This window comes from Pantherophis guttatus, chromosome 6 (assembly GCF_059756535.1).
Source record: "Pantherophis guttatus breed Tessera chromosome 6, ASM5975653v1, whole genome shotgun sequence".
Taxonomy (NCBI): domain Eukaryota; kingdom Metazoa; phylum Chordata; class Lepidosauria; order Squamata; family Colubridae; genus Pantherophis; species Pantherophis guttatus.
Window position 1 is genome coordinate 11,407,747 of NC_142068.1, and position 144,179 is coordinate 11,551,925.

At 42.5% G+C, this 144,179-nt stretch overlaps 1 long non-coding RNA gene across 4 annotated transcripts in view; it reads right to left on the minus strand.

Annotated features, from left to right (window-relative positions):
• Nucleotides 1-142,617: 142,617 nt before the first annotated feature.
• LOC117678153 (uncharacterized) overlaps nt 142,618-144,179 on the minus strand; it is a 560,714-nt gene continuing 559,152 nt past the window's right edge. For all 4 annotated transcript variants that reach the window (XR_015728567.1, XR_009620371.2, XR_009620370.2 and 1 more), the window contains exon 7: nt 142,618-142,959. This is a non-coding gene — a long non-coding RNA (uncharacterized LOC117678153). The remainder of the gene's footprint in view (nt 142,960-144,179) is intronic.

A 144,179-nucleotide genomic window follows, 5' to 3' on the forward strand; every position in this document is an offset into this window, starting at 1 on the left:
GAAAACAAGAAAAAGAAATCTGCCTCTGCCTCCCAGCAATTTTGCCTCATTGCAGCAAACAGTAAACAGCCTGCTTTACTTTCATTTTCGTTTTCAGCATAGCTTGATTAGCGCAAGAAAAAAAATCTGCTCCCAGCAATTTACCTCCTTGCAGCAAGCAGCAGAGGACCCCGCAGCAATAGGCAATAGCAAACCCTGCAGCCTGAAACAGCTGAGAGTCGGGAGGCCGATCCAACATCAACTTGTGCTAATTAGGCTGTGCTGAAGCTGAAATGGGCCTTTTGCTGTTTGCTGCTTGCTGCAAGGAGGTAAATTGCTGGGAGGCAGAGGCCAAAAGGTAGGGGCCAGTGGGTGGGTGGGGCTATATTCGGTGTATAAGATGCACCCAAATTTTCACCCCCTTTTAGAGGGGAAAAAGGTGTGTCTTATACTCCAAAATATATGGTACTTTGGCCACCAAATGAGAAGAAAGGACTCACTGGAAAAGACCCTGATGTTGGGAAAGGTGGAAGTCCGAAGAAGAAGCAGGCAGCAGATGATGAGAAGGTTAGACAGTGTCATTGATGCAATGAACATGGATGTTGCAATATTTTCAGGATCAGACTCAATAATAATAATAAGAGTTAGAGGTTTAAATATATTTCTCTTTAATTATAATAGGCATTCTATATTCACTGAATATTCACAGATAGAAGCAAAGAAAATGGTGAAGGTGGCTCCTTATATATACAAAGGGTGGAGCCAAGAGTGGGAGTGGTGAATTATGAATACATTAAGAGTCAAAGAATAAGTTAACCCCTGATATCCCATATATACATTATTTACACATTAGGGAATAAGGCATTTACATCTGACAAATCCCCCTCTAAATGCCGGTTCGCTATACAACATCAATTACATTCAGATTCAGGACAATATAAGACATACAATTTGAAAGTTAAGTATTTGTGCTGTTTAGAAGGTAAAGGCTTCGTCAATATGTCAGCTAATTGTTCAGAGGTATCACAATGCACTGCTTTGATAAATCCATCTTGAGACAATTGTCTCACATGTTTAAATTTTATATCTATATGCCTGGATCTTTGTCCAATGGCATCGGATCTAGATATTTCAATGGCTGCTTTATTGTCTTCATGCATAACAAAAGGCAAAGCAGGTTTTTTCCAAACATCTGAAATTAAATCATTAAACCATACAAGGTTATTTGCAGCTTTGGATAAACAAACATATTCCGCTTCTGTGGTCGAAGTGGCTACCAGTTCTTGTTTACCAGTGTACCAGTAAACTGGACAGTCATTTAACAGAAAAATATAACCAGAAGTACTTTTTCTGCATGATATATCACCAGCCCAATCCGCATCTGCGTAACATGTAAGTTTTGGTTCTTTATTATCACTAGGTTCTAATACTAGGCAAAAGTCTAATGTACTTTTCAGATATCTTAAAATTCTTTTGACAGCTTCCCAGTGATACATTGTTGGTTTGCTAACGTGCCTTGATAATAAATTGAGTGGTAATGCAATATCTGGCCTAGTCCAATTAGATATATAAAGAAGTGAACCTATGACTGATCTATAAAATGTATTATCCTTGAATTCAGGGGAAGATTCATCAGTATTTCTAAGGAAATCAGTTTGCATAGGAGTGTCACAGGGTTTGGCATTGTTTAAATTGCATTTGTTTAGAAGTTCAATAATCTTATCTTTCTGAGTAAGTTTGAATCCCCTTCTAGTTTTGTTAATTTGTACACCAAGGTATTTGTTTACTTTACCTAGAGATTTCAACGAGAAATGTTCATTTAGCTTGTTTACAAAGATTTCTCTTCTCTCTTTGTGTTTTCCTATATATAAAATATCATCTACATAAATCAATACAAATTCAATGTAATCATCACTCTTTTTGACAAAGAAACAGTTATCAGCAGTGGTAGCGTTGAAATCCATGGTCTTAAGTACTTTTACCAAGCAATCGTACCATCTTTTGCCAGATTGCTTTAATCCGTATAAACTCTTGTTCAATAGCCAAATTTCATTTTTATTAGTGTATTGACTGTGAGGTGCTCTTACATATATTTCCTTATCTAGTTTTGCGTGTAGATACGCAGTCTGTATGTCATATTGAAATACATCAAGATTGAGTGCGGATGCTACTACTAGAGCTGTTTTAACACTCTCTGTTCTTACTGTGGGGGAGTACGTGTCAGTATAGTCCTCCGGATATTTTTGTGCATAACCTTGTGCAACCAATCTAGCTTTGTATAGGGTATTGCCTCCTTCTAGGTTCTTAATTTTATAAATCCACCTGGTACCAATAATTGTTTTATCTTTAGGTGCAATCGCAGGTGTGAATACATTTAATCCTTGCAAACTTTCCATCTCTTTTTTCATAGCTAGTTCCCATTTTTCCTTTTCTTCACGAGGGAGTTTTAATACTTCCTCATATGTATTAGGTGTTATTTGTTCACCATCCATATGCATTATGTAATCTCTGTATTTATTTGGTATTTGATTTCTGTTGTTCCTAATAGTTCTTTCAGGTTTGCTATGGTAGTCATGCAAATAACTTGCTTCCTTTTTTGTTAATGTGTCTGTCTTTATTTTGTGTTGACTATTTGTCCATGTTTTGGTTTTGTTTTTATTTTTGTTGATATTTTGATTTTCTATTGTCCCTTCCTCACGAGATTTTGTATCTTTGCATTTATTTGGAAATATTTCATTAAGATGTAATTTAGACCAGTTGGCCTGTTCATGGAACACAGCTGTTCTGGAAACTATAAATTTGTTATTATTATCAATGAATCTGTACCCTTTGGTGCCAGTTTCATATCCCATAAATCTTAGTCTTCTGGATACGTTTTCTTCCTTTCTTCTCAACTGTTTAGGTATGTGTACGTCTGCAGTGACCCCAAATATGTGCATGTGTGCTAATTTTGGTTTCCTATTATACATCACCTCATTTGGTGTCTTATTCACAATACTGGACCAGGTTCTATTTTGAGTGTAATTTGAATAATGTAAGGCTTCTGACCAAAATTGTTTGCCTAAACCAGCATCCTCTAATGTGCACCTAATCATGGTTTGTAATGTGGAATTCTTTCTCTCTGCAATCCCGTTCTGGAACGCAGAAAATGGACTAGACGTGTAATGTAGCATTCCTCTATCCTTTAACCATTGGGAGAATTCTTTAGACATGAATTCACATCCCCTATCTGTCATAATTTGTTTTATTCCGATATTATGTTGTGTTTCTATGCGTTTGTAAAATTCCTTAAATTTTTGAAAGGTTTCATCCTTGTGTTTTAATGTGTAAACAAAACCATAGCGACTGTAATCGTCTACTATTGTTAGGAAGTAACGTTTTCTATAAGTGATTGATGGAGTTAATGGGCCAACTAAGTCCATGTGTACTAAGTCAAAAATTTTGTTAGTTGATCTGGTGGATTTTTTTTGGCCTGGGACTAGTTTTTAGTTTAGTAGATTTACATACTGAGCATTCCAAATAATTTTCACAATTTTTTATTTTGACACCTTCTGCGTGTTCAGTCATTTTTTGTACTACAGGAAAACTTGCATGTCCTAACTTCCTATGTAAGATGTGAGCACACTCGTCATGAATTGGTTTACCTATTTTTGGTTTCTTCTCATTGTGTGTATCTGTGTGATCATGAGATATTTTACATTCATCATTGTCACTGTTACTAATATTTTCATCATCTGCCTCAATACAATCTTCCATATTTGAATCAATGTTATGTAACCATCTTTCTTTTGTTATCAGATAGGGTAGGCCTCCTTTAATCATCACAGTGCCTACGTTTGTTTTATTCTTCTCTAAAGTTGCTTTTCCCTTTGAGAAAACTATATTGATGTCAGAATCTCTGCTTAGTTTTATGGCACTTAGTATGTTATGAGGTATTTCTGGTATTAACAATACCCCCTCTATTTTTCCTAGACCAGGCAAGGTCACATTCCCTCTGCCTAATACTTGAACTTTTTCTTGATTAGCTACCTTTATTACAAACTTATCTTCTGTAAATGAAGACAATATATTTTTGTTATTAGTGGTGTGATTAGTTGCTCCAGAATCAATAAGCCAATTATTGTTCTCATTTTGTTGCGTTTTAGTGCTGTCTTGTTTATTTAGTCCATTCAGTGAACCAGATTTTCTCTCTTTTGAATTTTCTCTGCCCCCTCTACTTTCTCTGTAATTTGGTGGGCTTCTATATTTATGTCTATCTGTGGAAGACTGTCTATAATTGTATTTATTCCTATATTCTGACCTATGTCTTTCCTTTGAAATTTTGGGACAATCTCTTCTATTGTGTTCCCTGGACCCACAATTGTGGCATTTAAAAGTTTCATTATATTTTTCTTGGAAAGCTACCTTCCTAAAAGATTTGTGTTCTGTGTGATTGCTATAACGATTTTTTCTTGAATTGTCTTCTGCTATCAATTTGTTAGACAGACTTTCTATTGATAAATATCCTAGATTGATGGTGTCTAAGTGTGACATAAAACTATCCCATGATGAATCAAGTGAATTGATAATAACACTTTTCATTGTTTGATCTGAAATCACTTCCCCCCTCAAATGCAGCTCAGCTCTTATTTTGTTTAAAGATATTAAATGCTCACTTATGGAAACCCCTGGTTTTACTCTGGAAGAAAAGAAGTCCTTAGACATTCTTGTGGTGGTAGCTACACTATCGCTGTGAAACAAATTAAACATGCATTGAATTATTTCTGAAACAGTTAGATTTGGTTTGATGCTATGATACATTGCAGGAGACACGCTAGATATTATTAAGAAAAATGCCTTATGGTGTAAACAATCTATTTTTAAAGTCCAAGGTCTTCTTGGGGGACTAGTGATAAAAAATAGTAAATTTTCTTTCATAAAGACAACCTGGAGCTGTTGATACCATTCTTGCAAATTAATGCCATCAACCCTAAGTTTTGGGAAGTCACTGGGTAAGTTTCCCACATTATTTTGTCCATTACTTACAACCTGAGGTAGTCCGTGGTCTCGCAAGTGTAGGAAATTGCAAAACGGCATGGGGATGCTCGCAACGAGTCTGCGCGGTTCTCTGGCCAGTTCAAATCTTTCCGGACCGTCTACGTAGTTTCGCACATGCGCGTTGTTCATTTCTTCTTTGGCGTCGTCGTGGAAGGTTCTCTCCATTGTAGCTCGCTCGCTCCGCTCCTCTTCAGACGAGTCGGTCTCTGGCTCGGTCTTAGGAGTTCTGATGGCGGCGACTGTTCTTCTCTTTCTTTTGGGTGCGTTGGCACTTGCTTCGGTCTGCGGTGTAGGGCGGAATCGACATGGCTCTCTGGGCTCGGGCGTCGTCGCTCTCGAAGTCAGGATGGGAGCGTGCAGGTCTTGAAGTATCGGCTTGTTCGCTTGCTTCTTCGTTGGCGCTTTGGAAATTTTTAATTTTGGCCCAAATGCAGCAAAAAGCGTCTTCATTGCTGACTTTACTTGGGATTTCGTTAAGTCGTCTTCACTTTCTGATTCTGGCTCTTCCGAAGAGTTTGAATCCTCCTTTTCACTTTCGTTGTCTGATAACGTTTTTCGCGCCAGAAATTTTGAACTGAGCATTTTGATTGGCTCTGCTTCGCTCACTTTGGAGGCTTGTTGAAACCAAGATGGCTGCCATTCAAAATTTCGCGCGGGATCACATTTTTTCTTTTTCATAACGACTTTCTCTGTAGTCATATCACTCACAGTTTTTTGGTCTTTGGGTTTCTCTTTAGCGATGTTTTTCTCTCTCGCTGCTCCTCTGTTCTTCAGCATTTCTTGGAGGTTCGCGATGAGGCTTTCATCATTCTTCTGGCTTTTTAATAACTTCAATATCTCTGACCTGAGTTCGTTATTTTCTATTTCGATTTCCTCCTGGCCATCATTTTCATTTATTAATTCTTCTTCTTCAGTGGTGTATTCTCCGGATTCTCTCGAAATCGCGTTTGTGGATTCGTTGATTATTTCTTGTTCAGTTTCTATTTCTTTGCTGTAGGCCCTGGTGTTGGGCCTATCTTTCTTAGACATTTTTAGATATTTATTGAGTCAATTAACCATCCTCTGCTACCAGCTTGTTGCAATATTTTCAGGATCAGACTCAATAATAATAATAAGAGTTAGAGGTTTAAATATATTTCTCTTTAATTATAATAGGCATTCTATATTCACTGAATATTCACAGATAGAAGCAAAGAAAATGGTGAAGGTGGCTCCTTATATATACAAAGGGTGGAGCCAAGAGTGGGAGTGGTGAATTATGAATACATTAAGAGTCAAAGAATAAGTTAACCCCTGATATCCCATATATACATTATTTACACATTAGGGAATAAGGCATTTACATCTGACAATGGATTTGGGTAAACTCCGGGAGACAGTGGAGGACAGGAGGGCCTGGCATGTTATGGTCCACGGATTGCAAAGAATCAAACACAACAATGCAATGGAACAACAAGTCCAGTTTTGAGGTTACCAGCCCATGAATCATTGGCCAAGTTATTGTCATTCAAGTTGGTGTCCCATCTGAAGCTGGAAAAAAAATTCTTTCCTCTGGAAGCGATGTGTGTTTCAATGCTGGAATGGAAGAGCTATAAGAGTTTTCTAGAGGACAGTTGCTTGTGCTGAAGGAACCAAAAGCCAAAGAGACAGTTTTGCTAATTCCTACACAAGATATCCGCCTATCTATCATTTCCCTGGCCCAGCTAAGATGTGAATGTAATTGTGACACCTTGTTAGGAGATATGGGGTGGTTATGGGTATGATTAACCCCCATTTTTTTTAAATTGTATTTATGTATAAATGTTTTTATTTTGGCTGTTCACCGCCCTGAGTCCGAAAGGAGAAGGGGGGTATAGAAATTCGAATAATAAATAAATAATAAATAAATGTATTGTTCTTTCCCAGGACACACGTCTTTTCTGAGGGGGGCAGCCTGTCAGACCTGGAAACCATCTTTCTACCTTTGTGCCTTCAGGCTTCAGGCCTGCCACAAATCCTACTGTGGGAAATTGGGAAGGGGGATTGCATAGAGGGAAGAAGATATGTAATCAAAATAAAATTATTTATAGGAAGTCAAGGCCATGGTGCCCTGCAGCTGTGTTGAGAAGAATAAGGAGGTATCTTCTGTTCCAGATGGTACCTGATTGGATGTGTGGTGGACATGTGGGAGAGGGACAAGGTCTTGAACTTTCTTTTGGGTGTGGAAAACCCGGAAGCTCTCAGATTCGGGTTTTCCCAGATGTGCCAATATGGCATCTCTAATAAAAGTTAGCTTTGAGGAACTTTAAGACTCAGAGTTTGATTTCGTTGGGGGTGTTACTTGGAACCCTGACATTGTGATCAGGGGTGGGTTCTAAATTTTTTTTACTACCGGTTCTGTGGGCGTGGCTTATTTTGTGGGTGTGGCTTGGAGGTCATGTGACTAGGTGGGCGTGGCTAGCTGGTCAGAGTCATTTCTGGAAGGTCCTCGCACTTACAACCAGTCCTCGCACTTACGACCCAACTCATTTGTTCGCTTTTAACACTGATCAGCTGTAGGACGGCCCTTTGAAGCCCCGCAGCAAGAGTTTAAACAGTTTTTTTCCCTCTAGTCATCAGCTGGGACTCAGGAGGCAGCAATAGATTGGGGGTGGGACCAAATAAAAGGTAAGAATAACAGGGGGGGAGGGCGGGGGGGGAGAACCGGTTCGGTGATGTCATATCGTCACCTCTACCGGCTCGGCCGAACCAGACCGAACTGGGAAGAACCCACCACTGATTGTGATTCATTGGCTATGTTCACATTGCATATTTAACAGTCATTGAAAGGTTTACTGGCTACTTGTCCAAAAAAAGATATGAACTTAGTGTTATATTTTTTTCATGTAGCTTATAGCATTGTGTGAAATTTACCCTTCTGTCTAGGTTATATAGTCCAGTGTTTCTCAAACTTAGTCTGTAGAGATTCTCAGTCATCCAGGTCATGTTGTCCCAAAGGTGCTTTTTTCAGGAGGCAACTGGACTTTATTGTTTTTTCTTTCGAAGATGTTTTGCTTCTCATCTAAGAAGCTTCTTCAGCTCTGGCAGGATAGTGGGGAATGGAAGAATTTATATTCTTTGCAGACAGCTGGTCATTTGCATCCTTTTAGAGGGTCCTTGAATCACTTGGAGGTTTATCTGTGTCCTCGGGGTCACCTGAGTAAGTGCTCCTGGTTCCCGTAGTCTGCAATTTTTTTCCTCTGGAAATCCATTCCTATTCCTACACCATTCCAAGGGTGTTCATCCCAAATTGTATAGCTAAAAATCTGTATAGATTCTCAGTCATCCAAGTCATGGTTGTCCCAAAGGTGCTTTTTTCAGGAGGCAACTGGACTTCCTTGCTTTTTTCTTTCTAAGACGTTTTGCTTCTCATCCAAGAAGCTTCTTCCACTCTGGCAGGATAGTGGGGAATGTAAGGATTTATACCCTGTTTCCCCAAAAATAAGACATCCCCTGATAATAAGCCCAATCAGGCTTTTGAGCTCATGGCAATAAGGCCAAGTACTTATTTCAGGGTTCAAAAAAAAAATATAAGACAGGGTCTTATTTTCAGGGAAGCACGATACTATAACTTGAAGATGGATGGACTTCAACTCCCAGAAATTCTGAGTTCTGGGAGTTGTAGTCCACCCATCTCCAAATTGCCAAGGTTAAGAAACACTGATATAGTCCATTATTTTGTAGAGCTATCATTTCTGGTTATAAAAAATCCAGACCACCTCTAGATGAGAGTGGTTCTCTTTGCTATTTAGTGGTTATTTGGATTTCTGTAGCCCAGATATTGTATGAACCTAGAAAATGGTCTAATTCAATAAGCAACCTAACTAAGTCTATTATGCGAATGCAGTCACAGAGTTTGACTGGCCTTAATGCACATATTCTCATTTACCAATCCATTTCTCCATAGGTCTTCCTGCATCAGTCATTTCCTTCGGCCTTACTGACAGCACAGCTGAGGAACAGCAGAGGAAAACGAGTCCATTAAAATTAAATTCCTCGGAGGAAAAAACCTAGGGTCTTAATTATAACAGCTTGAATTAACATACAAGTTGCGTTTTTAGTATCTCCCTTTCATTGTGTGGCACCAACGGGCCATTATTTTCCTCTCTCTTTCCACAGAGTGACATCTTCCTTCCTTTCGCAGAAACTCCGAAAAACCGTTTCCTGATCCAAGAAGAGCACCCAGGATAGGACAGGGATTAAAGAATCAAAACAAAGCAAGACATCTGGGGGAGCTGGGCCCACCCCTACATTCCTCAAACTCTCTCAACTCAACTAATGTCGATGAAGAAATTCCCAAACAAACTTCATTGTAAGTTGAACAAGAGGAAGGCAAAAAAGAAAAAGAAAAAAAAAGATGGTGCATTTCATGAACCTCAAACCACTGAGCCACCTGGAAGAAGGAAACCACATTTTTTTTTCATTCCCTCCCCTTCTACTCCCTCTCTCTTTTTTTTCACTTCACTTAGTCTTTTCTACCTGATTTTTTTTTCCCCCATCCCAGGGAGTCCTAGTACCTAATGGATTAGCAGTGATCTTCATAGATTGCTCACACCTGCAGTTCTGACTACTCCCCTCTTCTACTTTGTTCAATCAGCCATACCTTGGTAAGTCCATCAGCTTCCAGACTGACATGCAAAGCAAGACCCACCTGAGAGCTGAAGACCTGACACCTGGGCGGAAGGGAAAATTGTGTGTGTGTGTGTGTGTGTTGGGGGGGTAAGACGGTGGACTTACTCAATCAAAACTCCTGGGAGAGGTACCAAGAACAACAAGGGGAAGGATGGTGCGTGATGCGTAAGTCGGAAGAACAAAATGGGTAGGCCTGGAAGTGACTCACACAAGCATTCAGAAAAAAAAAAACATATGTTGTGGACTTGTGTTAAAACAAAAAAAAAAAAAAAAATTGGGCAAAAATACATAGATGGCTAGAAAAGATAATACGGAAACATGTAGATTTTTTTAACCTGATCTGTTTTTATTAGGGATGATATCAGGAAAACTTGACAAGAGAAGTATGTATTTAGTATTACATGTTTTTTTAAAAAAATAATTTTTATTAAACAGGTTTTTTTAAAACAAATTTTTTTTTTTACAATTTTCTTCTTTTCAACATTTTTGCATCAGTAAACATACCCATTTTTCTCTCTTACTTCAATTTGCCCTTTATAAATATGATTCTAATATTGATTTATATACATAAAGATAACAATGTACTCAATTTCTATCTTACATTCTGTGTCCGTTCCATTTCCACTAGTTTGTTACTACATTTCAGCTCCTATATCTTCCTCCTTTACTCTTTCCTTGCCCTTTATACTTCTCCTCTAACCATTCATACAATTTCTCCCATGCCATATAATATTCCGTTTCTCCTTTTCTTACATTACATTACATGTGATACATTACATTATTGCATTATTGTATTGTATTAACAGCAGCGAGGATTAGCTTCGCACAATATTGGAAAGGTGAAGAAACAACCCCAAGATGAGATAATTAAGAAGATATTACACTGTGCCGAAATGGACAGACTGACATTGAAAATCAGATAGAAAGAAGACACCGAATATGATCAAACTTGGAATTTATTTTACCAACGGTTGGAGAAAAAAAGGGGGGGGGGAATAAGAATGGCATTTGTATTGTTAAGCAAATTAAATACTCGTAAAAACACGGTGTTTATTTAGCATTAAGGAATGCATATAATAGAAAATTAATAAAACATTTTTTAAAAAGAAAGAATGAAAACAAAACAAAGGTTTGTGACCTTTGAGGAAACCTGGCTGTGCAATGTATTTTTTTTATTTGTCCTGAACACAATCCAGAGACACTCTAAACCAAGGGTGTCAAACTCGATTTCATTGAGGGACACATCAGGGTTGTGTTTAACCTCAGGGGGCTGGGGTGAGCGTGGCCAGGGTGGACGTGGGCAAATCAACATCACTTGTGGTGGGCCACCTGAGGTGGCCCGAGTGCTCTGCCAGTGAAAACAGGCTCCCAAACTCTGTTTTCGGCTGCGACGGCCTCCTGCAACCCTCTGCCAGTGAAAACGGAGCTCAGGAGGGCCACTCGCAGCCTTCGCTAGAAGACCTCCAAGGTCCCTTCCAATTCTATTATTCTATGTTCATGGGCTCCGTTTTCAGCTGTGACAACCTCCTGCAACCCTCTGCCAGCAAAAACGGAGCTAAGGAGGGCCACTCACAGCCTTTGCGAGCTCCGTTTTCAGCTGTGATGGCCTCCTGCAACCTTCTGCCAGTGAAAACGGAGCTCGGGAGGGCCACTCACAGCCTTCGCTAGAAGACCTCCCAGGTCCCTTCCAATTCTATTATTCTATGTTCTATGTTCATAACCGGAATGGGATGCGAGACCATCCAGGCCGCCAAGCCAGGGACTGCTACCAAAACAAATTTTTTGAATGTAACTGAACAGCCTGAGATAAGTTTTACATTTAAAGGTAAAGGTAAAGGTCCCCCTCGCGTATATGTGCTAGTCGTTCCCGACTCTAGGGGACGGTGCTCATCTCCGTTTCAAAGCCGAAGAGCCAGCGCTGTCCGAAGACGTCTCGGTGGCCATGTGGCCGGCATGACTAAACGCCAAAGGCGCACGGAACACTGTTACCTTCCCACCAAAGGTGGTCCTTATTTTTCTACTTGCATTTTTTACGTGCTTTCGAACTGCTAGGTTGGCAGAAGCTGGGACAAGTAATGGGAGCTCACCCCATTACGCAGCACTAGGGATTCGAACTGCTGAACTGGCGACCTTTTGATCGACAAGCTCAGTGTCTTAGCCACTGAGCCACCGCATCCCATTTTACTTTATATAGTGTGCCTTATTTTAATTGTCATGCTTCCAATATAAATAAACATTTGTCTTGAATGCTGGCAAATCCTAGGTGAGACCAAGGTAGCCTGTGTTTACTAGTTTGATTACTTTGCCAAACCTGGCACTCATCTGAGTTAAGGATTGGCATTGTTTTCCTTCCATGCTTTCCACATTAGGGTACAGGTAATCCTCTACTTATGACCACAAAGGAGCCCAAAATGTCTGTTGCTGAGCGAGACACTTGTTAAATGAATTTCACCCCATGTTATGATCTTTCTTGCCACCATTATTATGTGAATAACAATTAGCCATGAAGGCCAGCTTGGTGGTTTTGGGCCAATCACCAGGAGAATTAACTATGAAAGCCAGCTGGGTGACTTTGGGCCAATCACCAGGGGATTGTGAGTTCTAGCTCCACCTTAGCCATGAAGCCCAGCTGGGTGATTTTGGGCCAATCAGGAGGAGACTGTGAGTTCTAGTCCTGCCTTAGCCATGAAAGCCAGCTGGGTGACATTGGGCGAATCACCAGAAGATCGTGAGTTTTAGTCCCACCCTAGGCATGAAAGTTGGCTGGATGACTTTGAGCCAATCACTCTCTCTCAGCCCAACCCATTTCCCAAGGTTGTTGTTGTGGGGAAAATAGAAGGAGGAAAGTGTGTTGGATAGGTTGAGTTATTTACATAAATAATAAAGGTGGGATAAATAATCCATCAATTATGAACCTTTTTCTTTTTTCAATTTTTTTTAAAATTTGATTTATATGCCGCTCTTCTCCGGAGACTCAGGGGGGCTTACAATGCGTTAAGCAATAGCCTTCATACTTTTGTATATTTATACAGTTTATTGCCCCCACAAACTGGGTCCTCAATTTACCTACCTTAGAAAGGATGGAAGGCTGAGTCAACCTTGAGCCTGGGGAGATTCGAACATGCAGTAATTGCAGGTAGCTGAATGTTAATGACAAGCTATTAGTCTGCTGCGCCACCAGGCTCATGCATCTCTTTGCACTGTAGGGCAATTTGCTATGTTTTTGAGGTACATTTGACAAAAGCCTGCAGGGAAAAAATATAGTTTCTGAAAGCGATGTACAAAAATGCGTTACTCTGGGAGAAATTGTAAAAAAAAAAAAATGCATTTCAGGCAAAACTGTTATGGAAAAGATATACAGGTTTGGAGCAAGACCCTTAGGAATAGGGTGAATGGGATTTGCAAAGGAAACGAGATGTTGAGAGAAAATCAGAAATCGACACTTCTGCCCATCTCTGATTTCAGTAGTTCCGTGTTTTGAGAAATAAAATGTGAATGCTATAAAAAAAAAAAACCTCTAACCCTGGAGTAATTCAGCAGTACTTTTCTAGAAAGCAACAGGCATTAAAGTACAGTATGCATGTCACAGATAGCAATCAGAGTGATGCATAAAATAAATGGGGCATTACAATTGGATTGCATTATGTTGCCAAAGAACTGAATTATCTTGCAACTCTTCAGCCGTAATGGGGAAACATAGCTTGCATTCTCCCTGTGTGGTCTCTCTCTCTCCCCCTCTCCTTTCAGCTCACACTTTTCCACTTGTTATCTCTTCCTGACCTACATACCTGGCATAGAGACTCTCTCAAGCTTATCAATCAAAGCTTGAAGCACACTGGAGCTGGCTTAGCTGGTTCCTGCATTAATCAAGAGGAAGCCGTAATTGGCCCTTACCTGGATGGCTAGGTATGAAATCCTTGAAGAAAAACAATAAACGATAGAAGGAATGGTGAATGGTTGGTATCTTGAATGAGAAGCAAAGCAACAGAATAACAGAGAATAACAGAGTTGGAAGGGACTTCGGAGGCAGTGGTGGGTTGCTCCTGGTTCTGTCCGGTTCTTGCGAACCGGTAGTAAAAGCGGCAGGAGCAGTGGTGGGTTGGCCCCCGGTTCGCACGTAGTAAAACCGGCGGAAGGCTCTGCCCACCGACCCCGACGTCATCAAAATGCTTCTGCGCATGCTTTGCTTCGCTCGTGCGTGCGCGTGGCCCCATTGCAAACCAGTAGTAAAGGTAAGTAGAACCCACCCCTGGGCAGGAGGCTCCGCCCACCAGCCCGGACATCATAATGGACAATCTGCACATGTGCAGAAGTGTGCATGCCTGCTCTCCCGTTGCAATCTGGTAGTAAAAGAACCCCTGCTCGGAGGTCTTTTAGTCCAACCCCCTGCTCAAGCTGGAAGCCCTACACCCGTGATGGGGAACCTATGGCATGCGTGCCCGAGGTGGCACACAGAGCCATCTTTTCGGGCTGTTGAGCTGTCAACCAATTCACCTGCAGGTGCGCATGCATCTGTGCCCCAGCTGGTGTTTGGGCCTCCGGTGCGCATACGCGCAATTCAGGGGACCCAGCTGGTCTTTGGTGGTCTCCTGTACATGTATGTGCATTTGTGCATGTGTGTGACAGTGGTCTGTTGCCTCCAGTTCACACTGGTTCTATAGAACCGGTAGTAAAACTGGTGGGAGGCTCCACCCAGCGACCCTGACGTCATCAGAATGCTCCTGCGCATGCAGAAGCTGTGCTTGCTTTGCTCACGTGTGCACGTGCGCGCAGCCCCGTTGCGAGCTGGTAGTAAAGGTAAGTAGAACCCACCCCTGGCGTGTGAGTACTTGTGTGCAGTGCATCCATGCATAGACGGCATTCGTTCATTGCACATGCATTGGGTGTGCAAAAACCCTGCACATGTGCAGATAGTGCGATTGCATGTGCAGTGCATGGGGGAGCCACGTGCAACCTGCACGCATGCACAGATGATGCGATTGCACATACAGCACATGGGGGAGCCGCGCGAAAGCCGCACGCATGCACAGATGAGTGCACGGGGGAGGAGCCATACATTAGGGCGGATAGCACACACCAGGGGTGGGTACTACTTACCTTTACTACCGGTTCGCAATGGGATCACTCGCGTGCACGCATGTGCAGATCGCTTCTGATGACGTCAGGGTCAGTGAGCGTAGCCTCCCGCCGGTTTTACTACCGGTTCTATAGAACCGGTCCAAACTGGGGGGCAACCCACCACTGGCACACACATGCACGAAGCTCACGAAGCGCGTACCTGTTTGGCACTCAGTGAGTAAAAGGTTCGCCACCACTGCCCTACACCATTTCAGACAAATGGTTGTCCAATCTTTTCTTAAAAACCTTTAGTGTTGGAGCACCCATGCTGGAGGCTAGTTGTTTCACTGATTAATAGTTCTAATGGTCAGGAAATTTCTCCTCAGTTCTAGATTGGTTGATTAGTTTCCATCCGTTGCTTCTTGTTTTACCTTCAGGTGCTTTGGATTGATTCCCTCAGGTTGATTCCTTCTTCTATGTGGTACCCTTTAGATCAGAGGTCTTCAAACTTGGCAGCTTTAAGACTTGTGGACTTCAACTCCCAGAATTCTCCAGACAGCTATGCTAACCCTATGCTGGCTGGAGAATTCTGGGAGTTGAAGTCCACAAGTCTTAAAGCTGCCAAGTTTGAAGACCTCTGCTTTAGATATTGGAACACTGCTATCATATCACCACGCCTTTTCGTACTGTAGGACTTAAGAGTAGCAGCATGCATTTCTTTGGGGAAAAAGAGCTCTTGGGGATTCTAGAATACATTTGGGAAATAAGCAAGCTGGGAGTCTGTGCATATGGCTGAACTATAACTCCCAACATGCTTCATCACTGGATATATACCTCTTGGGGAGCTAACAGTAGTAAGAGCCAGGACTATGGAGGCCTCAGTTGACATTTAGCAGTAGTTAGGAAGCAAAAAATTGCTGAATGAATTATGGTAGCCTAACCCACTTTCGGCAATCTCAAAAAGCTAACCAGGGTTGGAGCTGGTCGATACTTGAATGGGAAAATCTCAGGAAATCTCAGGGCTGCATAGGTTAATTCAGCTAATGTTTCCTAATATGATTGCTTATTTGTTCCCTATGACTATCCTTAAGTGTTGTACCTTATGATTCTTGACGAATGTATCTTTCCTTTTATGTATTTTGAGAGCAGTACATAAAGCACCAAGACAAATTCCTTGTGTGTCCAATCACACTTGGCCAATAAAGAATTCTATCTATCTACTGTATCTATCTATCTATCTATCTATCTATCTATCTATCTATCTATCTATCTATCTATCTATCTATCTATCTACCTATCTATCTACCTATCTATCTAAAAAATATCTTGGAAGAAGGCAACAGAAAATCAACTTAGAATTTTTCGCAAAAAAAGGTACATGATAGTCATCCATGAAATCATGACAAGCTGAGCTTCACTCAGAGATTTTCTAGGAAGACCATTCATCTGATCTACAGATGATAAGGTTTGGTAGAACAGTATAAGGATGACGATCCTTAATACCTGTTTAATGACAGGTTTTATTGCATTGTTGCATTGTGGGTTGGGCAATACATTTGACAGAGTGCTCACAACTGTCACCGGATTTGCTCCACCCTTTCTGTATTTTTAGACCATTTCAAGTATTGCTCTTCTAGGTCCAACCTTCATGAGAACTTGAAACTTGAAAAAAATGTGTGATGTCTATCTTTCCCTGTTTTGTCCTTTCCTCTCCTCCTCCACCCCCCCACTGCTCTTAGGATGTCAAATTTGCTAAACAAGAACTCACATTTCCAATTTGCTTTTTGTGCGTCTGCATATCTAAAGATTCAACGACATTGCACTGAATTTGTAATGTGACACCACAAACCAGTTTTTTGTTTTTTTTTACTAAAGGAATACATGCATTATTTATGTTATGTATCCAGGAGGACTCCCAGATTATGCGCGCAATCTGGGAGTCGTCCTGGATAGGCAGCTGTCCTTGGAGGAACATCTGACGGCTGTAGCCAGAGGGACTTTTGGTCAGGTTCGCCTGATCCACCGGTTGCGGCCCTTTCTTGATCGGGATTCCCTGTGCACAGTCACTCACGCCCTCGTCACCTCTCGCCTGGACTACTGCAACGCTCTCTACATGGGGCTCCCCTTGAAGAACACCCGGAGGCTCCAACTGGTCCAGAATGCGGCCGCGCGGATAGTTATGGGAGCTGCTTGGCGCTCCCATACAACACCTCTCCTGCGTGAGCTGCACTGGCTCCCAGTGGTCTTCTGGGTGCGCTTCAAGGTGTTGGTTATCACCTTTAAAGCGCTCCATGGCATAGGACCTAGATATCTTTGAGACCGCCTGCTGCTACCGACGGCCTCCCATCGACCTGTACACTCCCACAGAGAGGGCCTCCTGGGGTGCCATCAGCCAAACAATGTAGGCTGGTGACCTCTAGGGGGAGGGCCTTCTCTGTGGGGGCACCTACCCTCTGGAATCAGCTGCCCCCAGAGATAAGGAGAATCCAAGACCTCGGTGCCTTCCGCCGTGCCCTTAAAACTTTCTTTTTCCAGCAAGCCGGGCTGGCCTAACACTTTTTAAAATGTTTTTAATTGTTTTGTCATTGCTTTTAATTATGGGGCCAAATATTTATGTATCTTTTTAATTGTATTTTAATGTTTGTAGTTTATGTTTTTACTTTGGCTGTACACCGCCCTGAGTCCTTAGGGAGAAGGGCAGTATATAAATTTGATATAAAATAAAAAATAAAATAAAAATGTTGTATATTATTTATGTTATATTATAATTATATATATTTATGACAACTGCAGTGTCCCAGGGTCACGGGATCCCCTTTTGTGACCTTCTGACAAGCAAAATCAATGGGGAAGCCAGATTCACTTAATAACCGTGTCGCCAGTGGTGGAATGTTGCTGGTTTAACAACTGAGTGTGTGTTTTGTGCGTGCACACATACTTGCATGCAGCGCTGAAAATGGAGCATTTAGAAGCTCAGCTGCTTACCTTCCAAGTCAGCAACGGTAAGTAGAACAGTAAGGGTGGGGGAATCAGCTGTGCTGCACAATTGAGATGAGCTACAAAGCAGGAAATAGAGGACAGGATAGAGCAGGGGTGGGTGGGCGGGGCCAACTGATCGTTGGAGCTACCGGTTCGTCAATTACCGGCTGATTAACACCTCTGTGCGTCACTAACTTAACAACTGCAATGATTCACTTCATTGATAAGAAAGGTTGTAGAATGGGGCCAAATTCCCTTGAGCAATTTTTCGCTTAGCAACAGAAATTTTGGACTTAATTGTGGTCGTAAGTCAAGGACTACCTGTGTCAATATTAATTGCACCAACACGGGTAAGATTTTGGGTGAAAATGTGTTTGGATTCCTACACTCCCAAGTCCAATCGTTTCTGTTTTTTTTAAATCGACATAAATTGCTTGCAAGAAAATTCAATCCTCCTTCTTTTCAAAGTTTAAAAGAAAGGGGATCACGAAAACAAGAGTGGGCCTTTTTTTCTTTTTCTGTCTAAAATATATATATATATATATAAAAAAAAATTAAAGGCTTTTTCCCAGGCTTGAGCTAAACTTTATCCACCGTCATCAGTCAAGGCAGACAGTTGAGAGCAATACTAGAGCAAGTAATTGTGCCTATCTATCAACAGCTTTTGTCCGTGAGTTACTGAGTCTTACACTAAAGTGGGCACCAAACAGCACCGGAGTAGATTAAAGGCAAAAACAGATCTCTCTTCGGGGTTGCTTCCCTGCTTACCAGCTGTTACTTTCTATAGGAGGAGGCAAGAGCTCCCATCATATCTATCAGAATAATACAGACAATCTCGCCTGCAGCCAACTCATTTTTCTCCTCCGCCTGTCATAAAACAGTTTATTCTTCTCCTTTTCGCATTGAACTTCCTTCTATCTTGTCATCTAGCCCCTGACGTTAATTATGTTTGCACAGTATTTTAAGCATATATAAATCTGAGAGAAAAACATTTACACCCACCCACCATCCAATACACGAACACTTTGGGTTTTGTGCTTCTTCTTTGCATTGAAAAAACAAAACCCCCTTTGATCCTGAGACACAGGGCGGAAGCGCATTTTATTAACATCCAAAATGGTTCACATGGATGAAGAAGTGCCATTACGGGGGTGAGGGGGGGGTTCTCAGATCAATCTGCAATAATTAGGGGGAGAAAAACTTTGCATTTATAGAATAGAATAGAATAGAATAGAATAGAATAGAATAGAATAGAATAGAATAGAATAGAATAGAATAGAATAGAATAGAATAGCAGAGTTGGAAGGGACCTTGGAGGTCTTCTAGTCCAACGCCCTGCCCAGGCAGGAAACCCTACACACTTCAGACAAATGGTTATCCAACATCTGCTTAAAAACTTACAGTGTTGGAGCATTCATAACTTCTGCAGGCAAGTTGCTCCACTTATTAATTGTTCTAGCTGTCAGGAAATTTCTCCTTAGTTCTAGGTTGCTTCTCTCCTTGATTAGTTTCCACCCATTGCTTCTTGTTCTACCCTCAGGTGCTTTGGAGAATAGCTTGACTCCCTCTTCTTTGTGGGTAGATATGTTTACCTATCCTTCCGAGGTGGGTAAAATGAGGATCCAGATTGTTGGGGGCAATATGCTGATTCTGTAAACCACTTAGAGAGAGTTGTAAAAGCACTGTGAAGCGGTATATAAGTCTATGTCAGAGGTGGGTTTCAGCAGGTTCTAACCAGTTCTGGAGAACCGGTAGCAGAAATTTTGAGTAGTTCGGAGAACCGGTAGTAAAAGTTCTGACTGGCACTGCCCCCATCTATTCTCTGCTGATTGGGAGGAAATGGGGATTTTGTAGTAACCTTCCCCTGGATTGGGGAGGGAATGGAGATTTTACAGTATCCTTCCCTTGCCATGCCCACCAAGCCACGCCCACAGAATCGATAGTAAAAATTTTTGAAACCCACCACTGGTCTAAGTGCTATTGCTATTGCTTATGTGCGCTTACACAGGATGTGTAGGTTATCCATAGGTAGTCCTCAACTCTTAACCATTTGTTTAATGTCTGCTCAAAGTTACAATGGCACTGAAACTGAGAGACAAATGGTTATCCAATCTCTTCTTTAAAACTTCCAGTGTTGGAGCATTCACAACTTCTGGAGGCAAGTTGTTCCACTGATTAATTGTTCTCACTGTCAGGAAATTCCCCCTTAGTTCTAGGTTGCTTCTCTCCTTGATTAGTTTCCACCCATTGCTTCTTGTCCTGTCTTCAGGTGCTTTGGAGAATAGCTTGACTCCCTCTTCTTTGTGGCAGCCCCTCAAACACTGGAAGACTGCTATCATGTCACCTCAGAGTCCTTCTTTTCATCAAACTAGACTTGCCCAATTCCAGCAACCGTTCTTTAGGTGTTTTAGCCTCCAGTCCAGGGGTGGGTTCTAAATTTTTTTACTACCGGTTCTGTGCGCGTGGCTTATTTTGTGGGTGTGGCTTGGAGATCATGTGACTAGGTGGGCGTGGCTAGCTGGTCAGTCATTTCTGGAAGGTCCTCGCACTTACGCCCCGACTCATTTGTTTGCTTTTAACACTGATCAGCTGTAGGACGGCCCTTTGAAGCCCTGCGGCAAGAGTTTAAACAGTTTTTTTCCCCCTCTAGTCATCAGCTGGGATTCAGGAGGCAGCAATAGATTGGGGGTGGGACCAAATAAAAGGTAAGAATAACATGGGGGGGTGGGGGGTGGGAGGGCGGGGGGGGGGAGAACCGGTTCGGTGATGTCATATCGTTACCGCTACTGGCTCGGCCGAACCGGACCAAACCGGGAGGAACCTACCACTGCTCCAGTCCCCTAATCAACTTTGTTGCTCTTCTCTGCATTTGTACACTTATGACCGTTGCAGCATCCCCATGTCCACATGATCAAAAATCGCGCATATTTATGGCAGTCGCACTGTCATAAATTGTGTGATCACCATTTGTAACCTTCTCGACTGGCTTCTAACAAGCAAAATCAATAGGGGACGCCAGATTCACTGAACAACTGCATAACTCCCTTTAACAACAGCAGTGTATTCGCTTAACAACTCTGGCAAAAACAAGTTGCATAATGGGGCACAACTCAGTTAACAAATGTCTTGCTTAGCAATGGAAAATTTGGGCTCTATTGTGGTTGTAAGTCAAGGACTACCAGTACTTCTCAGCCGCCTATCTTCCGGAAGGTTTTTACAAAAGTCAATTTCCCTTGATATGAAGCTTGGTTCCTGATAATCCATGTCCATAATCCATATTCCTTTCTGGGGGACAAAGTGGTGTCAGACACAAAGAATTGGTACCATTCATAAGGTTACGGCTGAGAATATTTATCTAAGCTTATTCACAAGTATCTGGTCAACTAAAATTCAACGCTAAATTGGCACCAGATAAGGGTCAATGGAATTCAGGAACGCAGGAATTCTAAACTGATGATGTGCTTAACTCCACCCACCCCTCTCCCCAGCTCTCCTCCTAACAGATAGACGTCATTGGGTAGGATCTTCTTCCTGGCTATTTTTTCCCTCTTCATAGTCTAGTCTACCGCCTTCTTAAACTGCCACTCAAATATTAATTAGGTTCAAAAGTTATTAGGCGTAACAATTTTGAAGTCAAGGAGTGTACACAAATAGAAGCTGGGATTCACACGTTGTGTGTTATGCAACACAACCACTGTGGTTAGTAAACAGAATAACAGAATAATAGACTTGGATGTCTTCTGGTTCTAACCCTGCTCAGGCAGGAAACCCTACACCATTTCAGACAAAATGGTTTTCAGACCATGGCTTACAGTTTAATGTGATGTCTGAATCCAGGGAAGCAGTCTACTCAATAACCCTTAGTTAACTAAACAATGACTTTATATACAGTAATGTCAGTGGTGGGATTCAGCTGATTTGCACCAATTTGGGAGAACTGGTTGTTAACTTTCTAAGCCGTTCAGAGAACCTGTTGTTGGAAGAAATCTTATTTTGTTTTTTGGAAAAACTTGGAAAGTTTTTCCACTTTACAGGGCTAATCCTGTAAGGAAGGCAGGAAGGAAACATTCTGGTGTTGTTTCTAGCCTAATCTTTATTGCCCTGCTTACAGAAACTGCCTCTCTGGTTAACCCCTATTACATTGTAACAGCTAAGGCGAAGCGCCCGATCGACATGAGTAACATTGAGTTGGCCATGCCCACACGGTCACATGACCACTGAGCACACCTACCCAGCTGGATATTAGGGCAGAGAACCGGTTGTTAAATTATTTGAATCCCACCACTGAGTAATGTGTGTATCCTGGTGATAGATGGGCTTTGAACCATAATAAGAAAGCATCAACGAGACTTTAGTTGACTTGACTCATGTATGTCAACTGGTTATTATAAGGAAACACCAATCCAGGAACAAGAGAAAATGAATTGTTAAGAATGAACGGTCTCCATTCTCCTATTCAGGCTGAGCATAGCTTGCAAATGTTTGTAACAATGCCAGCCCCTTTTGAATTATCCGTAGGTGGCTTATAACCAATTATATAAACAGGTACAAGATAATAATGTTTGACAGCAAAGGTATTATGGGGAGAATAAGATGTGCTTTATCTTGAATGAAGGTATTAGTGAAAAACAGATTAAAACGTATGTGGAGATCTGTAACAATAACTAGGCTAATTCTATTGTCTTTCTCCCAAATTTTTTTATTAGCTGCTACATATTCCTTCTAACGGTCACCCTGATTCTGTTGCCTTCAAATAAAAATTCCTTTGTAGGATCATTGCAAGACTTCCCATCATCATCATCTCATCATCATCATCGGGGTGGGTTCTACTTACCTCCGCTGCCAGTTTGCTATGGGAGCACGCATGCATGCGCAAATCGTTCATGGTGACATCCGGGCAGGTAGGCGGAGCCTCCCACCGCCATTACTACCGGTTCACAAGAACCGGACCGAACCGGGAGCAACCACCACTGATCATCAACATCAACATCATCATCATCATTATTTCTTTTATTCATTAAACATGAAACTCAGTCAACTGGACATTTAAAAATGTGTCACAAATACCATTGACTGGTGCTAGTGGCTGATACGAGTTGCTGCCAGCGTCCTAGGTATCAACTAGATATCAAATAATAATAATAATAATAATAATAATAATAATAATAATAATAATAATAATAATAATAATAATAATTATTATTATTATTATTATTATTATTATTATTATTATCTTTATTCATTAAACATGAAACTCAGTCAACTGAACATTCAAAAATGCATCACAAATACCATTGACTGGTGCTAATGGTTGATACGGGTTGCTGCTAGCATCCTAGGTATCAACCAAGTACCTTCTTAAGATGTACGATATTCCAAGTAGCGCAGTTTTTTGCAGTTCCACTGGTGTTATTGCAGGAAGTTATTGCAATTTGCTGATGTATCTTATAAAATTCTTGGACATGGTACCAAGTGCCCCGATGACAATGGGTATCACTGTTACATTTTTCATCCATAATCGCATAGTTTCGATGGCCAGGTCACGATATTTCATGATTTTTTTCCAGTTCTTTTTCCTCAACTCTGGCATCTCCTGGTATCGCGATGTCAATAAATTGTACATTTCGGTTTTCGACAACTGTGATATCTGGCATGTTGTGTTCCAAATGACGATCTGTCTATATTCAAAAGTCCCACAAAATCTTCACCTTCTCATTTTCTATAACTTTTTCCACTTTATGTTCCCATGACTTTTTGGATACAGGTAAGTCGTATTTTTTATATAATGACCAGTAGACTAATTTAGCAACTCAGTCCTGTCTAGCTTTGTAATTAGTTTGCGTGATTTGGCTGCACTCACATATTAAATGTGAAACAGTTTCAACTTTGTTGTTGCAAAGTCGGCAGTTTGGATTGTCAGTGGATTTTTGTATCTTCGCTTCATGGCATTAGTTTGTAGTGCTTGTTCTACAAACTAATGCAAGTATTAAACCTTCCTATAACTTTTCCCACTTTATGATCCCACGACTTTTTGGATACAGGTAAATTGTATTTTTTTACATAATGACCAGTGGATTAATTTAGCAACTCGATCGTGTCCAGCTTTGTAATCAGTTTGCGCGATTTTGCTGCGCTCACATATTAAGTGTGACACAGTTTCAACTTTATTATTTTTCAAATGTCAAATTTCAAATTATTATTATTTTTTTATTATTATTATCTTTTATTCATTAAACATGAAACTCAGTTAACTGAACATTTAAAAATGTGTCACAAATACAATTGACTGGTGCTAATGGTTGATATGTTGGTCACCACCTTTAAAGCGCTCCATGGCATAGGACCTGGGTATTTGCAGGACTGCCTTCTGCCGCCGATAGCCTCCCACCGACCAGTACGCTCCCACAGAGAGGGACTCCTCAGGGTGCCGTCAGCCAGGCAATGTCGGCTGGCGACCCCCAGGGGGAGGGCCTTCTCTGTGGCAGCACCTGCCCTCTGGAACGATTTGTCCCCGGAGATACGAAGGACATCGGATCTCCGGGTTTTTCGCCGTGCCCTAAAAACTTTTCTTTTCCATCAAGCAGGGCTGGCATGACCCCCCCACTTTTTAGCCTTTTTTAGCCTTTTAAATTGTCAAATGGGTTTTAGTTTGAACGTTTAAATTTTGGGCCACAGTTATATAATTCTTTTAAAAAATTTAAATTTTGTATTGGTATGTGTTTTAGTTCTGGCTGTACACCACCCTGAGTCCGCTAGGAGAAGGGCGGGATATAAATTGAATAAAAATAAAAATAAAATAAATAAATAAAATATGGGTTGCTGCCAGCGTCCTAGGTATCAACCAATTATCTTCTTAAAATACATGATGTTCCAAGTAGCGCAGTTGTTGTTGTTGTTGTTGTTGTCGTTGTCGTTGTTGTTGTTGTTATTATTATTATTATTATTATTATTATTATTATTATTATTAGTCTTACATTATTATTATTATTATTATTATTATTATTATTATTATTATTATTATTATTATTATTATTATTATTATTATTATTAGTCTTACATAGATTTAAGTCCCTACGGTTGGTCACCGTGATCTCATTTGGGCCAATCAGCTCAGGAAACCCCGTTTACCTCATCACAACCTCTCTGCTGTCATAGCAACAGGTGGCTTCTTTCTCATCATAGTTGGCTCTTTTGCATAATGCAAAGGCCCCTGCTTGCTTTTTAGATAATTAATCTTTTCCCCCTGCGAGCCTACTTGAATACATTAGCAAAACAAGTATGTGAGATTTGTTTATCCCAAGACAATCAATTGAAAATTACCTGCAAACGTAATTCTCATTAGGGTACAGGCGGTGAATGGTACGCCATATGGTGAATGAGAAGCAATAAAAACCTTTGCTGGGCCACACAACAGGTTGCTAAGTTTATCATCTTTTTTTCCATCTGGAAATTTAAATATCCAGTTTTTCTATAAAAGGGGGAGGAGTGGATTTTATTTTATTTTATTTATCAAAATAAACATACAAGGAAGGCCTTGTCAAGATGTCAATCTGAGCTGGGATGTTGGAGGAGAAGCAAGGTCATATGAAGAAACTCAGATTTTAAAAATAATTATCTTTCCTATGTTATTTCCACAGTTATTGAACACCCATGAGAGGGGGGACAGAGATAGAACAGTGAAGCAAGAAAGAAAAGATGGTGACTCACAATAACTTGACAACATCACAGGGGTCACATCGCTCCAACGGAGGGATTAATCATTCCAATTGAGGGACATGGGTATGTCTAGTCTAACAAAGAGAAGGACTAGGAATGATATGATAGCAGTCTTCCAGTATTTGAGGGGCTGTCACAGAGAACAGGAGGTCGACCTATTGTCTAAAGCAGGGGTCTCCAACCTTGGCAACTTTAAAACTTGTGGACTTCAATTCCCAGAGTTCCTCAGCCAACAAAGCTGGCTGAGGAACTCTGGGAGTTGAAGTCCAGAAGTCTTAAAGTTGCCAAGATTGGAGACCCCTGGTCTAAAGCACCTGAGGGCAGGACAAGAAGTAATGGGTGGAACCTTATTAAAGAGAGATGCAGCCTAGAACTAAGTAGACATTTCCTGACAGTGGAACAATTAATCAGTGGAACAGGTTACCACTGGAAGTTGTAGGCGCTCCATCACTAGCAGTTTTCAAGAAGAGACTGGACAACCATTTGTCCAGCCAGCATAGTATAAGGTCTCTTGCTTGAGCAGAGGGTTGAACTAGAAGTCCTCCAAGATCCCTTCTGTTAGGAAATGAGTGTTACCTACCTTGTTGGGTTGGCAATATATAAACCATCTATATAGCTTTAAGACTGCTGTATTGCATCGTGTCCTAATTGGTTATCTTTGTAGCCAATCTCCTTAAGAGGGAGCTAGAAACATGGTTTGTTTCTCTTTGCTGTTCTTGCTCTCTGATATCTCTATATGCTACCAGAAGAACTGTTTATTGTGAATGACTATGACGACTGGTAAGAAGACTTTGTTATTGGATTATCCCTGGACTGTAATTTTGCTATCTCCTACTTTATATGTGTATGACCTGGACTGTTTATTGGACTGTGCCTTACTATTTCCTGAAAGTAAATACAACTCAGTGTATCTGTGTATTGACTGTGTTTATTCGTATCTACTCTCAATCACTTTCATGTACACACCCTTGCTATTCAAGGGTTACTCTATGAATTCCTTAACACCTTCCAACCTTAGCATTCTATGTTTTCTAACCAATGAGTATTATAACAGTATTATGACTGTTCTCCTAGGCAGTGAGCTGAAGATTATTCTCCTATAATGGACAAATAGAAAGGAAAGGAATAAAAATAGAAAGTCACCACCTCCAACATCTACTTAACTCTATTTATTTAGATAGTTGATGTCTTTTCACCTGATGAACTCCAAAGGCAAATTCAGAACCAGTAAAATGGGAAAACTCCCCCCTTCCAACTCATAATAGGAAAGGAGATGGCCATCATGGGCCCTAGAAGTCCCACTGAGGGAAACCTAGACTGGGTCACTCTGAACTGATCATCTGGCTCTACAGGAAGCAATAATTTGGGAATGTATCCATTCCTAACTTGAAGGGCCTAGTGGGGGCAAATGGATTCTAGATCTGCAGTCTTTACTACAATCCCCTCAACTAGAAATCTCATTCTTGTGGTAGCAGTCAGATGCTCTGTAATGTTCTCCTCACAGAAATAAAATATGCAAGCTGATTCTGTTGCAGTTCATGCATAATTGGAAATGTTTAAGGAAGCCTTCCTATGTTAATTTAGGACCAACCTGGATTTCTGTGGTTCTATTTATTTATCCCATGAATTCATATTGAAGCATCCCATCAGGATATGTTCATAATGGAGAATGTAAAATTTATAATTAATATTTTTTTATAATTAAAAAAGAGCCTTGGTGGCGCAGCAGACTAAAGTGCTGTTAAGTAACACCTGCTGCCTGCAATTACTGCAAGTTTAAATCTCACCAGGCTCAAGGTTGACTCAGCCTTCCATCCTTTCGAGGTAGGTAAAATGAGGACCCGGATTGTGGGGGCAATAAGCTGACTTTGTATAAAAAAGAACACCATTTAGGGGGGGCCGAAAGCCCTACTAAGCAGGTATATACAGAAGTATGAAGGCATTGTAAGCCGCCCTGAGTCTCCAGAGAAGGGCGGCATATAAATCGAATAAATAAATAAATAAATAAATAAATAAATAAATAAATAAATAAATAAATAAGACCAGCAAACAAGTTTGCGTTGATTTGTTATAGAGCAAATTCATGTGCAGAACATGCAAATTACATTTTGATTATTTATATCCCAGTGTTTATGTAAAATCCAAGATACCTAGCAGAGGGATAATGAAATACAAGAACCTCTAGAACTTTCAGTCTAGAACTAAGGAGAAATTTTCTGACAATGAGAACAATTAATCAGTGGAATAGCTTGCATCCAGAAATCATGGGTGCTCCATTACGGGTGATTTTCAAGAACAGATTGGACAACTATTGTCCACAATGGTATAAGGTCTCCTGCTTAAGCAGCAGGTCGGACTAGAAGATTTCCAAACTCAGATGGCTTTGTGCCCAAAGCAGGATTAGAACTCACTATCTCTTGATTTCCAACTTGGTGCCCTAACCACCTTAGTCCTTGACTTATGACCAGTCACTTAGTGAGCCTTCAAAGTTTTGATGGACCTCCCTCTGGGTACTTATGATTCAGTTCCAACGTTCTGTTGGTATCCCCCTCATGTCACGTGACTGCATTTTGGGAGCTCAACAACTGATCCGCATTTATGGCCGAGATGTATTTGGATTTTTTAAGGAGGGCAATAGGTTTGTGGAATATGCTTATGAAAAAATGCATTTAGATCAATAATCAAATAATCAAATAATCAAATAATCAAATAATCAAATAATCAAATAATCAAATAATCAAATAATCAAATAATCAAATAATCAAATAATCAAATAATCAAATAATTATTAAAAACAAAATATGACTGTCCATTCCCACCCCCCTCAACTTCAAAACTGATTAAACTCTTCAAGTTATCCCAAAGCCTTATGCTACATCGATGGCTAAGTGACTCCTGTATTTTCAGAGAAAAAATGACCTGAGTGCCTCTTAAATAGAAAAAAGGGAGCTGAAAAAGACCTCTTAAGTAGGTAAACAAACAAATAAAATATGGATTATCTTATAATCTCATCTCTGTCCTCCACTAAAGTAAGTTACTGCAATTTCTTTCTGGTTAGGTTACTGCAAAAGTTATGTCCATATATTTCTGCCTGATGAAAGCATCCCATAATATTTTTATGAGGCTCATGGAGTGCACTTAAGTTTTCCAGGTGTACCTTATTTGTTTAATAAACCATTAAAGCCAAGACCTTTTAAAGATTCTGAGACACCCAAAGGCAGAATGTTCATTTGAGAGACCCAATTTTTTTCTGATTGCCTGCCTGGTCAATCACAGTCCAGGTATGGTAGACCCATGCAAACCCCCCTTACAATGACTAAAAGTTGTGAGCCGTATTCTAAAATGCTTGGAAAACGTAATTGTCTACTTCATTTATCAGCTCTCTATGGTTCACACCACAAGGTCTGTTAGAGCCATACCAGAACATGGTAAGTATTGAGTTTAGATATTTAGCTTGGTGGATATTTAGCTTGGTGGACGTGGCAGGGGAAGGATACTGTAAAATCTCCATTCCTATCCACTCCAGGGGAAGGATACTGCAAAATCCCCATTTCCGCCCGATCAGCTGGAACTTGAGAGGCAGAGAATAGATGGAGGCGGGGCCAGTCAGAGGTGGGATTTACCGATTCTCCGAACTACTCAAAATTTCCACTACCGGTTCTCCAGAACTGGTCAGAACCTGCTGAAACCCACCTCTGGGTACGTCTGATGAGAAGGATTAGGGGTGACATGATAGAAGTCTTCCAATATCTGAGGGGCTGTCACAAAGAAAAGGGGGACCACCTATTCTCCAAAGCACTTGAGGGCAAGAGACGAAGTAAGGGATGAAAATATACAAAAGAGTGATCCAACCCAGAGTTAAGAAGAACTTTTGTGACAGGGAGAATGATTAATTAGTGGAAGAGCTGGTCTCCAGTAGTTCTAGGTGCTTCACCACTGGGGGTTTTCAAGAAGAGAGTGGACAGCCATTTTTATGAAACATTATAGGGTCTTCTGCTTAAGCAGAGGGTTGGAGTAGAAGACATCCAGGGTCCCTAGCAACCTTATTATTCTATGTTCTGGATCAGGGGTGGGTTCTAAAAATTCTTACTACCGGTTCTGTGGGTGTGGCTTATTTTGTGGGCGTGGCTTGATGGTCATGTGGCAATTCTTTAGGATTTAGCAGAGGTACTGGTCTACCAGGCTTTTAACTGCTTGCAGAGCTGTATCGGTCTACTCATTTATTTTTGCAGGCACTGGTCTACTCATTTATTTTTGCAGGCACCGGTCTACTCATTTATTTTTGCAAGCACTGGTCTACCCATTTATTTTTGCAGGCACTGGTCTACTCATTTGTTTTTGCAGGCACTGGTCTACCCATTTGTTTTTGCAGGCACTGGTCTACCCATTTATTTCTGCAGGCACCAGTCTACTCATTTGTTTTTGGAGGCACCAGTCTACCACCAAACTGCCTTTTACCACTGATCAGCTGTAGAGCGGCCCTTTGAAACCCCGCGGCAACAGTTTAAACAGTTTTTTTTCTTATAGCCCATCATCTGGGACTCAGGAGGCAGCAATAGATTGGGGGTGGGGCCAAATAAAAGGTAAGAATAACGCGAGGGGGGTAGGGGGGCGGGGGGCGGGGGCAGAACTGGTTCGGTGACATCATATCGTCACCACTACCGGCTCGGCGGAACCGGGCGGAACCGGGAGGAACCCACCACTGTTCTGAATGCTTTTAGCTCTGGACATTCACTTCTCCACAAAAACAGGCATCTAATGTATGTAGTGTAGCATCCCTATTCATCCATTTTACCATCCTAAAAGCTTTAGAGATTGGAATTACAGATGTCCAAGATTATAGAGTTGCCTGATTTCTGCACCAGGTTCTCTATTCAATAACTTAATCAGGTAGTCTTCAACTTATGACTTCAACTGAGCCCAAATTTATGTTGCTAAGTGAGAAACATGTTAAGTGAGTTTTGTCCCATTTTATGACTTTTCTTGCCGCATTGGTTAAGTGAATCACTACAGTTATTAAATTAGTAACATGTTTGTTAAGTGAATCTGGCGTCCCCATTGACTGCGTGTTAGACGGTCACAAAAGACTATATGATCTCAAGACTGCAACCGTCATAAATGTGAATCAGTTTGTCAAGCATCCGAATGTAAATCACGTGACCATGGGGATGTTGCAATGGTCATAAGTATGAAAAAAGGTCATAAATCACTTTTTTCAGTGCCCTTGTAACTTCAAAACGGTCACTAAACAAACTGTTGTAAGTCAAGGACTACCTGTAGTATAAACTTCTGAAGATCTATATCTTTGTGCACAGCCATCTTTTTTATGGATCTAATGATAATATTTTTTTAGAAAAACTGTGTGTGTGTGTTTTGTGTGTGTATGTCATTGTTGTTTTCTGTTTTCATTTGATTGGTTTGTTTGTATTGGAATATTGATATACAGAAGCTACTATGCCCTTTTTCTTTTAAAAGGTGGAAAAATTACAGATATTTGTAGTATCCTCAGTATAAACAGCTTTTATTTATTTTAATAAAATATGCATACTGTCACTTCAAGGTAGTTTACCTTGGTGTTATTTAAAGAGGAATAAACAGAAAAATTATCTCAAAATAACCCATCAAGAACAGCACTTAACACTACCACCCTGCACCATTATCTGTTCAAAAATATGAGGTAATCAAAATAAAATCTTATATAAAAATATGGGTTCGACACTGACAGCTTTGACTAGCAAACAGTCTAACAAAGTAAAAAAAAATGTATAGAAATAAGAAATTATCTTGCATAATTTCCAAGGATACAGAGGAAAGTTGCAGGGTTTGAAATTTAAAGACCAAAGCTGGTTCAAGGTAGAATAGCTTAGTCAAGTTGAAAATAATACAACTTGATGTCTCAAAATAATATCTGAGGTTAGTCAGATCCCAAGAAGGCCACTCCACATTTGCACTGCCACCAGATATATATAGTCCTGGTGCAGGGGTGGGTTCTACTTACCTTTACTACTGGTTCACAGCGGGGCCGTGTGCACACTCTTCTGTGCATGCGCAGAAGCATTTTGATGACGTTGGGGTCAGTGGGTGGAGCCTCTTGCCGCTTTTACTACCGGTTCTATAGAACCGGTGCGAACCGGGGGTCAACCCACCACTGTCCTGGTGCAATATTTATATTTCACAGAGGTATAACCTAACAGAGTAACAGAATAACAGAGTTGGAAGGGACCTTGGAGGTCTTCTAGTAGTCCAATCCCCTGCTCTGGCAGAAGACCTTATACCCATGATGGCAAACCTATGGCACATGTGCCACAGGTGGCACTCGGAGCCATATCGGTGGGCACGCGAGCGTTGATTTTCGGGCCTTCCAGGCCCACTGGAAGTCGGCAAACGGGCCTTTTCTGGCCTCCAGAGGGCCTCCAGAGAGGTGGGGAAGCCTGTTTTCGCCCTCCCCAGGCTCCAAGAAAGCCTCTGTAGCCTGGGGAGGGTGAAAAACGGGCCTACCGGGTCCATCGCATGCCAAAAGCGGGGGGAGCGTGCGCATGCGCGGGGCGCATTGAATTATGGGTATGGGCACACACGCGCATGACCCCCCCTGTGCTCCCCCTGCTTTTGGCACATGACGGCAAAAAGGTTAGCCATCACTGCCTTATATCATTTCAGACAAATGGTTATCCAATCTCTTCTTAAAAGCCTCCAGTGTTGGAGCACCCACAATTTCTGGAGGCAAGTTATTCCACTGGTTAATTTTTCTCACTGTCAGGAAATTCCCCCCTAGTTCTAGGTTGGTTCTCTCCTTGGTTTGTTTCCACCCATTGCTTCTTCTCCTGCCTTCAGGTGCTTTGGAGAATAGGGTCACTCCCTCTTCTTTGTGGCAACACCTGAGATATTGGAACACTGCTATCATGTCATCCCTGGTCCTTCTTTTCATTAAACCTTTTCATTAGATCTAGAGAAGCCTTCCCATTATGCGTGTCACTGAAAACCTGGGAAGATCAGATGCTTCAGCTGGTATTTTATGCATCAAAGCCAACCCTACTATTAGGAAAAGTGAATTATTGTGACCAGTTGCTAGAGCTGGTCCTAGCCTTCATAAGGCTTTCTGAACCATTCTGGCCACTGTATCGTCATAGGAGCGGGCTCTAATCATTTTCTATATCCAACCCACAGCACAGAGGCTGCATGTGGCTCTGTACAACTAGTAATGCTGCCCCACAAGTTCGTAAACGTTTAACATTATTCGGTGATTTATATACATTTACCATATTCTGTATTTTATACGTGGCCCAAGACAATTCACTCAATGTGGCCCAGGCAACCCAAAAGAATGGACACCCATGTCCTACAGTCTATTCCAGAGGTGGGCTTCAAAAATTTTAGCAAGGGGTTCTTTGCCCAGTTGCTGGGTGGGCATGGCCATGGTGGGCATGGCCTAATCGGCCTCCTGCACCACGGCGGGGAGGGCGTTTTTACCCTCCCCAGGCTCCAGAGGCTTTTCTCGAGCCTCCAGGAGGGCAAAAACAGCCTTCCCAAGCTCTGGAGGCCCTCTGGAGGCCAGAAACGGGCCCGCTTCCAACCTTCCTGAGCTTCCAGTAGGCCTGTTTTTCGCCCTCCCAGACCCTCCGTGTGCGCCCTGCACTTACCTGCATCCAAAATGGGCCACCTGGGGAGTCCTGAGAGGGGAGGGGCGTGGTGGGCAGGCCCAGCCAGGAGTGGGATTTGGGGGGTTCTCCAAACTGCACAGAATCTTAGCTAGAGGTTCTTCTGAACCCCTGCAAACCCCTGATCTATTCCTCCAGCGACTCATTATCATTATACTGTCTTTTTAATCTGTTCTTATACAGCAGAATGGGAATTACTATTGTTCCGTTTATCAATGCATTAATTTACGTGAAACACTGACCTAATGTCCTTTCAAACTTTCTCAAACGAATCTTTGGCAAGACAGGACCAGAACTTCTTGCCACAAGTGAACTCAATAATTCCCATGAAACTAACACAACAGCAGCTTCCCATGAGGATATTTAAAAAAAAAAAAAAAAACATCTCCCTATCATCCATTTTTGTACCCTTTTAAAACCCAAGTACCTGAATTTCTGGATTTTTATATCTCCGTCGGCTTAAGAGGGACTAGCGTTTAGATTTCCATGAAATGTTTGCCTCAGGCTGCGTGCCCTATCATGCTGGAACTCAGAGATCCCTTGAGATATTATAAATGTTCAGACACTTAAATTCCTAAAGCAAACATTGCTAACAAACATGGCAGCCCACACACCTGAAGGACACCAACGTTACAAGCTTCTAAACATGTCAAAAAGGTTTAAAGGAGGATCAGATTAATAGGCCCGGGTTTGAAACTTCACATATTTTCCCCTTTTTGCACTGCCTTGAAAAAAATAACTATTCAAAAGTGGAGAAAGCTGGGTTTGTTGTTTTGGGGTTTTTTTGCAAGTAAGGAACTTACTTACTTACTTACTTACTTACTTACTTACTTACTTACTTACTTACTTACTTTATTTGATTTATATACCGCCCTACTACCGAAGGACTCAGGGCGGTGAACAGCCAAACATTAAAAATACATAGATACAAAATTTAAAAACAAAGTAAAATCGAATTAAACAGTTTGGCCCAGACAGATTAAAACACCCCAATCATTTAAAAACCGATTAAAATTTGAATAATTAAAAAGAGGGAAAAGATTAGGCCAGGCCCACCTGGTGGAATAAAAAGGTCTTAAGAGCGTGGCGGGAGGTGCGCAGATCCGGGATCCTCCGTATCTCCAGAGGGAGCTCGTTCCAGATAGTAGGTGCCCCCACAGAGAAGGCCCTCCCCCTAGGGGCCGCCAGTCAACATTGTTTGGCCGACGGCACCCGGAGGAGCCCCTCTCTATGAGAGCGTACCAGCTGGTAGGAGGCTATTGGTGGTAGTAGGCGGTCCCATAGATAACCAGGTCTTAAGCCATGGTAAGTGAAGGTAAGTTAGCAAAGAACAAACCAGCACTGTTCTATGTGTTATGGTTTAAGTTTAATTTGATCTGCAGTGTTTTTTTTTTTCTAAGTGCCAAATCTCTGGTACTTTGATTTAAACATATCAAAGGGTGCAGGTTAGATGAACAGGGTCATTGCAAAATAGAGAAAGCAAGAAAATAAAAATATTTCCTCCAGGAACAGAGTATTGCACACTGAGCTTCCTTTTGAACAATTAAAAATTGAGGTTTTCTTAGGTTTTTTTCCTCGTCTTGTAGTGTTGGAAGAAATGTCCATCTGGGTTCAGTTCCAAGTGGGGAGAAAGACACTGGAAACATGTTTGAAAAAATGGTTTAATGGTGGACAGGACCACATGGCTTGGAGATCTTGGGCAAAAAAAGGGAAGAGATGCTGAGAGTCCCTGGGTTTTACGTCCTCTGTTGGGCTTTTGAATTTGAGCTTGTGATCTGATTGGTTGTCAGACTCCCATGGGGCCATGCAGTGGTAACTTTGTAGGTTGTCTTTTGAGTCCCAAGCTTGGTTGACTCTTGCTGGGTGATGATGTAATGAAAGGGCTTTGGGCAGTTCCTACTATGGCTCTGCCTGAAGGAGGTAGATCTTTGTTATGTAGAATAGACTGGCCCAGGCCTTAATGGCCCATTAACAAAGGTGGAGGGCTGAGTTTCTGCCTCCCTTTTAGGAGTAATATTCTGCCCTTTTAATATTTCCTAAAATATTTCATTTTCCTAGGAGAGGGGTAGGTTTTAACTTCCTACAGTAGAAATCAAATGCACTAATTAGACATATTATCCAGGGGTGGGCTTCAAAAATTTTAGCAAGGGGTTCTGTGCCCAGTTGCTGGGTGTGCATGGCCATGGTGGGCATACCCTCTTGCACCATGGGGAGGGGGTTGCCCTCCCTGGGCTCCAGAGGCTTTCCTTGAGCCTCTAGGAGGGCTCGAAAACAGCCTCCCCAGGCTCCGGAGGCCCTTTGGAGGCCTTCCTGAATTTCCAGTAGCCCTGTTTTTCCCTCTCCCTGAGCCTTCGCACGCAACCTGCACTTACCTGCATCCAAAACAGGCCGGGTGGGGACTCCTGGGTGGGTCGAGGTGGGGTGGGAGGGGCCAGCCAGGAGTGGGATTTGGGGGTTCTCTGAACTGCACAGAATCTTAGCTAGAAGTTCTCCCGAACCCCTGCGAACCCCCAGGAGCCCACTCATGATATTATCTCGTATAAACATTTTGATGCAATCGTACATTAATTTATACCTTATGACACCAATTTTGCAATGCTTAAAGAAGCATCCTCACTCATGTCCAAGAAGTTGAGGGACAGCATAAGGATTCAGTCAAGGGTGTCCAGCCCTGCCAACTTTAAGACTTGTGGACTTGAACTCCCAGAATTGCCAAATCGGGAATTCTGGGAGTTGACGTCCACAAGTTTTAAAGTTGCCAAGATTGGACACCCCGATTCCTAGATTAAGACCAGGGAGAGCCTGTCTATTCTGAACCATGAAAGCTTCTTGAGTGAGTGAGTGGGCAACATTAATTATTTTTCAGCCCAGCCCACTTCATAGATTTGTTGTTCTGAAAGAAAGAAAAAAATAAGAATACCGTGTTGGGAGCATTGCCCCGAACTCTTAAAAGTGAGAAATGCAAATGATCAAGAGCATTTGTTAAGTTCAAAGCACAGAACAGTTTATTCCTCCTACTTCTGATACAAAAATCTAGTCAACTAATGGTCAAAGCTAAATTGGCGCTAGATAAGGGTCAACAGAATTCATATGAGACTGGACTTAGTTCTCTTGTGACAATGCAATGATTCCAGACTGATGACACATTTAACCCCACCTTCCCGCTCAGCCTGCTCTTCTCCTAAAAGAAGATTGGATATAAATCTAAAAAAAAAATAATTAGGTATTTCTAGACCCAACTCTTGACTTGGCCTCTATAGCAGGGGTGGGCTGCTGGGGGTTCGCAGCGGTTTGGGAGAAGCTCTAGCTAAGATTCTGTGCAGTTCAAAGAACCCCCAAATCACACTCCTGGCTGGCCTCACCCATCCCGCCCCACCCCTCCCAGGAGTCCCCATGTGGCCTGTTTTGGATCAAGTAAGTGCAGGGCACATGCAGAAGCTTGGGGGAGGCAAAAAACGGGCCTACCAGAAGTTCGGGAAGGCCGGAAACGGGCCCGTTTCCAGCCTCCAGAGGGCCTCCGGAGCCTGGGGAGGCCATTTTTGCCCTTCTGGAGGCTCGAGGAAAGCCTCCAGAGCATGGGAAGGGCAAAAACAACCCCCCCCATGGTGCAGGAGGCTGACTAGGCCATGCCCACCATGGCCACACCCACCCAGCAACTGGGCAGAGAACCCCTTGCTAAAATTTTTGAAGCCCACCCCTGCTCTATAGGAATATGTTGACATGTATACTAAGAAATGCTTTCAATAAAAAATGATGGCATGTAGAGGGCCGTTTTATAATGTTTGGATTGCATTAGTGTCAGTGCTTAATTCTTGCCAAAACAAGGGTTGGATTTGATCCAATTGCTCAGTCAGCATACATTCAGCTTTCTATATAGTTGTTGAAGGGATTGTCCCACAATAACCCTGCCTCAGCTCTGCTTTTCCTCCTGGAAACACAGCAAAGGAGGAGGAGGAGGAGGAGGAGGAGGAGGAAGTTGGAGAAGGAGAAGGAGAAGGAGAAGGAGGAGGAGGAGAAGAAGAAGAGGAGGAGGAGGAGGAGGAGGAGGAGGAGGAGGAGGAGGAGGAGGAGGAGGAGGAGGAGAAGGAGAAGGAGGAGGAGGAGGAGAAGAAGAATGTCTTCTTTTCTTATCCCATGTCCTCATTTCTGTCCAAGTCTAGAGGTGACCCCAAACATTTTGATGAGGGGAAGAATAAAGCTGCGCCTCTCTCACACTTTATGTACAAAACAACTGGCCCTTCAGACCAGTGGTGAAATTCCATTTCTTTTTTACTACTGGTTCTGTGGGCGTGGCTTGGTGGGTATGGTGTGGCTTGGTGGGCGTGGCTTGGTGGGCGTGGCAGGGGAAGGATACTGCCAAATCCCCATTCCCTCCCCACTCCTGAGGGAAAGATATTGCAAAAACTCCATTCCCTCCCCACTCCTGGGGGAAGGATACTGCAAAATCCCCATTCCCTCCCCACTCCTGGAGGAAGGATAGTGCAACATCCCCATTCCCACCCCACTCCTGGGGGAAGGATACTGCAAAATCCCCATTCCCTCCCCACTCCTGGGGGAAGGATACTGCAAAATCCCCATTCCCTCCCCACTCCTGGGGGAAGGATACTGCAAAATCCCCATTCCCTCCCCACTCCTGGGGGAAGGATATTGCAACATCTCCATTCCCACCCCACTCTGGGGTCAGCCAGAGGTGGTATTTGCCGGTTCTCCGAACGACTCAAAATTTCCACTACCGGTTCCCCAGAACCTGTCAGAACCTGCTGAATTTCACCCCTGCTTCAGATGCTGCTTCCTAGATGCTGCTAGTTTCCCCCCCTCCACACACAAAAGAGACAGCGTATTTTTTTATACAAAATAATAAACCCTTGGATCTTTCATAGAGGAGCTGAACAAACAGCCACTCCTTAAAGAACATTAGGATTGGTGTCTATAGGTGAGACTGGAGTTGATTTCCCCCTCGGATTAGCTGTCCTGGCTCGCCAACTGCTCTACCGTGATTGGAAATCTGAGGCTCTACCTGAACTTTTCTACTAATTCAGTAATTGCTGCTCTGCCTGGAATGGGCCCCTTTCCTGCAATTACTCAACAGGCGCTATCAGTCAAAAGGGTTAGCACCTGAATCTAGATTCTAATTAACACCTCAGGTAAGCTTCGGGTGGTGTTTTTTTTTTTCAATTAAAGCTTAATAGAACAGGGACTTTCCTTCGCATAAGATTTCACCTGTTGGCTAAGGTAAACATTTTAGAGCGAAGAGACAGCCTCGTTTTGATCTTGAAATGTGGTCGCAATCAGCACAAAGGCCCCGTAGTAAAACAGCCAGATAATTAACTACAGTCCAGATGGTAAATACCTACAGCTCGTGTGAGGTTTCTTTTGCCCACTGAGGTTTATGTTTCTTACGAATTGATTTTTTTAAAAAATCTCCTTCTTCATTCAAAACTTATTGCCCCTGGAAATGATAGAATTATATATAATAGCTATTCTCCAAAGCACCAGAGGGCAGGACAAGAAGCAATGGGTGGAAACTAATCAAGAGGAGAAGCAACTTAGAACTAAGGAGGAATTTCCTGATAGTGAGAACAATTAATCAGTGGAACAACTTGCCTCCAGAAGTTGTAAATCCTGGAAGTTTTTAAGAAGATGTTGGATAACCATTTGTCTGAAGTGGTGTAGGGTTTCCTGCCTAAGCAGAGGGTTGGACTAGAAGACCTCCAAGGTCCCTTCCAACTCTGTTATTCTATTCTATTCTATTCTATTCTATTCTATTCTATTCTATTCTATTCTATTCTATTCTATTCTATTCTATTCAACTATCTATCCACCCTGTTTCTCCCAAAATAAGACATCTCCTGAAAATAAGCCCAATCGGGCTTTTGAGTGTATGGCAATAAAGCCAAGCACTTATTTCAGGATTCAAAAAAATATAAGTCAGGGACTTATTTTGGGGGAAACACGGTATCTATACTATCAATCCAATCTATCTATCTATCTCCCCTTGGGAGAAAGAAGGAAAAACCTCAGAGTACACAATAGTCATCATCATCATCATCTCCTCCTCCTCCTCCTTCTTCTTCCTCTTCCTCTGCTTCTGCTGCTTCTGCTGCTTCTGCTGCTTCTGCTTCTTCTGCTTTTGCTTTTGCTTTTTCTGATTCTTTTTCTGATTCTTCTGATTCTGATTCTTCTTCTGCTTCTGCTTCTGCTTCTGCTTCTGCTTCTGCTTCTGCTGCTTCTGCTGCTTCTTCTACTTCTTCTACTTCTGCTTCTTCTGCTTTTTGAAATAGGCTCAACTTTATCTCTGAGGTTTCTGCATTTTTCTCCAGGTAACCAAGATCTCTGTTTTTCCCCAGGATAGGATGGCACAGCAGTGGACAGGAGTCTGCACTGAGATTTAACGGCTGGGTGAAACAGTCTCATTGTTAAGGGAGCAAAATCCAATTGTTTTGACATTCCATTGTTTCATTTTAATTAGACTGTTGGAAAGAGATTTCACATATTCGAACTGTTTGGGGTTGGGATGCCAATGCTAACCAAAGAGAAATCAAGAAGATTAATTGACAGGTCATATACTTTGCATAACATCTAAAGGAAACCAGCTTTCAAGTGGATTTTTTTTTAGAGTAAAAATAAAATTTAAAGAAAGGGTTGCGGAAGAATGAAGCGGAATGATAAAGGTAGCGTAAACCATCCCCGGAGCGCTGATACATCAGCAACGAAGGATCAGATTTAAACTCACTTAGCAGTAATTGTGAAGAAACAGAAGAGATCCGTTTATGAACCGGGAGTCAAAAAGTTACTGTCTTGTTGCCACAGAGCAGCTAAAAGGCTTTTCTTTTCAAAAGATTAAAACTTCAAAGAATTGAAAATAAGAGACGCAAGAGGTGGTCATCTGTTTTGGCATGATAGGGTTTGATTCCTTTTTCTAAAAACAACTCGCTTCTTCTCCCTGCCACCAGCCTTCCCTGCTTCTGCCTATTTTTTGGTGGGTGGGTGGGTGGATGGGGGGGGGCAATCCTTCTTTTTGCATCCACTTCAATAAGAATTTGTGCTCTGTGGCGGCGGTCGAAAATAAATTATTTTAGAGTAGGAAAGTTCTTTTCAAAGAAAGCAGGGAGGGAGGAAAGGCAAAAAGATAGCCCAAGAGAAGACACACAGGTTTCTGTGGGGTGTGATTAAAAAAAAATTCAAAGTGTGATTGTGTCAAGATGTAATGGGAATGACCTTGAGAAACAGGAGGAAGGGCTGAAGACGAGACAGTGATCAAACAAGGGACAGCTGAGTACCTGGATAGGTGGCTCAGTGGCTAAGACGGCTGAGCTTGTCGATCAGAAAGGTTGGTAGTTTGGCGGTTCGAATCCCTAGAGACCTTCAAATTTCTAGGTTCTACCATATCTCACGACCTAAAATGGACACCCAACGTCAGAAACGTCATCGAAAAAGCACAACAAAGAATGTTCTTTCTGCACCAACTCAGGAAGCTCAAACTGCCCAAGGAACTGCTGATCCAGTTCTACAGAGGAATTGTTGAGTCTGTCATCTGCACCTCTATAACTGTCTGGTTTGGCTCTGCAACCCAACAAGACAGACACAGACTTCAGAGGATAATTAGAACTGCAGAAAAAACAATGGCTACCAACCTGCCTTCCATTGAGGACCTGTATACTGTAAAAGTCAAAAAGAGGGCTATGAAAGTATTTACAGACCCCTCGCATCCTGGACATAAACTGTTTCAACTCCTACCCTCAAAACGACACTATAGAGCACTGCACACCAGAACAATTAGACACCAGAACATTTTTTTCCCGAATGCCATCACTCTGCTAAACAAATAATTCCCTCAACACTGTCAAACCAGTTACTAAGAATGCATTACTATTAATCTTCTCATTGTTTCTATCACCCATCTCCTCCCACTGATGACTGTATGACAGTAACCTTGTTGCTGATATCCTTAAGATTTATATTGACTGTTTCCCTATGACTATCCTTAAGTGTTGTACCTTATGATTCTTGACGAATGTATCTTTTCTTTTATGTACTCTGAGAGCGTATGCACCAAGACAAATTCCTTGTGTGTCCAATCACACTTAGCCAATAAAGAATTCTATTGTATTGTATTGTATTGTATTGTATTGTATTGTATTGTATTGTATTGTATTGTATTGTATTGTATTGTATTCTATTCTATTCTAGTATAGTATAGTATAGTATAGTATAGTATAGTATAGTATAGTATAGTATAGTATAGTATAGTATAGGTCTCCTGCGTGAGCAGGGGGTTTGACTAGATGACCTCCAAGGTCCCTTCCAACTCTACTGTTACTGTTAATGAGTCCTCAGAAGGAATGGGGTTTATGGCAAAGTCTCGGAAAGGACAACCCAGCCCAGTTTCAGAATAATAGAGTTGAAAGGGAACCTGGAGGTCTTCTAGTCCAACTCTCTGCTCAAGCAGGAAAACCTATACCATTTCAGACAAATGGTTGTCCAATCTCTTTTTAAAAAAAAAACAAAAAACCTCAGTGTTGGAGTACTCACAACTTCTGAAGGCAAGTCGTTCCATTGATTATTTGTTTGCATGTCAAGAAATTCCTCCTTAGTTCCAGGTTGCTTCTCTCCTTGATTAGTTTCTACCCATTGTCTTTTGTCTTGCCTTCTGGTGCTTTGGAGAATAGGTTGACCCACTCTTCTTTGTGGCAACCCCTCAAATATCAGAACATCAGCTATCTTTTCATCCCTAATCCTTCTTTTCATTAAAACTAGACAAACCGAATTCCTGCAACTGTTCTTCATATGTTCTAGCCTCCAGTCCCCTAATCATCTTTATTGCTCTTCTCTGCACTCTGCTACTCTAGTGAAGAGAAGGACCAGGGGAGACATGATAGCAGTGTTCTAATACTGGAGGGGCTGCCACAGAGAAGAGGGGGTCAACCTATTTTCCAAGGCACCTGAAGGCCAGGCAAGGAATAATGGATGGAAACTGATCAAGGAGAGATTCAACCTAGAAATAAGGATAATTTTTTTGACAGTGGAAACAATCAAGCAATGGAACAGCTCGCCTTCAGAAGTTGTGGGAGCTTTATCACTGGAAACTTTCAAGAAGAGACTGGACTGCCATATGTCAGAAATGTGTGCTAGAGTCCCACAGGAAAAAAATGACAATAAAGCTTATCTTATCTTATCTTATCTTATCTTATCTTATCTTATCTTATCTTATCTTATCTTATCTTATCTTATCTCATCTCATCTCATCTCATCTCATCTCATCTCATCTCATCTTCCTATCCTATCCTATCCTATCCTATCCTATCCTATCCTATCCTATCCTATCCTATCCTATCCTATCCTATCCTACTCTATCCTACCCTACCCTACCCTACCTTACCTTACCTTATCATCTCATCTAATCTTCCTACCCTACCCTACCCTACCCTACCCTACCCTATCATCTCATCTCATCTCATCTCATCTTCCTATCCTATCCTATCCTATCCTATCCTATCCTATCCTATCCTATCCTATCCTATCCTACCCTACTCTATCCTACCCTACCCTACCTTACCTTACCTTACCTTATCATCTCATCTAATCTTCCTATCCTATCCTATCCTATCCTACCCTACCCTACCCTACCCTACCCTATCTTATCTTCCCTTATCTATGTTTTAAAACAGCAGCCATGCAGAAACAGACATGCCACCACACAAAGGTTGGGGAGAAGAACGGAGGTACTGACCTTGTCAAAGCAGTTACATTCAATCTGGTTTACATCAGGGGTGAAATGCTACCGGTTTGCACCGGTTTGGGTGAACCAGTAGTAATAAAAGCTACCAGTTCATCGAAACCAGTATTTCCGACGATCAACTGTGCTGCGCGCTTTATATTCTAAATCACACGGCACAGCTGCTTCCCCCCCTCGCTGTTTTACTTACCTTCTTAAGCCTCCTTTTTCTGTGCACAGCGTGCGTTTGGTGTGCACTGCACATGCACACACAGCATGCATTTGGTACATACTGTGTATGCCTGCTCAGTGTGAGTTTGGCATGCACTACACATGCGTGGGCACATATGGCATGTAGCACGCATGCGTGGGCAGTGATCCGATGGCAAACCACGGAGGATTTCACCACTGGTTTACATGACCTCGAATGACCCTCTCCAAGTCCCATAGCTTCTGAAAATGCCTCCCTGGCAAAACCAATGACAACACAGCAAGTTTCCTTGAGCTCCTAGAACCAAGTTGTTTGTTTTCGAATTCAATGGGCCATGACAGGAAGAAGCATTAATTGATTTGGTCGATGCTTTCCCCAAAGAAAGTTCGGCTTCCCCTGTTTGTTTGCATCTTTTCCATTTTCTTTTCCCAGGTTTTTAATTCAAGCTGTGAAAAAATGCCCCAGGTTTTCCTTTCAGCGTGCTGGGGATTCTTTAGCGGATGAAGCCACACGGAATGAGTTCCCTACTGGCACAAAATTTGAAAACCATTGGTCCGAAGGATAATAGGATCTGGTTAGCGAAACCCATTGTTCAAAGCTATGCTTAGCTGAGAAATTTAGAGAATGACCTAAGCTGGCTCAATATCCTACCCAGCTCGTTCTATTCCGATAATTCTAGATAATCCATTTCCTCTATGAGTTCCTGGAGAAGAGAAAACTCATCAAATTTACATTTGGTGGCATCCAGCAGATGACATGAAACTGTATTTAATATCGAGGGGTGTTTTCCAGATGACATTAATGAGAACCTGATAGGATACAGTTGTTCTCAGGCACAGAGTTTTTCTTATATGACACCTGCTGGAATCAAGCTCTGGCAAGAGAGAAATTGACCTACAGTAGTGGCCAAAGTTGTGGAAACCTTTTGGGAAAAGTGTATTTTCTAAAACTAGCTAATAACACCACTTTCTTTTTTTGGAGTAGTACCATAGAATTATATATCAATGGAAAGATGATTTAATCAAGAATGTAATGCAATCACTTTTATGAAGGATTTGCTATTAGAATAGCAGTTACAGTACGAAAAAGAAAAGTGAAACATGTAGAAGAAACGAGATATACAAAAATTATCACCATGTCAGTTAATACTTAAGTTGGGTAACCTTTAGCATGAATTACGGTCTTACAACGTCTTCCCATGGAGTGAACCAAGTCTTTTAGTTCTGCAGCTGTTATAATGTGAAACCAAGATTGAATGATGGCTTCTATTAACTGGGTTTTATTGCTGGGTCGCTTCTGACAAACAAGTTTCTTGAGTCGGTTCCCTAGATTTTCAATTGGGTTAAAATCTGGGCTATTCCCAGGCCATTCCAGCAGTGGAATATGATGATCTTGAAACTCAAAAAAAAAAAAAAAAAAAAAAAGTGGTTTATTAGCCACTTTTATTAGCCATCAAATCTCAAAAATATACTTTCCCCAAAAGGTTTCCACAATTTTGGCCACTACTGTAGAAGACTTGAACCTGGGGATAAAATAGCCTGTTCAAAATTGAAATCTGAGTTTTGCATTTTGCCTCCAAAACTTAGTAAGCTTTTAGCACCACACAAGGATTCTGTACCAAGTAACCTTGGATCGGTGTGATTTTGTGACAGTGTTCAAGGGCTGAAACCATCATCTTTATTTCTACATCAGCGGGATGTGTTTGAAAGCTCAGAATAGCAGAATATCAGAATAGTTGAAAGGGCTGTCTTGGAGGTCTTCTAGTCCAGTGGTCAGTAACCTGCGGCTCTGGAGCCGCATGTGGCTCTTTCACCCCTCTCCCTGTCACTCAAAATATGCGTCACAACTGCCAATGTGCAACACCTGCCATCATGTGATTTATCGAACTTTTCAACCCCCGGTAGGCCAACCATGGATAAATCCAAGAAAATAAAAATCTCAGAAGAAAACAGAACATTTAATTCAACTACATATGCTAGTTTTGTGGCTGCTTAAGAAATAGTCAGGCATGGGAAGGGTTTTGTGGCTCCTGGTGTTTTCTTTTCTGTGGGAAATGGGTCCAAATGGCTCTTCGGGTGTTTAAGGTTGCAGACCCCTGTTCTAGTCTAATCCAGTGGTGGGATTCAGCCAGTTCGCACCACTTCGGGAGAACCGGTTGTTAACTTTCTGAGGAGTTTGATGAACTGGTTGTTGGAAGAAATCATTAGGGCAGAGAACCGGTTGTTAAATTATTTGAATCCCACCACTGGTTTAATCCCTTGCTCAAGCAGGAACCCTATAACCTTCTTCTTCTTCTTCATCATCATCATCATCATCATCATCATTTTATTTATATACCACCCATTCTCCCGAAGAACTCAGGGCAGTGTACAGCCAGAATTAAAATACAAATATACAAATATACAATATCATAGTTAAAATTAATTAAAATCATTAAATAGTTTTGGCCGAATTTTAAAACCCAAAATTAAAACCCAATTTAAAATCATTCAATTTGACAGCCCCCGCCTGTTGGAACAATAGGGTCTTGAGGGCACGGCGAAAAACCCGGAGATCAGAGATGTTACAAATATCCGGGGGCAATTCATTCATTCATTCCAGAGGGCATAACATAACATTGATAGCAGTATTTCAGTATTTGAGGGGGTCAAATTATTGACCAAAGCAGGACAAGGAATAATGGTTGGAAACTGATCAAAGAGAGAAGCAACCTAGAATTAAGGAGAAACTTCCTAACAGAGAGGACAATTAACCAGTGGAACAGAAGTTGCCTTCAGAAATCATGGGCGTTCCATCACTGGAGGTTTTTAAGAAGAGACTGGACAGTCACTTGACTGAGATTGTATAGGTTCTCCTGCTTGAGCAATGGGCTGGACTAGAAGACCTCCAAGGCCCCTTCCAGCTTTATTCTATTCTACCTTTCAGACAAATTATCCAGTCAAGAAATTCCTCATTCATTCTAGATTGTTTTTTTCAAGAATTATGAAAGGTCAGGAAGTAGGATCCTTCTTCCTTCCTTCCTTCCTTCCTTCCTTCCTTCCTTCCTTCCTTCCTTCCTTCCTTATTTCCCTTCTTTCTTCCTTTCTTTTCTACCCTGCCTCCCTCCCTTTCTTCCTTCCTTCCTTCCCTTCTTTCTTCCTTTCCTTTCCTCCCTCCCTCCCTTCCTTCCTTCCCTTCTTCCTTTCCTTTCCTTCCTTCCTTCCTTCCCTTCTTTCTTCCTTTCCTTTCCTTTCCTTTCCTTTCCTTTCCTTTCCTTTCCTTTCCTTTCCTTTCCTTTCCTCCCTCCCTCCCTCCCTCCCTTCCTCCCTCCCTTCACTCTACCATGGTCAACTAGAAGAGAAATTGCTTACCATACAGATTTCTCTGCCTGTTATCAGATTTCTGAGGTCACCCAAGTGAAATTAATCCAAGGTGGTTCTCCAAAGTACGATTATAGGATATGGAAACATGAGCAGTGCTAATAAGGAGATGCTGTAAATATTTTCAAATTTTTGAATACATCTTAATATTTAAGATGCCTTTTAGTAGGAAAGTGTGGTAACAATATATCAAAGAACCCAACAAGCAAAGGTCCATTATGCTTCTCTATCACTAATGAGTTAGAAATAATCGTTAAACCTTCCATTCTGACTTCAGTCAGAAAATGGTAGACTCTGCAAGGAATTCTGCAGAGCCAACGCAACAGGCATGGTACAGAACCTTTAATAATTGGGTGATTTCAAAATAACCAGTGACAATTACAAATGGGAAAAAAATTGTTGGGGCTGTAAGATGTAAGACTATTGTTCTGTGACATAAGATTATAATTAGACATAGGTATCATTTTGTATCCATAGCAAATTTGGAAAATTACATATTCTTGTTACACCCTTTTTTTAAAAAAAAAAATCCCCCTTTTTTTGAAAAAAAAAATAACGCATGACAAATAATTAAGTTTAGGATCAGATTAAGCTTCAATTGATTTTTGTCATGGAATGAATTTTTAAAAAATGGTTCCAACTTGCCACAACATGTTTTGGCGAAGTGACAACTTGAAGGCCTGATCTCTGCAGAGTTGGGAAAATCTGCTTTCTGACAGCTCAGCTAATCTCAATTTTTAAAACTTTAGAAAGGCCACATGGGAGGAGTTTCTATGGAGAATTATTGAAATATATATTTTCCCCTCTGGTTTTCCTTAAGTGGTTAGCGCATTTTCACAATGTCTAGAGTCGTGATGGCGAACCTGTGGCACAGGTGGCATGTGTAGCCATATCGGTGGGCACACGAGCTCAGCTCCGGCGTACGTGCACGTGCGGCCAGCTGATTTTCGGGCCTTCTAGGCCTACCAGAAGTAGGGAAACAGGCTGTTTCCTGCCTCCAGAGGGCCTTGGGGTGGTGGTGGGGAAGGCCTGTTTTTCTCTCTCCCCAGGCTCCAGAGCCTTTCTAGGAGCTTGGGGAGGATGAAAATGGCCTTCCTCCACCCTCAGAGGCCCTCCGGAGGCCAGAAGCAGCCCGTTTGCCAACTTCCGGTGGGACCAGAAGTCGGCAAGCGGGCCATTTCCGGCCTCCGGAGGGCCTCCGGGGGGTAGGGAAGACTATTTTTGCCCTCCCCAATCTTTTTGCCCAGAAGGGCTCTGGAGCCTGGGGAGAGAGAAAAACAGGCCTGCCGGCCCACCATGCCATCACGTGCCAGGAGCGGGGGGAGCTGGGTGGGGCGCATAGAATTATGGGTGTGGGCATGCGTACGCACGACACCCTCCCCCCCGCTCCTGGCACACAATGACAAAAAGGTTAGCCATCATTGGTCTAGAGTATCTTCACATGGCTGTTGAAACTCATATTGATTACAGGTCATCCTTGACTTACGACCACAACTGAGCCCAAAATTTCTATTGCTAAGTGAGACAGTTGTTAAGTGACTGTTGCCCCATTTGATGACCTTTCTTGCCACAGTTGTAAAGTGAAGCACAGCAGTTGTAAAGTTAGTAGCATGTTTGTTAAGTGAATCTGTCTTCCCCCTTGACTTTGCTATTGGAAGGTCGCAAAAACTGATCACAAGACCCCAAGGCATTGCAACCGTCATAATTACATGCCAGTTGCCATGCATCCAAGCTTTGATCATGTAACCATGGGATGCTGCAACAGTTGTAAGTGTGGAAAAGAAGTCATATGCCACCTGTTTCAGTGCCATGGTAACTTCGAATTGTCCAAACATGCTTTTTCAAAATGGAACTGGACTTTGTTCTTGTTTTTCCCTTGAAGACATTTCTCTTCTCATCCAAGAAGCTTCTTCAGGTTCTGACTGAATGGTGGACGATTTGTATACAATTTATATTCCTTGCAATCCTCTGGTCATTAGCACTCTCCCTGAGAGTCGTTGAGGCCACTTGGAGATTTATCTATTTATTTATCTAATTATCACCTGAATAGTGCAAATGGGTGTGGAACTTTCTGGCAACTGCTGAAAGGACTGTGTTGTAAACAGGAGATAGGTAGCATCATATCCCTCTCCCTTTGTTGAGAGAGGGCTGTTCAATTTTGACATAGATGGCCTCTGTGATTCCTCTTTCTAACCAATGGTCCTCTCTGTCCAAAATGTGAACTTGTCTTTCAAATGTAGATGGACTGCTCAATCTTGTCCTGATGGATTTGTTCTCCTATCTCAGGGGTCAGCAACCTGCGGCTCTGGATCCGCATGTGGCTCTTTCAGCCCTCTGCTGCGGCTCCCTGTCACTCAAAATATGCGTCACAACCGCCAATGTGAGACACCCACTGGCACATGATTTATCGAGCTTTTCAACCCCGGTAAGCCAACCATGGATAAATCCAAGAAAAGAAAAGTTTCAGAAGAAAACAGAATGCTTAATTCAACTACATATGCTAGTTTTGTGGCCATTCAAGAAATAGTCAGGCACGGGAAGGGTTTTGTGGCTCCCGGGGTTTTCTTTTCTGTGGGAAACAGGTCCAAATGGCTCTTTGAGTGTTTAAGGTTGCAGACCCCTGTCCTGTGTTGTCCTTATGCACCTCTTCTTGACTAAGTCCTCATGCCACCGCATGCGTCTGATGAGATAAGCTGTAGCTCATTATGTACCTTTTAATAAAATCTGTTAACCAGACAAAGTGCTACTCAGTCTGTTGTGTGGATGTTTGGGTGGTTTAGGGGTGGGGAATTTGTAGTGGGTGGGGGTGTTTTGGGGGATTGTTATGTGTGTTGGACCTGGTCTTTGGGTGTTAAATGAATTTCGTTGTATGGGTTTACTATGTATACACGTACAATGACAATAAAGTTATTATTGTTGTTGTTGTTGTTGTTGTTGTTGTTGTTAGTTTACTCTTCCTCTCCATAGGACTTTAAGACTGTATCAACTTACAACCATTTCAAAGATATAATGGTGCTAAAAATGATTTACAACCATTGCAGCATCCCCTCAGTCATGTGATCAATGGTGGAATTCAGCCGGTTCAGGCAAACTGGTACTGGCAACTTGCAGGTGCACCCTGCCCACCCGCGCAGGTACTATGCCATCCTATTTAGCCACATTTTCTAAGCCACGCGCATGTGTGCAAGCGGAGGCACTGAAGGCCACCCCATGCGCTGAAGGCCACGCACGTGTGTGGAAGGCACACGCACGCACGAAGCGAGCATGTGCGTGCCTGCGCGTGCTCACATTTTCGGTGCACGGCGAACCAGTGGTAAAATTATGTGAAACTCACTCTGCATGTGCTCACCATTGGTGAACTTCCCAGGGGGTTTCCAACAAGTAAAGTAGAAGCCGGATTCACTTAACAACTGCAGCTAAAAAGGTCATAAAATCTGGCATGACTCACTTAAGGACTGCAACATTGGCAACAGAGATTCCAATCCCAATTGTGGGCGTAACTCAAGGACTACCTGCAATCTGGGACTGTACCAAATCCAATTTGAGTCCTTTTCCAGTCCTGGTACTTGATATTTAATTCTTTAGCTTTTTCCATCCATTGCCTGGAAAACCATTGTTTAATTTAGAACATAAATCAAAAGGCAGGTGAAAGTAATGGCTCTTTATACAACAAAGTCATTTTTAACGGAGTGGGTCCATTCTTCCCAATATAGCAAAATACATCCAAAATAGTATTACCATGAAATAATAATTCCACACAGGTTTTGAAAGAATGGGGGCAAACGATCCATTTTCACTGAAGTGCAGACAAATGGGTATATTATAACTGTAGTGTCAAGTGGGGGGAAACGAATGAAGAATGAAGAAAATTGGTTATTAAGCAACGGAGAAATCATTTCATAGCAATTAAGTTGTGATCAGGATTTATTAGTCATGAGAAACCATAGGAACATCCTGGCTTTGAAAGCGGCTTAGTCATTCAAATTTTTGTCTGCAGCATCATCGGCAATTAAATAAATAAATCTCAATTCAACATCTTGGTGCCAAAGGGTATTACGATGGCATTCTTTCAGAACTATACATTTAATCTGAAGGCAAACCGTGAGATTGTTGTCAATAATGTATCCTTATATATATATATATATATATGTAGGTCTTTGGTTATTCGGGTCTTCTCCCACGTAAAATTGGAAGTGTCTTGGCGATGTTTCGACGAAGTCTCATTCGTCATCTTCAGGCTGATGTTCTCGGCTTCGTGCTTCCAGGAGCAATGTGAAACATGAAGCCAAAGCACAAAGAAGTATGAAGCCGAAAACACCAGCCTGAAGATGATGAATGAGACTTCGTCGAAACGTCGCCAAGACACTTCCAATTTTATGCGGGAGAAAACCTGAATAACCAAAGACCTACATACTAACTCGATCAGCCATTATTGCTCTGAAATATCTGGGGAACAAAGGAGATACATTGATGTATGTGGACTTAAACAACCCACTAATCAGTGGTGGGTTTCAATTTTTTTTACTACCAGTTCTGTCGGTGTGGCTTGGTGGGCGCGGCAGGGCTTGGTGGGCGTGGCTTGGTGGGTGTGGCAGGGGAAGGATACTGTAAAATCCCCATTTCCTCCCGATCAGCTGGGATTCAGGAGGCAGAGAATAGATAGGGGCGGGGCCAATCAGACGTAGTATTTACCGGTTCTCCGAACTACTCAAAATTTCCGCTACCGGTTCTCCCGAACTGGTCAGAACCTGCTGAAACCCACCTCTGTTACTAATGTATGAAAACTTCTGCAAGTAATTTTAACTTCTTCTACACCGGGGTGTCAAACTCAAAGGCCGTGGGCTGCATCCAGCCCACAGAGTGCTTAGATTTGGCCCATGAGGCCGCCCCAGAAACAGTGAAGGACCAGCCTGTGGTGCCTCTGCCAGTGAAAACAGAGCTCGGGAGGGCTGCAATGCAGCCCACCTGAGCTCTATTTTCGGCTGTGATGGCCTCCTGCAGCCCACTGCCAGGGAAAATGGAGCTTGGGAGGGTCGCGAGTTCTGTTTTTGCTGGCAGAGCGCTCAGGCCTCCATAGGCTCCCATGACACGAGTGACATCGAGCTGGCCACGCCTACCCTGGCCCACTCAATCCCCCGAGATCAAACAATGCAGTCCTCAATGAAATCAAGTTTGACACCCCTGCTCTACAATATCTATATGATTTCTTTTCTTTTCACATTTTTGTGTCTTCAAATTAATTTTGACTCTTCATGACTTTATAGCTTTCTTGGCAAGACTGCAAAAGCCATTCATTTAGTTTATTGGTTAAATTTTACAGGACACCCATTTTGCCATCAAGCAATCCTGGGTAGCCTACAAGATAAAAAAAAACAAAACCAGACAATATAAAACATTAAAATGATATTATATTACCATAAAAATCAACAAAGATGGCTAAGGAAAGGTCAGAATAATTTGGGGCTCCAACTCGAGCTGGAGTTGTTGCAAGAATAAATAAAAATGAGATCCAGACAGCTGTGAGGAAAGAAGAAATATTTATTCCTAAAAGCAAAGAGATTGCTTTTTAGTGGCAGCTGCAGAGAAATGCGATACAGCGGAAGAGTTATATAAGGAAACTTATCCTTGGTGTGGAAGTGTCTAGGTGCTGATTCTTGGGTGACACTTGCGATGTGTGTGTATGTGTGTAGGCATGTATTCTTGTGAACATGCAGTTCCACTGGGAAACTAATTTCACTCTATTTGTGTTTGCAGATAACAGGTGAACAGAGTTGAAAGGGACCTTGTAGGTCATCTAGTCCAACCCCCCACTCAAGCAGGGGACCCTACATCATTTCTGACAGATGGCAGTTCAGTCTCTTCTTGAAAGCTTCCAGTGAGGAAGCTCCCACAACTTCTGAAGGCAACTTCTGTTCCATTGATTGATTGTTCCCATTATCAGAAAATTTCTGTTTTATTTCCAGGTTGAATCTCTCCTTGTTCAGTTTCCATCCATTATTCCTTGTCTGGCCTTCAGGTGCCTTGGAAAATAGCTTGAGTCCCTCCTCTCTGTGGCAGCCCCTCAAATATTGGAAGACTGCTATCCTGTCTCCCCTGGTCCTTCTCTTCACTAGACTAGCCATGCCCAGTTTCTGCAACCATCCATTGTATGTATTAGCCTCCAGTCCCCTAATCATCCTGGTTGTTCTTTTCTGCACTCTTTCTAGAGTCTCAACACCTTTTTTATAGTGTGATGACCAAAACTGGATGCGGTATTCTAGGTGTCATCTTACTAAGGCTTCAAAGGGCATGATGTTCCAGAGGGTGGGAGCCACCGCAGAAAAGGCCCTTCTCCTGGACCCCACCATTTGTAATTCCTTGATTGACAGGGTCTACAGCAAACCCCTTCTACTGGCACACATGGTACGGACCAGTCCCATTGGGATGAGATTTTGTCCTTAGCTTTTTTGGAGGTTTTTATTGACTTCCCATTATAAGGGTGAGAGGCAGTAACTGGCCCTTAGTCACCCAGCTGGCTTCTGTGACTAAGAGAGGCCTACAACCTGAGTCTTTCTATTCCCAGTCCAGCACTTTTAACTATTACACTACATTATCTTTTTGTGGGCTTCCTTGTTCTTGTGTTTTATTTGAAGGCCCCCTAAAAGGACATTGAGGATGCTCAGGTCAATTAAGGTGAATATTATAAAGTGAAGCATTCCACATTTGAGATATAAGGAGAAGGTGAATGATAAACCCAAATGAGAATTGGATATTTCAAACTAAGCTACATCGAAGAAAGCATCCATGCTTATTTTGACAAAACATTATCCACCATCTTTCTCCTCCAAAAAATGAAGTCTCTCAAGGCAGTTAAGGATCTTAACCATGAAAACAAAAAAATAGTTTCATGATATCCTGAGTCATGGTGACGCAGTGGTTAGAGTGCAGTACTGCAGGCTACTTCTGCTGACTGCCGGCTGCCTGCAATTTGGCAGTTCGAATCTCACCAGGCTCAAGATTGACTCAGCCTTCCATCCTTCCGAGGTGGGTCAAATTGAGGACCCAGATTGTTGGGGGCAATAGGCTGACTCTGTAAAATCACTGTAAAAGGACTGTGAAGTGGTATATAAGTCTAAGTGCTACTGTTATTTTCCTTCCTTCCTTCCTTCCTTCCTTCCTTCCTTCCTTCCTTCCTTCCTTCCTTCCTTCCTTCCATGGTGCATAGTGGTTAGAATGCAGCATTGCAGGCTGACTCTGCCCACAGCCAGGAGTTCGATCCTGACTGGCTCAAGGTTGACTCAGCCTTCCATCCTTCTGAGGTGGGTAAAATGAGGACCCAGATTGATGGGAGCAAATATGCTGATTCTGTAAAACCGCTTGGAGAGGGCTGTAAAAACACTGTGAAGCGGTATATAAGTCTAAGTGCTATTGCTATATCTTAAAGACAAGTAAATGTCTTATTGCATAAGCTTTTACGCATCCCAATCTTCTATAAAGAACTGGATTTTTTTTTATTATTTTTTTTTGCTGTAGCAAATTTTCGCACCTACTCCTCTCTGCAATGATCTATGCTCCTCAATGCAATTTTTGCATTAAATTAGAGTCATTATCCAATATATTTCATTTTCTTTAAAAAAAATCATAACAAAATTGGTGTGTTCTTGACCTTGGCATCTGCTTAGTAAAATACCTTCTATAAGAATAGGCTCCGAGGTTAATTCAAATGAATGGGAGCACTTTGGCTAGTGAAATTATTTTCATTGTACTTTCCTGGGAGGGAAGGAGGGAGGGGTGGTTTGGAGAGGAGGATGGGATGCCGCGGTGGGTTTCCAATATTCTTACCACCGGTTTGCCGCACTCGCACGGGCACACTTGCTTCGTGCATGTGCGTCTCCTGCACGTGTGCATTGCTCACTCATGCACCTTCCATGCATGCGCCTGGCCTTAAAAACATGCCTAAATAGGACAAGCATAGACCTGGGGGGGCAGAGGGGGGGGCAGGCCCAGCCACGATTTCCACTACCGGTTCACATGAACCGGTACAAACCGGCTGAATATCACCTCTGATTGGATGGGTTGGAGGGAAGGATTTGAAAAACATAAAAAAAAGAGAAGGAGGCCTATAACGTGTTGCCTATTGTAGATGGTTGCCTATAGATAGATTTGTTCAATGCAAAGTTTCTCAGACATACCAGCTTTAAGCTGTGTGGACCTCAACTCCCAGAATTCCCCAGCCAGTTATAATCCCCCTATTGGATTAATTTAGAACCGTGTTTCTCAACCTTAGCAACTTTAATATTTGTGGAGTTTGGACTCCCGGAATTCCCCACCCAGCTATGCTGTCTGGGAGTTGAAGTCCATGAAGCTTAAAGTTGTCAAGGTTGAGAAACACTGGATATGGATGCACCATGGAATCTCTCTCTCTCCCTCCCTCCCTTCTTGTCTTTTTCTTTCTTTCTTTCTTTCTTTCTTTCTTTCTTTCTTTCTTTCTTTCTTTCTTTCTTTCCTTCCCTCTCCTTCCTTCCTTCCTTTCTTTCTTTCCCTCTCCTCCCTCCCTTACTTCCTTCCTTTCTTTCTTTCCCTCTCCTTCCTTCCTTCCTTCCTTCCTTCCTTCCTTTCTTTCTTTCTTTCTTTCTTTCTTTCCCTCTCCTCCCTTCCTTTCTTCTTTCTTTCCCTCTCCTTCCTTCCTTCCTTTCCCTCTCCTTCCTTCCTTCCTTCCTTCCTTCCTTCCTTCCTTCCTTCCTTTCTTTCCCAATCAGATCTAACTCCATTTTTAATTTAAACCTTTCTTTTGACAGCTTTTCCTGCTAGGACAAAAGCAATGGTCCCCTTCCTTTCTGCTTTTAGAGAGCGAATCCCAAGCCCCTTTATACTGTATCATTTCTTTCCTAAAATGTAATTGTTTCGGAAAGAACCAAAATAACTGGTGGAGCGAGGCAACCATTCAGGCTGTGTTGCATAGCCGATGGATGTATTAGGCTCAAAAGAACATAGACTTGATTTACAGATAAAAAAAAAGACCTTGAAGGATGCCTTAGATAACTTGATCAGAGGCGAAGAGACCCAGCAACAGATCCCTGAAAGGGAAAAAGAATGTGCAGGCATGTTGGAGTTGGTCCTGCAAGACTCACAGCTGAATTTTGCTACCCACAGGAAAGGTTGGTGGCTTCGATGTTGGCTTTTTCACATTTGGAATTAGAATCCATAGCAGGAAAAAAAAAAAGTGGGTAATACTATCCTGCATTTTTAGAGACAGAAAGGACCAGCACAACCATCTCTGTAAATCTGAATCAGTATTATATTACAGCCCTTTTTCTCAGAGAAAGGGGGAGATAGGAAGAAGTAAAGAGTTACATGCTTATTTACAAGGAGGGTTTGTGAAAAAGGTCAGGGAAAGTGTATAATTATTATCAGGCTTGCCAAGGCCACACCTGGATGGGGTGCTTAGTTCTGAAACAAGAACGAACATGAGCTGAATTTGGCAAACATCCCCGGCACAGTTAACCGTAGAAATTAACAGGTTGGAATTAAAAGTATATTAAAAAGGCCACGTCACCCCGTGGAGGAGGCCAAGAGCAACCCACGTAGATGCAGAGCAGACCAACCTTCCCTTTAATGGAGAGGTGTGGTCCACAAAGATTTCAGCTATGGAGTGATGCTCAAACTTGATCCTATAAAGTCGGTGGCTTAAAGGTTGCTAAATTTCAGATGAGCTAAATGTATCCTTCATCTTCCTGGTAAGTTCATAAAGTCAGACCTCTCCCTCTCTCGATGCGCATTTCTTCCTGATACTGAATCATATATAATATGTTGCGTGTGTGCATTTTTTAATGTATATGTGTTTCTGAGTTGGTGTGGAGACATGTCTCCGAAAGGAAGGATGTACAGCAGTGGTGAAATCCACTTACCTTAGCTACCGGTTCAGGAACGGGAGTGTGCTGAAGTGCGCATGCAATAAGTTCACACGCCTCTTCTACACATGCGCAGAAGGTAAAAAATGGGACACAATGACATCCTGGCAGGTGGACGGAGCCTCCCGCCATCGGCGCTACCAGTTCGCGCAAGCCGGATAGATCCGGCTGGATTTTACTGCTAATGTATTATGGGGCAGAAAAGCTCACGTAAATATTCAGAAGTATTACAGATAGTGCATGGTTTCTTATCAGCTGGTCTTTGTCAGAGTATATTCATAAACTGGAATAGGGCATAGCAACAGGTCAGCCAATGAGGGCTGTTTGATAACTGAAACTTAGTATTTGTTGTACGGGGCCATAAGAAACAGTTTGGAGCCTGGGTGTGGCTTAACTGTTCTGTATATAAGCTTGAGGACACTAGCTTCTCCCTCTCTCCATTTTGCCTTCTCCATTTTGTGCTTCCATTTTGTGCTGTGTTTGTACTTGCTATTTCTTTTCTCTACAATGTGGAAAAACCTACAATGCAGGGGTGAAATGCTCCCGGTTTGGACCGGATCGCCCGATCCAGTAACGATGGCAGCAAGTGGTTCAGAGAACCGGTAGCAAAAATCCCTGCCCGCCCCCCCCCCCCCTCACCATGCCCAGCTGAGCCACATGATCATCAGAAGCTTTTTTTTTACTTTTAAAAGCATTTTTTCTACAACTTCTTCTGCCAAAAAAATGCTTTTAAAAGTAAAAAAAAGCCTCTGATGATCGCGCGGCTCAGCTGGGATTGTCAGAGGCTTTTCAAAGCATTTTTTTCTGCAACCTCTTTGGCTGAAGAGATTGTAGAAAAAATGCTTTGAAAAGTTTTTTTTTTAAATGTTGGCCACACCCACCCAGTCACATTACCCACCACCAAGCCACGCCCACAGAACCGGTAGTAACAAATTTTATATTTCACCCCTGCTACAATGGTATTGTATATAAAGACATTTTCTTATGTAGTTGAATCCTGCAGAATTATTTAATTGTGTCTGATTGTGTGTGCTGCAACAAACTCTGATAGTCTTCAACGTCTATATGAAAATAGAGTATTTCAGTTACCTCCATATTTTGAAAAGCAACTTTAAAAACATGCAAAACGACCAAATCAAACCCTCCAAGAGGACCGTGACAACTATAACAGGATGTGGTAGAATCTCCAGCTAGAGCAGGGGTCCCCAACCCCTGGGCCACAGCCTGTTTGGAACCAGGCTGCAGAAGTGGTGGGCAAGTGTGTGCATGCAGGCAAAACCATCCTTTCTCCCCACCGTTGCGTCCGCCAGTCCGCTGAGCTGGAATGGATGGAGACCGCTAAGCTAGAGTGAGGGGAGGAGTGAAGAGACTGAGTCCTTACACAGGACTCTAGTGAAGAGACTAGAGTCCTTACACAGCAGGAAGCTACACAGACTTGACCTCCCCCAGACTTGACCTCCCCCAGAATCCCTGAAGCTTTATCTGGCTGTTTTCAAGAGTATGAAGGCAGTGGCGGTGAGATTCTTGTAAATAGGCAAGCAGCAATGAAGAAGCAACTCTGATCTACTCACTGTGTTGTTCCGATTCCTTGCAACTGACACAGAAGTACACTTCAGTAGAAGTTCAACCTAGGCAAGAACTGTTGTGGTCCGCCAGTGGCCAGCAGAGCTGGCAGCAGATTCGGACAGTGAGGAGATTGGGGAGGAACGTGGGCCAGTCCTGGAGTCTGGGGAAGGTTTGGATGATAGCTCTGTGTTGGAGGTAGAGAGGGGGCCAGGGCCATCTGGTAGTTATGTGCTACCTCCAGCGCCTCCGGAATCTGTCATCAGTAAGGCAGAAGAACAGGGGGAGCCTGTTCCCAGTACGTGCATGCACAGAGCTGCCAGGAGACAAGAACAATTAAGAAAGACAAAAGGGGCGACTTGGGAGTAAGGCTTGGAGATGATTGGCCCCTCCCATAAGACATAAGAGAGGAGCAAACGGATGTGAGCCTTTGCAGGAAGCAATTTGTTCATTCTGGTCGGTTCAAACTCTGAGAAGCTCCATTTGACTCTGTGCTCTGTTTGGCCTTGCGAAACTAATTGGCAATTAGGTCTCTGACAGCATTTCAAGGGAGATAAAGGTGGGTGCTTATCAGCATTACCTTGAAAGACTGTGGCAGACATCTGTCGGACTTTTCACAGAATGTTTGTGAATTATTACGGGCTGTGAATGACCATAATTCACAGCCGTTTAAATAAAAGAGGGTTTTTGGGGACTAAGCCAATGGTGGGTTGCCCCCGGTTCAGACCAGCTTGCAAGAACCGGTAGTAAAACTGACGGGAGGCTCCGCCCACTGACCAGGACGTCATCATCTGCGCATGTGCAGAAGAGCATGCAAGCAAGTGAAGCGAGTACACGCACACGGGTACGATGTGAACCGGTAGTAAAGGTAAGTAGAACCCACCCCTGGACTAAGCGTGTGATATAAGCTTTCTCAGGGAGCCTAGATCAGAACAAGAACATGCTGAAATCAAGCTACATTTGGTGCCAACTGTAAGTGGACAGTGGAGGAATTCTAGAACTGAGATGGGCCTCTATAATAAATAGCCCCCATGGGAGTTGTCATACAGCGAAGGAGCTTGCAAATGTGTTACCTTCAAGAAAGAATTCCCATTCCATTTTGATTGCTAGGCAGGTACCGAAGATAAAGCCAGATATCCAGGGTCATGTACAGGTAGTCCTTGTCTTACGACCATAATTGAGCCCCAAAACTTCTGTTGCTATGAGACGGTTGTTGAGTGAGTTTTGCCCCATTTTATATGACCTTTCTTGTTACGGTGGTTATGTGAATCACTCCAGCTGTTAAGTGAGTGACCCAGTTGTTAAGGGAATCTGGCTTCCCCATTGACTTTGCCTATCAGAAGATCACAAAAGGTGATTACAGAAACTGTATTTTTGAGGTTTGATGGCTAATAACACCTTTTTTTTTTTTTTTGGCATTTCAAGATAATCATATTCCACTGCTTGAATGGCCTGGGAATAGCCCAGACCTTAACCCAATTGAAAATCTATGGAGCTGACTAAAGAAACTTGTTAGTCAGAAGCAACTCAGCAATAAAACCCAGTTAATAGAAGCCACCATTCAATCTTGGTTTCACAGCTGCAGAACTAAAAGACTTGGTTCACTCCATGGGAAGACCTTGTAAGGCCGTAATTCATGCTAAAGGTTACCCAACTAAGTATTAACTGACGTGATATTTGTATATCTCATTTTTTTAATGTTGATCATTTTTGTATATCTTGTTTTTTCTACGTGTTTCGCTTTTCTTCTTTATACTGTAACTGCTATTCCAAAAGCAAATCTTTCATAAAAGTTATTGCATTACATTCTTGATTAAATTATCTTTCCATTGATATATAATTTTATGGTACTACTCCCCAAAAAAGTGGTGTTATTAGCTAGTTTTATAAAATACACTTTTCCCAAAAGGTTTCCACAATTTTGGCCACTACTGTATATGGACACTAAGTGAATGTTGTAAGTCGAGGACTATCTGTATCCTAACATAGTTTTGAAGCAGCAACAAAAACATTTTAATGGAGACCCTACAATAGGCTTAAAAATAAATTAAGACATAGAACCAGGGGTGAAATCCAGGTAGTGGAGATCCGGTAGTGGAAATTTTGAGCAGTTCAGAGAATCGGTAGCAGAAATTTTGAGTAGTTCAGAGAACCGACAAATACCACCTCTGGCTGGCCCCAGAGTGGGGAGGGAATGGAGATTTTGCAATATCCTTCCCCCAGGAATGGGGAGGGAATGGGGATTTTGCAGTATCCTTCCCCTGGAGTGGGATGGGAATGGAGATTTTGCAGTATCCTTCCCCTGTCATGCCCACCAAGCGTCCAAAGAACCGGTAGTAAAAAAATTTGGATTTCATCACTGTATAGAATGTAAAATAATAGAGTTGGAAGGGACCTTGGAGGTTTCTAGTCAACCCGTTGCTCAGGCATTAAAATTTAAAACATTAAAACTTGGAGAAGGAAAAGAGAAAATTTTAATTCTGGCCAGACTAATGACACGTGTAATTTTTTTCCCCGTCCACTGCAGTTCTCATCTTTTCTGAATAGGTAAGTATGGTCCCTGCCATTAAAAAAAAGTTTTTCAGCCCTGCATGAGACATGATCTGCATAACTTCTCAACATGGATTTATTTCCAGCTCAATTTGATCTGTCACTAAAACTTTAAATACGGCTTTACTGTATTTGGAATGAGAAATTCCTCATCAGAATACAATTTCCACACAAGAGGATTTATCCAGATTTTATTAAGATGTGTGAGTCCTTTTCATGTTTCAGGCTGCGATTCAATAGTTTCAAGAGCTGGGAGAGTTTGCCCAGTAATGTGGTGTCAATCTAGTTGATAGCCTTGAAAGACATCTTTAGATAAAGGAGTAAAAAGGTTAGCCAATGACCATGAGAAACCATTAATACATGGAATAAGCATGCCAGAAATTCATAAAATCACAGGAGATGCTACAATTTTACAAGAGTCGGTGACCTATGGTTTCAGCCATTTTTAAATTGGTACTGAGATGATGGGAGGATCTTAGGAGGCACAATGGCTCAGTGGTTAAAGAGGTGGAGAGTTGCCAGCCCAGGTTCAATAGCCGAGCTCCGGGCAATGGGGTGAGCTCCTGTTACTTGCTCCACCTCCTGCCTACCTAGCAGTTGGAAAGCATGCAAATCAGGGGTGAAATGCTACCGGTTTCGACCGGTTCGTGCGAACCGGTAGTAAACGAAATGCTACCGGTTCAGGCGAACCCGTATTTCCGACGATCAGCTGTGACGCGCGATTTATATTAAGCTAGAATCATCGATTTCCTGCCTTCTAGCTAATCTAAATCAGGTGGCACAGCGGATCCCCCCACCCTCACTGTTCTACTTATCTTTGCAGACTCAGAAGGCTTCAAAATGTTCCTTTTTTAGTGCTGCGCTGGCCTGCCTCAGGCACGCATGCGTGCACAAAGTGCGTACTCAGTAGCAGACTCACAGAACCGGTAGCAGACTTCAGAGGATTTCACTGCTGATGCAGATGCGAGTAGGTAAACAGGTACCATTTCAGTGGGAAAGTAACAGCATTCCATATTTAATTAATCATATTTCTATGTCGCCCAACTCCCTAGGGACTCTGGGCGGCATATGTCTTTAGCATATAGCTGTCAGGGTTCCAAGGAACACTCCCAACGAAATAAAACTCCGAGGCCTGAGGTTCCTCAAAGTTCCAATTTATTAGAGATGTCATGTTGGCACATCTGGGAAAACCCGAATCTGAAAACTTCCAGGTTTTCTCCACCCAGCTAACAGTTCACAGCCCTGCCCCACACCCACAAGGTCATCACATAGTTCAATCAACTCTTCACATTCAACTGGATACAATCTCCAGGCAGTGTTGTGGCCTGCCAGCAGCCTGCACGGCTTGTGGCTGATCCCGACGACGAGGAGGCTGGTGTGGTGTCGTGCCAGCAGCCTGTGCAGCCGGTGCTCATGTTGGACAGTGAGGAGGTTGAAGAGGATGTGATGCCAGAGGCAGAGACTCAGCCAGGGCCTTCAGAACCTCCAGAGGCTCCTTCAAGTGCAGAGTGTGAAGTGGAGGAGCCTCTCCTCAATGCTCGAGCACGCAGGGCTGCCAAAAGGCAGGAGTGGCTACTCAGGAGGAGGAGGTCTCCTCGAGAGTAAGGCTTGGGGCTAATTGGCCACTCCCTTAGCCTATTTAAGTCACAGGCAGTTAGCAATTGTTGCTGGAAACAACGTTTAATTATTACACAGCGCATTTTGGAGAGTGAGTTTCTTATCACATCTTGGTTTCTGGGCTGGTTGCCAACCTTTGTCGGACTTTGTTTATTCTTTGTACTTTATAGCAGGCTGATAAGGACATTTGCGCTGAAAGCCTGCATTTTGAAAGGGGTCTGTTTGTAATAAACGGAGTTTTTGGAGCTTGGTGTGTGTCACACTCCTTGGGATCCGGAGCTGGGGCAGAACAGGCAGTCTCCAGCAGGTAAAAGTGTCCTTGAATACGGAATGTTGTTATAACTAACTTTGTACCACTCCAACAAAAAAACCCTCCCAATTTCCCAGGCTAAAATATGTGGCAGTTAGGAAGCAAAAAGGAAAACTGTCTTCCAAAACTGACAATAGCCATGCTGGCCACATTCAGAGAAGAGCAATAAAGATGATTTGGGGACTAGAGGCTAAAAACATGAAGAACGGTTGCTGGAATTGCGTATGTCTAGTTTAATGAAAAGAAGGACATTATAGCAGTATTCCTATATCTAAGGGGTTGCCATAAAGAAGAGTGGGGGTCAATCTATTCTCCAAAGCACCTGAGGGCAGGACAAGAAGAATGGATGGAAACTAATCAAGGAGAGAAGCAACCTAAGAACTAAGGAGAAATTCCCTGATAGTTCATTAATACTGAACTTAAACTGAACATTAAAACTGAACAATTAATTGTTCAGTTCCCTGAACAATTAATCAGTGAAATAATTAATCTTCTTGAATGACTTGCCTCCAGAAATTAACACTGGAAGGACATGATCTGCAAAAGGGGTGCCATGCCTTTATATGAGATAAAGGAAATAGGACACACTCATACTTTTATAGACACAAAATAAGAGATGCATTGTTACAAATTTGGGAGGATATAAGGAAAAAACATTACATGAAAATCCCTGGTTGGTTATCCACTATGGAAGCAATGATCCACCCCAACACATTAGATATAAGCAAAATGCCCAGATATTCAGAAATTTTAGATAAACAAGGGAAGCTTAAAAACAACCAGATACTAAAGGAACAGGGAATTTCTATTGATTGGTGGCCATATTTACAACTGCAATCTAGATACAAGAAAGATGTGGAAGAATATGGCCTACCTCATGCTCTTTGTCCTTCTCCTCTTTTTGTATATGCCTTGTACATTGTACGATCTGGAATTCCAAGACAACCTTTCCAGGTGAGCAAACAATTTCATTTGTTGTTTTGGTTTGTAGTTTAAGATTGGGTCCTTTGCCAATTCTTCCTCTTATGATCTCAGTTGTGGTGATGCAAGAATGGAAAGACCGATTGCCTCAAGCGTTAGCACAATCTATGTACTTCGTCATGGTGGTAGGACCACTTATTTTATTTTCTTTATTTATTTGTCAAGAACGTATTAGGTAATATATATATTACCTAAGTATAAGCATGAATTGAATACATAAAATAGATACAAGTAGAGAAAACATTAAGACAGGGACAGTAGGCACATTGGTACACTTATGCAGGTCCCTTACAGACCGCTTAGGAATGGGGTGAGGTCAACAGTAGCCAGTCTTAGGTTAAAATTCAGGGGGTTTTGGGATGTAACAACAGAGTCAGGTAGTGCATTCCAGGCATTGACCACTCCGTTGCTGAAGTCGTATTTTCTGCAATCGAGTTTGGAGCGGTTTACCTTGAGTTTGTATCTATTGTGTGCTCATGTATTGTTTTTGTTTTTGTTTTAATTTGATTTATATGCCGCCCTTCTCCGGAGACTCAGGGCGGCTTACAGTGCGTTAAGTAATAGCCTTCATACTTTTGTATATTTTATACAAAGTCAGTTTATTGCCCCCACAAACTGGGTCCTCAATTTACCTACCTTAGAAAGTATGGAAGGCTGTGTCAATCTTGAGCCTGGGGAGATTCGAACTTACAGTAATTGCAGACAGCTGGTGTTAAATTACAGTGCTTAGTCTGCAGAGCTATCCAGGCTCCTGTTGTGGTTGAAGCTGAAGTAGTCATTGACAGGTAGGAAATTTTATGAGCTACACTTAGGTCAGACCGAAGATGGCATAGTTCTACGTTTTCTAGGCCCAGAATTTCAAGTCTGGTGGCATAAGGTATTTTGTTGCAAGCAGAGGAGTGGAGGACTCTACTTGTGAAATATTTCTGGACACGTCCAATTGTATTAATGTCCGATATGCAGTGGGGGTTCCAGACAAATGAGCTGTATTCAAGAATTGGTCTAGCAAATGTTTTGTATGCTCTGGTTAGTAGTGCGATATTACCGGAGAAGCTACGCTTTTTAAACATCACGTCTGATTCATAAAGAAACATCAATATCTTTTGCCAGCCCTTCCAATGTGGAAGAAGGCCTGCCTGACTTTCCTATTAGCCTTGATCATTCGCTTATTACCCAACTAAAGTTTGTTAGCAAATAAGACAAGGGGATAATATTCACAGTGACATGAATGTAAGATTGATCGATGAACTTTATATACAGGCAGTCCTCAATTTATAATATTTCTTTTAGTGACCAAAGTTACAACATCACTTAAAAAAAAAGACTTATGACCCTTTTTCATACTTACCTTTTACATACTTATGAGCCGTGATGGTGCAGTGGTTAGAGTGCAGTACTGCAGGCTACTTCTGCTGATCACCGGCTGCCTGCAGCTTGGCAGATCGAAGCTCACCAGGCTCAAGGTTGACTTAGCCTTCCATCCTTCCGAGGTTGGTAAAATGAGGACACAGATTGTTGGGGGCAAATATGCTGACTCTGTAAACTGCTTACTGTGTTTCCCTGAAAATAAGACCCTGTCTTATATTTTTTTAACCCCAAAATAAGCGCTTGGCCTTATTTTCGGGGAGTTCTTAATATTTTGGGGCGCGTGGAGCAAGATGGGGCTCCTCTTTCCATCTTTTAAATGCCTTACTTGACGACAAGCGAATTAGTCTTTTCTTGTTTTTTGAAGAACAGATTTGGAACAATATTTTTTGTTTCAAGAGGAAAAATACATTGTTAAGGATATTCTTGGCTTATAACTGATGTTGTGGGTTATTGAGCAGAGTACCCTTTGAGTATACGCATGAAAGTGACTGGGAGTGGTTGTGAATAATCACAGTTAACATACAAGCACACTGAGTTGTGGTAGTCTTTTACTTTTAAGAAAAAGTAAAGCAAAGTCCAAAAACAATTCAAGTCATACACAGATAAGGCGAGAGTTAAAAGATCAATCCAGGGATATTTCAAGTACAAAGTCTTCTTACCAGTTGTAGTCATACACAATAAAACAGTTCTTCTTGAGTTTCAAAACAGGAACAAGTTCAATATAAAAACATTCAATAAATAGTAGAAAGCAACATGTAGCTATGATCAAACAGTGATCATGCAGAGAGATCAGGTAGAGAGTTACAGCAAATAAGCAGGACAAATGGTGTAGTGTCCACACAAGCCATGATTCAGACTTCCCTTAAGTACATTGGCTACACAGCTTAGCCAATCAGGATACAAGGTGATGCAATACAGTCTTAAAGCAATATAATACCTTTTAACTGCAAACATACATTGTTAGTTTATATATTGCCTGACCAACTAGTTAGACAAATAGCCATTTCCTAATATACATAATGATGGTCCAAGAATATATTGTCTGTTGGAATGTGTAAATTGCATCTACTTTTGCTATTTTTTTCTAGACCACTTAGAAGCATTTAACTGGACACTATCAGTGCTTAAGAAAGATGGAAACTTGATGGAGTGGCAGAAAGGGATTAATACTTTTATTTGGGGTGGGAAGAAACCAAGAGTGAAACTGAAAATTATACAGGATGTACGTGAGAGAGGAGGTCTTAAAATGCCTAACTTAAGATTGTACTACGAAGCAGCTGTTTTATCACAAATTAGTGACTGGTTTAATTTAACTGAAGAGAGAATATTGAATATAGAAGGTTATGATCTGTTATATGGATGGCATGCTTACTTGTTATACGAAAAAAAGTAGATAAGGTGTTTAAGGGTCACATACTTAGAAATGCCTTGCTGAGGGTTTGGAAAAAGTATCAATATAAATTAAACTACAAGATACCTATATGGGCAAATCCTAGACATGCAATAGAAAACATAAGTATAAAACAAAAACAGGAGGTGATTACTTATAAAGAGCTTCTTTTTATGGAAAGGGGTAAACTGCAATTGAAACCCTTAAATGTATTAAAAGAAGAAGGGATAATTTACACTTGGTTTCAGTATGGTCAGCTTCAAGCTAGATGGAGGGAAGACCAAAAAATTAGTGTTATGCAAAATGAGGAAAACTTGGTAAAACAGATTAGAGATCAAAGTCAAATGCATATTAAAAGGTTATATAATGCATTATTGGAAATAGATTCAGAAACGGAATTGGTTAAGGACTGTATGATAAAATGGGCACAAAACTTTCAGGAACCAGTGATGATAGAAACATGGGAAAAGATTTGGGTTAGAAATGTTAAATTTACGCAAGCACAAAACTTAAGAGAAAAATTTTATAAAATGTTTTATAGATGGCATTTAGATCCTAAAAAATTAGCATGCATGTATCCAAACTTGCAAGCTAAATGTTGGAGATGTGAATGTGATGATGCAACTTATTATCATATATGGTGGACTTATAAGAAAATTAAGGCATTTTGGATAAAAATTTGGTGGGTGATGCAGAACATTTTGAAAAAAAGGTTGAAATTTACTCCTCAGTTGTTTTTATTGGGCATAACGATGGATTGTACAGCATTAGAGACTAAACTGATTTTGAACTTAATATCAGCAGCTAGGCTGTTGGTAGCGCAATATTGGAAGAAGGACTCTTTGCCTACTATTGAAGAGTGGATACTGAAAGTAACGAACTTAGCAGAAATGGCGAAATTTCAGCGTATTTGAAGGACTATACACTATACGGAATGGAGAAGATGGATTGATTATATTCAAAATAAGTATCAGACAAGAAAATATCAAATAGCTTATGAATGAATGTTAAGTTTTAGAAGTATGTTATTTATAGTGGAGTTAAGGTTTCAGGGGGGGATTTTGTAGTCTAAGGATAGATAGGTTAATTTAGCTTATGATTGTTAACTGAAATACCCTGTATTTTGCTCTGGGAAGTCTGGGGGGGAGGGGGGATGCGGGGAAGGGGTGGGGGGCGGGGGGAGGGAAAAAGGGTGGGGGGAATATTGGGGGAAAAATCTTTTTTTTGTAAAACTTTTCAATTAAAAAAAAAGAAGCATTTAACTGGACACTGCCTGGGGCAGAACATTCAGCATTTTAGTAATATATTGCATTTATTACATATTTACATGTACCTTGCCTTTTTAATATTGGCTTCAATAAATACGTCTTCATTCACGTTAATATTTTTTTCTCTTTCTCTTCTGAAGGTAATCCTTATTATACCTGTTGTGACCTAGGCTTCCTGAGTCATTAAAACACACAAGTAGTCCCAAAAACCTCTTTTATTGCAACAGCTGTGAATTACGTTCATTCATAGCTGAGTCCCAATTAGTTGCAAAAAGTCCTTTGGGAGAAGTCCTTCAGGATAATCACCAACCTTTATGCCCCTTGACACTGCCAAAGACCTACTTGGCAAAGCCACATGGAGTCCAGAATCAAACAGAGATGCCGACTGGGAACAGAATTAACAATGTTGCTTTCTTGCAAAGGGCCCACGTGCCTTTGCTCCTCTTTTAAGACTTATGGGAGGGGCCAATCATCTCCAGGCCTTACTCCCGAGTCATCGCTTTTGTTTTAGCTGTTCTTGCCTTCTGGCAGCTCTGCGCATGCGCGGACTAGGAACAGGCTCCCCCTGTTCCTCTGCCTCTCTGATGTCTGACTCTGGAGGCTCTGGAGTCTGCACATAACTCCCAGATGGCCACGGCCCCATCTCTTCCTCCGACGCACTGCCCTCATCCAAGCCTTCCCCAGACCCCAGGACTGCCCCATGTTCCTCCCCAGCCTCCTCACTGTCCGACTCCACTGCCAGCTCCGTAGGCTGTTGGCGGACCACAACAATACCTCACAAGATCGGCTGTAACCATTGGTTCCAAAAATTGCCATCATGAAAGGAAATCTTCCATTTATCACAGAGATTGATGTTGGAAAGTTCGCAAACGGCAAGGAATTCTTGTTGTAAAGTCAGATAGTGGCATTGTTCAACACAGATGAGATTTCCTTTATGATAACCTCCTTTGATTAAAACAAAAGTTACAGTCAGGACAAATGTTAGTTTTTATTGCTTTTCTCTATCTTGCTCGTGCTCTTTTTAAACACGCGAGCTTCTTGCACTTAGCATTGTGCAGACTTGCTTGAAAGGTGTGTTCCCAAAGCCGTCTTTAACATTGCTAATGCCTTGTTAAAGCACAGAAATCAGGAAAATGGCTAATAAAATCCAGGGGTTGAGGAATTGGGCTTTAATGCTTGCTGTTCCAACCAGAAGAATTGTTTGTTTGAATCACATAAGCAAAATAAAAAATAAAAAATTACCTTTCAGGTAATTTAGTGCAATTTGCATGGACTACAAATTCTCTTTCCTTGGGGCAATTTATTTTACATCATTTTATTTTAACTCGGGATACATGAAAGGTTTGTGCTTCAGGCATTCTGCGGCCAGATACTTCCAGACTCACTGCTTAACAATGTTTGTGACTGAAGAGGTCTTTTTAGAACAGAGTTGGAAGGGACTTTGGGGGTGCTTTAGTCCAACCCCCTGCTCAAGCAGGAGAACCTATTCCAGGGGTCAGCAACCTTTGGCTCTGGAGCCGCATGTGGCTCTTTCACCCCTCTGCTGTGGCTCCCTGTCATTCAAAATATGCGTCACAATCGCCAATGTGCGACACCTGCCGGCACACGATTATTAAGCTATTCAACCCCCAGTAGGCCAACCATGGAGAAATCCAAGAAAAGTTTCAGAAGAAAACAGAATGTTTAATTCAATTATATATGCTAGTTTTGTGGTCGCTCACGAAATAGTCATGGGAAGGGTTTTGTGGCTCCCGGTGTTTTCTTTTCTGTGGGAAATGGGTCCAAATGGCACTTAGAATGTTTAAGGTTGCAGACCCCTGACTTATACCATTTCAGAAAAGTGGCTGTCCAGTCTTTTCTTTATGTGTGATGGAGCACACACAATTTCAGGAGGCAAGTAGTTCCATTAGTTGGTGGTGCCCACTGATAGGAATGTTCTCCTTAGTTCTAGGTTGCTTCTCTCCTTGATTAGTTTCCATCCATTGTTTCTTGTCTTGCCTTCTGATGCTTTGGGAAAATAGGCTGGACATACCCCCCCTCTTTTTTTATGGCAGCCCCTCAAATATGGGAACCCTGCTATCGTGTTGCCCCGAGTCCTTCTTTTCACTAGACATAACCAATCCCTGTAACTGTTCTTCATATGTTTTAGCCTCCAGTCCCCTAATCATCTTTAATGCTCTTTTCTGCACTTTCCAGAATCTCATCATCTTTTTTATAATATGGAGACCAAAACTGGATGCAATATTCCAAGTGTGGTCTTATTAAGCAATACTAATACTTCCCCTGATCTTGATTCTGTCCCTCTATTAATGCAACCTGGGATTGAACTGGCTTTTTTGCCTGCTGTCACACACTGCTGGCTCATATTTAAGTGAGTGTCCACTAAGACTCCAAGATCTCTCTCACAGTCACTGCTATTGAGGCAGGTTTCATCTAAACTTCTCTATTATTTGGGAGTAAAGGCCACCAAAGTGCTTACTTTTGTATTTCTAAAAGCTACAGTGTTTTAAAGTACATTTTCCCCCCTGAAGATCACACTCACAAACTAATAATTTCATGGGCGTTGCTACTGCCTTCTGAGAAATTTCTTTCCTTGTAAATCCGCACCTACAGATTTAGATTTTTTTGATCCTTGCTCCAGTAGTGGGTTTCAAATTTTTTTACTACCGGTTTGGTGGGCGTGGCTTGGTGGGCGTGGCAGGGGAAGGATATTGTAAAATCTCCATTCTGTCCCCAATCCAGGGGAAGGTTACAGCAAAATCCCCATTTCCTACCGATCAGCTGGAACTTAAGAGGCAGAGAATAGAGGGGGTGGGGCCAGTCAGAATGTTTACTACCGGTTCTCCGAACTACTCAAAATTTCTGCTACTGGTTCTCCAGAACTGATCAGAACCTGCTGAAACCCACATCTGAATTGCTCCCATCCATTTACTACTCATACCCAAACCCAATTTAGCTTTCAAATGCAGGCCAGGTTAGCCGCATGTTGTCATCCACACTTTTTATGTAGTGAGTGTATATTGACTTTTCATCTACTGCTAAAGTGCCTCCTAAGTAACCACCATAAATTGCTTAATCTTGATCTGAGGGGCTGGAGTCAACAGGGTTTGCTTTAGTTTCATTACCTTGCATAGAATATGTACACAACGCAGAACTATAAAGACAGAGGGATACAATCAAGATCAAGTGAGGTACTAATACCACTCTATAAAGGCCTAGTAAGACCACACCTAGAGTACTGCATCCAGTTTTGGTCACCACACTATAAAAAAAGATGTTGAGACTCTAGAAAAAGTGCAGAGGAGAGCAACCAGGATGATTAGGGGACTGGAGACTAAAACATACAAAGAACAGTTACATGAACTGGGCATGGCTAGTCTAGTGAAGAGAAGGACCAGGGGAGACCAGGAAGGGGTCAAGCTATTTTCCAAGGCACCTGAAGGACTGACAAGGAATAATGGATGGAAACTGACCAAGGAGAGATTCAACCTAGAAATGAGGAGGAACTTTCTGACTGTGAGAACAATCAACCAATGGAACAGAAGCTGCCTTCGGAAGTTGTCGGAGCTTCATCACTTGAGACTTTCAAGAAAAGACTGGACTGCCATTTGTCAGAAATGGTGTAGGGTCTCCTGCTTGAGCGGGGGGTTGGACTAGATGACCTATAAGGTCCCTTCCAACTCTGTTAATCTGTTAAAAACCTGACAAGGAAATATAGAACCATGGGATTGCAAGGGGCCTTGAAGGTCATCTAATCCAGCTCCTTGCCCAAAGCAGGTGATCTTATACCATCCTGGGCAAATGGCTGTTGAATCTTTTCTTGAAAACCTCCAGTGATGGAGCACCCACAAATCCAGGAGGCAACATTGTTTGATTACTTGTTCTCACTGTCAGGAAATTTCTCCTTAATACATTGAGATGCACCTTCAGTAACTTCACTATTGGTTATTTTAGCATTGCCTGTGCAGGAATGTCCTTCATGATGCAACTGATCAACTTAAAAGGCCTTTGATGTCCTGGTGGCTGCACTCAAGAGTTGTTTGTAGAACAGCAAAAAAAAAAAAGAATTGGAGCCCCTGATCACAAAGTTTGCAAATAAGCAACAACTGCATTTGTCCTTAAGATTACCGGCTTCCAGTGTTGTATGTGTGCACAGCCATGTATGCTACAATGGAATGTTTGTTCATTGTTTCTAGTATTCTGCATATTTGTGAGTTTAGCTCAAAACTTTTCAAGTGTCCTTTCTACAAGCCTCAGAGAATCCACCTGAACAGGTGTTAGGTGTCTTGCCCACAAACAACACACAAAAGAGAATTAAACAACACACAAAAGAAAACTCTGGAGCTACTTTGAGTAAAATGGAGAGGTTCCAGCGTTTAAAATATTTTCTTCTGCAACCTGGGATTTTAAAAAAAAAAAAGATTGCAAAGAATAGCAAATAGGTTGGCTTCAATAACCGCAGTTTGTTGAAGAGATGTTGATGCAGACTTAACAGACGTAAAGTTGACTAAACTTGTATTAAAACGACCTAATTGTATGGCTCCGTTCATATGCCATATTTAACCTGCTTGGTTGTCCATTGTCTAGTTTTACCGTGACATCAAGGAAGTGGATTTGTACTGCAGGTAGGTCAAGGCTGAAGCTGATGGGGGGGGGGGATGGATGTGATTGGATTTGATAAGACCCTTTTCCTAGTCCCAAAGGTGCTTTTTCAAGAGGCAACTGGACTTTATTGTTTTTTTTTAAGACATTTTGCTTCTCGTCCAAGAAGCTTCTTCAGCTTTGAAAGGTTTTTCAAGAGGCAAGTCCAGCTGCCTCTTGAAAAAGCACCTTGGGGACAACTATCACCTGGATGACTGAGAATCTCCATAGACATCCTTTTCCTAGAGCCAAATTATTAAAATGCCACAAAGGGAATTCCAAGTAAAGGAGGGGCTTTGCAGGATAGGAAGTGAGAAAGTGTAGCTCTAGGTCACCCATAAAGATGTTGGCATATTGTGGAAGCATATACTGTGTTGACATCAGTGGTGATGTTCCTGAAGGATAGAGTAGAGTAGAGTAGAGTAGAGTAGAGTAGAGTAGAATAGAATAGAATAGAATAGAATAGAATAGAATAGAATAGAATAGAATAGAATAGAATAGAATAGAATAGAATAGAATAGAATAGAATAGAACAGAATAGAATAGAATAGTTGGAAGGGACCTTGGAGTCTTCAAGTCCAGCCCCTTACTTAGGTAGGAGACTCTATACCTGTAATGGTGAGCCTATGGCACATGTGCCACAGGTGGCATGCATAGCCATATCAGTGGGCACGCGAACTCAGCCACCTCATTTTCAAGCCTTCTGGGCCCACCAGAAGTTGGGAAACAGGCTGTTTCCTGCCTCCGGAGGACCTGGGGGCGGGTGGGGAAGGCCCATTTTTCTGTCTCCCCAGCCTCCAGAGCCTTTCTAGGGGTCTGGGGAGGGCAAAAATGACCTTTCCCACACCCCAGCCCCGGATGCCCTCCGGAGGCTGAAAACAGCCCGTTTGCCAACTTCTGGTCCCACGGGCAAACAATAGATACAAACTCAAGGTAGACCGCTCCAAACTCATTTGCAGAAAATACGACTTCAGCAACGGAGTGGTCAATGCCTGGAATGTTCTACCTGACTCCGTTGTTACATCCTCAAACCCCCACAGCTTCAACCTTAAACTGTCTACCGTGGACCTCACCCCATTCCTAAGATGTCCATAAAGGGGGCGTGCATAAGCGCACCAGCGTGCCTACTGTCCCTGTCCTAATGTCCCCATTTATTCGTATCCATTTCATGTGTTCATGTCCATGTTTATACTTATACCTGTTACCTTGTACATGTTTGACAAACTAAATAAATAAATAAAATAAATAGATAGATAGATATGAGAAATCCAGATTGTTTTTATGTTACTAGTATATTACCTATATTTTTATGTGTTGATTCATATTGATTATTCTTGTTACATTGCTTTGTGGAACGCTGCTTAGATTTGTACTGAGTGAAGCAATCTAAAAGCCCATGGAATAAACAAAAATATAAATGTTTATTTTTAATGTATGACCACTTCCATTTAATGTACACACAACATCCATAACAAGCAGGAAGCACAGTTTCTCAAAAGTATTGATTCAATGATATGATATAGACACGCAATGAAAATCTTTTGCATATGTTTACTCACAAGGAGTAAACTTGTTTGGGTCAGGAGAGCTTCTTCTCAGGAAGTCTGTAAAGAATTGCTACGCTAATTAAACAAAGAATCAGTTAAAACCTGTTTGATTAATCAATTCAATTTGCGGACAGCTCTAATAGATATGTGTAAGCGCTTAATACTGACATGTTTCTGAAATGCTGAACGAGCTGTCAAACAATTTAGAACTCAATCAGCAAAAGCTACCTCAGAAGAAGGAAAAGCCATTTTTAAAATTTTGTTTCCTTCTTATTACTGAAACCCGCCCCTCAAAAAAAAAATGAACCACGCTTGTCAATAACTAATAGGACTGCTGATTAAAATTTACTTGTTATAATTCAAATTTGCCCATAGTGATTAATCAAGTTAGGCTATAATTTCACTGATCTTCTGATTAAAGTGTAGGGACCTAATTTTTTAAAGCCTTGGGGTTCAGCACCATCTTATACCAATCAAAGTGATTGCATCGTCATTGCGTGCACAACGCATGTTAAAATGGGACAGGGCTTTGACTGTGAAGCCATAGCAAGTATTTTTACTTTTTTTTTTTTTCTTTATCCCTGTCGCAAATACCCATGGGAGATTTTAGCCATTAAGAAAAGAATCCATTGGCGGGATTTTCCTCCACAATTTAACAGATTTAACAGGTTAACAGAGTTGGAAGGGATCTTGTAGGTCATCTAGTCCAACCCCGCCCAAGCAGGAGACCCTACACCATTTCTGACAAAATGGCCGTCCAATCTTTTCTTGAAAGCCTCCAGTGATGAAGCTCCCACAACTTCCGAAGGCAACTTCTGTTCCATGGGTTGATTGTTCTCACTGTCAGAAAGTTCCTCCTTATTTCTAGGTTAAATCTCTCCTTGATCAGTTTCCATCCATTATTCCTTGTCTGGCCTTTAGGTGCCTTGGAAAATAGCTTGACTCTCTCCTCTCTGTGGCAGCCCCTCAGATATTGGAAGACTGCTATCATGTCTCCTCTGGTCCTTCTCTTCACTAGACTAGCCATGCCCAGTTCCTGCAACTGTTCATTGTATGTTTTAGTCTCCAGTCCCCTAATCATCCATTTTATTTTATTTTGGGGATTTGGGGAAGAAACCACAGAGTCAGGTAGTGCATTCCAAGCGTTGACAACTCTGTTTTATTCAAGCCTCTTCTGAAACTTTCCAAGATATTAATTATTGCCACATCTGCTCTTGTCCAGTGTATTGCTGCAAGAATTGGACCATAAGGAAGTCTGAGCACCAAAGAATTGATGCTTTCGAATTGTGGTGCTGGAGAAGATTCTTGAGAATCCGTTGGACTGCAAGGAGATCCAATCAGTCAATCCTAAAGGAAATCAACCCTGATTGTTCTTTGGAAGAACAGATGCTGAAGCTGAAGCTCAAATACTTTGGCCACCAAATAAGAATGCGTTGGAAAAGACCCCGATGTTGGGAAAGATTGAAGGCAAAAGGAGAAGGGAATGGCAGAGGATGAGATGGTTAGAGAATGTCAATGAAGCAATGAACATGGGTTTAGGAAAACTCTGGGAGACAGTGAATGACAGGTGATCCTGGCATCTTCTTCACAAAGAAGAGGGGGTCAGCCTATTTTCCAAAGCACCAGAAGGCAAGACAAGAAACAAGGGATGGAAACTAATCAAACAGAGAAGCAACCTGGAACTAAGGAGAAACTTCCTAACTATGAGAACAATTAACCAGTGGAACAGCTTGCCTTCAGAAGTTATGGTTGGTCCATCACTGGAGGTGTCAGGTTACGATGTCGTCTCAAATAAATTGCATTTTCAAACAAATAGTCTTTGATGAAATCTTTCATTTATTGAGCACAACAATCTGTCCCCGACTCCATCGTAGTCAGCACTGACCTTCTGACCCCAAACCCTCCCTTTCCGTTCCCCAATTCTCTGCATCTCATTGGCCATCTTCCAAGTCACTCGCCCCATATCTACTATTTCAGCTCACAGGAATGTCCCCCCTCCCATCCCATCTCCTAGGGGATAATATCTTCAGGGAAAATAAGTAGGTGAAAGGTCAAGCATCCTCTTCTCTTCCTTATGTCAGCACTGGAGTGAATGTAGCTTGGAGTGCTGACAGGAGGTTTTCAAGAAGAGACTGGACAGCCACTTTTCCGAAATGGTATAGGGTCTCCTGTTTGAGTAGGGGGTTGGATTAGAAGACCTCCAAGGTCCCTTCCGACTCTGTTATTCTGTTATGCTATGGTTCATGGGGCTGTGAAGTGTTGGATATGATTCAGTGACTTGAAAGCAACAATTCTCAAAAAAATATATCAAGTCTAGTGTGTGCAGTTAGCTCACAAATTTCCATCTAGCCAAGGACTTCTGAAATGATTCTTTGCCAAAGTTAACCCTGATTTTCCACAGAATCCACATAGAATACAGAATAATATACTTAGAAGGGACCTTAGCAGTCTTCTACACGAACCCCCGGCTCAAGCAAGAAATCCTACATCATGCTGGACAAGTGGTTGTCCAGTCTCTTTCTGAAAACCTCCAGTGATGGAAACCCACAACTTCCAGAAGTAAACCATTCCATAGATTAATTGTTTTCACTGTCAAGAAATTTCTCCTTCTGGGTTGGATCTCTCTTTAATGATCTTCCACCCGATACTTCTTGTCCTGGTCTCAGGTGTTCTGGAGAATAGATTGACCCTGCTTCTCTGTGACAACCCCTCAAGTACTAGAAAACTGCTATTGTATCACCTCTTGTCCTTCTCTTCGCTAGACTAGACATACTTAGTTCCAGGGGTGGGCTGCTAACTGTTCGCAGGGGTTCGGGAGAACCTCTAGCTAAGATTCTGTGCAGTTCGGAGAACCCCCAAATCCCACTCCTGGCTGGCCCCACCTATCCCACTCTGCCCCTCTCAGGAGTCCCCACACGGCCCGTTTTGGATGAAGGTAAGTTCAGGGCACGTGCGGAAGTTAGGGGAGGGTGAAAAACAAAAAGCAATAGGCCCGTTTATGGCCTCCAGAGGGCCTCTGGAGCCTGGGGAGGCCATTTTCGCTCTCCTGGAGGCTTGAGAAAAGCCTCCGGAGCCTGGGGAGGACAAAAATGCCTCCCCCCCGTGCTGTGGTGCAGGAGGCTGACTAGGCCACACCCACCCAGCAACCAGGCAGAGAACCCCTTGCTAAAATTTTTGAAGCCCACCCCTGCCTAGTTCCCTCAATTGTTCATCCTTTGGTTTAACCTCCAAATCCATTATCATCTTTGCTGCTCTCCTCTGCATTCTTTCTAGGGTCTGGACCAGTGGTGGGTTGCCCCCGGTTTGCACCGGTTTTATAGAACCGGTAGTAAAACCAGTGGGAGGCTCCGCCCACCGACCCCAACGTCATCAAAATGCTTCTGCGCATGCGCAGAAGAGCGTGTACAGCCCCGTTGCGAACCAGTAGTAAAGTAAGTAGAACCCACCCCTGGTCTGGACATCTTTTTTGCATCACATTTCTGTGTAATCAGTTTAGCCACAAATCATGAATGGGGAGCAAGAGATCTCCAGAGGTATCCCTTCTTCTTCCTGTTTGTTTTTCCTTCAGACACGGTGCCTTCTTTTTTTCCACAAAATCCAGCTGCTTCGTCTGACAGTTCTTGTCAAAGAGATAAAATCTCCCAGTGAACTCAAGATGAGGAAAGGGCAACCCTTCCTAGTTATCAGGCGGTGATTTACATCAAGATAATTATATCTTCATTGCTCTGGGAAATTGAGTGCCCTCCGGGGAAATGTTATATGTGCATGCATTTCCTGTGTCTGTGCATGTGTGATTTAATTACGGTAAAATCTGTTGCAATAGCAGTGGGAGAGTTGTATTAATCTAGGACCAATCCTGAATGATTCAAAAGAAAAGCCACAATGTACTTAAGGGCTTCAAATATGAAATTTGTTGTATTTATCTTACAGATTTTGAAGGGGGTTCCAACAAATGTAAGAGAGAATCTCCACATGACTAGGGATAGTCCTCCACTTACAACCATTTAGAATAGAACAGAACAGAACAGAACAGAACAGAACAGAACAGAATAGAATAGAATAGTTGGAAGGGGCCTTGGAGGTCTTCTAGTCCAACCCCCTGCTTAGGCAGGAAACCTTACACCACATCAGACAAATGGTTATCCAACCTCTTCTTAAAAACTTCCAGTGTTGGAGCGTTCACAACTTCTGGAGGCAAGTTGTTCCACTGATTAATTGTTCTAACTGTCAGGAAATTTCTCCTTAGTTCTAGGTTGCTTCTCTCCTTGATGAGTTTCCACCCGTTGCTTCTTCTCCTGCCCTCAGGTGCTTTGGAGAATAGCTTGACTCCCTCTTCTTTGGGGCAGCCCCTGAGATATTGGAACACTGCTATCATGTCTCCCCTCGTCCTTCTTTTCATTAAATAGACATACCCAGTTCCAGCAACCGTTCTTCATATGTTTTGGCCTGCAGTCTCCTGATCGTCTTTGTTGCTCTTCTCTGCACTCTTTCTAGAGTCTCAATTTGCACAAGCAAAGTTACAACAGCGCTGAAAAACGTGACTTATGACTGTTTTTCACACTTACAACTGTTGCAGCAATTCCATGGTGACATGATCAAAATTCAGAGACTTGGTGATTAGCATGTTTCTATGACAGTGTCAAAAAGTGTCTCACTTTTTGTGACCGTCTGACAAGCAAAGTCAACAGGGAAGCCAGATAGATTTAACAGCAGTGCTACTAATTTAACAATTGCAATGATTCACCTAAGAACCGTGGCAAGAAAGATTGTAAAATTAACTTAACAATGGTGTTGCTTAGCAACGGAAATTTTGGGCTCAATTGTGGTCGTAACTCGAGGACTACCTGTACTTATGATTTTACTGATTCCTTCTCATCTAGAATAAAAAATAAAGAATAAAAGAAGCACTTAGTGGTCATCTAAGACAGCGGCCTCCAAATGTTTGGGCACCAGGGACTGATTCCACGGATAAAGGTTTTTTCAGAGACCGGAGTGGGGGGGTTTGCATGCTGCCTACATCCCATGAATGGGGCTTCCTGTCAGACCTGGAAGCCATCTTTTACCATTTGGACCTTCAGGCCTGCCACATTTTCTACTGTGGGAAATTGGGAGGGGGGATTGCATAGAGTATGGGTGATAGATAGTCAAAATAACATTATTTTCTCAGAGAGTCAAGGCCACCTTGCCCTGCAGCTGCAATGAGGTGACTGGGAGGCATCTCCAGTTTTGGATGGTGCCTGATTGGACCATGTGATGGACTTGTGGGTGCTGGGCAGGGACTTGAACTTTCTTTTGGGTGGGGAAAACCTGGAAACTTTCAGATTCAGGTTTTCCCATATGTGCCAATATGACATCTCTAATAAAATGAAACTTTGAGGAAATTCACGCCTCGGAGTCTTCTTTCGTTAGGGGTGTTACTTGGAACCCTGACATTTCACTTGTTTGCGCAGCCCAGTTTCTGGCATGCTGCAGCCTGATGCCAGTCCATGGACTGGAGGTTGGGAACCCCTGATCTAAGAGAAGCCCAAAGACTTCAGTGCCATCTTAGACTTAGATTTACAATAACTTTATTGTCACTTTGAATGTACACTAATTGGCATACATTAAAGTGAATTTTCATTGCATAGAGCTCTCAAAGGGTCACCACCTCCAATATACACTACATAAACATGACAAAATAAATAAATACAAAATTATGCCTATACCCACATATATTATTACATGACACAGAGAAACAACACAGTCTAGTTCGGGTGTATACATGTACATGGTGAGACAAATGAATCTTGCACGTTTACCAGATGGATGGCATAGGGAACAAAGCTATTACGGAATCTGGTAGTCCTGCCAGAAATACTTTGAAACCTCCTCCCAGAGGGAAGCAACAGATACAGATCGTGAAGTGGGTGTGCGGGGTCTTTAACAATACTTTGAGCTCTAAGCACATGGCGCTTATAAGCAGTATCCTGAATAAGGGCAAGTGAGCTTCTTGTAATCTCAGTTGTCCTTACCACTCTCTTTATGGACTTTCTATCAGAGGCATTGCAGCCACCAAATCAAACAGTGATGCAGTTTGTTAAAACACTCTCAATTGTGCCTCTGTAAAAAGCATCTAATATGTTTTAAGAAAAGTTACTGGGATGCTAGGCATGCTCCTTTAGGCAAGATGGCATAGTCAAAAAGGACCAGGGCACAGTTGCTACCTGGAATAGGACTTCTCATGGACTCCCACCATTAAGAGATCTGGGTCAGCCACTGGGACCAGAGTTTTTGTCTTCCTAGCTTTCGGACTCATGCTGGAACCCATCTTCAGGGCTAGACAGAAGTTCCCTAAAGATGGGCTCCAGCATGAATCTGAAAGCTCAGAAGACAAAACTTCTGGCTGACCAGTGGCTGACCCAGTTTGGATCCTGCAACATTATCCTGGGACGCGTATGTTCGCTTTCATTCATTAGGAGATGAATTGCTACATGTCAACAACTGAAGATCTTCCAATGTAGGATATATAGGACATTAAGCCATTGGATGATAAGAGAGTTACATAAATACAAGTGATCCTTGACTTATGACCATAATTGGGACCAGAATTTCCACGGCTAAGCGAGGAAGTTGTTAAGTGAATCGCACCCAATTTCACAGCTCTGTTTGCCATAGTTGTTAAGGGAATCACTGCATCTAAGGGAATCGCACACTCGTTAAGTGAATCCATTGGCTTTGCTTGTTGAAATCCAGCTGGGAAGGTTGTAAATGAAACTCTGAGATGCTACAACAATTGTAAATATATGCTGGTTGCCGAGCACCCAAATTTTCATCCTGAGACCCTGGGGAGGCTGCAGCGGTTGTAACTGTGAAGACTGGTTGTAAGTCACTTTTTTCAGTGCCTTTGTATCCTCAAATGGTCACCAAATGAATGGCTGTAATTGACTACCTGTACAGACAGCCCTATGTCTGTTGCAAATAATCACATAATAATAATAATAATAATAATAATAATAATAATAATAATAATAATAATAATAATAATAATTTGCTGGACTTGAACATTTTGACTCTACAAAAAACTACCTTACTCGGAACAGCTTACATCCTCCGACGATACCTTATCAGTTCCTAGGTCCTTGGTTAGGACTCGAGCTGCTGAGCTATTAACCAGCCTCAAAGGCTGTGAATCTCACTAAAGATTAAATAATAATAATAATAATAATAATAATAATAATAATAATAATAATAATAATTTTATTTATATACCGCCCTCCTCCCGAAGGACTCGGGGCGGTGTACAGCCAAAATTAAAAACATAAATATACAATATCATAGTTAAAATTAATAAGGAATTTGCAGAGAAGAATAGAATAGAATAGAATAGAATAGAATAGAATAGAATAGAATAGAATAGAATAGAATAGAATAGAATAGAATAGTTGGAAGGGATCTTGGAGGAATAGGAATAGGAATAGGAATAGGAATAGGAATAGGAATAGGAATAGGAATAGGAATAGGAATAGGAATAGGAATAGGAATAGGAATAGGAATAGGAACAGAACAGAACAGAGCAGAGCAGAGCAGGAGCAGAGCAGAGCAGAACAGAACAGAACAGAATAGAACAACAGAGTTGGAAGGGACCTTGGAGGTCTTCTAGTCCAACCTCCTGCTTAGGCAGGAAACACTAAATCAGTGTTGGCGAACCTTTTTAGCACCGGGTGCCAAAATGGGAGCGCGCGCACACATGGCTGCTCTTCTGGTTTCCGGCGTGCACATGCTCACCATTCACCTGGTCTTCCGGTTTCTGGCATGGATGCATGCGCGAAGACCACCTGACCATTGCGCATGCACGCACCAGAAACCAGAAGAGCAGCTGCCCAGCGCGTGTATGCGCACCAGGTGGCTGCTCTTCCAGTTACCAGTGCTTCCGCACATGTGTAGACCAGCTGGCCAGTGCGATAGAACCCAGAAGAGCAATGGGCAATGGCTCACGTATCTGTTGTGACTCCGACCCCCGAGGCCAACTTATCAGAGGGAGAAGGCTCCAAACATGAAGGAGAGGAGCTGGCCAGGCCTCCCCTTCCAGGACCCTCCTCTCTGGCAATGCCTCAGGTGTCTCCCGAAGGAGAAGAGATTGGCCAGGAGCCAGGTATCTCCTCGCAGTCAGACAGTGATGGAGATAAGTCTTGGCTGGATCCACGCCAGTGTCGGAGAGACAAGCGCATGCAGCAGAAAAGGAGGTGTGCCAGAGATTAAGCTGAGTCACTGGACCACACCCCACAGGGGATAAAAGGAGGTGAGGTGGCCATTCAGACTCTGTGATGAACAAAACTAACTACTAGCGAGTCACATTGTATCTTTGAAACAACGTTATCTGCCTTGGATTTAATATGGATTGGACTTGACAATTCTTGAACTGTGTGTATCTTGTTTGGGTTTATCTGACGGAGGAACACCCCCTCCCTTTATGAGTCAAGTTCTTGGCAAGCAGCTACTGGGTTGCTGCCAATCCTCTTATCGAAAGAATTTGTTGTCTGCCAGTTTTATTTAACCCCTGGCTATCTATTTGTGTGTGTGTGTGAGACGGGGACAGAACAGTATCCAGAGAGATGGCTCTGCATGCCACTTCCAGCACATGTGCCATAGGTTCGCCATCACTGCCCTAAACCACTTCAGACAAACAGTTATCCAATCTCTCCTTAAAATCTTTTCGTGTTGGAGCGTTCACAACTTCTGGAGGCAGGTTGTTCCACTGATTAATTGTTCTAACAGTCAGGAAATTCCTCCTTAGTTCTAAGTTGCTTCTCTCCTTGATTGGCTTCCATTCATTGCTTCTTGTCCTGCCCTCAGGTGCTTTGGAGAATAGCTTGGCTCCTTCTTCTTTGTGGCAGCCCCTGAGATATTGCTGCTATCACTGTCACCCCTAGTCCTTCTTTTCATTAAACTCAAATGAACTGTTGTAAGTCGAGGACTATCTGTACTGGTAGCAAAAAAGGGAAGAAGCCCAAACTTTAGATACTGCCTTATGCATACGACAGAATTGAGGGTGACTTCCCAAGGATGAAAATGATTTTCCAGACGTTAACGATGAATTCATAGCAAGCAAATCTAGATTCAAGATTTCAAGCAACTGTTGTTGTGACCCAGGCCCATGTAGTTGATATTAAATGCAAAACAGTTCCAAAAAACAAACAGATTTTATTAAAACAGCTGAGAATTAACTTATTCTCAGCGTATTCTAAATGAAATGGAAGCAAAGTCTTTAAAACACCAGTCTTTAGTTTATCTCTGACCTTGGGATAATTAGGCAAACTGCTAAAGGCTTTTCTTGGCAACAGTTCAGGAACAGAAGAAATAACTACAGCCAGACAAGAAGCAAATCTCTCAATGGTTGTTTTCCAGTAAAGAGGCCAAGAGCCGTTGCTGGTCTTTTAAGACTTATGGGAGGGGCCAATCAACTCTTGGCCTTACTCCTGAGTTGTCCTCTCTGCTTTAGCTGCTCCTGCCTTCTGGCAGCTCTTCTCATACGTGCACTAGGAACAGGCTCCTCCTGTTCCTCTGCCTCTCTACTGTCAGCCTCTGGAGGCTCCGAAGTCTGCACATCACTCCCCAATGGCCCTGACCCCATCTCTGCCTCCGACGCAGAGCCCTCATCCGGGCCTTCTCCCAGCCTCCAGGACTGGCCCATGTTCTTCCTCAGCCTCATCGCTGTCCGACTCCGCTGCCAGCTCCGCAGTCTGCTGGCAGACCACAACAACTGTCTCTCTTAATGCCAGAACAAATTTGGTCTTTGGCGAAGCCTTCAGGGGAATGCAACACGAGATACAAGGTGCTGAGCATAGAAGCAGACATGCTCAGAAAGGGAGCTTGTAGCTGATACAACCTGAAAAATCACCTTTACAGCAGAACATAGCATACATATTGATGGTGCATACACCGTATTGAAACCCAGATTAAATTTCTGATAATGCCTTGGGGAATGCCATCTGCTCTGCCTCTCTTGTTGCAAGAAAGCAAAATATGAACAGACTACGTTAGTCTGCATAAGAAATGTGCAGCTGATTCACTGGGAAAGGCTGGTGATCTGTCACGCTTAGAAGATCTAGGATTAGCAATTTGAATCACTGGGATTTCACCTATTCATTCAACCAGGTGAGAGCTGCAATCATCACATGAATTCACCTTAATGTGTCACCTGCAGTACTGATGGGGTGAGGACAGAAGGGGGGAAAAAAATCTATATTAATGGTAACCTGGTATTTTCAGTCCAAGTATAAGGATATCATCCACCGAAATGCCATCCAGTTGAAATGGGGGCAAAATCAGTTTTCATAGGAATGTGTCTGGAAAAGTCCATAATTATATTGTATATGGACTGTACATACAAGTATTTAAGAGAAGAGGTGTTCAACCTCGACAACTGGTGAACTTTGACTCCCAGAATTCCTCAGCCAACATGGAATTGAAGTCCAGAGGTCTTAAGGTTGCCGAAGTTGGACACCCCTGATTTAAGACATTTCTGACCAACTCAATTGGACAATTCTGGGGCAGATATCTATGGAAATTCTCAGTCATCCAGGTCATGGTTGTCCCAAAGGTAATTTTTCAAGAGGCAACTGGACTTTCTGGTTTTTCTTGGAAGACATTTCGCTTCTCATCCAAGAAGCTTCTTTAACTCTGACTGGATGTTGGGGAATGGAAGGATGTATACACCTTGCCGTCAGCTGGTCATTTGCATTCTTTTTTTTTTTTAATTTGATTTATATGCCGCCCTTCTCCGGAGACTCAGGGCGGCTTACAATGCACTAAGCAATAGTCTTCATCCTTTTGTATATTTATACAAAGTCAGCTTATTGCCCCCACAACTGGGTCCTCAATTTACCTAGCTTAGAAAGGATGGAAGGCTGAGTCAACCTTGAGCCTTGGAGAGATTCGAACCAGCAGTAATTGCAGGCAGCTGGTCTTAATAACAGGGTGCTTTAGACCACTGTACTACCAAGGCTCTTATTTAGAATGCAAGAATACAAAGAATGCATTGTAGAATGCAGATGACCAGCTGTCTGCAAGGAGTATAAAGCTTTCCATTCCCCACCATCCAGCCAGAGCTGAAGAAGCTTCTTGGATGAGAAGCGAAATGTCTTCCAAGAAAAACCAGAAAGTCCAGTTGCCTCTTGAAAAAGCACCTTTGGGACAATTCTGGGGCAGGGAATGTTATATTGTACCCATTGTTATAAATTGCGAGAGTTGTTGTCTATGATAGAGCAAACCTTTTCCGGGACTTCCAAAGGAAATATTAAGTACCCTACTTATTCATAGATTAGAATTTGCCAAACTAAAGCAAACTACCACTCCATAAAGCATATACTTGGGGAACTATTACGGAGGAATTGTCTTCACTCTCTTTCTCTCACACAAGCTATCTGAGTTGAGTAGTCTCTTCCTCCTCTGGAATGCATTCCATCCCTGTTAGGATATGGTTTGAGCCTAACAAGTTGTCCAGGCAATATATGTGTTCTGTGACTTTAATATGAATATGTATTGTATGACTTTAAAGTTCTACTGCTGATTCATTATAATGCTGAGTCATGCTGTAATTGGTTGTGAACGTATTTAAGCAAGGTATTGTAACGTGTTCAGTTGCTGCTATGATATGCTGCCATTGTGTATGAAGATGATGTGATATGCTACCAGAGTATGATATGCTACCATTGAGAGGAGTTGCTATCTGCTGATCATGGTTTGATGGATCTGCTACCATCGTGGTTTGTGAACCAGAGTGAGTTTGTTATTCTAACCAACTAATGTTTGTTTGGTAAGAAGATATCTGTAACTACTGGACTGATTTAACTGGAAAAGACTTGGAATTTGTTTAAAGACTATGAGATTGTTTTTCTACTATAAAGTAAGCTTTTGATAAACCAGTTTGCATATCTCTTATTCATTGCTTTCAGCAACGTTTCCTTGTGCATTTACTCTGCTGGTTGGTAACACAACACCAATATCCCTAACAATCCCTCCTGAGAATCCAGATTACATTCCATCACATAGGTGCAGAAGAGCTATTAAACAATGGAACAGGCTGCTTCTTAAAATTGTGAATGCTCCATCACTGGAAGAAAAGGCTGGGTGGTCATTTGTCCAGGATGGTATGAGGATCCCACTCCTGGGCAAGAGTTTGGACTAGAAGACTTTCAACCCTATGATAGATGCAAATATCAACACAGCAAGTGCATGAACCTTTGCAGATTAGCTTAAAGGTTCTTTCCTAGATGACATGGGGCTGCTTACCTGGTGAATTTAACCAGTTTTGTTATGCCTAAAAAGAATTCTTCTCTTTTCTTTCTTTTCTTTTCTTTTCCTTCCCTTCCCTTCTCTTTTTTCTTTTATTCCTGCCCAGATAAATATAAATCTTTTCTATTTATGTCCATTCAGATTTATTCCCTTCTTTCCTCTTCCCTTCCCTTTTGAGTGCAGCTCTTCCTTGCACTTCTTTCTTTTTCTCTTTCTTTCTTTTTCTTTCTTTTTTCTTCTTTCTTTCTTTCTTTCTTTCTTTTCCTTCCTTCCTTCCTTCCTCTTCCTTCCTTCCACCTATGTATCATCTATCTACCTTTGTCTGTCTATCTATCTGTCTTTCTTCCTTCCTTCCTTCCTTCCTCCCTCCCTCCCTCCCTTCCTGTTTTTACTGGAAGGAAAGCAGGTAGAAGGAATTGTGTGCATGTGTATGTGTTTCTGTGTGCAAGGGTGGTTTTATGTGTGACAGAAAGGATGCTGTCGGGGCTCAATTAATTTGTACATGTGGTACTTTTACATTTTACAGGCAATTGATTTTAATTAATAGTTATTACCTGAAATGTCCTAGTTCTCCTCCTTTTTAAAATGTGCATGCATTAAGACTGGGCATGCCTCAAACATGTTTTGAAATAAGTATTTTGAACCTTGCATAAGCATGAGAGGAGAACTTTTCTGCTATTTATTAAAGGGGCCTGACATCTTTCAGGCTTCAGTGACAGCCTTAAAAATGAATTCAGTTTCTGAAGTTAAGGCAACTTTTAAAACAGTGTCATTTTTTTTATTTCCATATCTGTGTGGAAGCCTTTAAAACAAGGGCAATCTACGCAAATTTAAGACATGTGGACATCAACTTCCAGAATTCCCCAGCTAGCATGGCTGGCTGGGGAATTATGGGAGTTGAAGTCCACATATCTTAAAGTTACCAACGTTGGGAAACTTGCTTTAAAAGTCCCAAAGGTGCTTTTTCAAGAGGCAGCAGGACTTTCTTTTTTCTCTTTGAAAACATTTTGCTTCTCATCCAAGAAGCTTCTTCAACTCTGACAGGATAGTGGGGAATGGAAGGATTTATACTCCCTGCAGACAACTAGTCATTTGCATCCTTTTAAAGGGTCGTTGAGGCCACTTGGAGGTTTATCTGTGTCCTCAGGGTCACCTGAGTAATGCAAATGGGAATGGAGCTTTATTGGAACTGCTGAAAGGACTGTGTTATAGACTGGAGAGAGATGATGTCATATCCTTCCCTCTCTGTTGAGAGACGGCTGTTCAATTTTGACAGAGATGGCCTCTTTGACCCCTCTTTCAAACCAGATGTCCTCTCTGTCCAAAATGTGGACCTTGCTGTCTTCAAAAGATTCAGTGCTTTAAAAGATTCAGTGCTCAAAGCAGACAGGTGTTGGGCCCAAACCTGCACAGGATCCAAAATGCTATTTCTGAATCATTTTCAAGGATATATGCAACTTGAAGGTACACACATCAGCACGCTGCATTGACCTGTTTATTTATTTATTTATTTAATTTTTATTTATTAATTTATTATTAAGGATGAGGGAAATGTCTATGATTGTTTTCTGCTGAAATTGGCTAAGCAGATCTTTGAGATGGGAAAACTGAATGTTGTGCTGAATTTCTGTTCCTCTGCATAATTTTTTTCTGCTACTTATTGTGGGGGGAGATATCATGTTAAATTTAAGATTGTCTTCCTTTCAGGTAAAGATGATAAATGAGTAATTTCACAGTAGAACTGAGCCCCTCAGAGTTGGTAGAACTTCTTTCACTAGAAGGTTTTAAGCAGAGGCTGTGTGAAGTGAAATTTGAAGATATTGTCTTTGAGGTCTGCTCCAAGAAGCCATAATGTGATTGATCAAGTGTTGGCTTAGCACAGCGTACAAATTCTGCCACTATAATTTTTAAGTCATGGTTTATGGATTGGGCATATAAGAATGTTGTTTGCTGAACCAACATTATTGCTTGTTCAACAAACTTTGGTTAAAGCAAACAACAGTTGAGCATAATAGCCTGTAAGACTGTGTTTACCTTAAAGGCAATTGGTTGCTATTTATGTTTCAAAAGAAAATGACTGGGCTCACAGAATTTATATAGCCAAATTAAAGAGCTAGAGATTGTACTCATAGAATATGAGAAGTGTAATTAGCATTAACTTTGGTTATATGTAGGTTAATATGATATCTGGTTTCGGCTCAATATATTGTGCCAAGCTGGAATATGGATCTATTTAGCTTAAGTCTTTAAGGCTGTTGTTTGAAGACAAGTAACAAGTTAATGATTCATTTCAGATAATTTTTGGAATGATAAGGACGTTTTGCGGCGGTATGTGGGAAAGACCTTGGAACACTAGGCCGAGATGCTGTGAAGGGAATGGTTAGATGCTGTGAAGGGAATGGTTAGATAAGAGGCGGCATAACCTGCAGCAGGATAGTGGGTGGGGCAAGAAGCCCTCCCTTAACTTTCTCCGGCTGTAACAGAGAAGGGGAAGAATTGTACTCTCAGATTTGCACGATTCTGTCAATGCAACTTTACAATAGATAGTCCTCGACTTATGACCACAATTGAGCCCAAAATTTATGTTGCTAAGGGAAACATTGGTTAAGTGAGTTTTGCCCCATTTTATGACCTTTCTTGTCACTGTTGTTAAGTGAATCACTTTGGTTGTTCAGTTAGTAACATGGTTGTTAAGTGAATCTAGCTTCCCCATTGACTTTGCTTATCCAAAGGTCAGAAAAGACAATCCTGGAACACCGCAACACTCATAAATATGAAGCAGTTGCCAAGCATCTGAATTTTGATTGTTGCAACCATACAATGGTCGTAAATGTGAAAAATGATTGTAAGTCACTTTTTTCAGTGCCGTTGTAACTCTGAATGATCCTTAAACAAATGGTTCTAAGTCGAGAGCTACCTTTAAAGGAGATTTAGCACATCTGGTTGTGATTCTTGTCCGGTTCACCCAACACGTTCTTACAGTAAAAGGTTTGCTCCATAGATCCGGCACAGCAAATATTCCAGTTGATGCCAACTTGTATTTAGCAAACTCAACCCTGATCCTAAGCTATCAAATAATGCCAACTCTAACAACCTAAGGACACATTTATCAAAATCATCACAGCAAGGAGGCAATCCATCTTGTGACGATTACTGGAAAAAGGACAAGCATTCAAATGCAAACATTTGATGAAGGAAACAAGCATTCACCTTCGAAAAACTCTTTTTTTGCTTACTGAAGTATTTGGTGAGGGATGTTTAAAGCAAGACCTTGGTTGCTTTTTGTGATATTCCCACTGAGCTTTTCTTCTGGAGCACCAGAGGCCCCTGACATAATTATTTTCTCAGCCATATTTCTTGTCTCACTCTTGTGTCTTTTCCTCACTCTGAAAATGATACGGCGTGGAAGTAGCTTATTTTTCTTGACTGCAAAGGAATAAAAACTCTGGATATCTTCCCCTTAAGACAGTGTTTTATGCAGTGCTCCAGTATTTGAGGGGCTGCCACAAAGAAGAGGGGGTCAACCTATTTTCCAAAGATCCAGAAGGCAGGACAAGAAGGAATGGATGAAAACTAATCGAAGAGAGAAGCAACCTGGAACTAAGGTTCCTAATGCTGAAAACAGTTAACCAGTGGAATGGCTTGTCTTCAGAAGTTATGGATGGTCCATCACTGGAGGCTTTCAAGAAGAGACTGGACAGCCATTTGTCCGAAATGGTATAAGGCAGGGATGGTGAACATTTTCAGCACCGCGTCTAGACCGTAACCCAGAAGAGGAGCTGCACAGGGCTCATATGCATGCCCAAAAATGAACTTCCTGTTTCAGCTACTGAACTTCCGGTTTCAGCCAGCTACTCTTCCGGGTTTCTGGCACGCATGCACATGCGATGATCAGCTGGCCGGCGTGCATGCTCCAGAGGAAAATGGAAGACCAGCTCTCCTAGTTTCCATTACTGCCGCATGCAAAAAGGCCAACTGATCGTCGCACACGCATGCCAGGGGTGGATTCCAGTGGTGGGTTGCCCCCGGTTCGCACCGGTTCTATACAACCGGTAGTAAAACCAATGGGAGGCTCTGCCCACCGACCCTGATGTCATCAAAACGCTTCTGCGCACGCGCAGAAGAGCGCACACGCATGTGAGCGAAGTGAGCGCCTGCGCGTGGCCCCGCTGCGAACCGGTAGCACCGGTTCGCAGCGGGAGCGATTTTCCTAGGTTTTATTGGTACTGTTTGAAATAAAAATAAAATTTTAGGTAAAATATTCATCTTTATTGTCGCAATTCTCCCAATTAAAGATAGCTGCAATTTCGCCCAGTTTTCCAAATCCTTTTGTATTTGTTGTAATAGTTTTGTGTAATTATCCTCTTTTATTGAAGAACATTTTGGTGTCAACCAAACTCCGAGATATTTTACTTTCTTTACTCTTTGAATTCCCAATTTTTCTTCCAATTTCTCATTTTGGTTATGTGTAAGGTTTTTAGTTAATATCTTTGTTTTCTCTTTGTTTATTTTTAGTCCTGCTACCTCACCAAAATCCTTTATTTCCTGCATTAATACAATTCCTGTTTCTAACGGTTCTATGAAAAAGACCATGTCATCTGTGAACGCCTGCGTTTTATATTCTTCTTTTTTAATTCTTAGTCCTTTTATTTCCTGATTCTGTCTAATCTGTGATAACAACACTTCTAGTGACAAGATAAAAAGCAAGGGGGATAATGGACATCCTTGTCTAACTCCTTTTTTTATATTAATTTTCTCTGATAGGCCCCCATTTACTATTCTTTTGGCAATTTGATCAGAATACATCACCTTAATCGTCCCTACAAATTTTTCTCCAAAATTCATACTAATTAATTGGGTAATGAGGAACCGCCAGTTTAGATTGTCAAAGCCTTTTTGTGCATCCACAAAGATTAACGCTATCTGTTTTTCAGGGTGAGCTTCATAATATTCTAATATTTTCATGACCGTTCTTGTGTTGTTTCTTAATTGTCTTTTTGGGAGAAACCCGTTTTGGTCAGAGTGAATAATTTCATTCAATATTTTTTTTTTTGAAATATTTTTCTAAGTACAGGTAGTCCTCGATTTACAACATTTCATTTAATGACCAAAGTTACTACATCACTGAAAAAAGCGGCTTATGACCATTTTTCACATTTACAATCGTTGTAGCATCCCTGTGATCAAATTTCAGAAGTTTGGCAACTGACTCATATTTATGACGGTTGCAAATGTGATTTCTCCTTTGGTGACCTTTTGACAAACAAAGTCTATGGGGAAGCCAGATTCACTGAACCAGGCATCCTCAAACTACGGCCCGCGGGCCGGATGTGGCCCACCGACCCAATTTATCCAGCCTGCGGAGTGGTGGGGTTAAGCCCCGCCCCTTGCCCCTCTCCTCCTAGCCACTTCCCGCATAGCTGGCTTTTCCTGGTTGATGGGGGCCCTGGGGAGGCCTCCTCCAGCCGTCGCCGTTATCTTCCACTGTCCAACCGCACTTCCCACTTCTGCTCATTTCAATGGTTCAACTCTCACCACACATTACCATTGCAAAGGTAAGGCCGAATGGTGTGGGTGGGCAGGGAAGGTCCTGCAGGGGGGGGGGTTAAAGGAGGCAAAAAAAGGGTGGAAAAGGCCCATTTTTGGACAAAAAACAAGCCGTTTTTGCCTGATTTTGGCTTGCAGAATACTTCTGGAGGTGGGGGGAGAGGAAAGGAGACCAAAAAAACAGGCGAAAATGGCACGTTTTTTAACTCCCCCGCCTCCAGAAGATAGAGAGAGAGAGATAGACAGAGAGAGAGGGGGAGACAGGGAGAGAGAAGGAGAAAGGGAGAGAAAAAGAGGGAGAGAGAGACAGAAAGAGGGAGAGAGACAAAGAGAGATTTCTCACACTCCTTGGGGCTGAGAAGAATTGCTGCAAAACAGTTTCTTGAAGTGGACCACTAGACTCCTAAACAACTGAAAAAACGATATGCTAAAAAGAAAAGGCAACCAAAAGAGCAACGTGCAAACAAAAGCAAATAAAACATCCCCAGGAGCAAAACAAATTAAAGTTTAATTTGTGTGCATTGTTCAATGGACTGTCAAATTGGCCACGCCCACCTAGTCACATGACCTAGCCACGCCCACCTAGTCACATGACCACCTAGCCACGCCCACCCAACCGATCCGCCCCCCCCAACAGTCTGAGGGACCATGAATTGGCCCCCTGTTTAAAAAGTTTGAGGACCCCTGCACTGAACAATCATGTTACTAACTTAAACAATGCAGCAATTCACTTAACAACTGTGGCAAGGAAGGTCGTAAAAAGGGGCAAAATTCACTTAAATGCTTCGCTTAGCAACAGAAATGTTGGGCTCACTTGTGGTCGTATGTTGAGGACTACCTGTATGTGAATTATTTTTGTTTGTGTGGGATTCTGTTTTGTCCTGGGCAGTTTTGAAGATGCCCAAGGATGAACTAAGCCAACATAGAACTTTGTTATAAGAAATCAAAACTCTGCCTGTAACAAACCTTACGAAAGTATCAGTACAGTTGATCTTCCCAACAGCAAAGAACTGTTTGTCTATGACTCACCATAAAAGCATGCTTCACTTCTCAGCTCTCTGCATTTCTTTAATTAAATCCTGCAAGTCTTGCGACTTAACTATAGAAATTATATTTTTGGATTTTTCAAAACAGATGTTAGTGCACCCAGATATGTGATACTTCTGCAATTTTGTTTTGCTAACAATGAGCACCTCTAAACAAGTCAAACATTCATATACACCTTCAGACAGAAAGGACAATTTCTCATCAGAAAAGCAAAATCTGAACTCGGTGTCACCTGAGTTTGCTGGAGAAGCAGAAATCCTAAACAGACACTTGTTAATCTTGGCTGGTTTTGTTCTGCTCGTGATTTCATTGACTTTGATGGTGTGAATTGCTTTATCACACACTTCGTACTTTTTTTTTTTTGTGAGCTGCTGTTTATTCCACCAGAAAAAGCAGCAACCAACTCATCTCTATTGGATACAAGTGAATTTAATGTAGAATCTGTAAGATTTTTCCATGTGAAAATGTTCTCTGATTTGGATGCAAAGGGAAAAAAAAATAACAAAACCTGAATTATTTGTATTATATTGTCATTTCCTGAAACAATTGCCCTATTTGTGCAGAAAACAGTTTCTTCAGGGTAAACATTCCTTTCTGGTGCCAAGAGAAAAACTTATTGTTTGTATAAGAGAAGGCAAAAAACACCCAGTTAAAATCGTGGTTTACCCTCAAGCTTATTATAGCAACTAATGAAAGAACCTGATTTCCTGCCTTAAACATTTCAGAAATCAGCTGCCTTTGGTTACCCCTAACAACTTACACAGCCTAAGAGATTACTAAACCAACACTGCGGTGCTTCAGAGACCACAGCTAAGGAAAACGCTAGTTATGACCTGAATTCCATGGAGTCACTTCCCCTCAGGTTTTTCAGGAAGCTGGACTGCTGAGAATTTAAACCCTGAAAATATTTAAAGAAGGGCTGTGACTAATTTGGAGACATAATGCTTTGAAAATGTCACCTAGAGCAGCTCCAACTAAGTGGAAGGGTCCCATTTACTCATACATTCTTCTCAGCTGGGGTCATTTGTCACCGTCTAGACATTCAATTTCTTTGGGCACATGATTCTCTGTTATCAGTTTTTTGTTTACCAAAAAAAAAAAGGAAGGAAGGAAGGAAGGAAGGAAGGAAGGAAGGAAGGAAGAAAGAAAGAAAGAGAAAGAAAGAAAGAGAGAGAGAGAGAGAGAGAGAGAGAGAGAGAGAGGGCCCTAATTTAGTCTAATATACTGTACTAATATACTAATACTAATATACTGTAATGCTAATAGAGTGAGAAAAAATAGAAGTTCTGCAGAATGGATGGAATGATCCAAATACCAGATATTTAGCCATGTACAGTATGTGGGAAGGCTATTACAGTTCCTTTAAGCATAGAACAAAGATAGGAAAGGTGCGAGAGAGGTCTGTCAAATCAAGGAGAAGCTGGACAAGGTTGGAAGAATATCTTCTCATGTTCTTAACTATCCAAAGAGTTGGGGGTTCCCTACAAATGAAATATAAAAAAAACTCAAAATGCATCCATAAGTCCCTCACATACTGCATAGTTAAATTGTAGGCTTTGTAGCCAATGGAGCAAGTGGTAGGTATGAAGACTATATCTTGTTCAACATCTATTCAGAAGAAGTGGTGAAAGCCGTATTCCCACAAAGTCCAAACTACTACTTCAGAATTAGTTTGCAAAGAAATTTTACTTGGTACAGGAGTGGAACCAGACCAAACCAGAGCAAATTCCACCCAGTTCTCTCAACACTGCAAGGATCCGCTTCCTTTTTGAACTTTTTGAACTTTTTGAACATGCAGCCTATCAGTTACAGCTATTCTGGGTTTTGCATGATGCACTCAGCTGGATAATTACTGGGTCAGCATGTTTTGAGGGAATCCAGAGATCATTTCTGTCAAGAAGTGTCAAGTTACAAGATGGCTTATTTCCTTGTGCACAGAATGGGGTTTTAACCAGAAGTGGTATTCAGCCGGTTCGAACTGGTTCGGGCGAATCGGTAGCGGAAATCCTGCCCTGGCTCTATGCCGTCCTATTTATGCACGTTTTTGAGCCTGGGCGCATGTGCGGAAGGTGAGCTCATGAGCAAAGGCCATGCCCAGAAGGCCATGCGCATGCGTGGAAGTGGTACCTGCGAGCAAAGCGAGTGAATGCATACACACACATTTGTGAACCGGTAAGGAACGCGGTGGCTCAGTGGCTAAGTCACTGGGCTTGTTGATTGAAAGGTTGGCAGTTCAACGGTTTGAATCCCTAGTGCCGCGTAACGGGGTGAGCTCCCGTTACTTGTCCCAGCTTCTGCCAACCTAGCAGTTCGAAAGCACGTAAAAAATGCAAGTAGAAAAATAGGGACCACCTTTGGTGGGAAGGTAACAGCGTTCCGTGCGCCTTTGGCGTTGAGTCATGCTGGCCACATGACCATGAGGATGTCTTCGGACAGCACTGGCTCTTCGGCTTTGAAATGGAGATGAGCATCGCCCCCTAGAGTCGGGAACGACTAGCACATATGTGCAAGGGGAACCTTTACCTTTAGCTTTACCTTAGGGAAAGTAAGTGAATGCCACCCCTGGTGTTAACATAGCAATTGGGCTGGTTTATCCCCGTCTCTTATAACTACAAAATTCACCGGACATCCTAACCTATCTTGCAGAGTTCTGACAAGGACAAGTATTAAGTGGAAAACTCTCTTTGAAGAAAGACAGGACATAAATATAGCCAATATATAAAAATGTTAACTTGTTGCTCTGGATTCCCTGTTCTGAGTTTCATGTCCCTAAAACTCTTTTCTCCTGTATCATTTTGGAGGCATTTATAACATTACACAACTGTTTATTCAGTGAATTTCTAGTGCTTTAGAGGTAACCGTTGAATGGGTATTTATTGTTTACTTTTTTTTCCTCTTAAGCCCTAATTCAAGCCAACAGCATATCACTTTACCTTGTCTTTACCTTGTCTTTACTTTGATAGCTTTGCAAGAGCAGAATTCATGTTTTCTTTTCTACTTCAGCCCTTTCTCTCTAAACAGCTGCCTGACCTGCCTTTTCCCCATGCCTCTCCTTGCTAAATTTCCAAGTTTTGTCTAACACACATTGCTTATATTAAAAAAAAAACAAAACCGCTCTGAACTCTTTGAACAAGTCCTTCCCAGATTCCTATTTTGCAAATACTGAAGAGCTCAGTTCAATACAGGTAGACCCCGACCTACGACCACAAGTGATCCCAAAATTTCTGGTGAGGCGGTTGAGTGACTTTTAGCCCTTTTTATGAACTTTCTTTAGAATAGAATAGAATAGAATAGAATAGAATAGAATAGAATAGAATAGAATAGAATAGAATAGAATAGAATAGAATAGAATAGCAGAGTTGGAAGGGACCTTGGAAGTCTTCTAGTCCAACCCCCTGTCGCCTGGCATGCTAGCTCAGCTCCAGCGTGCATGCGCGCACCAGCCAACAGATTTTCAGGAGTCTCTGGAGGCTGGGGACAGCAAAAAACATCACTTCCTGTCCAACCAGAAGTTGGGAAACAGGCTGTGTCGGGCCTCCGGAGGGCCTCCGATGGGGGGGGGGAGGCTGTTTTCACCCTCCCCAGATGCATAGAGAGAATCTGGAGCCAAGTGAGAAAGAAAAATGGGCCTACAAGGCCATCACGTGCCAGGAGTGGGGTGGTGGTGGTCACATGTGCATGTGTGGGGCAGGACGCATAGAATTATGGGTGTGGGCACGCACATGCACAAACCTCCCCCGCCCCCCCTTCCTGGCACACGATGGCAAAAAGGTTAGCCATCACTGCTCTATAGCACTTCAGACAAATGGTTGTCCAATCTCTTCTTTAAAACTCCCAGTGTTGGAGAATTCATAACTCTTGGAGGCAAGTTCTTCCACTGGTTAATTGTTCTAACTGTCCAGAAAGTTCTTCTTAGTGCTAGATTGCTTCTTGCCACTGTTGTTAAGTGAGTCACTGCAGTGGTTCAGTTAGTAACCCGGTGGTGAATGGCTTCCCCATTGATTTTGCTTTATAAATCATAAATATCCCCCCGGCAGTGGTGGGTTGTCATAAATATCAACCAGTTGCCAAATATCTGAATTTTGATCAGATGACCATGGGGGGAATGCTGCAATGGTCATAAATGTGCAAAAACGGTCATAAGTCACTTTTTTTCAGTGCCTTGGAACTTTGGATGGTCGTTAAATGAATTGTTGCAAGTCAAGGACTACCTGTGCTTTAGAGAAGCAACTTAGAACTAAGGAGAAATTTCCTGACAGTTAGAACAATTAACCAGTGGAACAACTTGCCTCCAGAAGTTGTGACTGCTCCAACACTGGAAGTTTTTAAGAAGAGGTTAGATAACCATTTGTCTGAAGTGGTGTAGGGAAGGTTTCTTGTCTAAGCAGGGGGTTGGACTAGAAGACCTCCAAGATCCCTTCCAAGTCTGTTATACTGTTCTGTTCTGTTCTGTTCTGTTCTGTTCTGTTCTGTTCTGTTCTGTTCTGTTCTGTTCTGTTCTAGTCTAGTCTAGTCTAGTCTAGTCTAGTCTAGTCTAGTCGTCTAGTCTAGTCTAGTCTAGTCTAGTCTAGTCTAGTCTAGTCTATACCTAGCTCTGCATGTCCAGGGAGGTGGGGTAAGGACACTGCTTTAAACAAACTGTTTTAAACTTAGCTGCCTTCCCTGATCTCATGGTGCTCTGATTTATTCCAGACCTTAGCTAGGCATGGCCGCTTGAGCAGTGCTTTCTTCTCCCTTTGAGGGGGCTGCAGGTGATCACCTGCAAATACAGGTTAAGTCCTGATAAGAATCCTAAAAGTAAATAATGAATTCCTACTAATGGCTAAGTCACCAAGGTAAGATCAAGTCTACATACACACCCTTAGTTAAATATGATTTCATTCACTCACCTCACAAGGTTCTGCTGAATTTTTTTTTTATTTTTCAGTTTTGCTCTTTCTGATGTCTGACAGGTGAATTGCCCATAAGATTGATCAATCGTTTTCTGACAGGGTTTGTTTGCATCTGCTCTGAGTTTGGCTTTTAAAGGTTGTGTTTCAAAAAAAAAAAAGAAAATCCTCTGAAGGAGACTTTTGGCTCAGCCAACTGGCCCACGTTAATTACAGTGAGCAATTATTTGGGAGTTGGTGAAACAGAGTAGGTTGTCTTGTCAATAAGCGGTTTGCAATTACAGATTAACAGAGTTGGAAGGGACCTTGTAGGTCATCTAGTCCAACCCCCTGCCCAAGCAGACCCTACACCATTTCTGACAGATGGCGGTCTAGTCTCTTCTTGAAAGCCTCCAGGGATGAAGCTCCCACAACTTCTGAAGCCAACTTCTGTTCCATCGGTTGATTGTTCTCACTGTCAGAAAATGTCTCCTTATTTCCAGGTTGAATCTCCATTATCCAGTTTCCATCCATTATTCCTTGTCTGGCCTTCAGGTGCCTTGGAAAACAACATGACCCCCTCCTCTCTGTGGCAGCCCCTCAAATATTGAAACACTGCTATCATGTCTCCTCTGGTCCTTCTCTTCTCGTCACTAGACTAGCCCAGTTCCTGTAATCTATTACACCAAGGCTGTCCAACCTTGGCAACTTTAAGATGTGTGGACTTCAACTCCCAGAACCATAGCTGGCTGGGGAATTCTGGGAGTTGAAGTCCACATGTCTTAAAGTTGCCAAGGTTGGATACCCCTGTAATGCATAATTTTGTCCCTCTGTGCTTGATAGAAAGTATTAGGTGGGTCAACAGATGTCTGTTGAAAATATGACTTTTATTTTTTATTGTTTTTACAAATAAGGTGACAAATATGTTCAACACACTTTCCTCCTCCTATTTTCTCACAATAACAACCCTGTGAGGTAGATCGAGCTGAAAAAGAGTGACTGGCCCGAAGTCACCTAGCCAGCTTTCATGGCTAAGGTGTGACCAGAACTCATGGTTTCCTGCTTTCTACTCCGGTGCTTTAACTACTAGATCAAACTGGATCTCTATATTATGGCGTATATGGTCACACAATACCCATACAGTAAAAAATTTAGTGCCTGCATGCCAGTGGTGGGTTCCTCCTGGTTCGGTCCGGTTCGGCCGAGCCGGTAGCAGTGACGATATGATGTCACTGAACCGGTTCTCCCCCCCTCCGCCCTCCCACGTTATTCTTACCTTTTATTTGGTCCCACCCCAATCTATTGCTGCCTCCTGAGTCCCAGCTGATGACTAGAGGGAAAAAAACTGTTTAAACTCTTACCGCGGGGCTTCAAAGGGCCGTCCTACAGCTGATCAGTGTTAAAAGCAAACAAATAAGTCGGGTCGTAAGTGCAAGGACTGGTCGTAAGTGCAAGGACCTTCCAGAAATGACTCTGACCAGCTAGCCATGCCCACCCAGTCACATGACCTCCAAGCCACACCCACAAAATAAGCCACGCCCACAGAACCGGTAGTACAAAAAATTAGAACCCACCCCTGCTGCATGCCCACAAAATGCTAAACTTCATTAGTGCAATCAGTGAACCATGATGGTATGGTAAACAACCATTCCTTTCGTGCAAGTAATACAAGTAAAAGACAGGCTAGGAATACAAAATAGGCAAGAAAATAGTAAGAGAACACCTATCCACTCTAGACAAGTTCAAATCACCAAGATCAGATGGATTACATTCTAGGATTCTGAAGGAACTAGTACAGGGGCCTGCAACCTTAAACACTCAAAGAGCCATTTGGACCCATTTCACCACAGAAAAAAAAACACCAGGAGCCACAAAACCCTTCCCATGCCTGACTATTTCTTGAGCGGCCACAAAACTAGCATATGTAGTTGAATTAAATGTTCTGTTTTCTTCCGAAACTTTTATTTTCTTGGATTTATCCATGGTTGGCCTTCCGGGGGTTGAAAAGCTCAATAAATCATGTGCCGGTGGGTGTCGCACATTGGTGGTTGTGACGCATATTTTGAGTGACAGGGAGCTGCAGTAGAGGGGTGAAAGAGCCACATGCGGCCCCAGAGCTGCAGGTTGCTGACCCCTGAACTAGTAGATGTGGTCTCAAAACCACTGAACCATATCTTTCAAAGATCCTGGAGCACCGGGGAACTACCAGAGAACTGAAAAACATCAGTCCAGCTAGGTACTATTAAGTGGTTAAATCAACTAGTTGGTTGCTTTCTTGGATCATCCATTATTTACCCGATTACTCTGCCAGAAAATATTACCTTTCATCCTTTATATGATATTTTCTGAAGATGTATTTATTTATCTTTGTTTTATACATAAATTTATATGTCTCTTCCTGAAATAAAAGTTACAACATATAATATTAAAATATATAGATCCATTGCAAGTTGGAGTAGTCTATATTTTATCTTGAACTTGGAATGTCTCTTCCTTTTAAAATGATTTCTGGTTATTTACATTTCTAAATTATAAGCTAGGAGGAAGATTTGGCAAAAGGACAAGATTATAATGGAAAGTTTTTTTTGATATCGCTGTTCAATTAAAACATTTTCAGGATGGCTTGCAATTAAAAGGTAGAACAATGAAAAATTCCGTAAATTAAAACCCTTAAAACCCACAATTAGGCAAGGTTAACATCCATTCATTGTTAATCAAAGCTTTGTACCGGCTCCCCTTTAAGAACTATCTATGATGTTAGGAGTTAAGAAACATTTTCCCTAGGAAAAATGACAAAAATGAGGAATGTAATCATGAGCATCCATGAGAAGAAAAGTGAAGGTAAATGACCTGTGTTTGATGACATTGGGCAAATGTCTTGACTTGCATATGTGCATGATGCCAAAGGACATGATATGTGTCAGAGTTCCAAGTAATACACCAGTGGTGAAATGTAAAATTTGTTACTACCGGTTCTGTGGGCGTGGCTTGGTGGTGGTGGTGGGTAATGTGACTGGGTGGGCGTGGCCAACTTTTTTTTTTTTTTACTTTTAAAAGCATTTTTTCTACAATCTCTTCGGCCAAAGAGATTGTAAAAAAAAAATGCTTTTAAAAGCCTCTGATGATCCCAGCTGAGCCGCGCGATCATCGAAGGCTTTTTTTTTTAATTTTTAAAAGCATTTTTTCAGCCGAAGAGGTTGTAAAAAAAAATGTTTTTAAAAGCCTCTGATGATCCCAGCTGAGCCGCGCGATCATCAGAGGCTTTTTTTTTTTACTTTTAAAAGCATTTTTTCGGCCAAAGAGGTTGTAGAAAAAATGCTTTTAAAAGTAAAAAAAAAACCAGCCTCTGATGATTGCCTGGCTCAGCTGGGCATGGGGGGGGGGCGCAGGGATTTTTGCTACCGGTTCTCTGAACCACCCACCGCCATCTCTACCGGATCGGGCGATCATAAAAGTAGAGTCCGTTGCTGCCTTAAAAAGGGGGTTGTCTTTATATCACGCTGCGGACTCATTTGCAACCTGTGAGTGACTAGAATTTCCAGATTCTTTTCACCCATTCCGTGTTTGCAAGTCAGTTATCAACCCACCGCTGTAAATAACTAATTGCCAAAATAAAATTTAATGAGATCAAATACAAAAGAGCCAGCAGGCATCTGATTAATATTGTTTGCCTGATTAGTTTCATTACATCCCTGCTTTGATTTACCTTCCCAAGTATAATTCCCACCCCTCCACCAACACCATCACCAAAAAAAAAAAAAACAACAACCCTGTTTCAAAATGCAAGGACTACAATATACAGTGGATAAATTGATGGAAATTGACATGTTTGGAATTAAACTTCCACAGTCCTAAACATTAGCAATTTTAGGGACGGAACACTGGAAGTGGATGGGGAGAAACAAGCTCAGACTCAACCCCTCCAAGACCGAGTGGCTGTGGTTTCCGGCGTCCCGGTATAGGCAGCTGGCTCCATTGCTGACGATTGGGGGTGAGATCTTGGCCCCCTCAGAGAGGGTTCGCAACTTGGGTGTCATCCTGGATGCACGGCTGTCTTTAGAAGATCATATGACGGCCGTGGCCAGGGGGCCTTTTTATCAGGTTCACCTGATCTACCAGTTGCGTCCCTTTCTGGACCGGGACGCCTTGCGCACTGTCACTCATGCCCTCATCACTTCCCGTCTGGACTGCTGTAATGCTCTCTACATGGGGCTCCCCTTGAAGAGCACTTGGAGGCTCCAGCTGGTCCAGAATATGGCCGCGCGGGTGATTATGGGAGCGACTTGGCGCACCCATGTAACACCTCTCCTGCGCGAGCTGCACTGGCTGCCGGTGGTCTTCCGGGTGTGATTCAGGGTGTTGGTTACCACCTTTAAAGCGTTCCATGGCTTAGGACCTGGGTATGTACGAGATCACCTTCTGCCACCGATAGCCTCCCACCGGCCAACATGCTCCCACAGAGAGGGACTCCTCAGGGTGCCGTCGGTCAAACAATGTCGACTGGCGACACCCACGGGGAGAGCCTTCTCTGTGAGGGCACCTGCCCTCTGGAATGAATTGCCCCCAGAGATACGTATGATCCCCGATCTACGTACCTTTTGCCGTGCCCTTAAGACTCTATTGTTTCAACAGGCTGGGCTGGCTTAGAAAAGGAATTTTAAGTGGGTGTTTTTAGTTTTTTAATACAAAGGCCAAATTAACTATTATGTTTTAAACTGTTTTTTTAAATTTTGTGGAGATATGTTGTTTTATTGTGGCTGTACACCGCCCTGGGTCCTTCGGGAGAAGGGCGGTATAAAATTTTTTTAAATAAATAAATAAATAAATAAATAAATAAATAAATAAATAAATAAATAAATAAATAAATAAATAAATAAGTAAGTAAGTAAGTAAGTAAGTAAGTAAGTAAGTAAGTAAGTAAGTAGTAAGTAAGTAAGTAAGTAAGTAAGTAAGTAAGTAAGTAAGTAAGTAATCTACTTGGTATGCTCCTCTAGGGACCTTTGCAAGTTTGCCTTTGAGACGGAGGACCAATTGTGGTGTAGTGGTTAGAGCAATCGAAAAGCCCTCCAGTTACATTGTTGATCTATTTGTTCATTTAACCCAGGGGTGTCAAACTGGATTTCTTCAAGGGCCGCATCAGCATTGTAGTTCTTCTCTGTGGGCCAGCTGAGGGGAGTGGAGGAAACAAGATGGATGCCTCCTGCAGCACCCTGCCAGTCAAAACAGGGCCCAGGGGGCAGGGGTGGGTTCTACTTACCTTTACTACCGGTTCGCAATGGGATTGCGCACGTTCGCTCGCTTCACTCACGCATGCGCCTTGCTTATACGCATGTACAAATAACTGATGACAACATTCAGGCGGTGGGCGGGGACTCCTGCCGGTTTTACTGCCGGTTCTTACGAACCGGTCTGAACCAGGAGCAACCCACCATTGCCGGGGGATTGCACACAGCCCCCCTGCACCCTGTTTTGACTGGCAGAGTACTGCAGGAGGCCATCCAGGCCAAAAACAGGGCACAGGACGGGGGGCTGCACACACCACCCATGCCCCGTTTTGGCTGGCAGAGGCACCCCGGCCCTTTTGTTATTTCCAGACTGGCCCCGCAGGCCACATTTAAGCACCCCATGGGCCAGATCCAGCCTGCCAGCCTTGAGTTTGACACCCCTGATTTAACCAATTTGTATACCCATCTCAACAAGTGACTGAATGATGAGCAATATCAATATATTGCTATATGAATTGCTTTCGATGGCAGGATGGGCATTGTATAAATCTAATTATTAAATAACTCTAAATCCCATTATCCGAGGCTGGGATATTGTCAGGGTTGAAATCCGACCGAGAGGACTGGACCAACATTCTTATCACTGGGTGCAGTGATCAATTCTCAGTCTTGTCACAGGGGGAGACAATTTATTTATTTATATCCAGCGCACCTTCCTCCTCCTATTTTCCCTACAACAACAACAACAACAACAACCCTCTGAGGTGGGTTGGACTGATTAGATTACAGATTAACAGAGTTGGAAGGGACCTTGAAGGTCATCTAGTCTAACCCCTCCACCCAAGTAGGAGACCCTACACCATTTCTGACAAATGGAAGTCCAATCTCTTCTTAAAAGTCTCAAGTGATGAAGCTCCCACAACTTCCGAAGGCAAAGCTGTTCCACTGGTTGATTGTTCTCGCTGTCAGAAAATTTATCCTTATTTCCAGGTTAAATCTCTCCTTGTTCAGTTTCCATCCATTATTCCTTGTCTGGCCTCCAGGTGCCTTGGAAAATAGCTTGACCCCCTCCTCTCTGTGGCAGCCCCTCAAATATTGGAAGATGCTATTATGTCTCCCCTGGTCCTTCTCTTCACTAGACTAGCCATGCCCAGTTCCTGTAACCGTTCATTGTATGTTTTAGCCTCCAGTCCCCTAATCATCCTGATTGCTCTTCTCTGTACTTTTTCTAGAGTCTCAACATATTTTTTATAGTGTGGTGACCAAAACTGGATGCAGTATTCTAGGTGTAGTCTTACTAAGGCTTTATAGAGTGGTATTAGTACCTCACTTGCGCTTGATTCTATCCCTCTGTTAATGCAATTTAGCATTGTGTTGGGTTTTTTGGCTGCCGCCGCACATTGCTGCCTCATATTTAACTGACCGAAGGAGAGAGAGTGACTGGCCCAAAGTCACCCAGCCAGCTTTCATGACTAAAGGAGGACTAGACCTCACAGCTCCTGGCTTCCAGCCTGGTACCTTAACCACTAAACCAGCTTCACCTCTGGAGTATAGAACGTATACAGTTCAGAGTGTAAGTAATGGCACCCATCTTGTAATCTTTACCCTGGCTGCCATTTTTTTTTCCTGGACATAATAAAAGCTGTTACCGTATTTTTCAGACTATAAGGCGCACCAGAGTACAAGACGCACCTTAGTTTTTGGGGAGGAAAATAAGAAAAAAGTTGATTGGGAGTGGATTGGCCTCCCAGAATAACCCCAATCAGCTGTTCCCAGAGGTGAACTTTAGCAACAGGTTCGTTGGTTGTGAGCTCTGCGCCTTACCTTTTTTTCCTGCCTCTCAAACAGAGATTTCAGAGGCTTTTTCAGCCTCTCAAACAAAGGTTTCAGAAGCTTTTTTTCCAGCCTCTCAAATGGAGGTTTCAGAGGCTTTTTTCCAGCCTCTCAAATGGAGGTTTAAGAGGCTTTTTCCAGCCTCTAAAACAGAGGTTTCAGTGGCTTTTTTTCCAGCCTCTCAAACGGAGTTTTCAGAGGCTTTTTCAGCCTCTCAAACAAAGGTTTCAGAGGCTTTTTTCTAGCCTCTCAAATGGAGGTTTCAGAGGCTTTTTTCAGCTTCTGAAACCTCAGTTTCAGAGGATGGGTGGGGCTACATTTGGACTATAAGACGGACCCAGATTTTCACCTTCTTTTGGGGGGTAAAAAGGTGTGTTTTATACTCCCAAAAATACGGTACTTACTATTTTTAAAGCAATAAATATTCTGTACTTGGAAAAGCTTCCTTCTTCTGTAGAATAAGCATTACCCACTAATCTCCTAGATCACTGGGAGAGACTCTCTTTTCACCTCCTAGTACAATACGAGGACTGACAGCTACAATGGCCATTTATGTAAAGCTTTAAAACATATCTTTCTTCAATTGACTTACGGTGTTTAATTATTCAGTGCAAAAGGGTGATTTAATTCTCTTTTAAATCGACACGTTTACTATCTGCACATGTCTCATATGTTTTGATTTGTTATTAGATCAGTGGCATTTTAGTCGATCAACCAGGGACTCTGGTGACAGAGGAATCTATTCATTAAAGACCGCCAATCAATTCAAATCAGTATTATCAAGGGGAGTTGTTTGAAAGCGGTAGAAGGAAGGGAAGGTGTTAAAAATTTTATTCTTAATTCTTGGGGACCCCTATCTTCACAGCAAAGTAAAAAAAAAAATTGGGAAAGCTCTGAGGCACCTGATATGAAACCTAGTTTGTGACTCATGATTGAGAAGGGAAAGTGACCAGCCTGAAACTACAAATCCTGGCTAATGAAAAAAAATCTATTGCAAAGTGGCAGGTGAAATTCAGAAAGCCAAGGCAGAGAAAAAAATAGCTTTTTCCTCTTCCTTCTCACTATTTTTAACCATTGAGAGAATTTTGGTATTCTTTACACCAGTCTCCTATATTTTACGGCACATGGGCCATATCTAACTCACTAGCAGTCCCAATCTGGCCCATGGCGTTGGTGGCATTGACAGTGGGGGGCAGTACAGGGGCAGGGGTGGGAGTGGGGTGTAAGCATTGGGTACAGTGCATTGTTGGGGGGGTTGAGATAGGGGGCAGTTCAGCCGGTTCGGACTGGTTCAGGCAAACCGGATGCTAATTTTACATCTGGTTCGCCGAACCGGTAGTTGCAAGGATGGGCTGGCCCCGCCCACCCTGCCCCGCCCCTCCCAGGAGTCTCCACGCGGCCCATTTTGGATGCCAGGTAAGTGCAGGGCCCACACAGAGGCTCTGGGAGGGTGAAAAATGGGTCTCCTGGAAGTTCATAAACAGGCCCGTTTCCAGCCTCCAAAGGGCCTCCAGAGCCTGGGGGAGGTGGTTTTCGCCCTCCCGGAGGCTTGAGGAAAGTTTCCAGAGCCTGGGGAGGTTGAAAACATGCCCCCCCATGGTGCAGGAGGCTGAGTAGGCCCCACCCACCATGGCCATTCCTACCCAGCAGCCGGGCAGAGAACCAGTTGCTAAAATTTTTGAATCCCACTCCTAGGCAGGATGGCCCAATGGCCCTCCACAATAGTTCCAGTTTCTCATGTGGCCTCTTGGGAAAATTAATTGCACACCCCTATTTAAGACCTGCTCCCAAAGCAGTTTACAGGAACTGAGGGTTAGAAACTCCTGGCTTCCAAGGTACGATGCGTGAGGGAAAAAAATGATGAAGAAGATTTTGTGGAACGCTTTTCGTTTATATAATATTTACTGGAAAATGTGAGCATTGGGATAAAGTTTTCTGAGAATAAACAAGTAAAAAAAAAAAAACAGATTCCTGGCCATTGCTTTAATTGAATTTTTTCAAAGTCACAATGAACACGGACAATAATAACTAGAAATCAAAGTCTTTTTTTAAAGAAAATAAATATATCTAATTTTTTAAAAATTTATTTATTTATTTTTATATGTCGCCCTTCTCCGGAGACTCAGGGTGGCTTACAATGCGTTAAGCAATAGTCTTCATACTTTTGTATATTTTATACAAAGTCAGCTTATTGCCCCAACAAACCAGGTCCTCATTTTACTCACCTTGGAAAGGATGGAAGGCTGAGTCGACTTTGAGCCTGGTGAGAATTGAACTCACAGTAATTGCAGGCAGCTGGATGTCAAATGCTGCCTTAGTAGGAGGCATTAGCCTCCTATGCCACTCAGGCTAATTGTGAGTATTAGCAATACAGAATGTGTTATAGATGTTACAGGGTGGCTGCTTATGGGCAGGCAATTGCATTCTGGTCCAATAACTGATTCCAGATCGACTTCAAGGGTATCTCCACTAAGAGTGCATACAGTATTCTATCTTATACTCTTCATACATAGAGGGCAGGAGCCCTCAGGGCCTCTTACTCCGCATCCTCTACTTTTCCCTCCAGCAGTATTTATTTATTTATTTTTATTTTATTACTCATATTTCTATGCCGCCCACTCTCCGAGAACTCTGGGCGGCTTACACCAAAGACAGTATACTAAATAGCATATTGCCCCCAACAATCTGGGTCCTCATTTTACCCATCTCGGAAGGATGGAAGGCTGAGTCAACCTTGAGCCGGTGAGATTTGATCCGCTGATCTGCTGAACTAGCAGTCAGCTGAAGTAGCTGCAGTACTGCACCCTAACCACTGCGCCACCTCGGCTCTTATTCAGTAGCCATGAATCTAGAAAAATCTCAAAACCTATCCGATGTAAGACTTGGACGATGGGGGAAGGAACACAATCTTGTGACAAACAACAACTCTTGTTTCCTCCCATCCTGATTCTTCAACCATGCAGACACCAGGTCAACATTTCCTAAATATCTTCCATTTCACCACGGTGGAAATATACAACCAGATATCCTGATGATACTTCATGCCAAAATGGCCAGGCACTACTATGGCTCAGCAGATAAGGCGCTGGGCTTTGTCGGCTGGAAAGCTGACAGCCTGGTTCAAGACCCGAGCATCGCGTGACAGGGTGAGTGGCCACCTCCACCCACGTAGCATTCAAAAATACGCAAATAGGGGTAGTTAAATAAGTACCACTTTGGTAGGTTGAGCGCCTAGCTCCTACCCACCTAGCAGTTCAAAAGCATGCAAAATGTGAGTAGATAAATAAGTACCACATCTGTGAGGAGGAAACCGGGCTCCACGATGTGCTGCTGGCCACACGATTGCAGAAATGTCTTCGAAAAGCACTGGCCCACAACCTTGAATTGAAGATGAGCAAGTCTGCATCATCTAGCGGAGTAAAATCCACAGGGACCCCTTTCCTTCCTATCCTGATGACACTTCATACCAAAGTAATAGACGAGCTCTCTCAGTGGTCTCACCTCACATAGTAAAAAGGATCTATCTATCAGGCCTGGCAGCCTGCCTCTGCCCCTATCCTTGAAAAACCCCTCAAGAAGGTGTCCTACTTAGGAAAGAATAAGGAAAACCACGATGAATTCTAAACCCATAAACCACCAAATGTCTTGTTGGCTGCAGCACTGAATAAAATCTGCCTCGAGGTAACTTTGGCTCCTGCTGTAAAAACAGGATTTTGCATACGATGCACTTTAGAGCTAGATAAATGAAATAAATTTGCATAAGTAACCTTATATTGTACTGTTTATTTTAGGCAATATTACCATACATTACCCTGGCACAATGGAAAAACAAAGTTGAAATTCTAGAATCTTTCATTGAGTTAGCTGTTTTAAGATGCACATACTTAAAATTCCTCCTTCCTTCCTTCCTACTTTCCCTCCCTTCCTTCCTTAGTCATCCATCTTCCTTTCTTTGTCCTTCCCTCCCTCCCTCCCTCCTCCCTCCCTCTCTCATCCTAGAGTCTTTCATTGAGTTAGCTGTTTTAAGATGCACATACTTAAAGACCTTCCTTCCTTCCTTCCTTCCTTCCTTCCTCCTTTCCCCCTCCCTCCTTTCCCCTTCCTTCCCTTCCTCCATCTCTCCCTCTCTCCCTTCCTCTTAGCCATCCATCTTCCTTTCTTTGCCCGGCCTTCCTACCCTCCCCCCCTCTCTCCTCCTTCCTTCATGCCTTCCTTTCTTCCTCCCTTCCTTTTATGAGGACCAGAAACTTAGTGCTGGGTCAAAGGAAAGAAAGCTGTGATTCATAGCGTCCACCCAAGGGCAAATCCTGCAGCTTTGCTATCACAAAACATATCAGGTCATTTCTGTCTATAAGAAGACTGAGCTGAGCGTCCTTCTCCTGACTCTAGCCAAATTACTTTTGTGGCCTCTGAAATGGATGCTGTCTTAACAGTAGACGCTGAATCGGGCCTCACCTATCAGGGAATTCTTCTCGTCTACAGTCAGGCGTCCAACAAAGTGATCTTCAGGACTGGCCTTCAGTGTTTGCTCTCTAACTCCCCCACACCCCAATTTAGCCATCAAAGAACCATTATCCGTGGCTAGTCAAACAAATTCTCCAGTCATTGATGTCCCTCACTGGGTGAAACATCTGCAAGGGGGTGTTTGAACAAGGATACAATCAGGACCATTTTCAAGCTGGCTAGCCCGGGTTAGCAGCTATTTCCCATTACCAGAACTAAATGACTTTCGGTTTGCTTAAAGCCAAAGCAACGTTGACAGAGCGATTAAAGGGAGGGGGAGGGGGAGTTCGACTTGAGGAGGGGGAGGTGGGGAAGGAAAGAGAGTTACTTTATTCCACCTGAATTCTGGTTCTTCCTGGGGCCTAGACCTGGTCTTATTTGAGGAAAGATTATCTTGACAAATTGGATAAACATTTTATGCATGACAAGATGCTGACGGAGGACCAGTTCTGCAAGCACACCTGTCGGTACGTTTGCTTAGTGTGTAACCAAGGTGTTCCCCTAACCCTAAGTCCTCTCAGGCTGCTCTGTTTACCGTTGGACAGGTATGGGCAGATCCAAGCTATGGGCCTTAGCAACAGTTGTGGCAATCTTTGCCTAGCGTGGTTTTTTTTAAAACACACACACACACACACACACACACACACACACAAGCATGTTTGACTAGACTAGGCTACCAACAGCTCCTCCCGCTAGGCTTTACTTTGCAAATAGGCTGGGGGGTGGGGGGGGCGGGGGGGTTTGCTTTCAAGAGGACTCCAGAACTGATACTCGACGGTGAACAATTGCAAATCCAAAGAAAGCTGCAGCATTCCTCAGTTTTTAGGCAGGGTGGGCGGCAGGTTGGAGAGCGGGGGGTGGGGGAGAGGGGAGATGGTGTGTGGTAACCTTAAAAGAGAGCATTGCATTTTCAGAATAAGAGAGTTGGAAGTGGCCTCGGAGGTCATCTAGTCCAACCCCCTGTTCAATCAGGAGACCTATACTATTTCAGACAAATGATTGTTCAGTCCCTTTTTGAAAACTTCCAGCATTCGCAACTTCTGGAGGCAAGTTGTTCCACTGGTTAATTGTTCTCCCTGTCAGGAAATTTCTCCTTAGTTCTAGATTGCTTCTCACCTTGATTAGTTTCCATCCATTGTTTCTTGTCCTGCCCTCAGGTGCTTTGGAGAATAGGTTGACTCCCCCTTTTCTTTGTGGCAGCCCCTCAAATATTGGAACGCTGCTATCTCTTTTCACCCCTAGTCCTTCTTTTCACGAGACTAGCCATATCCAATTCCTGCATACCATGTTTCAGCCTCTAATCATCTTTCTTGATTATTAATTAAGAAAGCCAGCATTTGCTGGCTTTTGATTTTAGGGAAGAAATAGTCCAAAGGGGATCTTTAAAAAAAATAAAAATCATTGAAGGATTGTTACTTTGCAATGGTGAAAAGTCTTTTTGGGGTGAGGGGGCTCAAGCAATCATTTGTATAGAGACAGAAATGGGCGTCACATACTGTAACAACCAGTTCGCCCAGCACCGGAAATGTGAGTGCGTATCTGTGCATGAGTGCGGCATCACAAAACACGGTAATTTGCTTTCACACGCCATCCGCACATGTGTGCAGCATAAAAAAAAAACCACAGCAATGTAGGACAGGATTGTGCATGAGTGCAGGTTGCAACTACTGATTCGCCCGAACCGGTCTGAACCGGCAGCAGCCCACCATGTTATGACACACAGTTACTTAACTGTAACAGCATATTAAGTTTGTATACTGCCTGATTCTGTAAGAATTTTAAAAGAAGCAGAACACAATCAGATCATTTTCTGAGCCTGCTAATAAATATCAGTAGTTTGACAAGCTAAATGTGTATATGATGTGTGATCATCTGCAGAGTAGGCACTATATGTGACTGTATGTGACAACTGTATAGATGTGACCCTCCAGTTACTAATAGTTTAATTCAATGCAAAAGCAATTTTCAATGCTTAGCCATAAGTGCTTATTAAATACTACTACACTGCTGCTATTACCGGCTCTCACCGTTTTCATTCATGATTTTTTTTTTCCAGACTGCCTGCAATGAGGATTTTCTATATATTTATTTTCTTTAAATGGTGAGAAGGGGGAGAACATGGGCGTGTGAGTTACTTAGATAGCTAAATTATTTTGCAAATGGATATTTATCTCTGGAAATCAGCAGGAAAGGTGAAACCCATTTCACTGCCTTCCTCCGTTTTACTTTGTTTTTCCACCGCATAAAAAAAAAATCCAGTCGAAATTTCATTCCAAATTTTCACCCAAAAGTGTGCATTCTCTCGACGTGATTTCCGTAAGTGAGGGATGTGAATTCCCTATATATTTTCAGAGCCGTACGCATTTGCAGAATTGTGACAATATTTAAACGGCTTATGAATCCAATAAATAAGAATAAAATCCCCAATGGAGCAGGTTTCTCACCCATCCCTGTTAGTCATCCAAATTCCACCTTCTCTCTCCCTCTCCCTCTCCCTCTCTCTCTCTCTCTCTCTCTCTCTGTCTCTGTCTCTGTCTCTCTCTCTTTTTAATAAATGCAAACCACACAAATCTAAATGACGGATCTGACTTAAGCCATGTTAAACGATGCTTAGGAATAGTGTCAGCAAAAAAGCATGGCCTTCAAACATAACACAATCATTCTCTCTGTCTAATGTACACACACACACACACAAACACACACACACACAAAAACACACCAGGCTAGCACAGGTATAGGACGTTATCAGAGGAGTTAATCAGGTCTCCAAAGTAATTTGCGTCTTACATCCTGCCTTCTGGGGGTGATTAGGTAGAGGGAGTTGTTCCTTCAATGTAATCCCTCCGTTTTCGATGTCATTAGTTCAGTGTGCAGTCACTCTATATTCTGCTAAGGGATTTTCTGTTTAATTTGACTGAACCATCGCACAGGCCTAGATTAGTTCTGCTTTTTAAGGAGAGGCACTGATTTTGTTGTGCTTTTTTTTTTTTCCTCTTCTAAAAAACAGGCTAACGTTTTAAAACAAAACCTGCTGTAGTATTGCTTATCTCTAGAAAGATGAGCGTGGCAGAAATTAAAAGGTTGTTTGTATATTCAAGTCTGGGAGCGAGGCGAGTGAGTCACTGGTGTTTATTTAGGAAGAGACAGGTAAGGGACTACGCCGTAAGGCTATAATCATCAAAGTGGACAATGGTTTTCATGATCAAGGGAATCATCTCGATTATTGTTTTCTCACCATGGGCTCAGTGACCGTGTGATAAAGTGGGTGAATTCCTGAGAAAATGTTGAGAATTTAATTTAATGCTATATTATTAAATATAACATAGTGTTAAACATTAATACTATACTATTCACACGACGAGTGACATGCTAGCAGTATTCCAGTATTTGAGGGGCCACAAAGAAGAGAGGGTCAACTTATTCTGAAGAAAGCAAAACAAGAAACAATGGATGGAAACTGATCAAGCAACCTGGAATTAAGGCGAAACTTCCTAACAGTGAGGACAATTAACCAGTGGAACAGCTTGCCTTCAGACGTTGTGGCTGCTTCATCACTGGAAGCTTTCAAGGAAAGATTGGACCACCACTTGTCTGAAATGGTATAGGGCCTCCTGCTTGAACAGGGGGTTGGACTAGAAGACCTCCAATGTTCCTTCCAGCTCTATTCTGATTCTATTACATAGTATAGTATAGTATAGTATAGTATAGTATAGTATAGTATAGTATAGTATAGTATAGTATAGTATAGTATAGTATAGTATAGTATAGTATAGTATAGTATAATAGGGTAGGGTAAGGTAGGGTAGGGTAGAGTAGAGTAGAGTAGAGTAGAGTAGAGTAGAGTAGAGTAGAGTAGAGTAGAGTAGAGTAGAGTAGAGTAGAGTAGAGTAGAGTGGAGGATAACATAGCATAACATAGCATAACCTAACCTAACCTTAGCTAACTTAACCTAACCTAACCTAACCTAACCTAACCTAACCTAACCTAACATAACCTAACCTAACATAACCTAACCTAACATAACCTAACCTAACATAACATAACATAATACAACACAACACAACATAACATAATATATAACATAACATAACATAATACAACACAACACAGCACAACACAACACAACACAACACAACACAACATAACCTAACATAACCTAACATAACCTAACATAACATAATATATAACATAACATAATACAACACAACACAACACAACACAACACAACATTACACAACACAACACAACACAACACAACATAACATAACATAACATAACATAACATAACACAACACAACACAACACAACACAACATAACATAACATAACATAACATAACATAACATAACATAACATAAATGATACGATACAATAAATACTATACTATACTAATATAAATATATATTAATATAATATATAATTATATTACCAAGAGAGCCTTGGTGACACAGCAAACTAAAGTGCTGTTAAGTAACATCAGCTGCCTGCAATTATTGCAAATTCAAATCTCCCCAGGCGCAAGGTTGACTTAGCCTTCCATCCTTTCGAGGTAGGTAAAATGAGGACCCGGATTGTGGGGGCAATAAGCTGACTTTGTATAAAAAAAAAACACTGCTTGGGGGGGGCCGAAAGCCCTACTAAGCAGGTATATACAAAAATATGAAGGCTATTGCTTAACGCATTGTAAGCCACCCTGAGTCTCCGGAGAAGGGCGGCATATAAATCGAACCAATAAATAAATAAATAAATAAATAAATAAATAAATAAATAAATAAATAAATAAATAAATAAATAAATAAAATATTAATACTATACTAATAATACTATAAATAATACAATAGCTAGTATATATAGTATGCACTATATACTATAATGCATACACATGCACATGAATATGTACACAAAAGCCCAGACTCAAATAGCAATAGCAATAGCATTTAGACTTCTATATCGCTTCACAGTGCTTTACAGCCCTCTCTAAGCGGTTTACAGAGTCAGCATATTTGCCCCCAACAATCTGGGTCCTCATTTTACCGACTTTGGAAGGATGGAAGGCTGAGTCAACCAAGTGGACTGTTATTCAGAATATTTTTTAATAAAATAAACATTATTTATTTTGGGGGGCGTACAGTGTCTGAACAAGGTAAAAACTGGGAAAATGCATAATAGGATTTCTAAGTCAAAAGGACAGGATTATATGTTTTGCCATATAATCCTGTCCAAAATCCAGATTAAACTGTTCTTCTGGATGCTAGGAAGGTAAAACCAGGTTGCAAAATCAGATAAGGGGCTTTGATAGTAACGCATGATGGTTCTCACTCCGATGCCTTTGAGAAGCTTACAAAATATAGCCCAAGGATACTAAATCTTTCCTACTCAGGATTCACTATAAAGGGGACTCATTTCACCCTATCGCCTATCACAAAGGTGGGAAACAATGGCCCTCTAATGACTTGTGGGCTTCAATTCCCACGATTTCCAGAGCCAGCCATGCTGAGTTTGCACTAAACATCAGTAGTTGGGTCAGGAATTCTGGGAGTTGAAGTCCACAAGTCATAAAAGGGCCATCGTCCCTCACCTCTGACCTCTCAACCATGGCTAAGATTTTCCATGAGTTCAACTGGATTCATTTTTCAACTGGGTTAGCATGCTCTAATTACCTAGCTTATTTGATGACTTTTTTATTCAGTGTAATGCAAAAATTTAGTCAATAGGTTAGCGATAGCCATGGGAAATTTTAAAAAAATGTCAAGATAGGGATCACAGCTATGGGATTCAAAGTTCCACCCCTTCTTGTTGCACATTAAAACACTCAGGGAGATAAATCTATTTCAGCATCTACTTCTGTCCTACTATCGCAGCACCATTGAGAGTGTCCTGACATACAGCATTCTTGCATGGTATGGGAGCAGCTCTGTAGAGGACAAAAAAGCTCTACAGAGAATCATTAAAACTGCCCAGAATATCATCGGGCTCCAGCTACCAGCCCTGAACGACATCTTCAAAATCTCAATGTTTGAGAAAGTTGCATAACATTCTCAGAGACTCTTCCCATCCTGCTTGTAATCTTTTGGGACTGTTGCCTTCCGGCAGAAGATACAGAACAATTAAAACTCGAACCACACATTTTCTGAATAGTTTTTATCCCAGAGCTATAATTGCACTCAGCAATGAACTAAAGGGCCACTATCAGTGAGCTGTTGGACAGCATTACTTGGTCTGTTGTGTGGATGTTTGGGTGATTTAGGGGTGGGGAATTTTAGTGGGGGGGGGTGTTTGGGGATTGTTATGTGTGTTGGACCTGGTCTTTGGGGGTTAAGTGAATTTCGTTGTATGGGTACACTGTGTATATACATACAATGACAATATAGTTATTATTATTATTAAAAAGAGGCGGAAATTTGAGCCCACAGTTGTGACGGCCATCTTGACTTTTTTTACTTCTTACACACATATATGAAATGAGTTATTTTCATTAACGGTCAAGTGCAAACGACCAGGTCCACACATGAAGATTTTATTAAGCTGATTTATTGATAAAAGTCTACGCACAGGAATGTTCTTAACTAACAGTTGGCACCTGCTAAGACTTTGATAAAGATCAATGGCACTCAATGGGGATTGGAGTTATCTTGTAGCTATGCAAGGATTCTAGGCTAATTCCCCTTTTCACTCTGCCCCCAGTTCTGCCATCCCTTCTCCTACATCAACTTATTAATTAAACATGGGATCATAATACCTGAGGAACTATCTCATCCCGATTACATTGACTTGTTCCATGTGGTCAAGCAGGGAGAGAATGCTGCATATCTCATTGGTCAAGGAATTTTGATTGGCAGGATTTAGGAGGAGAGCCTTCTCAATTGCTGCCCCCACCCCAGGGGTGAAATGCTCCCGGTTCGGACCGGATCGGGCAATCCAGTAGCGATTGTGGCGGGTGGTTCAGCGATCTGGTAGTGCTGGTGGAGCAAAGCTCCTCCCACCCACCCCAGGTGTCATTACTTCCTGATTTTAAGCAGGAAATAATGTGTTTTTTGCCTTATGTGCATGCGCATGCAGAAGGTTTTGTGCATGTGCAGAAGGTCTGCATGCGCATATGATGCGGCTGCATGCGCGAGTGAAGCGAGTACACATGCGCAGTGCGTACACTTCTGAACCAGTAAGGAAGTAAGTAGATTTCACCCCTGGCCCATCCTTTGTTTCCTGATTGCTTATTTGTACCCTATGACTATCATTAAGTGTTGTACCTTATGATTCTTGATGAACGTATCTTTTCTTTTATGTACATACCAAAAACAAATTCCTTGTGTGTCCAAACACACTTGGCCAATAAAAAATTCTATTCTATTCTATTCTATTCTATTCTATTCTATTCTATTCTATTCTATTCTATTCTATTCTATTCTATTCTATTCTATTCTATTCTATTCTATTCTTTGGAACATAATAGAACAGGAGCCGAGGTGGCGCAGTGGTTAGGGTGCAGTACTGCAGCTACTTCAGCTGACTGCTAATTCAGCAGATCAGTGGATCAAATCGCACCTGTGGTTCTAACAATGGTTAGAATGCAGTATTGCAGGCTACTTCTGCTGACTGTCGGCTGACTGCAATTTGGCAGTTCGAATCTCACCAGGTTCAAGGTTGACTCAGCCTTCCATCCTTCCGAGGTGGGTAAAATGAGGACCCAGATTGTTAGGGGACAATATGCTATTTAGTATACTGTCTTTGGTGTAAGCCGCCCAGAGTCCTCGGAGAGTGGGTGGCATAGAAATATGAATAATAATAATAATTAATAAATAAGCATCTTCTCCCCAGAAATGAGATGAGCCTTCACTCTTTCTGGCCTTCTGGAAGAGCGTTAATACTTGGCTTTGCCAATTAGCATGTGGGTCTAAGAATATGATGGAGTCCTGGGGATGGCTGGTGGCTTGAAGACACACTCACTATCTTTTAGCCTTTTGAATTTTGATTTGTATTTGTTTTAACTTTTGTTTTTAACATTTAAATTCTTTTTAATCTTTTATTCTTTTATTCTATGCTTTTATTCACAGATTCACACAGTTCTATTATGATATTATAAACCACCCAGAAGGTGAAATGGGCGATGTAAACATTTAAAAAACAAATAATTCCAAAACCAGGTTAAAGTGTGCCAGATGAATAGCAATAGCGCTTCAATTTATATACCGCTTTACAGTGCATTACAGCCCTCTCTAAGCGGTTTACAGAGTCAGCATATTTGCCCCCAAAGATCTGGGTCCTCATTTTACCCACCTCGGAAGGATGGAAGGCTGAGTCAACTTTGAGCCTGGTGAGATTCGAACTGTCGAATTGCAGGTAGCCAGCAGTCAGCAGAAGTAGCCTGCAGTACTGCACTCTAACCCATTTCCCGACTTCCAGTGGGCCTGGAAGGCCCGAAAAGCAGCTGGCCAGTGTGAGCTAAGCTAGGGCAATGCTTACATGCCCACAGATATGGCTCCAGGTGCCACCTGTGGCACAGATGCCATAGGTTCGCCATCACGGATATAGGCTCTCCTGCTTGGGAGTTAGACTAGAAGACCTCCAAAGTCTCTTCCAGCTCTATTCTATTCTGATTGAGAATCTCCATGAATCGAGGCCAAACTTGGCCTCCTGAACCATCGCCTAGAACTTTCTTTCCCACCTCCAGGTGTGAGCGCTCCCCTTTAACGGCTCCTCCCACAAGTCGCTGAACCAAATTTCAACAAAATCTCTTCACTTTATTCAAAAGTGTTTTTCTTGCAGCTAAGCCCGTGTCTTTCAGATAATCCGCAAGCAAATAGCTCAATTCCAGAGATGAGAAATTATCAAAGAGCATGTAACCAGCTGCCATGGCCCTGAAAAAAGGCCCTAGAAGAAACATTGGGGTTGTCTATTTTGAGTCACAATGCACCGTCCTGTTCTTCCCACCCACTCTTTAAAAGCAGACCCTTCTGACATTTCTCGCTTCATGACTGGACCGCATGAATGGGACTTGAAATATGTTTCCTGCTAAAGGATCATAAAGGGAAGGAATTATCGTATTACTAAAGAATAAGCCCGTTTACCATTTACTATCCACTTCTGAATGGATAAGAACAGCAACTCTACCGCCCACCTCCAACAAACACATGAATCATCCCGTTTCACACCGAATGGTTACTGAAAGCCCAAAGGAGTGAGTCTGCTAAAGCAAAGACTCCATCGTCCCCCACCCTCCACCCCTCTCCCCCACCCTCACCCCAAATAAATTGCAAAGTGTTATATTTAGCAATGCCTTGATGGGTTTCTGAAGTCCTGTTATACAAACAGCTGACAGTTTGGGAATGGATCCAACGACTATAGAAAATTCTTGGTGGCCTCGCAAAAAAAAATTGGACGGGGAAAAAACACTGCAAAACAGGCAGTCTGTGGACTGGATTTCTTGCTTCTCATCCCAAAAGGGAGAAGGTTGCTGTGTTAATTTTCATGCCAGAGACACTTTAAAATCTCTCGCTTTTAAATGTCCGTAGGCAGGCTGCAATGAGCACAGGGCCACATCCAGTGGTGGGATTCAAATAATTTAACAACCGCCCTAATGATTTCTTCCAACAAGTTCACCAAACTGCTCAGAAAGTTAACAACCGGTTCTCCCGAAGTAGTGTGAACTGGCTGAATCCCAACACTGGCCACGTCATGTTCCTTCTTGCACTGCTGTGTAACTGGAGCACAACCCCAATGATAAGGATAAGGGTAGGAGAGCATTTCCTCACTCAAAACATTTTCGCCCATTGTGTGCAGGGGATGCTTCCTGGATTGAAGTCAGCATCCAAGGGAGACAACATTAAATGATCCTTGGAGCACCCGTGTACATTCATCATCTTTATGTGCCCGCTTTATCCTATCATGCGCCATGGTGGCGCAGTGGTTAGAGTGCAGTACTGCAGGCTACTTCTGCTGACTGCTGGCTGCCTGCAATTTGGCAGTTCAAATCTTGCCAGGCTCAAGGTTGACTCAGCCTTCCATCCTTCCGAGGTGGGTAAAATGAGGACCCAGATTGTTGGGGGCAAATATGCTGACTCTGTAAACCACTTAGAGAGGGCTGTATATAAGTCTAAGTGCTATTGCTATTGCTATCAGTGATGGAAAACCTTTTGGACTAATGCCTAACTTAGAATACAGACTAACGAGTTGGAAGGGACCTTGGAGGTCTTCTAGTCCAATCCGCTATTCAAGCAGGAGACCCTATTCCAGGGATGGGTTCTACCAGGGGTGGGTTCTAAAATTTTTTACTACCGGTTCTGTGGGCGTGGCTTATTTTGTGGGTGTGGCTTGATGGTCATATGACAATTATTTATGATTTAGCAGAGGTACTAGTCTACCAGTCTTTTAACTGCTTGCAGAGCTGTACTGATTTATCCATTTATTTTTGCAGGCACTGGTCTACTCATGTATTTTTTTCAGGCATCGGTCTACTCATGTATTTTTGCAGGCACTGATCTACTCATGTATTTTTGCAGGCACTGGTCTACCCATTTATTTTTGCAGGCACTGCAGGACTCAGGAGGCAGCAATAGATTGGGGGTGGGGCCAAATAAAAGGTAAGAATAATGCGAGGGGCGGGGGGCACGAGGGGCGGGGAGGGCGGGGGGGGCAGAACCTGTTCGGTGACATCATATCGTCACCGCTACCAGCTCGGGAGAACCAGGCCGAACCGGGAGGAACCCACCACTAGGTTCTACTTACCTTTACTACTGGTTTGCATTGTGCCCACGCGCAGGTGCTCTCTTCTGCGCATGCGCAGATCACCTATGATGACATCTGGGTCAGTGGGCGGAGCCTCCCACCAGTTTTACTACCAGTTCTTGCGAACTGATCCAAACCGGGGGCAGCCCACCACTGCCCTATACCATTCCTGTAGTGAAGAAAGCCGTGATTCTAACAATGGTTAGAATGCAGTATTGCAGGCTACTTCTGCTGACTGTCGGCTGACTGCAATTTGGCAGTTCGAATCTCACCAGGCTCAAGATTGACTCAGCCTTCCATCCTTCTAAGAACCCGAATTGTTGAGGGCAATATGCTGACTCCGTAAACCACTTAGAGAGGGCTGTAAAGCACTGTGAAGCAGTATATAAGTTTAAGTGCTATTGCTATTGCAACTCTGGACAAATGCCTGTCCTATCTCTTCTTTAAAAAAAACCCAGTGATGGGATACCCACAATTTATTAATGACACCAATACAAACCAAGCAGCAGCACAGTAGATCAAAATCAAAAGCAATGCAGATTGAAATACAATTAGTAACCTAAGCAGTGCCCTTCTGGATTGGATCCCTGGCTCAACAAGTCCAACAGTCCGCTCTTACAGAGGCCAAACAACTCCTGTAGTCTGCCAGAAGATGGCCTTCAGAGGTAGACCCATTGCCATCAAGGCTGACATCTATTTGAGTCCCAAAACTTCTATGAAGTGGTCCAAACTTTTTTGGAAGCCAGCAAAGTAGGTAGTCAGCACCACAACTCATGGTAGCAAAAATGTAAAAGCCTGGGAAAATAGAAAGGTCTTCAGCTGGTGCTGAAATGATGGTAAATTGGTGGCACCACAAATAAAGCTGTCACCTTTATAGAGAACCATTTCACCGCCTTTGGTGAAGGACCTGGGGGAGAGCTTCATTAGAAAAAATTAAGGTCTAGGTAAGTATGTACAGTGGGAGGCACTCTTCAATAAACCCAATGGTTGTTTTTAGTCACTAACCCGTGTCCAACTCTTGGTGACCCCATGGAGCATAGCGTGACTGGATCTCCTATCCTCCACTGTCTGTTGGAGTTTTCCCAAATTCATGTTCATCGCATCAATGACCCTACCTAACCATCTCATCCTATGCCGTCCCCTTCTCCTTTTGCCTTCCATCTTTCCCACCATCAGGGTCTTTTTCATTGAGTCCTCTCTTCTCATTAGGTGGCCAAAGTATTTGAGCTTCAGCTTCAATATCTGTCCTTCCAAAGAACAATCAGGGTTGATTTCCTTTAGGATTGACTGATTGGATCTCCTTGAAGTCCAAAGGACTCTCAAGAATCTTCTCCAGCACTACAATTCGAAGGCATCAATTCTTTGGCATTCAGACTTCCTTATGGTTCAACTCTCACAGCCATGCATTACTACTGGGGAAACTATAGCTTTGATTCTAAGAACCTTGGTTGGCAAGGTAATGTCTACACTCTTTAATATGCTGTGTAGGTCAGGAGTCGGCAACCTCAAACACTCAAAGAGCCACAAAGATTCTAACTGGAAGCCACCACCCCACCCGATTCAATTCTGGAGCCAACCGGAAGTCCAGTTCCCCCACCATAGAGTCTCGTTCTAGTGCGGCATCCTTTTTCTTCTACCTGTCCTATCAATTGACCTATCAATTGTGGAGCCAACCAGAAAACCTGCCCCTTGCCATAAAATCTCCTCCTGGTACACCCTGCTTCCCGCCCCCCCCTCCCCAACCAGAAGCTTCTCTCAAAATTGTGGCACCAACCGGCAACAGGGAACTGCAGCAGAGGGATGAAGGAGCCACATGCGGCTCCAGAGCCGCGAGTTGCCAACCTCTAGTCTAGGTTTACCATAGCTTTCCTCCCAAGGAGTAAATGTCTTTTAATTTCATGGCTGCAGTGATCTTGGAGCCCAAGAAAATAAAATCTGTCACTGCTTCCACTTCTTCCCCTTCTTTTTGCCAGGAAGTGATGGAACCAGATGCCATAATCTTTGTGTTCTTGTATTTTTTTTTTATGCTGAGTTTCAAGCCAACTTTTGTACTCATCTCCTTCACCTTCATCAAGGGGCTCTTTCATTCCTCTTCACTTTCTGCACCTTAGAGAGATATTGGCTGCAATATCTGAGGTTGTTGATATAAACCCTGTTAGGATATGGTTTGAGCCTAACTAGTTGTCCAGGCAATATAAGTATACTGTAACTTTAATCTGTAAATGTATTATGTGACTTTAAAGTTTTCTTGATGATTCATTGTAATGCTGAGTCATGCTGTAATTAGGTAATCACTGGTTGTGAGGGTATTTAAGCAAGGTATTGTAACGTGTTCAGTTGCTGCTATGATATGCTGCCATTGTGTATGAAGCTGATGTGATATGCTACCAGAGTATGATATGCTGCCATAGTGAGGATTTGCTATCTGCTATCATCGTTTGATGGATCTGCTACCATCGTGGTTTGTGAACCAGAGTGAGTTTGTTATTCTAACCAACTTGGAATTTGTTTAAAGACTATGAGACTGTTTTTCTACTATAAAGTAAGCTTTTGATAAACCAGTTTGCATATCTCTTATTCATCGCTCTCAGCAACGTTTCCTTGTGCATTTACTCTGCTGGTTGGTAACACAACACCAATATCCTTAACAAACCCAACTACAGGTGGTTTAACATATAACATGGGCACACTCATAGCAGATTGGATCTTAATCTGAAGTGGATTTACATCATCACGTACATAAGTGCTCATTGAATTGGAAACTTAATATTTTACCAGCTGTTGTTGTGCTTTCCAAAATTTTCAGGATCACACGCCCCTTCTTTCCTCCATCTACGGTTCTCCAGATGGGTTGGATGGAAAGTCCCACCAATAACTATAAAAGGTCAACATTGGAAGCTGCACAAGAAAATGGAAAAGGATCCTGGGCTGTTTACTGGGCTGAGAATTTTTCAACATTTCTTGGTGGCTGGCCAAACAATTGGCAAGGATACAGAAGGAAGCATGGATAAAATAAAAAAATATCAATCCGTTTAGGAACTTTGGAGGGCAATTTGTTTGATCCAGTTTGCCTGTTATATATACAATAGGTTTTTTTTTTCCTTTCTCTGATTGCCATCCAGCAGAACTGAATACACATCTAAGTCTGCAGATTTTGGCCTGTTAATGAATCCAGAAATATTCGTCTTTGCACCTGGAACCTACAGAAAACAGGATAGCTCTTTCCCAAAAATTAACGCAATAATTGAGCAGATTATGAGGCCTATTGTCGTGTGTGTGTGTGTGTGTGTGTGTGTGTGTGTCTGTGTCTGTGTGTGTGTCTGTGTGGGGGAGGTGTGGGAGGGAAACTCACGCCAGAAGTGAGTTTCAGCAGGTTCTCACAAGTTCTGGAGAACCAGTAGCGGAAATTTTCAGTAGTTCGGAGAACCAGTAGTAAAAATTCTGACTGGCCCCACCCACATCTATTCTCTGCCTCCAAAGTCCCAGCTGATTGGGAGGAAATGGGGATTTTGCAATAACCTTCCCCTGGATTGGGGAGGGAATGGAGATTTTGCAGTAGCCTTCTCCTGCCATGCCCACCAAGCTACGCCCACCAAGCCACACCCTCAGAACCGGTAGTAAAACAATTAATAAAACCCACCACTGGTGCACACATTCAAACACTGATGTTTGGGTTCCTAAGTTAATACTGCACATCTTACAATGATATAAGGCAAGAAGCTAAGAAGCCAACCCTTAATCTTAACGTGAATTAAGCATTTTTGAAATGCCTGTTGACAGCTAGAGGAATGGCTAGAGATTCAGTGGGCCCGAGGTGATCTGAATTCAAAATACATGCAGGTTAAAATATCAATAAGGAGGATATTTGCAGGTCAAGGTTGTAATGAGTAGTCCTTGGTGCTCTCTGAGCTTGGTTGTGTTGGGGTTAAATATTGTACGATCATCTCTAGTATTATTGTATTGTAAGAATTGATTCTCAGCGACCATTGAAGACTGTCTGCTACTGAACGTATCTCAAGATGTTTGAGAAATGATAGCTCAATATGTTTTTGTATTTGTATGACTAAAGATAACCCACAGCATTTATTCTTGCTAAAATTAAATGCTCTACAATGGGGGTGTCAAACCAGTGGTGGGTTCCTCCCGGTTCGGCCCGGTTCGGCCGAGCCAGTAGCGGTGACGATATGACATCACTGAACCTGTTCTCTTTGTTCGGGAGCTGGGCCCTCCCACACACACACACCCGCGTTATTTTTACCTTTTATTTGGCCTCGCCCCCAATTTTTTGCTGCCTCCCGAGTCCCAGCTGATCGGCTGGAAGGAAAAAACTGTTTAAACTCTTGCCACGGGGCTTCAAAAGGCCTCCCTACAGCTGATCAGTGTTAAAAGGCATTGTGGTGGTAGACCAGTGCGCTTGAAAAACAAATGGGTAGACCGGTGCCTCCAAGAACAAATGGGTAGACCGGTACAGCTCTGCAAGCAGTTAAAAGCCTGGAAGACCAGAACCTCTGCTAAATCCTAAAGAATTGTCACATGACCATCAAACCACGCCCACAAAATAAGCCACACCCACAGAACCGGTAGTAAAAAGCCGGTTCTAGACTGTACTATCAAGAGCCTTGGTAGTACAGTGGTTTAAAGCACCCTGTTATTAAGACCAGCTGTCTGCAATTACTGCAGGTTCGAATCTCGCCAAAGCTCAAGGTTGACTCAGCCTTCCATCCTTTCTAAGGTAGGTAAATTGAGGACCCAGTTGTGGGGGCAATAAGCTGACTTTGTATAAATATACAAAAGGATGAAGGCTATTGCTTAGCGCATTGTAAGCCGCCCTGAGTCTCCGGAGAAGGGCGGCATATAAATCAAATTAAAAAAAAAAAATTTAGAACCCACTCCTGTGTCAAACTCAAGGCCTGCAGGCTGGATCCGGCCCGCGGGGGTGTTTAGATCTGGCCCAAGGGGACGCCCTGGAAACGGCAAAGACCGCAGTGCCTCTGCCAGCGAAAATGGAGCTCGGGAGGGTGGGCCTCCTGAGCTCCGTTTTTGCTGGCAGAGGGTTCCAGAAGGCCGTCGCAGCCAAAAACGGAGCCCGTTTTCACTGGCAGAGTGCTCAGGACACAACAGGCGCCCCCGACATGAGAGACGTTGATCTGGCTGCACCCACCTTGGCCACGCCCACCCCAGCCCCCCAAGGTCAAACACAACCCTGATGCGGCCCTCAGTGAAATCGAGTTTGACACCCCTGCTCTACAAGTTAATGGTTTCACACAAATGATAGTAATATTCTGGCCTATGGACTGCCTTGATGGGATCAATCCAGGGGTGAAATACTCCCGGTTCGGACCGGATCGCCCGATCTGTTAGCGATGGAGGCGGGTGGTTCGGAGAACCGGTAGCAAAAATTCCTGCCCTGTCCCCCCATGCCCAACTGAGCCGCACAATCATCAGAGGCTTTTTTTTTACATTTAAAAGTATTTTTTCTACAACCTCTTCCACCGGAAAAATGCTTTTAAAAGTAAAAAAAAAAAAAGCCTCTGATGATCGCGCGGCTCAACTGGGATCGTCAAAGGCTTTTAAAACAAAAAAAGCCTCTGCTGATCAGGCAAACCCTTTTTTTCTTTCAAATGCCTCTGACAATCCAAGCTGAGTTGCCTGATCGTCAGAGGCATTTAAAAGAAAAAAAGCCTCTGACGATCAGGCAACTCAGCTGGGATCGTCAGAGCCTTTTGAAAGCATTTTTTTACAACCTCTTCGCCGAAGAGGTTGTAGAAAAAATGCTTTTAAAAGTTAAAAAAAATTGGCCACACCCACCCAGTCACATTACTCCCCCCCACCAAGTCACGCCCACAGAACCGTTAGTAACATATTTTAGATTTCACCACTGGATCAATCCCAGTTCTTATTATTCCCTTGAATCTTAGACTTGGAAGGGATCTCTAACTCCTGGCCCACTATCTGCTGAGCCTGGAAATCTGATGCATGGACCTCCAGATTTTGGGTTTAAATGCCCTCTAATAAAAGACTTCTCACTGTCACCATGTCTCAAAGCTAGTATCAATTTGAGTATAGTACAGGTAGTCCTCAACTTGCAACAGTTCATTTAGTGATCATTTGAAGTTACAACGGCATTGAAAAAAGTGACTCGTGATCGTTTTTCATGGTTACGATTGTTGTAGCATCTCCATGGTCATCACGTGATCAAAATTCGGATGCTTGGCAACTGGCATGTATTTATGACGGTTGCAGTGTCCCAGGGTCACATTATCCCCTTTTACAACCTTCTGACAAGCAAAAGTCAATGGGGAAGCCAGATTCACTTAACAACCGTGTTATTCAGGGGTAAAATCCAGCAGGTTCTGACAGGTTCTGGAGAACCAGTAGCGGAAACTTTGATTAGTTTGGAGAACCGGCAAATACCACCTCTGGCTGGTCCCAGAGTGGGGAGGGAATGGGGATTTTGCAGTATCCTTCTCCTAGAGTGGGGTGGGAATGGGATTTTGCAGTATTCTTCCCCTGAAGTGGGGAGGGAATCGGGATTTTGTAGCATCCTTCCCCTGGAGTGGGGTGGGAATGGGGATTTTGCAGTATCCTTCCCCTTGGAGTGGGGAGGGAATGGAGATTTTGCAGTATCCTTCCCCTTGGAGTGGGGAGGGAATGGGGATTTTGCAGTATCCTTCCCCTGGAGTGGGGAGGAATGGAAATTTTGCAGTATCCTTCCCCTGGAGTGGGGAGGGAATGGGGATTTTGCAGTATCCTTCTCCTGGAGTGGGGAGGGAATGGGGATTTTGCAGTATCCTTCCCCTGGCGTGGGGAGGGAATGGAGATTTTGCAGTATCCTTTCCCTGGCGTGGGGAAGGAATGGAGATTTTGCAGTATCCTTCCCCTTGGAGTGGGGAGGGAATGGGGATTTTGCAGTATCCTTCCCCTGGAGTGGGGAGGGAATCGAGATTTTGCAGTATCCTTCCCCTTGGAGTGGGGAGGGAATGGGGATTTTGCAGTATCCTTCCCCTGGCGTGGGGAGGGAATGGGGATTTTGCAGTATCCTTCCCCTGGAGTGGGGAGGGAATGGGGATTTTGCAGTATCCTTCCCCTGGAGTGGGGAGGGAATGGGGATTTTGCAGTATCCTTCCCCTGGGGTGGTGAAGGAATGGAGATTTTGCAGTATCCTTCCCCTTGGAGTGGGGAAGGAATGGAGATTTTGCAGTATCCTTCTCCTGGAGTGGGGAGGGAATGGGGATTTTGCAGTATCCTTCCCCTGGAGTGGGGAGGGAATGGGGATTTTGCAGTATCCTTCCCCTGCCATGCCCACCAAGCCACACCACACCTACCAAGCCACCCCCACAGAACCGATAGTAAAAAAAAAATTGAATTTCACCACTGATGTTACTAACTTAACGACTACAGGGATTCATTTAGGAACTGTGGCAAGAAAGGTCCTAACATGGAGCAAACCTCACTTATAACAAATGTCTCCCTTAGCCAAGAAAAAACATTGGGCTCATTTGTGGTCATAAGTCGAGGACTACCTGCAAATAAAATTGGGAAACTTCACCTATGAACGATTCCCGACCCCCCCCCCCCCCGCAACCCTCACTAGCTCTTGCGTCAAAGGAACTGTTGAGAGTTTCCACTTCATCTCATCTTCTGGTTCCTGCAATTTTCGCCCTCCCTCCGGTAACCAAGGTGAGATGGCATCTTGCCCCGTCTTCCTGGGTGGCTTCAAGTTGTTGGCTTTGAATTTTTCCCTTTCACGGTGCTGAGCTGGGCTGATTCTCCTGTTGCAGAAAGGAAATACAGCGAGAGAATAATAGAAAAAGGGGGAAGGGGGGGTCGGGTTGCTAGCTGAAAGGCATTTTTTTGTGCCCCTCCATTGAAGCATGTCTGGCCCTATGGAGAAACGACACTGAAGACACATGCCTGGTGGCCCAACATCCCAGCTGCTGGGGATGTCAGCGACAAGGCTGCCCAAGGTACAGAAGTGTCCTGAGGCAGACTGTTCCGCAGTCAAACCGCTGATAGCATCTTTCCAGTCGTTTGAACCTGTCAGTTCAGGTCTTGGCCTCTGGATGAACAGGAAACAAATTGGCTTCATCATCTCTGTGACAGCTCTTCAAATATGCAAAGATGGTATCATATTGCCTGTTAATCATCTTTCCCCCAGGTTAAATATACCCAACGCCTTCAATCTTTTGTTTTAATACGGTTCATTTTCTTAAAGCAGTAGGATAAGGTGAGGCAAAGGCGTTCGCCGGTTGTCCGTTTATTTTACGGAATTGAAAAAATAAAATAAAATAGGAGTATGCATTTATTTGTTGAGGCTGCTTCGGTCCAAGAGGACTCTGTGCAATTTCCATTCCCTTGTATAGTAAAACGATTGGAATATAGCAATGTGGTTATAAAATTAAACAAAATACAAAATAATTTTTTTACAAGTGATTAAAGACTAAACAAGGTACCGCAAAAATAAAACATCCAATCACAGACTAGGGTGGGACTGATTCAGGGGTGGGCTTCAAAAATTTTAGTAAGGGGTTCTCTGCCCGGTGGGCGTGGCCATGGTGGGCGTGGCCTAGTCTGCCTCCTGCACCACAGTGGGGGGTGGCGTTTTTGCCCTTCCCTGGCGCTGGAGGCTTTTCTCGAGCCTCCGGGAGGGTGAAAATGGCCTCCCCAGGCTCCGGAGGCCCTCTGGAGGCCGGAAACGGGCCCGTTTCTGCCCTTCCCGAACTTCCAGTAGGCCTGTTTTTCACCCTCTCTGAGCCTCCGTGTGTGGCATGCACTTACCTGTATCCAAAACGGGCCACATGGGGACTCCTGGGAGGGGCGGGGCAGGGGCGGTGGAGCCAACCAGGAGTGGGATTTGAGGGTTCTCCGAACTGCACAGAATCTTAGCTAGAGGTTTCCTGAACCCCTGCAAACCCCCAGCAGCCCCACCCCTGGACTTATTTATCCTAGATCCCTACTTAGGGTTTAAAAAAACAACAACAACTAAATTTTAGTGGCTCTCCTAAAATATAATGAGAGGAGATGATGAGCTAGGCAGATCTTGTGGGGTGGGGGAGGCTATCCCAGAGAAATGGGGTCATCATAGGCCAACCTTGACTCCTCAGGTGCTATAGATAACAGTCCCTAATGGACTACGAACCTAACCTACTCAAACGAGCCTTGGTGGTGCAGTGGACTAAAGTGCTGTTAAGTAGCACTTAGCTGCCAGCTGCCGGCAATTACTGTGACTTCAAATCTCACCAGGCTCAAGGTTGACTCAGCCTTCCATCCTTCCGAGGTAGGTAAAATGAGGACCCGGATTGTAAGGGCAATTAGCTGACTTTGTATAAAAAAGAACACTGCTGGGGGTGGTGGGGCAAAAGCCCTACTAAGCAGGTATATACAAAAGTATGAAGGCTATTGCTTAACGCATTGTAAGCCGCCCTGAGTCTCCGGAGAAGGGCGGCATATAAATCGAACCAATAAATAAACAAACAACAGGAGCCTTGGTAGTACAGTGGTCTAAGGCACCCTGTTATTAAGACCAGCTGCCTGCAATTACTGCAGGTTCGAATCTCGCCAAGGCTCAAGGTTGACTCAGCCTTCCATCCTTTCTAAGGTAAGTAAATTGAGGATCCAGTTGTGGGGGCAATAAACTGACTTTGTATAAATATACAAAAGTATGAAGGCTATTGCTTAACGCATTGTAAGCCGCCCTGAGTCTCCGGAGAAGGGCGGCATATAAATCAAATAAACAAACAAACAAACAAACAAACAAACAAACAAACAAACAAATAAATAAATAAATAAATAAATAAATAAATGTACTAGCTTGGCAGAAGAAAATGAGAGAGGTCAGATCCAAAGATATCCTGGCTTTTTTCCATACAGGGTTTTAAAAGTGAAAAGAAAGAACCAACCAATCAATGTCCTCCAGAAGCCAACTAGGCAGCTTTCCAAATAGGAGGAGAAGAACTTCAGGATGTCCATCCCTACTTGAGCAGCTATATTCTGGACCAGTTGAAGTTTCCAGATGGAAACTTTGTAGAGTTGATTGCGATCATCCAAATGGAGGTGATTAAGGCATGAGTGGTAGCAAGCAGAATCATTCATTGGCATCCTTCAGTCTCAAGAGACTATGGTATCGTGCTCTGGAAAGAGGTCCTAAAACAGCATCTGGTGTGACTAAAAAGGCCAATTCGAGAGTGGCCATCCCTTCCACGCTGAGGGCAGATATATTCCGTCCCCTGCCCAGCCCCCAGATTTCACTGGTTCCGGGACTGCCTCTTTGCCTCAGCCTGCCGAACAAGTGTCTCTTTGAATTGGAGAAGGCCATGCTGCGTCTTTAGCCTCCAAGCTGAATGATCAGAGGTCAAGGTTTCCCAGTTGTTAATGTCCATTCCCAGGGCCTTTAGATCCTTCTTGCAGATATCCTTATATCGCAGCTGTGATCTTACATCTACTACTGGAAAAGTAAGCAGAATAGAACAGAACAAAATAACCAAGTTGGGAGGGACCTTGGCAGTCTTCTAGTCCAACTCCCTGTTCAGGAAACCCCCTGCTCAGAAAACTTACTGTCCCACTGCTCAGGAAACTCTATGCTATTTCTCAAGTAGGAGACCCTATACCATTTAAGACAAATGGCTGTCCAATCTCATCTTTAAAAAATCCAGTGTTGGAGCACCCATAACTTTTGAAGGCAAGTGGTTCTACTTATTAATTGTTCTCACTGTCAGGAAATTTCTCCTTCATTCCAGGTTGCATCTCTCCTTGATTAGTCTCCATTCATTGTTTCTTGTCCTGCTTTTGGGTGCTTTGGAAAATAGGTTGAGCCTCCCTTCTTCTTAATGGCAGCCCCTTAAATATTGAAACACTGCTATCGTACTATCCTCCACCTTTTCATTAAACTAGACATACCCAATTCCTGCAACCGTTCTTCATAAGTTTTAGTCCCCGGGTCTTTAATCATCTTTGTTGCTCTTCTCTGCACTCTTTCTAGAGTCTCGGCATCTTTTTTATATTGTGGCAACCAAAACTGGATGCAATATTCCAAGTGTGGCCTTACCAAGAGATTATAAAGTGGTATTAATACTTCATGTGATCCCGATTCTATCCCTCTGTTAACGCAGCCTAGGATTGTGTTGGGTTTTTTGGCAGCTGCAGCACGCTGCTGGCTCATATTTAACTGATTGTCCACTAGGACTGCAAGATCCTCTCGCAATTACTATTATTGAGCCAGGTGTCCCCTATGCTATACTGATGCATTCGGTTTTTCTTGCCTGAATGTACAGCCTAAGTTTTAGGTTTAGGTTTTATTAAATTTGTATACCGCCCTACTCCCGAAGGACTCAGGGCGGTGAACAGGCACAGGATAAAATACAGAAATACAAAAGTTAAAGACAATTTAAAACCAAATTAAATAATATTGGCCCACGACAATTAAAATCCCAATAAATTTAAAACAAATTAAAATTGCGATTTAAAATTTAAAAGAAAGGGGAGCCTAACTTTTCTCACCATTGATTTTCATTTTGTTAGCTAGGGCCCAGTGTTCAAGTCTGTCAAGATCCTTCTGTATCTTGAGCCGATCTTCTGGAGTGTTGGCTATTCCTGCCATCTTGTAAGATTGTGAAAATTCTGCATCGGCCCCTTTGAAACAGCTTTTAGCAACTGATCCCAGCATCTTGCATCATGTGAAATATCATGATCAGACACTGGCAATTTGAATTTCTTGCATTTTAAATGTAACCTTGACACAGTTCAGAAGGTAGGGATGTCCACCGCAACATGCAAAGCAGGGATGAAATCCAGCAGGTTCTGACAGGTTCTGGAGAACCGGTAGCGGAAATTTTGAGCAGTTCAAAGAACTGGTGGCGGAAATTTTGAGTAGTTTGGAGAATTGGCAAATACCACCTCTGGTTGGCCCCAGAGTGGGGTGGGAATGGAGATTTTGCAATATCCTTCCCCCAGGAGTGGGGTGGGAATGGGGATTTTGCAATATCCTTCCCCCAGGAGTGGGGTGGGAATGGGGATTTTGCAATATCCTTCCCCCAGGAGTGGGGTGGGAATGGGGATTTTGCAGTATCCTTCCCCTGGAGTGAGTTGGGAATGGGGATTTTGCAGTATCCTTCCCCTGGAGTGAGTTGGGAATGGAGATTTTGCAGTATCCTTCCCCTGGAGTGAGTTAGGAATGGAGATTTTGCAGTATCCTTCCCCTGGAGTGGGGTGGGAATGGGGATTTTGCAGTATCCTTCCCCTGCCATGCCCACCAAGCCATGCCCACCAAGCCACGCCCACAGAACTGGTAGTAAAAAAAATTGGATTTCGCCACCGGTTCAAGCATATGAAAAACAACATTAGGGACTGTGCAGTATCTTGGTATATGCTGCACTTGATGGCCACTTGAGAGAGTTGCCTTGAGTTGAGTTCCTGTGTTGTCTTCCATAGTCCCATTGAGTTCTTGAAGAAGTCACTTGTTTAACTGGTATGTGGCTTGAAGGCATAAATCTGCTCAGCCTGGCAAGCGATCTGGTTTAAGAATTCTAAGGTTGATCCCTTGGAGATGAAAAAAAAAGGACATACTGTATATCATGAAATTAGGATGGATACCCCTCTGATTTATATATATGCATCCAGGAGGTAAATTCAAAAGATGTGTGTTGCATCATGATGTCATCAGACCCGTCTTCATTGACTGTCCTGCCCATATGAGGCAAGAAGCTTGCCCACCCTCCCTTCAGAGGGATTTCCATGCACCTAAAAAGCGATACGTGCCATTGATGTGCTCCAAAGTTGCACCGCCATGCTTTGGCTAGCATATCAAGGGCTATACATCAAAAATTTTAGGGGGGAAGAGCTATGGATGAATTTGGGAGATGTTTTAGGGATTTTAAGAAGAAAATGGGTACCACCCATCTAAAAGACCTACTGTATGTCCCGAAGGTGCTTTTTCAAGAAGAACTGGACTTTCTTTCTTTAAGACATTTCACTTCTCATCCAAGAAGCTTCTTCAGTTCCGGTGGAATGTTGGGGAATGGAAGGATTTGTGTTCCTTGCAGTCCTTCCATTCTACACAATTCAGTCAGAACTGAAGAAGCTTCTTGGATGAGAAGTGAAATGTCTTCAAAGAAAAAAAACCACAAAGTCCGGTTGTCTCTTGAAAAAGCACCTTTCGGACCTGGATATCTGAGAATCTCCTGTGTACTATTTTACCCAGGGTGAAATCCAGCAGGTTCTGACAAGTTCTGGAGAACCGATAGCGGAAATTTTGAGTATTTCGGAGAACCGGCAAATACCACCTCTGGCTGGCCCCAGAGTGGGGTGGGAATTGAGTTTTTGCAATATCCTTCTTCCAGGAGTGGGGAGGGAATGGAGATTTTGCAGTATCCTTCTCCTGCCATACCCACCAAGCCACACCATGCCCACCAAGCCACGCCCACAGAACTGGTAGTAAAATGTGGAGTTCACCACTGATTTTACCCCTCCAGTCATATACCCAATGTAAAATAAAATCCCACTGTCAACCCTGAAGCTATCCTGACTGAAGCCATTTTGAGACTTCAGTGCTGACACACTGGAGCCGAGGGATAGGGATGGGGGAATAGATAGTTGAGGTAGTATAGTCAAAACAAAATACTTTCTCTTGGGAACCAAGGACATTCTTGCAGGTGTTCGGAAGGAGAGGACCAATGTCACCTAGCAACTGGACTCCTATCCTGATTGGCCCATGTGACTGGGTTTTGGGGGTTTTTTTGCTTTAATTTATATGCCGCCCTTCTCCAGAGACTCAGGGCGGCTTACAATGCATTAAGCAATAGCCTTCATACTTTTGTATATTTATACAAAGTCAGCTTATTGCCCCCACAATCTGGGTCCTCATTTTACCTACCTTTGAAAGGATGGAAGGCTGAGTCAACCTTGAGCCTGGTGAGATTTGAACTTGCAGTAATTGTAGGTAGCTGGCAGCTAAGTGCTACTTAACAGCACTTTAGTCTGCTGCACCACCAAGGCTCATTTGAGTAGGTTAGGTTCCTAATCCTTTAGGGACTGTTATCTATAGCACCTGAGGAGTCAAGGTTGGCCTATGATAACCCCATTTCTCTGGAATAGCCTCCCCCACCCCACAAGATCTGCCTAGCTCATCATCTCCTCTCATTATATTTTAGGAGAGCCACTAAAATGTTGTTGTTGTTGTTATTTTAAACCCTAAGTAGGGATCTAGGATAAATAAGTCCAGGGGTGGGCTGCTGGGGGTTTATATGCCGCCCTTCTCCAGAGACTCAGGGCGGCTTACAATGCGTTAAGCAATAGCCTTCATTCTTTTGTATATTTATACAAAGTCAGCTTATTGCCCCCACAAACTGGGTCCTCATTTTACCTACCTTTGAAAGGATGGAAGGCTGAGTCAACCTTGAGCCTGGTGAGATTTGAACTTGCAGTAATTGCAAGCAGCAGATGTTAATAACAGTGCTTTAGTCCACTGTACTACAGGCTCTTGGGAAAGTGACAAACTTTTACTTTTAATTAGGTGAAAACCGCGGGAATACTCAGAGTTGGTTTTCACCAGCCTGTGCCAATATAACATATCTGATAAACTTATTCTTTGTGGAACCTACCTGCCTCGGAGTTTTGTTTGCTACGTGTATATTACTTGGAACCCTGACACCCAGATTTTTAGCATACATGCTTGGAGAGAGTTCAGGAAGCAACCAAAGGGATTAAGATATATAATCCCCCCCCCTCCACCCGCTGCATTTTTCCACCTCTGGCCTAAAGCTTTGCAGTACATCACTGCACTGGGAAATTTGCTGCATGTTGAATCAGCCTATTTAGCAAGCAATTACGCAACAGGCACCATGCAGCGTACACCCGGCTTCCCAGGGAGAATAATGCACTAATTCAGGATAAACAAGGTAATTCAGGCAAGGTAATAGATTAAAAAAAAAAAAAGAATTGAAGTATTTCAGAGAACAGGAAATCAATGGGGAAAAAAATATAACTCTGGCTAATAAAGACCCTGCTCAATTAGTTAACTATCTCTTGCTTGAAGCAATTCATCTCAAGAGCTGTTTTTCTTTTTTTCATTTATTTTTTTTTTCCAAGAATGTTCCACTTTTATGTTAAAGGAGGCTTATTAGTGCCGGGGAAAGAATTTTTTTCCTACCGGTTGTCGTTTAAGATAATGACAGAATTTGCTTTAGAAAATGTTTCAAAAAGAAAAAAGAAAGAAAGAAAGAAAGAAAATTCAGAATTTATTTAATTTTGAAGTGGCCAAGGGCACCATGACGCTATCTTATTTTTTATATATACACTATCCTCACTGTAGAGTTTTCAGCCTCTGCTTTCTCGTGATCCCATCGCTTTTCTCAAGCAAGACTTCCCAAGGGCAATACCTGCTATTGGGGGGGGGGGGAAATGGGGTAGAACTTCTTCTTCCTGAGTTCCTCAGAATTTAGAATAACCGAGTTGGAAGGGACCTTGGAGGTCTTCTAGTCCAACCCCCTACTTAGGCAGCAACCCTATACCATTTCAGACAAATGGTTGTCCAATCTCATCTTTAAGATGAGTGGCATGGCTTGGTGAGCATGGCTTGGTGGGCGTGGCAGGGGAAGGATACTGAAAAATCCCCATTTCCTCCCAATCAGCTGGGATTTGGGAGGCAGACACTAGATGGGGGCGAGGCCAGTCAGAATTTTTACTACCCGTTCTCCAAACTAGAGGTGGTATTTTTCGGTTCTCCGAACTACTCAAAATTTCCGCTATCGGTTCTCCAGAACCTGTCAGAACCTGCTGGATTTCATCCCTGACTGGCTGCCATCTCATTAGGTGTCATATATGTCTTTGCAGATCTACCAGATCTGAGGGGCAAGAATCCAGCTGATCATCAGAAGACCACTAGTTGTTTTCTGAACTTCTTTGCTCCCATCTAATGGATGTTGGATATTTGCAGCCCTAATCTACAGCAACATTAAACTGCCCTACATCAGACTGTGCAAATCGATGCTCTTTAATAATTGAATGCTGTGCTTCTTACCTTACAAACTATTTAGTACCTGAAATCTCAGTATTCAGTCCTCCCACAATGCTCTCCAATAAAGTTCAAGTCACTCTGATCTCATTAGCTGCTCCAATGCGCTGATTTCTTTCGCAGTTTGGTTAGCTTCTTTAAAGCCGGTTTCCAGCCATAGGACTACCAATCCCCCATTCTCTTCTGCCGGTCTCATGCTGAATATTTATCAGTATTTTCACTTCACTGATGGGCTTGTTCAGTGGCTAAGTTCAGTGTCTTCACGACTTCATGGACCATAGCACGCCAGGCCCCTCCACTGCCTCCTGGAGTTTTTCCAAATTCATGTTCATTGCATCATTGATCATCCATCATTGATGGAGAGTTTTGTAAAAATTGGATATAAAGAAGCTTGTTAGAAAATTAAACATGAATAAACTTCCATAGGGGAAGTTCTCCTACTTTCTGTTTGGTGATATAATTAGCTCTTTCGTCAGGAAGGGTAGGGAAGGGAAGGGAGGGGAGGGGAGGGAAAGGGAAGGGAAGGGAGGGGAGGGAGGGGAAGGGAAGGGAAGAGAAGGGAGGGGAAGGGAGGGAAGGGGAGGGGAGGAAAGGGAAGGGAAGGGAAGGGAGGAGAGGGGAGGGAAAGGGAAGAGAAGGGAGGGAAAGGGAAGAGAAGGGAGGGGAGGGGAGGGGAGGGGAAGGGTAGGGAAGGGAAGGGAAGGGAAGGGAAGGGAAGGGAAGGGAAGGGAAGGGAAGGGAAGGGGAAGGGAAAGGGATTAGGGAAGTGGGGGAAGGTCGAAGGGCAAAGGGTGAACAGGGAAAGAAGAAGAGGAAAGGGGGACTGGGGAAGGGAAGTGCAAAGAGTTTATTATATCATATTAAAAACATATTTTCCCTTCTAATTAGCTTCTTCATATCTTGTTCATATCAGTCACCAGACGCATCTAACCTGCTGAAATTAATTCTGCGGAACAATAGGCAAGAGTTTCCAAGACCTTATCCTATTACCTTTTGATACCAAATTAACCGTGGTTTTTCCACTCTCATAATGATCCTCTGACTCTTTCTGTCCTGTGTGTTGCTGGCAAAGAATGACAGATTAAATTTGAGTGCAAGGAAAGAATGAGAGAGATCACTTTTTAACCTGCCAGAGTTCCTATATTATTAAAGGGATCTGGATGTCTACTAAAAATAGTCGAATCTAGGTTTCCGTTACAGGACCAATGCCACTATAATTTAAAGCCCATCTGATGGAGGAGGAGGAGGAGGAGGAGGAGGAGGAGGAGGAGGAGGAGGAGGAGGAGGAGGAGGAAGAGTGGTAAAGCTAAAGGAATACTATCTCAGCTGAAGGAAATCACCTAAAAATAGTGCCAGGCTTAATACTACAAAAAGAATTGTTAGTGACCATAACACTGATTTACAATTAGCACATTAAGAAAGAGGGAAAGAGGTAAAGAAAGAATATAGCTAGGTAGAACATGGGAGAAGTCCAACCCTGTCCACAAATGATGTGTTCCCTTGGGCCTAATGATACATGAAATCCATGTTTACCATTTTGCTACAGCATCTAGATCAAGATCAAGAGGGAAACTCATCAAGGAGAAAACCAACCTACGGACTAAGGAGAAATTTCCTGACAGTAAGAATAATTTATCAGTGGAACGACTTGCCTCCAGAAGTTGTGGATTCTCCAACACTGGACATTTTTAAGAAGAGATTGGGCAACCATTTCTCTGTTATTCTGTTATTCTATTCTGTTATTCTGTTATCCTCAACTTTGTTGGGTAGGGTAAATTTTAACAGATTAACAGAGTTGGAAGGGACCTTGTAGGTCATCTAGTCCAACCCCCACCCAAGCAGGAGACCCTACACCATTTCTGACAAATGGTGATCCAGTTTCTTCTTGAAAGCCTCCAATGATGAAGCTCCCACAACTTCTGATGGCAAAGCTGTTCCAGCTGTTTTCACTGTCAGAAAATTTCTCCTTATTTCTAGGTTGAATCTCTCCTTAATCAGTTTCCATCCATTGTTCCTGTCCGGCCTTCAGGTGCCTTGGAAAATAGCTTGACCCTTTCCTCTCTGTGGCAGCCTCTCAAATATTGGAAGACTGCTATCCTGTTTCCCCTGGTCCTTCACTGGACTAGCCATGCCCAATTCCTGCAACCGTTCATCGTATGTTTTAGCCCCCAGGTCCCCTAATCATCCTGGTTGCTCTTCTCTGCACTCTTTCTGGAGTCTCAACATCTTTTTTATAATGTGGTGACCAAAACTGGATGCAGTATTCCAAGTGTGGTTTTACTAAGGCTGTGAGGCAGTGAGAGGCAAAGGAGAGCTGTAATCTTAACAACATGCCCTGGGCACTCTCACTATCACAAAATGGTGTGACCAAACACAAATCGATGTTTTCCAGAATGCAAATAGATGGACAACAAAAGACAGAAAGATTTATTCCTAGAGCGCCCAGATTAACCATACTCTCTCAGATACCCCGAGGTTCATTCCCTAGCAACCACACATAGCAATTCTGCTAAGAAATCACTGCCACTTATTAGCTGTAGATTTTTTTTTCCTCCTCAACTATATCTGCTGATCCAGTTCTACAGAGGAATTATTGAGTCTGTCATCTGCACCTCTATAACTGTCTGGTTTGGTTCTGCAGCCCAACAAGACAGACACAGACTTCAGAGGATATTTAGAACTGCAGAAAAAAAAACAATGGCTACGAACCTGCCTTCCATTGAGGACCTGTATACTGCACAAGTCAAAAAGAGGGCTGTGAAAATATTTACACATCCCTCACATCCTGGACATAAACTGTTTCAACTCCTACCCTCAAAATGACGCTATAGAGCACTGCACACCAGAACAACTAGACACAAGGACAGTTTTTTTCCGAACGCCATCACTCTGCTAAACAAATAATTCCCTCAACACTGTCAAACTATTCACTAAGTCCGCACTACTATTAATCTTCTCATCGTTCCCACCACCCATCTCCTTCCACTTATCATTGTATGACTGTAACTTTGTTGCTTGTATCCTTACGATTTATATTGATATTGTTTCCTGATTGCTTATTGGTTCCCTATGACTATCATTAAGTGTTGTACCTTATGATTCTTGACTAATGTATCTTTTCTTTTATGTACACTGAGAGCATATACACCAAGACAAATTCCTTGTGTGTCCAATCACACTTGGCCAATAAAGAATTCTATTCTATTCTAAATATATCCCTAACAGGTACAATGTTCTAATGCACTCTAAAATGTGTGTGCAAAGAGGTCAAATGGATCTACTGAGTCCATATTGAAGACTTAGGATGAGGTACTTCTTAGGTTTTTTTTAAAAAAATGATAAATATGAGAGGCCATCTTAGAGAAGGCCAAGTTGGGTTTGTTCAACATCTACTGTGAATTCAGACATGTTGAAAATTGTGATGTTTCAGGGAGGAATTCCAAACACAGCCTCCTTCTCTAGGACTAAATATACAGTTATATTGATCATTAAAAGACATGACACTCTTCTTTCCTTCAATGATGGACCAGATGAACCACGTCAATCAGAATAGAGCTGGAAGAGACCTCGGGGGTCTTCTAGTCCAACCCCCTGCTCAAGCAGGAGAGAGAGGCTGTTTCCTTTTGCTCAATTATAGAAATTCACAAATCCATAAATCAGGTAGAATATCTTGCTTTGCATGTAGGATATCCTAGTTCAGTGTTCATCTTCTGTACAGATAGAGACAATATTTATTATTTTATTTTATTAACCATATTAATCATATGCCGCCCACTCTCCAAGGACTCTGGGCGTCTTACAACAATCGACAGTATACTAAATAGCATATTGCCCCCAACAATCTGGGTCCTCATTTTACCCACCTTGGAAGGATGGAAGACTGAGTCAACCTTGAGCCGGTGAGATTTGATCTGCTGATCTGCTAAACTAGCAGTCAGCTGAAGTAGCTGCAGTACAACACTTTAACCACTGTGCCACCTCAGCTCTATATATCTCTGGAGTTATTTATTCAACATATTTATTTATTTATTTATTCACTCACTCACTCACTCACTCACTTATTTATTTATTATGTATTTATTTATTTATGGAATTAATATGCCATTGTCAGGCTTCGAGGTCATCTCAAATAAATTGCATTTCAAACAAAGTCTTTGAAGAAAAATTCCCATTCATTAAGCACGACATTCTACCTCCGACTCATCGAAGCCAACACTGACTTCCAGACCCAAACCCCTCCCTTTCCGTTCCCCACTCCCCTGCACTCATTGGCCATCTTCCAAGTCATTCTACCCCTAATCTACTGCTCCAGCTCAAAGGAATTTCCCCCCTCCCATCCCATCTCCTGGGGATATTATCTCCAGGGAAAATAAGTAGGTGAAAAGTCAAACGTCCTTTTCCAGATGCCTCCACTTCTCCTTCTTATGTCAGCACTAGAGTAAATGCAGCTTGAAGTGCTGACATCCAGCCCCTCCCCCTTCATTCATTCACCCAGAATCATTTTTCAGAATGAGATAGGTGGCATATATTTAATAAATAAATAAACAAACCCTTGCATACCATCAGCTAGCAGGACGAAAAAAAATCAGTTTTGCAAGTTCGACAAGCAAAGAGTACAGCCTACCATTAACATCGTCCTGTATTTCTCATATCACCTTAGTCTTAACACGTTTGTGGGATCACATTTTACAAGAGTTTTGTCAGTGCTTAAATACTAAGCACTCTCGCTACTGCTTTGAGAATATGGAGAAAGTGTAGAATCCTAAAACAGGTGGAAAGTATTATTCAGATTTAGCAATGTAGTTTTCATATAAACCTTGAAGGTTGAAAATCCCAGGCTTTGCAGCTTTGTGCTTAAGGTGAACGTATATCTGCTATCCCATAGTAGCAGTACATAGTAAATATGGCCCTTTCTTGAGAAAACTTTCCATGGATCTATCAGTGCAAGGAACCATGACAACACCATGAGCTGATAGGCGAAGTTTCTTTATTGCTACTTGCCCATTTACAGGAATTTATTTATTTATTTATTTTATTAAATTTGTATACCGCCCTTCTCCTGCTGGACTCAGGGCGGTGCACAGCCAAAATAAAAAACATCCCAATACAAAATTTAAAATTTGTTAAAAGAATTACACACTTTGGCCCAAAATTTAAAACATCCCAACTAAAACCCATAGACAATTAAAAACTAACATCTCAAAAAGGACTCTCCCTAGACTAGCTGTACTCTCCAGAGAACAATCAGATAATCTCTTTAGGGAGCTCTTTTTGGTGGGGGGGTGGAATGTCAGGGCTTTGACTCTTCCTCCCCTGCAGGGATTCCATACTAGCCAGTCTCTGAACACCACCCCACACTTCCACAGATTCCACCACAGTTCATGGACTGTGTTATGTAAGTTTGGGGGGTATAATTTGTGGAAAGTGTTTCTTTCTCCAGAAGACTGTATCTGGAACTGCACTCATAAGCCTCAAGGTCACCAACATTCATTCATTCATTCATTCATTCATTCATTCATTCATTCATTCATTCATTTATTTATTTATTTATTTATTTATTTATTTATTTATTTATTTTTATTTATTTAATTTTTTTATTTATTTATTTATTTATTTTATCTATCAAACATGTACAAGATAGCAATAGCACTTAGACTTATATACCGCTTCACAGTGCTTTTACAGCCCTCTCTAAGTGGTTTACAGAGTCAGCATATTTGCCCCCAACAATCTGGGTCCTCATTTTACCCACCTCGGAAGGATGGAAGGCTGAGTCAACCTGGAGCCTGGTGAGAGTTGAACTGCTACACTGCAGCTAGCAGTCAGCTGAAGTAGCCTGCAATACTGCACTCTGAACTACTGTGTCACCTCAGCTCTTGATAACACGTATAGGTATGAACATAAACATAAACGAAGGAAATGAATTCAAATAAATGGGCACAGTGAGACAGAAACGGTAGGCACGCTGGTGCGCTTATGCACGCCCCCTTTACGGACCTCTTAAGAAGGGAGTGAGATCCACAGTAGACAGTTTGAAGTTGAAGCTGTGAGGGTTTGAGGTTGTAATAACGGAGTCAGGTACAGCATTCCAGGTGTTGAACACTCTGTTGCTGAAATTGTATTTTCTGCAATCGAGTTTGAAGCAGTTTACCTTGAGTTTGTATCAATTGTTTGCCCGTGTATTATTGTGGCTGAAGCTGAAGAAGTCATTGACAGGCAAAATATTGTAGCAGACAATTTTGTGTACTATGCTTAAATCGGACCGCAGGCAGCACAATTCCAAATTGTCCAAGCCCAAAATTTTAAGCCTGGTGGCATAGGGAATTCTACTGTGGGTAGAGGAGTGGAGTACTCTTCTCGTGAAATACCTCTGAAACCGCATTACCCGTGTTAATGTCCAAAATACACGATATAGTTTTTTACAGCAGGAAAAAAGTTTTGGCAGAATCCTGCTAACTAGACAGTTTTGGAAAGGTCAACCCCAAAGTGATTTGGGCAAATCAGATAATTATTGCTTGTCTTTGTTTAGCCCTGCTCACTCAGATGTAAATTTCAATTTTGTGGCATGGGCTACCTATCTGTGAATCAGAAATGGGTTTCAGCAGGTTCTGACCAGTTCTGGAGAACCGGTAGCGGAAATTTTGAGTAGTTCGAAGAACCGGTAGTAAAAACTCTGACTGGCCCCGCCCCCATCTATTCTCTGCCTCTCAAGTCCCAGCTGATTGAGAGGAAATGGGGATTTTGCAGTATCCTTCCCCTGGAGTGGGGAGGGAATGGAGATTTTACAGTATCCTTCCCCTGCCACGCCCACCAAGCCACGCCCATCAAGCTATGCCATGCCCACCAAGCCACACCCACAGAACCGGTAGTAAAAAAATTTGAAACCCACCACTGCTGTGAATGTCTTGTTTCTCGGTGAAGTTTCATCCTCCATGTAAAAAAGTTGGGTTATTTTTTTTCCAAAAAAGTAGATTTTCATTTTTTTTCAAAATGGATATTTTGCAACTCTCTTAATAGCAACAACAGATCCAAAGGAGCATTAAAATTGCAAACATTGGACTAGTTGGTATACAGTAATAATACCTGTGACAATGATGATGATAATAAAAATTTTAAAGCAAGTATTTAATGTGAACATATATTTTTTTTAATTTACTTTCAAGGTATCCATGCTAATATAATTTTAACAATGGTTCTTTAACAGAAACACATTAGGTGCAGAGCTCCGAAGTGTTCTAATCAAATGAGGGGAAAAAATGCTAATGCACCAGAAGTTTGTTTTTTTTTAATCTTCAGCATCTTGAGAGATTCAGATTTCTTCTAATTTCCTATTACATGGGACTAATCAAATGTCACTCAAAGATTCTGTTTTGCCAGTGACCATGGAGCAAATCTGTTCTTCTAGGTCTTTAAGTCTTGAGCTGGAAAATTGTTTCTGGGACTTTAGGTAACCTGGAAAAAAAATGTGGAAAAATTACAATTTTTCATACAGAAGATGCTCTATTAAATTGTCAACTTAATTGAAAGTAGCAGAAGAGAAAGACAAGTTGATAATAATAGGAGGGCTATTTATTTTGAATCATCTAAGCCCCTCCAATGGATGGAAACCAGGTGTGAAATGCTCCCGGTTCAGACTGGATCGCCCGATCCGGTAGTGATGGCAGCGGGTGGTTCGGAGAACCGGTAGCAAAAATCCCTGTGCCCCCCCCATGCCCAGCTGAGCCACATGATCATCAGAGGCTTTTTTTTTTTACTTTTAAAAGCATTTTTTCTACAACCTCTTCCGATGAAAAAAATGCTTTTAAAAGTAAAAAAAAAAAAAGCTCTGATGATCGCACGGCTCAGCTGGGATCATCAGAGGCTTTTCAAAACATTTTTTTCTGCAACCTCTTGGCCAAAGAGGTGGTAAAAAAAAATGCTTTGAAAAGTCTCTGACGATCCCAGCTGAGTTGCCTGATCGGCAGAGGCTTTTCAAAGCATTAGAAAAAATGCTTTGAAAAGTTAAAAAAAAAAAAGTTGGCCATGCCCACCCAATCACATTACCCCCCCACACCAAGCCACGCCCACAGAACCGGTAGTAACAAATTTTACATTTCACCCCTGATGGAAACAACTAATCAATGGATGGAAACTAATCAAGGAGAGCTCCAACCAGAACTAACGAGAAATTTCCTAACAGTGGGAACAATTAACCAGCGGAATGGCTTGCCTTCAAAAGTTGTAGGTGCTTCATCACTAGAGGCTTTTAAGAAGAGACTGGACAGCCACTTCTTTGGAATGGTATAGGGCCTCCTGCTTCAGCAGGGGGTTGGACTAGAAGACCTCCAAGTTCCCTTCCAACTCCGTTATTCTGAATGTCTAAAGAGGTGCTGAATTGGTAAAATGGTACCAGATAAGCAAGTTTAAAAAAATATGAATAGCTTTTGCTATGCACCGGAATTCATAGCAGGGTGAAATCCAGCAAGTTCTGACAGGTTCTGGAGAACCGGTAGCAGAAATTTTGAGTAGTTCAGAGCACCGGCAAATACCACCTCTGGCTGACCCCAGTATGGGGTGGGAATGGAGATTTTGCAATATCCTTCCCCTGGAGTATGGTGGGAATGGGAATTTTACAGTATCCTTCCCCTGCCACGCCCACCAAGCCATGCCACACCCACCAAGCCATGCCACGC